The sequence below is a fragment of the Xyrauchen texanus genome, chromosome 39, assembly GCF_025860055.1.
Source record: "Xyrauchen texanus isolate HMW12.3.18 chromosome 39, RBS_HiC_50CHRs, whole genome shotgun sequence".
Taxonomy (NCBI): domain Eukaryota; kingdom Metazoa; phylum Chordata; class Actinopteri; order Cypriniformes; family Catostomidae; genus Xyrauchen; species Xyrauchen texanus.
In genome coordinates, this window is record NC_068314.1 from 6,926,787 (window position 1) to 7,047,484 (window position 120,698).

The 120,698-nt window shown below is 36.5% G+C and overlaps 5 protein-coding genes across 7 annotated transcripts; 4 read left to right on the plus strand and 1 right to left on the minus strand.

Moving 5' to 3' along the window:
• The first annotated feature begins 10,508 nt into the window (after nt 1-10,508).
• LOC127632654 (nuclear ubiquitous casein and cyclin-dependent kinase substrate 1-like) lies at nt 10,509-26,884 on the plus strand. The gene is made up of 8 exons (XM_052111363.1): nt 10,509-10,739; nt 13,426-13,475; nt 15,441-15,537; nt 16,645-16,691; nt 16,771-16,923; nt 17,314-17,466; nt 20,043-20,195; nt 24,430-26,884. The coding sequence occupies exons 1-8, from the start codon at nt 10,723-10,725 to the stop codon at nt 24,660-24,662; spliced, it is 903 nt and encodes a 300-aa protein (XP_051967323.1). The 5' UTR covers nt 10,509-10,722; the 3' UTR covers nt 24,663-26,884.
• Nucleotides 26,885-33,540: 6,656 nt separating this feature from the next.
• LOC127632647 (solute carrier family 45 member 3-like) lies at nt 33,541-45,811 on the plus strand. The gene is made up of 5 exons (XM_052111353.1): nt 33,541-33,660; nt 40,016-40,213; nt 41,294-42,109; nt 43,605-43,870; nt 44,731-45,811. The coding sequence occupies exons 2-5, from the start codon at nt 40,072-40,074 to the stop codon at nt 45,157-45,159; spliced, it is 1,653 nt and encodes a 550-aa protein (XP_051967313.1). The 5' UTR covers nt 33,541-33,660; nt 40,016-40,071; the 3' UTR covers nt 45,160-45,811.
• Nucleotides 45,812-47,630: 1,819 nt separating this feature from the next.
• LOC127632651 (Krueppel-like factor 15) lies at nt 47,631-54,991 on the plus strand. Its single transcript, XM_052111358.1, has 3 exons — nt 47,631-47,759; nt 49,002-50,024; nt 52,497-54,991. The coding sequence occupies exons 2-3, from the start codon at nt 49,066-49,068 to the stop codon at nt 52,663-52,665; spliced, it is 1,128 nt and encodes a 375-aa protein (XP_051967318.1). The 5' UTR covers nt 47,631-47,759; nt 49,002-49,065; the 3' UTR covers nt 52,666-54,991.
• Nucleotides 54,992-65,440: 10,449 nt separating this feature from the next.
• Nucleotides 65,441-85,141, plus strand: LOC127632649 (ETS domain-containing protein Elk-4-like). 3 transcript variants are annotated; one of them, XM_052111355.1, is made up of 6 exons: nt 65,441-66,050; nt 70,031-70,248; nt 79,409-80,116; nt 82,151-82,354; nt 83,430-83,546; nt 85,007-85,141. In XM_052111355.1, the coding sequence occupies exons 2-6, from the start codon at nt 70,042-70,044 to the stop codon at nt 85,106-85,108; spliced, it is 1,338 nt and encodes a 445-aa protein (XP_051967315.1). In that variant the 5' UTR covers nt 65,441-66,050; nt 70,031-70,041; the 3' UTR covers nt 85,109-85,141. The 3 variants fall into 3 exon arrangements, with proteins under 3 accessions (XP_051967315.1, XP_051967317.1, XP_051967316.1); XM_052111357.1 differs by lacking the exons at nt 83,430-83,546; nt 85,007-85,141 and having other exon boundaries at nt 82,219-82,348; XM_052111356.1 differs by lacking the exons at nt 83,430-83,546; nt 85,007-85,141 and having other exon boundaries at nt 82,216-82,339.
• A 5,472-nt stretch (nt 85,142-90,613) lies between these two features.
• On the minus strand, nt 90,614-120,458 carry LOC127632648 (major facilitator superfamily domain-containing protein 4A-like). The gene is made up of 10 exons (XM_052111354.1): nt 120,157-120,458; nt 112,088-112,286; nt 107,206-107,442; nt 105,992-106,154; nt 104,447-104,562; nt 104,165-104,338; nt 98,813-98,960; nt 92,533-92,603; nt 92,333-92,453; nt 90,614-90,754 (listed from the first exon to the last, which is right to left on the minus strand). Exons 1-10 carry the CDS (start codon nt 120,390-120,392, stop codon nt 90,633-90,635), a joined length of 1,587 nt encoding a protein of 528 aa, XP_051967314.1. The 5' UTR covers nt 120,393-120,458; the 3' UTR covers nt 90,614-90,632.
• Nucleotides 120,459-120,698: the final 240 nt, after the last annotated feature.

Genomic DNA, 120,698 nt, shown 5'->3' on the forward strand with positions numbered 1-120,698 from the left:
TAAGCCTTAGCAAGACAAGGCTGAGGCTTATCTAAATGTGCCATGATCACATTATAGTGCTTACCTATTACATTTAATACACACACTCATTAAAGGAAAAGTTCACCCAAAAATTACTCACCCTTATGCCATTCCAGATGTGTTTGACTTTCTTCTGCAAACACATACAAAGATATTAGAAGAATATCTCAGCTCTGTAGGTCCATACAATGCAAGTGAATGGTGGTCAGAACTTTGAAACTCCAAAAAGCACATAAAAAGGCATAAAAGTAATCCAAATCGACTCGATGGATTCATCAAATGCCTTATAAGTGATCTAATCGATTTTAAGTGAGAACAGACCAAACTGTAATTCCTTTTTCAAATGTTAATCTTGCCACTTCAGTCTCTAGGCACAACCATGATTTCAAGCATGATTACACTTCCTAGTGCTTGACGCATGTAAAGACAAATTAAAAGGAAAAGCCTCTTAACCCAAAGCATTTGTGATTTAGTTTGCCAAGACCATGGATGCTGTAAATAATTGTGGCAAACCTTGAACAAGAGTGCAGGAAAATACATTATAACATGTTCCCAATCAAATGTATCCTTGAATTCACAGCTTGAGCAAAAGTCAATGTGAAACCTGAACTCTTCTGAACTCTTCAGTGTCTACAGTGACCTCTACTGGAGGAGACTGCAATAACAGCATTCAAGTACTATTATGTCAAAAACCCAATATCTCTATCATTCTCATTCAGACAGTGAGAGATAGAGAGAGCTAGACAGGGCAAGCAACACAAAGCAAGTGTTGCAATATGTTTCGTTTGTGCCCAGCCGTAGGCGGCATCTAGGGCACAAAGCTGTGCTGATGAAAACTGCTTTGCAAACAGTGTAATAGATAAATAATTGGGTGGGTTGAAGTTTGGGTTAGTGTGGTCTTTGCCACCTCTACAGGGGCATTACAGTTTTTGATCACAGATCAACACATGGACGTCCTACGGCAAATACAGAGATGTCCTTTGGTGAAACAATCTTTGACATGATTGTTGGTTTGGTATTGAGATTACACTATCAGGTCGGTGACATGAAAGAATATTGAAAATGCTTGAGCATTTTGTTAAGGAATATTTCACCCAAATATGAAAATTCTCTCATCATTTACTCACCCTCATGCCATCCCAGATGTGTATGATTTTCTGTCTTTTGCTGAACACAAACAAAGAGTTTTAGAAGAATATTTCAGCTCTGTAGGTCCAGACAATGCTTACAAAATGTTTAAGCTCCAAAAATCACATAATGGCAGCACACAAGTCCAGTAGTTAAATCCATATCTTCAGAAGCTAAATGAGGGGTGTGGGTGAGAAACAGATAAAAATGTAAGTCATTCTGTTACTATAAATTCCCCTCCCTGCCCAGAAAGTGGTGATATGCACAAAGAACATGAACTGCCAAAAAAACAAAAGAAGAAATCAGTCCTCTTGTGAAAATGCATAGAAATGCTGGTCAGATTATTATCGAGATTTATAGTAAAAAACTTAAATATTGATCTGTTTCTCACCCACACCTATCATATCTCTTCTGGACAAATGGATTTAACCACTGGAGTTGTATAGTTAACTTTTATGCTGTCTTTATATCCTTTTTGGAGCTTCAAAGTTCTGTCCACCATTCACTTGCATTGAATGGACCAACAGAGCTGAGATATCCTTCGAAAAATCTTTGTTTGTGTTCAGCAGAAGAAATAAGTCAATAAGACATCTTGGATGGCATGAGAGTGAGTAAATTATGAGAGAATTAACATTTTGGTTGAACTATTCCTTTGAGAATTTAGGTGAAAGCAAAACAGGCCCAATTCTAATTATCTGATCAACAGCAATAACAACAATTGGATCAAATCGGTTAAAGGAATAGTAGAGTGTGATGCATGTTCATGTGAGAATTTACACATGCAACCTATTGTGAATGAGCTTCTCCCATAGCGCTCATGAATGCGCAGTTTGAAATTTGAAGCACAGCATGAGCACCCTGATCTAAAGAGTTTTTTGGAGGTTTTAAAAACAGCAGCACTTCTGTGGGGATCGTTCCGAGCTCGTTAAATTTCAGCTGTGTCTGTGCGCACGTCTGGTACACAACTCGCAATGCTAAGCAAGCAATGATTATTTAATCAAAAGAAGTCTGTTTCTAATTCAGAGTATAAATGTAGAGGGTTCAACCCTAAACCCTCTTTTCTCATCGACATTCCTTTTCATCGTACGGTTTGAAGCTTGATGTTTTAATTTAATATGTTTACAGAGAAGCAGACTCCCTTTCAATCTGGGTGACCCTGTTTAGCTGCAGAGGCGGCGTCCTCTACTTCACCCCAAAATCTCTCTTTCTCTCTCTCGCTGGCAGCCCGTTCTCGCTTTGATCCTCCTCTGCAGACACCAGAAGAGATGGCAGCTTCTCAACGACATATGTGCCACTGAGAGGATGGAAAAAAGAGAGACTTTTTAAAAATGTTATCACCAAGTCAGGTGTATGCTATTGCACAGGCTCAGTGGCGTACGGGACACCCCCGGAGCCACCAGGGTGGGGCCATGAACTTACAGTAGTGAGAAGTCAACACACTTTATTCACACAAATTCCATGTAAACACACCTGTGAATTTCTGGACAGATGTTGAAAGATGACAATACATGACATGTAACATAAACGTTTTGAGTTGAGAAGAGCAGATTTCCCCAACAGTAGGCTGATGTTTATATGGACAAACAGTTATGGAATAATTCACCATCTCTTGTTTACTTGCATGAACATATGGAAAGAAATGCCTTTCATTTGCCTTGCCAAGGAAACTGCTTAAAAATAAGCTGATTTACATTCCGTAGATTGGGAAACCTTGAAATACATATTCTCCGGATACCCTTTTGATGGCTTACTTAAGGCATTTGAACAAACCCCTAACTCTAAATATTAAACATTGGGTGATGTGTCCAACATTTAAACTCATGGAAGTAGATGGTGTCAGGTTGCTTAGCGGGTTTCAGGTTACATTTAAATAAGCAGGTGCTTTGAAACCCCCTCTTTGGCGCAATGATGACCAGCATCTCCATTCTGAAAGTGGCAGCAATCCCAGATGCAGCACTGTCCTATCGTTGAACCTCTGATATCGCTCTCTACTCAGTGCTTTGGGGAGTTTATTCAAATAGGTTTCAGCTCCTTGCAGTCAAATTTACACATAAACACACACATTCACCCACAGGCAGGGGATTTTGAATTTTAAGACGTACTTATTTACAATCTCAGAAAGACAATTCTTGTGCAAAAACCCTGCAGAAAAAGAGTAGACTTGCAGTGGAATGAGGGAAGGCCCCAGCACATTCGCTCTGAGCCAAAAATAAGTTCAAATCAGCTGATCATTTAATGCCCCTGAACACTTCCTACAAAATTGAAGAACAAATGGGTTTGACGTAATTTAGAACTAAATCTGGTCAAAAGGAAGATGTTTTTCAGTTAGTTTCGCTGGTTCGTAACAGCTTGCCAGGGCGAACTTTAGGAAAACCGTCTGCTAAACACCTTACTGCCATTGACCCATGTCATCGGTAAGTGTGACCTGGGGCTTCACCTACTTTACATCTGTACGATCATTGACGTAGAGACATTTTCCAAGAACATGAAAAAAATTGTTTTAATTGAATTGGTCTACAAAGGAACTAAATCTACTCAAAATTTCTTAAGTGCCCATTCACTCATGTGCCGTCTGCTGCCAAAAGCCATTCACACATCTGCCCAACCAAAGTAAGACATGCCTATCATCGTTTTTTTGTCTGTATTCTACCCATTAACACTCTTTTATACACCTGTCTTTGCAGTAGTATCAGTGTCCTCATAAATTACAATAACAGTGGATCACCGCATATTATGGCCGCATATAGTGTGTTATCGCATTAGCGCAATGAATGAAAAAGGTAAACATTAAAAATTACACATTATCCACTTTATATTACCATCATTGAGTGGATAAAACAGAATAGTTTACTGATCTCATGTGAATTCAACTCATAGAATGAAGTCACTGATAACACATTTTAATGTCATATTAGTTGATGTTTTACATGTAATCTAGAGCATCCTCATATTTAAATGTACCTTTAAATGCCTCCCCCAGCGGTGTGGCTGGTGTCTTAATGTTTGCAAACAGTATGTCATTGCTCAGCTGATTTGAACGAAGAAGAACTTTGCCATGAGTGTGCTGTTGCCATTACAATGAGAGGACAGCAGGGAAAAGCAAAAATGTATTTCTTGCATGTATTATTATTAATAATGTCTTCCTGATGCAGCATGTCAGGTTAAAATATCACACCAACTGGCTAAAAATCGTAACTCATATTGATAAATCTTATAACCCATTACGTCTAAATGATGGATTTCTCTTTTGACATAAACACAGAAGAATTGTGCATCTATTAACTTATCAAATATGCATATATAGAAGAATACATTAAAAAAAACATGTTCAGGTCATTTTTCACACCAATATCAAAATCATTTTTAAACTAAAATTTAGAGATAAAGTCAATTGAGCAAATCTTTTTTTATTACTGTAACTGTTGACATCTATGATATGTTATAAATTATATGATATAAATGCATTAATACTACAAATACTTCAAATAACAAAATAATATTTGCTCATGCCTATTTTTTCATGATAGTACTGAGAATGAGATTTCATGCATGAGATCCAGCATGATCACACGGGAAGTCGGAATGTTGCTGACAAGTGGCATCTACCACTACCATCAGACATTTTTGTATCAGTTCAAGTTTGTTTACCTTCTCCAGTGGCACAACCAGAACACCCAGGTTTCTTTCCTTTGCTTTTGTTGTGAAATATAACCTGGACATATTCTTGACGTGTTTTGACAAACTCACTTCTAGATATACTGCAGCACACATGTATCTAACACACTTTTCACACTAACAGTATTAAATGAAGAGTCCTTGTATGGACTGAATGTACTGTAAATGTTAATTGCTAATTGCAAGAAGCTTCTAAAAGGAAGACTTTTTCTCAGATTTGCTTTTCACAGATTGCTTTAATCCTTAAAATAATTGCTTTCCGTGATCATCCCCAAAAATATTCTTTAACATTTACGCAAAGTAACGTTGGGTTTTAATCTGCAGTAAACTCCAGATGGCTCGCAGTAGGACTTTCAAACCAACAAGAAGAAATGGCTGTAAAATTAAGGACCGCGGAGCTTCAACACCCCGCACAGCAACTTATTTAAATTAGAACAAAGGCATTTCAGGATGAAACATTCCACTCAGCCAGAGGACATTTTAATGCTGGAATATACTCAATGCTAATGCCTTTGAAGAGAGAGGTTTTATGGGATTTTTAAACTGTATTGAAGGGTTTAAAAACTTCCACACAGTAAGATAACATCTTTAAATTATTAAATCTTCAAAATTTTCATTTCTAGCAGTCAACTGCAAAAAGAAGGCAAGTGTATAAGGTTTATTATGTACAATGGCTAAAAAAAGGAATTCCATTAAATCTGTTCAATTGGATAAAAATGTTAATCTTAAAGGTCCCAGTGTCAAGTTCTCAATGTCAAAGAGATGTTCTACGGGAGTGTAAACTTGATGTTTCACTTTTAATAACCAGTAATTTTGCATACTTTCAGTGGAACCATGGTGTGTACTTTGATTGGATCCACTGTGGTTACTTTCTGGTTTCTTTACTGACTGTCTTTCTTAATGTTTATTCTAATATGGTTCAAAAAAATTAAAGTATTCACTTAAAAATAACATTGGTACACTATATGCCATGTTTTAGAGGACAAACAACTTAGAGCAGTGGCATACAGCATACAGTACTGAGTTCATGAGAAGTACATAAAAACCAACGTGATCACACAGGAAGTCGGCATGTTGCTTCAGAGAGTTCCAGTTCTCTACGATCTGCCACATTATACAGACTCACTGACTAGAGCCATCTCCCATCCAAGATATTGCATCAGCTCCAGTGTGTTTTCCTTCCCCTGTGGCGTGACTTGAAACGTGTTGTGTCAGCAGCATGGGAGACCCGGGTTCGTATCCCGCGCTGAAACCAAGTAATCGCAGTCACATATTCAGTGATAAACATGATTCAGAGGTTGCATTTTTCTCTCTAACATAACATTTTTACTCCACTGATGGTTAGGTTTAGATTTGTGGTTTGTGTTGGGGGGTACAGTTTATAAAATATGCATTCCTCTTCACTGTTTCACAGTCTGTACAGCTGAAAGCAACTCACTTTTGGCTCCCCTCATCTTGCATAGAAAATTGAGCTTACATTTGCCCATACACCCAGGCCACTGGGGACAGTGTTTCACAATATGGTAAGCACAGAAAACTTTAGCTAAAAAAGTTAACCTACTGGTTCCAATTTCACTGAGATCAGTCTGGTAAAAACAGTGGCCCCAAAAAGTAATTAGCCACTCAGGCTACTCTTAAAGATGTCCAAATACCAAACCAATTGGCACCTGCAAACAAATGATTTAATTTTTTAGTGAACTTTTCTGAACCATTTTTGCAATTACATAAAGGTGCACTCAGTAGTTCTTTGAATATGTCGTCATGGACATATACTGACACCTATAGGCGTGGATGCAGCATCATTCAAAAGCAATAGATTTCAGTTATCAATGCCATTGTAGAGATTCATTATACACAGTCAGCCATGTTCAGTTCTATCAATCAACGAAAGTGTCCATAACAGGTCCGTTACTGAGACTAAAGCAAAAGTATACTTTGGTTTCGACGCGAACGCCTAGCATCCACGTATAGTCGAACGCTAGCCATTTGACTAGCATTTTGATGCATTCAAAGGTGGTTGGCGCATGCACACTACGACTGCCATGAGATACTGGACTATTTCTCTTCAGGAGTTTAGACCCATAAATATGTCTTTATATTTTTTCAGACCTGAGTTATACAAATGCAGGTATCTTCTGACCTCCCCACACACGTGCGCTTTATGTGCATATCTACTGTTGTTGTTTCTGCCTTCGTCTTCTGATGCTTGCCCTTACAAAAATGTAGAGTTCTGACAAACTTGCTGCAAATTTGTGGCAAGTTTGTCAGCATTATTAAACTCTTTGCTATGGACGAAGCAGGAAACTCTTAATTGTCGCCAAAGGTTTGCTGCAGGTTTGCCACCATCGTTGAAGAGATGCAGACTTCCTGCAAGCATTTGCGTCAAATTTGCATGTGAAAATAATGAGTGGTACAAGTTATAATGAGTATTAATAATGAGTATTAATGATGAGTAAACAAGTTTGCACAAAGTTTGATAGAACTCATATAAAGTGACATTTATATCTCCTTTTAGTGCTTCATCATGACAGCAACAGCTCAGTTGTGAGTGTTGCCACCTTGTGGACCAACTAATTAGTGCACATAATTCTAGGCGCATACGCATTCTGTGCGTTCAGAGTGGGCGTGGTTAGAAAAATGTAGTTCAGTGCTGGAGCACTCTGCTGATGAAAGAAATTGCATCACGCATCCTGTACTCAGACACCTAGCATTCACGTCAACCGAAGTGTACTTTGGGCCTAAATTAAGTCGTTTTTGGCTAGTCATGTGATTCTAACATGGTAGACCCCATGAGGGGACCCTCTCCATGTGAAATAAAAAAGCTTTTGGTTACTGATAAGACTGGAGTCTTCGTGTTATGTGAGTACTCATGATTTCACACATAATTTTTAATTTTTACTTCATAGAAGTCAGTTCCCCTCAAGTTCACACGAGTGTCCTAGCACAGTAACCACATCTGAAGTTCATCACATCAACTATGAACATGTTCCACTTAAATTTGACAACCAGAAAGAGTTCAAATACACTTCAGTGTTCATTTTGAACAGTATATCTATTGTTTTATCATTTACCAACCATAAACCAACAAACCTTTTCTTTTGTTTGAACGTATTGCAAAACTTACATTTTGTGATCTAATGCAATGCCATTCAGACATTTTTAAGTGTGGCTTAAGTGTCCAAATACTTTTTGGCACTGACGTGCACAGAACAGAGGCTTCAGGGCCTCAAACTGAAAGCAACTTTCACCCTTTTGCTCAAAAAACTAAAGGTGCCCTTCAAAAATTTAAAAGGTGCCCTTTTATGCGGAGGTGCCTTTAAGAGCACTGAAATTTAAGCAGAGGTGTCTTTACAACAGCACGTCACTGCATTTTGGGACCACTGTAGACATGTTGCAAATGTGCCCAGGTTAATGGATGCTGACTACCGCACACAAAGCCCACATAGAAGTTAAACACTGTCAGTCAACCCCAAAATGATCAAAGTGGGCTCAGTTTGCACAGAAACATCAGCAGTTTTGCATGCAATGCACGTTCCATTTGAAACACGAAGACGGCTCTTTGTGGGCTGTACCATGAGAACATAAAGACATAAAAAACATAACATAACAGCTCTATTATTAAGGGATCAAAGTAGCCTTATAAGACTAGATAAAACATGCAAACTGTGCCATTGCAGTGCCATGCTGCCCTCTTGTGTCCCTTTAAAACCTTTGCAATTTTAAAGTTCTAGAAAAATATTAAAAAGCATTGGAGTGAGCACATTTACATGTTGCAGACAGGGTATGCAATACTGTGGCACTTGATGCCTACCGAGGTGACTCTCACAAAAAAAATTCAGGTCATATTTCACCATAGAATCAAAAGAAATAATATATAACAAAATGAAAATGAAGATTATTTTGATGACCATTAAGGCTGTTTGCATTATGATATTACTTTTGTGACGAACAGATTTTCCTCCCAAATTCTTATTACTGTAACTGTATCCAGGCGTTTTACTTTTGATTTTTTTGATTGGTTATTCTCATTACATTCAGCGAAATATTTTTTTACCATATTTTATAATAAAATGTGATATTTGTTTTTATGACTGAATGATTTAAATTAGCATAAACTAATAACAGTACAACAACAAATACTGCCATGATTTATAATTACATTACAGAATAAATCATAAGAATAAGATGTTTTGCATTATACATTATTCAAATTAATGCCATAAAGCCAGAAAATTATTTTAAAAAAATATTATTCAAACACATAAAAAAATGTGTATAATAAAATATTTTTTAAACCCTAAAAATTATATCCTTTTTATGCAAAGTACAATTTATAATTGATTTCTTTTGATTTTGAGGGTGAAATATAACCCAGACATGGTTTAGAAAGGTTTCAAAAGATTCACTATTTTGAACTTTGTTCATAAACTGTGAGTGATTATAATGCATGTGACCCGATGTGACAGTCTGTGAGAGGATTTTTAACATGTCCTACTTTTTTGAATCAGCATTTTGCCTTCGAATTTAAGATGTGATTTCTGAGTGCATTCCAGGGAGAGAAGTGAGTGGTTGCTGTGGCAACAGATGACATGCATCCAAATAAACACAAGCAATATGATAAGAATGACCCTTGATAGTAGCAGACTTCCATTGCAGAAAATCATACAGTGATCATTTTGGAGATTATAGAACATTAGAGCCCTGCAAACACTGATGGATGGGCAAATAAATAAATAAAAAAATCAAAAGGATGAGAACCTTACCTGGTTGCCATGGAAACGTACCTTCTCCTCACTTCAATAACTGCTGAGCCGGGTGGATTCCAGAGTCTGCAGCGAATGACTGGGGGAATAAAGAGAAAGAAATCTGTTTTCCAAGAACAAGAATAAAGGAAAAGTCCTACACAGTCACTGGATGTGATGTGTGCTTTCAAATGCTTTCAAGTGGTTTAAGTGATTAACCTTCTAAACAACATGCACTGCATTGCCTGTGATGGAATACAAGATGCTTTCAATTCATGTTATTCTGGAGACTGAATGTCAAGTAGCCTACACTGTTATATACATTATTTTCCATCACAATAGAAATTGTAATTATGATTATTCTAACTTTATTAGAATATAGACATAAAAGATTAAATATTTACATTGCATGCATATTAAAATTATAGACAATAATGTGTTAATACGAATAATAGTATGTATTAAAGTAATGTACTATTACTATCATTATATATGCAATAAAATTGAAGATTTCAGTGCAATCCAGCTAAAGTCAATACTTGTGGGGTCGTTTTTCATGCCTTTTTCTATTCTCTCATTTATTTAATCTGCATGTTCTTTTAAATAAGCCTGATTTCAAAAGAAACAACAACAAAAAGTTATTTTGCACTCAAACTGGGACATGTTACATATCGTAAGGGCCTCTTTTTGTTTCCGAGCCATGCTTTTCAACCTATCCGCAAACGAGGGGGAAGGTAATTGCTTTGGGCGGACAAATTTTGATGGACAACCGCAATATCCATTCCCAGATCACATCATCTTTCAAACTGACCAATAGTGTCACTCTCTAGTCAAATCTTGCCGCTGAGTCAGAAAAGTGGGAGGTGTTTTGAACCAATCCCCGCCTACTTACCCAAAGTTAGGTTGCGCGAGGGCTGCAGTTTCAGTTTGTTTCATTCACCATTTTGAGTAGCTGAAGGTAAAATTTAAACTAAAAACATTAGTAGAGCACGAGCACTTCCCGTGTTTTTTAAATTCCAACCACTGGGATAGGGCGTTGTTTTCGCGACGTCACCTATATCTTACCTTGTATTTTAAAAGACCACATTTTATTTGCATTTCCCCTGCTTTTTCTTTTGCTCTCTTACATTTTTAACCTCTACAGTATTCCTGCAAAATGGCAAGACCAGTGAGGTACGTGGGTTTACATTCTTCCTGCTTTTGCGCTGTGTTGCATGCACACTAGAGCTACTATTAGGCTTCACGCATGTGCTGTGCATGCATAGATTTGGGATACAATGGCTTTATTTCTTAGCTTTTTGCTGTCGTTTGTGGATGCATGTTGCTTTCGTTGTCTTTCCCATTGGCGAGGGCTACCGATGTCTTTTTTCTTTTATTTAAATGGCTGTAATGTGCACGTTTCCAATGTGCATCAGCCAGGATTCTGCAATGTGATCTTTCTCATGCATCACACACACACACACATGTTACAGAGGAGATATATATATATATATATATATATATATATATATATATATATATATATATTGATTTTTGAGAATAACCAAAAGGATTCACATGTTAGCCACTGAGAATATGGCCTCCCATTCATCCTCGCCAATGCTTTAGGAGGGGTCATAAAATCCCACACTGGAGGCGCTCATTGGCCCATACAAGTGATTTTGCATCGTTCAAGACAGGCAAATATATGCGCACGTTACACAACACACCTCCTTATGGTGCAGAAATATAATACTGCGACATTTGTTTGTTTTATCTTTCAGTAAAACGCGTATTTTCAGGTAGTGTTAAATTAACACGACGCATGTGACGTCGGAAGGGGGGCGGGGTAGGACGAAGCGACCACACCCCCGTTTTAACTTATAAATCATATTTGGCGCACGTTTTGACATAAATGAAATTAACAGACCAGAATGTGATATTTGGGTTATATTTGGTTACAGAAATTACGGAAGATTGAACATAATGCGATATAATGCGTGAATATGGTCGCGGGCCTTCGTCACGTATTGAATGTACAGATAAATGTGGCATGCGGCCCTTATGATCAATCACCATGGAAACCGTAGTGTTCGTTGAAATATATACTACATTTATTTGTTAATTTATTTAAACTGTTATAATTTGATGGCAATGAAAACATAAATAATAATAATTACTAATTAAAACTATGGCTTATGTTTATAAGGGACATAACAACTTTTTCAATGTTATTAATAAGCTACAATGAACCATTTTGCGTCAATAAAAGTTACTCTGATGTCCTAAGAGGACAAAAATGTCTGCGTCAAATAATTCCATAATAATAATATTATATATTAATATTATTTTTCACTTTCAATTAGTAATTTTTTTAACTATCATAAGTGCTGATGCATAACTACCTAATATTCATTCATTTTCAGGATTTTAACCCATTAAATACCCCTTTGTTTTTATATTATATATATATATATAATTTATGGACCCCCTTTTTTATTTTATTTTTTATCACAGCTTGGTATATGTCAATGATTAGCAACAACATTGATTTTGATGAATATTTTTTTTTTTTGTGCAGTGTCAGATAACCACTCAGGACCTTAGAAGACGAAAATTTCTGCATTTAAAAACTGCCATAAATATTATGTATTCATATTATTTTTCACTGATGTAGTTTTTTTTATTTTTTTTATTACCAATTTTCAGGATTTTAACCATTTAAATGCCAGTTTGTTTACATAATGCCACTTTTGTTGTTTTACACACATGCACAAATATCTTAATACACACTTGCAAAACACTCTGACATCCATACCAACACACCCACACAATTGTAGCTGCATCATTTATTCAATTGGCCTGCAGTGCTCCATAATACAGCAGATTTTTGTTATTTATTTTTTTAAATAGGAAAAAAGCATGTATTTGCTCCATAGGCTAAACATGAGAAAAAGGGTGCAATCTGGTGGAAAATGTTAAAAAATAAAATAATTTTGAAGCCAGGGCTTCAAATTCACGATTTTATGCTTTAATGGCATTGGGATCAAATATTGCATTTTCAATGGGGACATTTTTTGTCCTTCAGGTCCTGAGTGTTACTATTTTGTGTACACGGTGTATTATATTTGTATTATACGAACTGATGTTGAAATATCACAATTCCCCCAAAAATACACACCTTTGGCCAAATCGATGTAGTTGGCATCAACACAGCCAAAATGATAGAAGAAAAAAAATGTCCCGAAGGTCGTACAAGGGTCTTGACTGTACCATATTCTTATAGGCCACCAGTTACCAAGGAACAAATATTACCATTGTACTATAACTACCATTGCCAGTTAACAAAAATACAATGGTATTACCATGCTTTTTGAGCATATATTGATGTACTACGTTAAGTTCCCAGGATGTATCGAAGTATCATGGTATTACCATCTCAATGCTGTTTTGAAAAAGGTTAACTGTTTACCCTGGTTACACTTCTTAATCCTTCATTATTTTTATGTTCTCTAAGTTTGAGTTTTCGTTTGAAGACTAAGTATTGTAGTTTAGATCCTCAAAAAGTCCAACTTGTAATCCTTCTAATTTCATAAAGTAGCTAGTGGTTTTTCAAGCATCATTCTAGCCAGAGTGGTTAAATAGGACAAGCCTGTGGATTAATGAAACTCTCATTGAAGTGGTTATTAAGAAACTGTTTAACAACCATTAATTCAAGTAAACATAATGAAGTGAGATGTTAAATGAGCTTTCGTTTCCTGAAGAAACGCAGACCGTCTTCTGATGTTCTTTAAGCTTGTTAAACACAATTCAATGTTACACGCACAACTGCATCACAAATGTAAGGTTTGACACTGTTACATTGTTTTGTCTCTTACAGAAACAGAAAAGTGGTGAATTACTCCCAGTTTAACGAATCTGACGATGCAGGTAAAAACTCAGCCGTTAGAAATGTTTAAATGTGTCAATGGGTCTTGTAAGTTCGTTTAATTTTCAGTACATTTTCAATTCAGAAAACACATTGGCCGTTATTCATGATACACAAGCAGAACAAATTGTGTAAATTGTCCTATTAAAATCAATGGGACCATTTTCCAGGGTTCCTACGGTCATGGAAGACCTGGAAATGACTGGTCATTTAATTTTTTTTCCAGGCTTGGAAATTCACTGAAATTTAATACAATTTCATAATTCATGGAAAAGTTATTGGTGGGGGGGATCAAACCAATGTATTTTGGTTTTGACATTGTTCTTGAATAAAGCAAAACTCCCAAGCTGTAGTGATGTCCCAGTTGTGAGTGAATTGTTCTTTAAAGTCAGTTCTATTCAACATATTAGTCAAAAGAGTTCACAAATGGGTCTAAGTTATTCATTTGCAGGTTGCTCTGGATCAAAATGGTTTACAAAAACAAAACATTTATGCAAGAATGGCATTATTAATGATTTGAACGCCAATTCTGCTGCTGTTTAATAAATTAGACCCATTGGGTGAATCTCTCAAACTATCAAGAGCAAGTTTATTTTTCTCCTGCAGATTCACAAATCACAATCTCTTTACTGTAATGCAATAAGTAACCAGACCAAGTACAAATAAGGGAGGATACATAATAGTGGTATTTGTTGTACTGATTTTAACTTCTGATATTGTGTCTGGATGAAAAATCATGTTTTACAGTATGAGTGTCATTATTTTTGCATTATGATCATTTCAGGAGATAGTGTGCTTAACTGACAAAGGTCACAAGTGGAAACATCTTGGAGGAATAATTCACCCAAAAATTTTAATTCTCTTATCAATTACTCACACTCATGCCATCCCAGATGTGACTTTTCTTTCTTCTGCAGAACACAGATTTTTAGGAGAATATCTCAGCCCTGTAGGTCCTCACAATGCAAGTGAATTCTGACCAGAACTTTGAAGCTCAAAAAAAATATTGACAGCATAAAAGTAATCCATAATACATCAGTGGTTAAATCCATATATTTAGAAGTGATATGATAGGTCTCGATGAGAAATGGATACATTTTTAAGTTTTTATTTTTCTATAAATCTCCACTTTGAAACCGCCCTGTTATAACTCATTAGTTATTTCTCTTGTTTTGCTGATGTGTTGTGCTTATTGCCACCTACTGGGCAGAGAGGAGAAAGAAGGGAGGGTTTAAGGAAAGAGAAAATTAATGAATCATATGTGCACAACAGCACAGTTGGTGGCAATGTGTTGAAAGAATGAGAATTGGCAAAAAACAAAAGAAATCGGTCCTTTGGTGAGGCCCAGGAGGGCTGGTTGGAAGGGGAGATTGATAGTAAAAAAATACTTTAATATTGACTTGTTTCTCACCCACATCTATTGAATCTCTTTTGAAACATTCTGCTTAAAGGTATAGTTCTATATATTCTCCTCCCTGCCCAGTAGGTGGCGATAAGCACAAAGTATGTGAATCAGCAAAAACAAAAGAAAAGGATTGTGAAATTGGAGATTGAATAGTAAAAAAAATTAACCTGAATATTGATCTATCATAGTGCTTCTGAAGGTATAGATTTAGCCACTGGAGTCATGTGCATTACTTTAATGCTGCCTTTTATGTGCTTTTGGAGCTTCAAAGTTTTGGTCACAATTCACTTGCATTGTATGAATTTAACTGGGATGGCAAGATGAATTTTCATTTTTGTTTGAACTATTCCTTTACTGGTTCAATATAGGCTTAATTTTCATTATGCAAAATAATACGTTTTTGATTTTAGGCTTATTGATGAGATAGTTCAGAGAAAGATTCACCCTATTATTAAAATTTACAGGTCAACTTGGTGACCTTTCATTGACCGTTTGGTTTACAGATTCTTTGATTGTGCAGTTTTGCATTTCATTGTTTGGGCCATCTCATTTCTGTCTCTAGATGAGGACTATGGGAAAGACAGGGAAATTGTAAAGAAGGTTCGTGCTCCCCCTCGTGAAGTCAAGCACAAGAAGCCCAAGAACTCAAAGGAAGAGAGGTAAGAATCCCTTCAATTTCAGAACTGTGGTGTAAAACTTTATATTTATCAAATATATAGGAAGTAATACATTTTATATGATTTAATGTAGATTAAACAGTGTATGTATTAATCCCATAAAAACATATTTAGGTTGCATTTTAGCCAGTTTCTCCCCAACATATGGGGGGTGTAATGAGATTTGGGTCACAATCTATTGCAGAACACAAATATTTTTAGAAGAATATCTCTAAATTGTAAGTGAATGGTGACCAACTCTTTGAAGCTCCAAAAAGCGCACACATGCGGCATAAAATTAAACAAGACTCCAGTGGTTTAATCCATGTCTTCTGAAGCTATCCGATTTTGTTTTAGAACAGACCAAAATGTAACTCCCTTTTCACTTTATATGATGACATCAGCGGTCACCTTGTCAATCATAAATATAAGCTCGATTACACTACCTATAGTGCCATCTAGTGCTCTGCGTATGCGTCTGGCACTAGGAAGTGTAATCGAGCTTGTAGTCATGATTGTGCCTAGTCTCTAATCAATGGCAAGATTTACAGTGGAAAAAGAAGTTCTATTTTGGTCTGTTCTCACCCAAAAACCGATTAGATTACTTGAAGACATAGATTAAACTACTGCAGTTTTATGGAATACTTTTGTTGTCTTGTGTATCTTCAAAATTTGGTCACCATTCACTTCCATTATGAGGAGCTGAGATATTCTTCTAAAAATCTTAATTTGTGTTTTACAGAAGAAAGAAATTCTGACACATCTGGGATGACATAAGGGTGAATAATTAATAGTTCACCCAAAAATGAAAATGTTCTCATTATTTAAAGCAAATGTAATTTCTTGTTTCTTTTATTAAAGGGGTGAATTTTCACCCGGACATGATCTTGACAGGTTTCATGAGATTTCACCAATATATGTTTGTGGATCTCAAGGAATAGTTCATCTTTTTGAGATACATTTCCTTCTTATATAATTAACCACACCCACATAAGTGTTAGTGGTTAATTATAACTAGGAAATAAATCTCATGCACGATGGAATTTTTTTTGACAAGATCAATCTGACATTTCTGATGGCCTACAATCGAGTCTACCTCTTGTTTTGCAGTGAGGATTCAGATGACAAACTCTCCAAATCCAAAAATGATTCTGCAGGTATCTATGACTGGTCATTGAAATCTCACTCAAAGATGCATAAAAGATGATTCAGTTCTAATGTTATGTTGTCTGGTAGATGACTTGGGTAGTGATGAAGACAACAACTTTGGAAAGGAGGAAGAGGATGAAGATGGAGGAAGTGACTATGATGATAAAAAAGCCAAAAAGGCAAAGAAAGCAAAGGTGGAGAAGCCAGGCAAACGGTCACTGAAGAGGAAACGAGGTGGAGGTAAGCAACAACAGTTATATGCTAGGTGTGGGTGAGAAACAGTTCAATATTTTAAGTCCTTTTTTACTATCAATCCCCACTTTCATATTCTCTTCTATTTTTAGTTTTTGGTGATTCACATTCTTCGTCCATATCGCCACCTACTGGGCAGGGAGAGTTTTTAGAACTATCCTTTCAAGGAAAAATGTTAGTCTGTCACCATTCCTGTTCATTGTATGGAAAAAGGATGCAATGATAGTGAATGGTGACCAAGGCAATCATTCTGGCTAGCATCTCCTTTTGTTTTCCTTTTGAAGAGGAAAGTCATACGGGTTTAGAACAATTCCAGTTAAGTTCCAACTGTTCATGTGCATTTTGTTGATATTGTACATGTTTGACATTTCTCTGCAGATGACAGCGATGATGATAAAGAAGTGAGCAGGAAACCCAGACAGGTGAGGCAGGCTGCATCGAAGGCTGTGTCCAAACAGAGAGAAATCCTGCTGGGAGATGGAGGCAGTGAGGAGGAGGAAAAAGATGAGGAAGAACAGCCGTTCGTAGACCGTAAGTGTGCAGCTTTAACTGTAAACATATATACAAATAAAAACCTAGCAACTAGGACTGGGTATTGATACAGATTTCAATTCCAGCTTATATGGCTATATTTGAATTATAATGTCCATTTTGTTTAAATTGGAAATAAATTCTCTCTCAGCTAATGCTGGGGCAACTTCTAACTCAGTACATTATTAAAATCTTTACATTTTTATTTTAGCATAATTTTTTCATCATTTTGGTCATATCTTAGCATTTTAAAAATGTGTTCCATATTGCAGACTATTGTTTACATGTGTAATTTGTTCTATTTAAAAGAATTTAACAGAACTGTGAATTAATTAAATATGTTAACTAATTAATCAGACATGTTTTCTGTGGTTAATTGCGATTAATCGTGGTACATTTAAATATAATCATATATTTCCTTGCATGAAATTGGTTAATCATCGTTTATGTTCATTTAAATATAACCCTGTTAAAATGTTTGTTTTTTTGGCAGGTTGTGTTAGACATTTTTACTGGCATAAATCTTTGAATCAAGTATACTGTAATGTATGTATACATCCCATAAGATCAGTGGACATGCGATAATTAAAAGTGGGGCAAAATCTTCTGCCATTTTCCAGTGGAATTTGTATAATTAGATCAAATGAGCAGATTAATTTCATATCAATATGTATTGGTAAGAGAAACTTCAGTGTGCATTGCCAATGCATTATTAGTTGGTATACATGCAGATATAAAACATATTTTTTTATAGGTTTAATTTGCTGTAGTTAAAAATCTTAAAACTATTATCATATCTGGCTGCTGTTCAGACTCGATTATGCACATGCTGAGTCGTCTCTTTCACTTTTTACTGGTACAGATGAAAGTGAGTGTGCTTTTTAGGGTGATGCGTAGAATTATGGCAGCTTGTCTATCTCTGCCACGCCTGGTTCACTGCTTGCGGGTGAAGTCTCGATTCTCTGTACAGTAAATCCACTCCCGTGCATCGCATGTAATGAATAAGCTTGCACTGCTATACACATCAGTATCTGTGCTAGAATGTGCTGTCGAGCATGTACCTCCTGGAAATGTGTATATATGTCAATTTAGCCACAGGTACATTTGAAAAACATTAGTAACGTTTCAGAAAGTGAAAAAATGAATACTGCATTAATTTACTTTTACTCATTAAACATCAACTATTAAATGCATAAATTAACATGTTAAATTTGTTGAACACATGCTAAAACGGTACTGTTTCTTTGAGAATAGTGCAGCGAGTTTCTGATGGTGAGTGAAATCTGAAAATTTACCAGCCAGGGGCTAATGACCGACATTTAAGTTGCATAGCGCAAAATGTTTTTTCACATGCTAGTGATTTAGATGAGCGCACCCATCTGAAGCTCTTTTAATACATGAAATCCTCTAAAACAACCATTGTTCTCTAAAAGTTGCGTTTGTGTTTAATTTTCACCTACATCCGGGAGAAACGGGGCACCGGTTTGATTTGTGCTTTCTTTGTCTTTTATAACTTTGTTGCGCTTTAATGTCATTCAGTAACACACTGACATGTGTGTTGCCATGAAATCAGAGACCCTCGAAATTCGAACACAAGTACTGCTCCGCAAAAACTTTTTTAATAATAACTGGTTCAAAATCATGTCTTGAAGCTACTAAAACTGATCACCCAACAATCAAAGATTTTAATCAAACTGTCATCTCTTGAAGCAAAACGTTTTAATATTATTTTCTGCTGGGTACGTAGACACAAGAATCTCCGGTAATGAACAAGCAGACTGCCAGAGTAGCACTAGCTACTGAACCAGTAAAATGCCCTATACCTTCCACAGATCTGAAACCAACTCTGAATGTATATATCAAAACAAAAAATTGGCAGTCGGAGTGGGATCAATGTTTAAACGACAAATTACTGGAAATAAATATTGTTGTTGGAACAGGATATGGGTTCCCTTTTAGTAATCGCTGGGATCATTTACACGATGCCGGATAGGACATACAATACTCACACCAGTTTTTACTATCAGGAGAAAATTCACCCAAGTGCTCATCTTGTCAGAACCCACCATCCATTAAACATATTTGTCATACCTCTACACATCTGAGGAACCTGTATTATTCAGTTGGTACTTTTGAAAAGGTTTTTAATCAAGTGAATCCAAATTTCATTTTAAAGTTTTTGGGAAAAATGAATCTTCAACACCGTATTTAACTCTGTTTTTAAATAACTCAACCTGCCTCCCGCCATGAATATAGCCAAAGAAGCTGGCATGGCAGAAAAAAATGAAAGAAACAAACATGAACACAAATGGTCACAGGGTCGCATTTTAGTGACTGGTGTAAACACCAATGATTCTCGCCTGACCACATGTGATCGGATCACCCGAGATTCCTTTTAATACCAGGTGTAAATCGAGGGTTGACTAAAAGATTAATCTTGGTATTTAAGAATAAATCCCGAAAAAAAAGTTCAAATGAAGATTATCTGAATCACATTTTTTTATCCAGCCCAATTGCCAACACCCTGACAACCACCCACAACATCTCAATGCCTTTTACCACTTTCTCTGTTGCAGAAGAATCAGGCAGCGATGATGACTTTATGGTCGATGACGATGATGACAGTGACTACGGACGCTCCAAAAAGAAAGGCAAAAAAGTGATTCAAAAAGGAAGGAAAGTGGAGAAGAAAGAAAAGAAGTCTCCTAAACCCCGGCTAAAGGCCACAGGTAGCCACTGGCACTTTTAAGATAAAGGAGTTACAGTATCGCTAAAAAGTTATTGAACACTTATAAAAGCATGTGGTAATTTTTTTCCCCCATTAAAAAAAGTTTTTCTCCTAAAGAAATGAATTGTAATTTTGAAACATGATTAAAATCATGAGCACTCGCATGAGATGAGGATTATATTCAAATTAGTAACCTCATAAAAGCTGTTTAATTCTACATGGGGCAGGGGCACCCTCATGGGGACTGCCATTTTAGAATCACATGACCAGCTGAATACTACTCGATTAATCTCAGTAACTCGTTTAAACACTGTCAATTAAATGAATCATGGCTGATTGTAAATGGTGAATTTCTACAATGGCTGAATCTATAACTGAAACTATTGATTTTAATGATGCTGCATCCACACCACAAGGTGTCACTGTAAGTCCAAGATGACGCCAACAAAAAGTTACTGAGTGCACATTTAAGACGCACTTAAAATGTCTGCATGTCATTGCATTGGAAAACAACGTACATAACCTAGTGGCTCTGCAAACAAATGATGCTGAAAACTGACTTCACTTTTCTGAGCCATTTTTGCATTGAAGGAATATTGCGGGTTCAATACAAGTCCACATCATTTGTGGCTTAATATTGAATACCACAAAATATATATACATTTATTTTGTTGTTGTTTTTTACTTGACCCTCTTCTTTAAAAAACAAAATAATTTGGGTTACAGTGAGGCACCTACAATGGAAGTGAATGGGGGGCCAATTTTTGAACGTTAAACTACTCAGAAGTATAGTCACAAGATAAACATTGTATGTTAACATGGTTTTAGTGTGATAAAATCACTTGCTAACCTTTTCTGTGTGAAGGTAAAGCCAATTTTACAACTTTGTTGCCATGACAATCTAATGTCAACAAACCATAAACTACCTTTTAAACAACTTTACTGCTCAAATAATACATGATTTTTAACAGAAGTAGTAATGGGAGTGCTTTTATAAAATTATAAGCTTCACATTTCTGCTTTTAAACTCTCCAAACATTGGCTCCATTCACTTCCATTGTAAGTGTCTCACTGTAACATAAGTTTATTTTTTAAAGAAAAGGAGGGATGAGTCAATTTTGGTGTTATTCAACATATCGTCACAAAAGCTGTCAACTGAGTTTTACTTGTGTTGGTCCCAGACAATTCCTTTAATTTTTTAATCAACTGGTGTCTATGTGATATTTAGTGGATATATGAAGTCAGTTCCCCTCAGGTACACTAACGTTTGCCTCTATTCCATGCAATGAAAATGGATGGTTATTTTCACTGGAAAGCTCCAAAAAGGACATATAGCACCATAAAAGTAGCCTATATCAAAAATTTTAAATGTTTCTCATGCATATTATTACCGAGCCCAATATGCATGTCTGTTTTTAATTACACGCAAATAAAATTTGAGAGCCATGGCAGAGGGAAAGATTTATAGTAGCAGGGATGTAAACTATTCACCTTTTGGTTAAAGACACCTTTTTTTTTTTAAGCTGATTTGCCCAAATTGCATGGAAATTTTCTGCATTTTACTTACTAAAATTGTTTGACATGGGTACTTTTTAAGTGTAAAAACTTAAAGCTTTAAATATAACAAGCATATCAACTGAAAATATTCTGAGTTTTTTTTTTTTTTTTTACCTCATGAGTTGAATAATGACATATGTTGCTCACAAAAAAATAACATACAGGTGAAACTCGAAAAATTTGAATATCGTGCAAAAGTTCATTAATTTCAGTAATTCAACTTAAAAGGTGAAACTAATATATTATATAGACTCATTACAAGCAAAGTAAGACATTTCAAGCCTTTATTTGATATAATTTTGATGATTATGGCTTACAGATTATGAAAACCCCAAATTCAGAATCTCAGAAAATTAGAATATTACATGAAATCAATAAAAAAAAAGGATTTTAAATACAGAAATGTCGGCCCTCTGAAAAGTACAATCATGCATATGTACTCAGTACTTGGTTTGGGCCCCTTTTGCATTAATTACTGCCTCAATGCGGCGTGGCATGGATGCTATCAGCCTGTGGCACTGCTGAGGTGTTATGGAAGACCAAGATGCTTCAATAGCGGCCTTCAGCTCTTCTGCATTGTTTGGTCTCATGCCTCTCATCTTTCTCTTGGCAATGCCCCATAGATTCTCTATGGGGTTCAGGTCAGGCGAGTTTGCTGGCCAATCAAGCACAGTAATACCATGGTCATTGAACCAGGTTTTGGTACTTTTGGCAGTGTGGGCAGGTGCCAAGTCCTGCTGGAAAATGAAGTCAGCATCTCCATAAAGCTTGTCTGCTGAAGGAAGCATGAAGTGCTCTAAAATGTCCCGGTAGACGCCTGCATTGACTCTGGACTTAATAAAGCACAGTGGCCCAACACCAGCCAATGACATGGCTCCCCAAACCAACACAGACTGTGGAAACTTCACACTGGACTTCAAGCATCGTGGATTGTGTGCCTCTCCATTCTTCCTCCAGACTCTGGGACCTTGGTTTCCAAATGAGATGCAAAATTTGCTCTCATCAGAAAAGAGGACTTTGGACCACTGAGCAACAGACCAGTTATTTTTTTCTTTAGCCCAGGTAAGACGTTTGACATTTGAAGCCCATGTCCAGGACCCGTCTGTGTGTGGTGGCTCTTGATGCAGTAACTCCAGCCTCAGTCCACTCCTTGTGAAGCTCCCCCACACATTTGAATGGCCTTTTCCTGACAATCCTCTCCAGGCTACGGTCATCCCTGCTGCTTGTGCACCTTTTTCTTCCACACTTTTCCCTTCCACTTAACTGTCTATTAATGTGCTTTGATACAGCACTTTGAGAACATCCAACTTCTTTTGCAATTACCTTTTGAGGCTTTCCCTCCTTGTGGAGGGTGTCAATGATGGTTTTCTGCACAACTGTCAGGTCAGCAGTCTTCCCCATGATTGTGAATTCAACTGAACCAGACTGAGAGACCATTTAAAGGCTCAGGAACCCTTTGCAGGTGTTTAGCTGATTAGTGTGTGACACTTTGAGCCTACAATACTGAACCTTTTCACAATATTCAAATTTTCTGAGATTCTGAATTTGGGGTTTTCATAAGCTGTAAGCCATAATCATCAAAATTATATCAAATAAAGGCTTGAAATATCTTACTTTGCTTGTAATGAGTCTATATAATACATTAGTTTCACCTTTTAAGTTGAATTACTGAAATTAATTAACTTTTGCACAATATTCTAATTTTTCGAGTTTCACCTGTATATTCCAATTAAATATTCTAAAGCCATGAGTCTTATAGACTACTTTTACGGTATATGAAAAAAAAAATCCACATTTTCATTCTGTGGAAAGGAGCTTGGAAATCTCCTTTTTGTGTTACACGTCTGAAAGTCATACTTGGTTCAAATATTTTAATAGCCCAGAAATGAAAATTTTTGTTTCTTCTGCTGAACACAAGATTTTTAGAAGAATATTTCAGCTCTGTAGCTCCATACAATGAAAGTTAAAGGTGACCAAAACTTTGAAACTCCAAAAAGCACAAAGGCATCATAAAAGTAATCCATTTTACTTCAGTGGTTTAATCAATGTCTACAGAAGTGATCCAGTAAGTTTTGGGTGAGAACAGACCAAGATATTGATCCTTTTTCACTTTACTTCTTGCATTACAATCTTTAGACACGATCATGAGTTCAAGCTTGATTACGCTTTCAAGTGTTTGATGCATGCACAGAGCGCTAGATGGTAGGAAGTGTAATCTATCTTGCAATCACAATCGTCAAGAAGACTGCAATCTCACAATTTATAGTGAAAAGGAGCTATATTTTGGTGTGTTCTCATCCAAAACTGATTGGATAACTTCAGAAGACATGGATTTAACCACTGGAGATTTATGGATTAGTATTATGCTGACTTTATGTGCTTTTTTTGAGCTTCAAAGTTTTGGTCACCATTCACATGCGTTGTATGGGACCGACAGAGCTGAAAATAAAAAATCTTAATTTGTGTTCTGCAAAAGAAAGTCCCACATCTGGGATGGCATGAGGGTGAGTAAATGATGAGAATGTTTATTAAATTTTTTTGTTGAAATATTTTTGAAACTTCCCTTTTTTTTTTAATTATGATTTTACTGCAGTTTTATGTAAAAGCCTTGCACAGATCCACTATACAAGTAGCAGTATAGTCTTGTAAAAAGCCTCGCATGTTTGTTTGTTCATCAGTGAACCCCAGCCCTGTGAAAGGTAAAGGGAAGGGTCGCCCCAGTGCAGCTAAAGCGCTGGAGAAATCCTCACCCAAAGACGATGAAGAACCAGAGAGCCCTCTGGAAGATGAGGAAGAAGATGAGATGGAGAAGAAAGAGTCTCCTCCCAAAAAGACAAAGGAAGACGCCCCTGAGGATGAGGAAGAGGAAGAAGATGGCTCAGAAGAGGAGGCTCCATCTGGGGAAGATTAGCCATGTTATTAACGACTTCCCCTGCTTCTCTTTCCCTTTACACTATTTCCTATTTGTCTTTTTTTTTTTTTTCTTTTTTTTTTTTTATTCCAAGTTTTATTTTTTTTTTTTAGTGTTTGTTGTGGCCTGGCACAATGGTTTGAACGTTTTTTTTTTTCTCCTTGCCTATAAATTCCATATCGCAAAGGACATTTTCCAAAACTTGTGAGCATATATCTCTATATATATTATTGAGTAAAATGTGTCTGAGTCTGTTTATTTATGGGTATGAAATCCCAAGGGAAGCCCGATTTTTCCAACCAGTAGGTTAGGTGCTCACCCAGGGAAATATCATAAAAGTTTTCTTTGAAAAACGTTGTCAGCCTTTGTGCAAAAGCTCATTTATTTGTTTTTATGACATGTATAAAGCTTAAAGTTCACTCTGTCATGTTGTGACCAATCATTGGGCTGGAAACACAAATTTGTGTAAATTGTTCGTGAAACCATTTTTAAGTAATTCGTTGCTGTCAATTCAATGTGGCAATTTACAGAACAATGCACCTCATTCATGAAACGCAAGCAGAACAAATTTCTGTGTAAATCTTTCATAATGCCGTTCTTGCATAAATTGCATCAAATAATTTTGTGTAAATTTGTTCGTAAAACCGGCAATTTTGCGGAACCGTGGTTTTACAAACAGTTTGCGCAGCGGTTCGTTTTGCTCATGTTTAATGAACCAGGCCCATTGTTACATAATGTCTTATTCAATTTGTTCGTCAAACCATTCTTATGTAGTAATAATAATATTTTGGAACATTATTATGAACCATTTCTACAGAATTTATTTTCATGCATGATCCCCAATGAGTTTGCTGTGTCGTGACTTCTCCAGAAAGACATTTGTTACACAATTTCCACTTTTTTTTTTTTTTTTTGTATCCCAGTACTCAAGTCGTTTTGTATTTATTCAATATGCGCTACTAGCTCTTTTTTTTTTTTTTAAATATATAATTTTTTTTTTACCAGATCAAACGCAACGATGGGAAAATGCATCTACACCAAGACAAACTCATGTTTGGAGAATAAATTTTATCATATTATTGTATTTTTTATTTTAAGGTTTGGTTTTTATTTCTGTAAATGAAAGGTAACACTTTTCCAGGTTTAGAACAAGTTGAGCTTGTGGTATGCTGTACATTACCACAGAAAATGATTTGAATTTGAAACTCAGTTTGTCAAAATATGCATTAATAGTTGGCACCTATATGTCAGCGGGGCAAGCTCAACTATTGCCCCATAAACTTCTATTGTAAGTGTTTCAACACACTTTTTTTTTTGTGGTTGTTTTTACAAACTGAGCTATGAATAAAAATAGTTTTTGGTGTTCATCCACACCATGCCGCAAGATACCCTTTATAGAGCTTATATTGACTTGTATTAAACCCAGAAATGTTCTTTTAGGAATTTAGTTTTGTTTTTCAATTTCATTGTTTTTTTCTTTGTCCACTAGATCATCTCGTATAAAGGCTGCAGTACGAATGCTTTCATCTCTTTTGTCAGAGAAGGCCTGCATGAGCGTGCTGAAACCGGTCCTTTAAACAGTTGATCGTACCGTCAGGAAATGTGAATCTGATCTGAGGTCGCGCACATTGTTGCTGCCTTTCGAAAACGTTTTTATTTTATTTTTTTATACCGCAGAGTTAAACGTTACAAACCAGTGCTAGCTTTGACATACCTAATTTGTTTGGAGATTGTATTGCAGAATGTCGGGGAAGGTCTTTCATTTAGCAAATCACGTAAATATTGTCGCTATGTACGCCCTGGATCAGTTGTGTTTGTCATGACAGAGAAAGGCATATTTGCACTGTGACGTTGGAGAAGAACTGTACTATTCATACCATATGTGTGTTTGCTCGTAAAATATATTTCTGTTGCTGCTTGTTTTTAGTTTCAGACACATATATGATGTATATCCCATAATGCATTAAAGGGGCTTTTCTGTCTGCAGTGCATAAATTGCATCCTGATATGGTTCGATCTTTCTGCCAGGCATCTCTCAATATTTTCCACTTGTGCGGTCTAAATTGGTTTTTAACCTTGCAGTCCTAAAACACATATGAATGTTTTGTCTTTTGTGCTTTTAAAATTTTATTTGAAATTGGTTTCTTCATTTTTTTTCCCCCTCAGATTTTTTTGTAATGTTTGTTTTTTTAAGAAAAGAAATAAAATGTATCTTCATTTTAATGACAAACTTTGTATGCCTTTTTCTGTGAAAGTTTGTGCCTAGAACTCTCATGTTTAAGCTCTTATGGTGAGATTGCATAATTTTTCACAGCTGGTAATTCCAATAAATCGGTAATCAAATATGATACGATAACTATTTGTTTTTAATCAAAATTGATGTTCCTTTATACATATTAGTCAGTTTAGTGGTCATATAATGTAACTTCACATTTGTGAGAACTGTTTAGACTTCATAAAGTGAAGACCGTATTGAATCGCTTAAGTACAAAGTTTTAGGAGTTGTTCCGCAATAAGAACATGCTTGTCCGACTCCTACTTGTTAACTGGAAAACAGGCTTTTGTCATACTTTTTCCATCCCATGCACTGTTCTTTTCATATTCAAGAAATTGATGCTCCAGTAAAATGCTGTCCCAGATAGGCTCTGCATGCAATGATGTCGTATAATTTTAATAACAGGTTCTCTAGCAGAAGCAGGGCATTACCAGTCATCCCAATTAAAGAAACATTTACACCATTCTACCTGATTGGTTGTGATTCTCACATTTACTTTAATCACGCATTACAAAATGGTATATTAACATTTGTTATTGTAGGCCTAGCATTCATTTACCTGGTGTCACTGTTTTCACATTTCAAAACTGGCTTCGTGCAAGTCGCTGCCTTAAAACAAAGACATGATAAACATATTTTGTATATACAGTACCATGAAACTAATATTATACTAATTTCAAAAATGCACTATGCAAACCATAGTGTTTCAGCAAAAATATCCATATGACAGTTGTTGGGGAGTAACAGAATACATGTAATGGATTAAGTATTTAAAATACAAAATATAAGTAACTGTATTCCACTACAGTTACCATTTAAATCATTGGTAATTAGAATAGTTACATTCAAAATGTATTTTCATTACTGAAGAAATTACTTTGCATTTTATTGTCATTTGTTTAATTTAATATTTAGTCCTTTCAGATGGAAAACATTTATACATATAAATGATGCGATCCAAAGTGCATTTGAACAGCGGTGAAACACTTTCTTATGATGTGTTACATTCATACGAGCAGACAGAGAAGTACGTTTGGAGCAGAAGAAATAGAAATAAACCTTGTGTAAATTGTCAGCTTTATGCTAAGCTAAAATGCTATTTATTGCCATTTTACATGTACATGTGACCAGGCAAGATCATGTTTTTTATCAAGAAAATTCATGTTAGATCATAATTTATTTTTATTTATTTTTAAGACCTTTGATTTTAGGGCAAAAACTCTTATTCTTGATAATACTTTTTGTATTTTTTTCCTGTAAAAATATCTGAAAATCCTTAAAACATGATCAATTTGATTGATATGGTTTTAGAAACAACACTGCATTAGATATTTAGGTTTTTTAGAGAATATATTTTTAACATGTGTATTTTGTCTTGAGTCAAAACTAATGAAAAAATCTACCAGTGCTGAAGAAGTAATCCAAAGTATTTAGAATACTTTACTGCCCGTGCCTCCACTGAACATTGAGTCAGTCTGGGATTACACGAAGTGACAGAAGCAATTGTGACAGCCTAAACAGACTGAAGAGCTGTGGTGAATTCTCCAAGAAGCTTGGAACATCCTATCTGAAAACAACCAAGACAAACTGTGTCCAGGTGTACCTAGGAGAATTGATGCTGTTTTAAATGCAAAGGTGGTCACACTGAATATTGATTTAGATTATTTTATGTTCACTGGACTTTGTATGACATTAAATTAAAAATGAAAACTATTTATGTCATTTTTTTGGAAGACATCCTCACTATGGAGCCCTAACATTTTTCACAAGTGCCTAAAACTTTTGCACAGTACTGTAAATATATATATACATATATATATATACATATAAACATTATTAAACACAACCTAATACAAATTATATAGTTTGTCATTACATTTCTATTTTCAATAAACTCTGTTACTGTATGTTTTGTTTCAATGGCCAAGAAATGTTTTCTAATTAAACTATTATTAGATTGCTTCTAATAACAAAAAGATCTTTAAAACTCTTCCAAAGTTTTAAAATTTTTAAAACAAAGAAACAAACACCTTCCAAATATAATTAATTTTAAAGTGTTATTTTTCAAATATGCATTTTTTTTTTTTTATCCCATCCCAACTCACATGGAATAAATATGTAAATATATCAATACAGTTAATTATGTTTGGATGATAAGATTTTAACGTCTCAGCTACACTTCATTGATGCTTCATTGTTTGGTATTGTAATTTTTAAAAGAGTTCTCAAAAGGAAACGTTCCACTTCTTCATTATTTGTCATTATTTCCCTGTTCTTGTCATTTGATAACCATCCGTTCACATAAAACCAGTTGGTCAGCAGTTCACCTGACATTTCGAGCAGTGATAGCAGAGTTGTGACATTTTTTAAATTCTTGTATCAATACTTTACAAGTTTACACATTTTGCTTACTGTAATTTTCCATACAGGACTTGTTATTTCAATTTTGTTTGTTGTGTTTCCTATTATCATTCATTGTCATTCTACTTAGATTCTCAGAAAGAATTGTCATGCAAATAAAATGCAAAAAATCTTATAAACCTAAATATCAGTGTGGGGAATAGTCAACTAAATATAGCGACACTAATAACATAATTACATAATTACAACTTAATTCAGTAGTTTAACAGTAGTTCAGCTATTTTCACAATAGCTTTTCCAGTAAGGAGCTATACTTTCAAACAAGTAAACATTGAAGTGTCACAAAACTGTACTACACTGTATTGTGAACACAACAATGGAGCCAAACACACTCACCTAACAGTCTCTCTCTCATATTCTCTCTCATATAGCAATGAAACTGTGACAGTTCATGTAAATAAACATGTTAAAATAAACAATTCCCTATAATTTAGCATTGGGAATCCTGATTCAATTTAGTGAGCCAGATCTTTTGAATAGTTCATGTAAAATAATGAATAGATTTTTTTTAAGCGACATATTTAGTATATTGCTTCTGTTTATCACTATATTCTATTCAGTTATAGAAAATAAAATGTTTTCTAGTTTCTTAATGTAAATTCATTTCAAATTATGTTAAATTATCATGTCACTATTTATCTCTTTTTTGAAAAATTGCCCATGGTTCCCTTTCAAGTCTGCCATTTCGATGTTGCGTCAGTAGCTGACGCTATGGAAAGCTCCGCCCAGGAGTGACGATCTTTAGAGCACTTTAGAATCATGGCAGTTTTATTGGCAGATAGCGCTTCCCTCCCAGCCCCCTATGCGCACATCATTGTGAGCACATAAGGTGGATCATGGTGCTCAGCTGATCAGAAGTTTCTCCTTCAGGGTCACAGTATAATTTTTTAAACTACGTTTCACTGTTGACACTGCAGAGCTTCAGTGAGTGGATTATTTTCTACTTCCCTGTTGTGCTTCAACAGAAATTGAATCTTTTTTCACTAGGCGTTGGAAATACTAATGCCGTGTGATTGTGTTGTGTGTTTTACCGTAAAAGCACATAAAAGAGCCGTTTGCATCAAAGCATTTTTTTTTTCAAGATGGCACTTCGCAAATGTTCACACAAGCATGATAACGAAGCAATAAATCTGACAGGCACGAGTGCTGTTTTATAAGTGCCAATTGTTGAGACTGATTGCGTTTTCTGTGAATACATAAAACATAAGATGTTTGCTTTCAGCATGCTTTTGTTCTGAAGGAGGAGCTTCTGAGGGGCCGCATAAGTGAGGTGTGTGAGAATGGGGAAGAGCAAGGAGATTTGAGGAGAATTTGTAACCAGCCCAGCCATGCGTGCATCCTCTCCTCCATATCAAGTGGCTTCTCCCATCAATACAAGTGCTGTGATTGCCTGAGCAGATCCCACACTTACAGTGCTCGCCGAGATTGATTGCATTTATTGTGGGCACAGGATAGGACAGGATATAGAGCAAGGAGAGTTTAAGGATGATTCATGCCTCTTTACCAAGATGTGATGGGTAATGTGCCGGTGTGCAAAAAGTCTTCTACATCCACTATAAAGAGAACTGTGCAGACAATTTTTCACTTTCTGAATGGCCGTTTGTATGCAGGACTCACTCCATTCATGCTCAAAGAGTATGTCACCATTGTAGCAACTGGCCACTGCCTTCTTGGTGGTTTTGGCACACCCCTAAGGGTTCAGGTGGTTACCTAACAAGCTTTCTCTCCTCCTCCATTTGCATCTGACAAGGCACAGAAGCTGCACATGCTCTGCCCTGTGAGGGCACTTCGCACGTACGTTGACCGTGTGAGTCAAACAAGGCTGAGAGATCAGCTTTTTGTATGCTTTGGAGGTCACTCAAAAGGTCTAGCCATCTCCAAACAAAGATTTTCTCACTAGGTTTTGGATGCCATTGTGCATGCTTATGAATTGATTGCAAGGCATTCAATGTCCTATGGGTATTTAAGCCAGTCTACTAGGAACATGGCCTCCTCCTGGGTGTGGTCTAAAGACATATCCTTGGAAGACATCTGCCTGGTTATGGGCTGAGCTTCCCCTAACACCTTTGCCAGGTTTAATAACTTGGAAGTCTCATCCTTCTCTTGCCATGCTCTTACTGCGAAGGAGAATTAATTCTTCAATGTTCACTACAATACTAGCAAGTGCATTGTTTTTTGACTATTGGTGTCTCGGTTCTTTTTAGCATTACTAGCAGCTAAACTAATTTTAAAGTCCTACTACCCTTTTGGCTAGTGGCATTATCTTAACTGACAGTCGTGGGAGGTCTTCCTCACTACAGGGTAAAAGTACATAGTTTGCGGAGCTTCGCTACCTGTTTTGATTGGTGTCACTGCCACATTCCTACCTTAATGTATATGGTCACTTTTATCCTCCCCCTTCCTATTAGCAATACGAAGGGGAGGTTCTGCCAATGCCTTTAACAACCCTACTGGCTAGTAAGCATTGCTAATGTGTGCGGATCAGTAGCACACTTTGATGGTAAATGATTCCCATAGTGTCAGCAACTGACGCAGCGTCAAAGTGACTGAACTGAAAGGGAACGTTACTGTGACGATTGTAACCCTGAATGGACGGAACGAGATGCTGTGTAAGCTGGCCACACTACTGATTACTCAATGCAAAAGGTTTGAGAGATGCACTCTCTTCCTTTCAGTCAAAAATCCTGATCAGATGAGCACCGTGCTCCAACTTATATGTTCATAGTGATGTGCGCTTCGGGGACGGAGTGCGAAACGCTATCTGCCAATAAAATTTGCCTGATTCTAAAGGGCTTGGTCACTCCTGGATCATCACTCTTGGGCGGAGCTTCCCATAGCGTCAGCAAGAGATGAAGCATCTCATTCCCTCCTTTCAGGGAACCAGGGTTTCAGTAGTAACCATAACATTTAACCATAATAATATTGTAATAACCATGACTGTATTAACCATGTTGTTTTGGCTGAAACCATTGTTTTGATACAATTAACCATGGTTTTACTACAGCAATACAGTTGCATCTATATAGTGACCATGATTCTCTTATTTAAATATTGTAGTAACCATGACCATAGCAACCATGGTTAATTTTGTTTTGTAAAAGTGTAGCTTAACTGTAGTCTAACTACGTTAAGTTATGAGTTTCTTGTAACTTGAAAACCTAGAGTTTCAAAGTATAGTTTCCCATCACTGCTTAAATATTAATTTAATATCCTTAATTTTATTTATGCAAACTATTTCTTTCTTTAATTGGGAGTTATACAGTATATGACCCAGAAATGTTCACATATCCATGTTTCCACTGATCATGGTATAAATATTGGTGGCATTGTACTTGCTTGTTTTGATTATTGGAGGGCTTACCTCCCCTCCATCCCACCACCCCCCTCCCCCCACATAATCTACACCCCTGATTTAGATGATAATCTAAATATGATATTTGTCTTGAATAAATAAATGTTTCATTTATAGACAACTAAATCAATCTGTTGGTGTTGTCAGTATACATATATACATTATACTGTGCGTGTGTTTGTGTGTGTGTGTGTGTGTGTGTGTGTGTGTGTGTTTGTGTGTGTGTGTGTGTGCATACCTGTGTGTATATACACTGGCATCCTCCTATACTAATTATTTTCCAATTATCAGTTAAACAATGTCTGGGTTTCTTTCCCACTCTAACCTTTTCTTTTTGTTTTTGTGTTTAAAAAATTGGCTATTTATTTGCAATTCTTCCCATAAGGCCTGCACCCCTGAGTCTTCTCTTTACTGTTGTACTTGAAACTGGTGTTGAGCGGGTAGAATTCAATGAAGCTGTCAGCTGAGGACATTTAAGGTGTCTATTTCTCAAACTAGGGACTCTGATGTACTTATCCTCTTGTTTAGTTGTACATCTGGCCTTCCACATCTATTTCTGTCCTTGTTAGAGCCAGTTGTCCTTTGTCTTTGAAGACTGTAGTGTATGCCTTTGAATGAATATATATATATATATACTTGAATGGAATTATCTATTGTAGGGGAAAAAGTAGACACTTTTTTAGAATGTAGAATAGCAAACACTGTCTTTATGATGTGGCTTTGCAGTCGTGTGTATTCACACTGTTTTCCCTCCCACTTCCTGACACGCAATTGCAAACCGCTCCTCAAAGCTGTACTGATAGTACTGTAGTGTAGCTGTACTGTAGTGATAGAAGTATCGGTACAGCAGTTTGTAAACATTCACACTGGAATCAAGAAGACAATATCTAGCCACAAAAGAGGACTATAGAGATTTCACTTCATAACGTACTTTCATAAGGAAGTAAAACGTATGTATTACATTTTTTTTTTTTTTTTTTTTACTGTTTACAGTACTTCTAAATCGTTTGTTAGGTTTTTTATATATATAATATTGTATTACAGATGGCCTATAGTGGACCTATATCTATATCTGTGCACCTGTGGCTGTAAAACCATAAAGTTATAAAATGTTAATTGTCCTTATACAACTGATATTGATTGATATTGGAAATAGATATTGGTGCATTAAATGCAATGACCTTTGTATTTCTGTTAGTTGATACAGTTGATAAATGAGTGTGATTATTTCTATTTCTGTACTAATAAGGGAATTGCTTTAATAATTAACTGTACATGGTATTAAATATAATTCATTTAATAACTAACTTTTTTAATAGGTACATTTACATATCTTACTTGGATTTTCTATAAATAATAAACTAAACAGAAGGTTCAATGACAATTTTTTATGGTTTCACACTTCTTAAATTTATCTTAATATAGGTGTAGTCGGACACCATCAGATTTGCAGTGCCTTTAAGGTTCGCTGCCGTATCTGAAGTGCCAAGGTCATCTCACATATGAGTGCTTTTACCTGTCATAGACATATGTTATGAAAAACACAGGATATAATTAATCTATTTAATTTTATACTTTTTAATTTTAAGCAAGACATGTGCCAAATGCATAGATTTGACAGGAAAATAAAAGAGTGCCACACCTAAATTCAAATGTATTTGTGCATGATGCATCTAAAAATATGCCTGCTTCCTTCCTTATAAGCTCTCAATGTGCTGCATCAAAGGGAAGTTAGCAGTTACAGTTATCATAAAAGTACACAAGAAAACATTCTGAACTTAAGTGACCTCATAGTATTTCTATACAACCTGTAAATTGTAGGATTATAAATTAAATAAGCTTTGCAAAATATGCAAAAATATAGGTAGTTTTATAGGTAAAAATGGCTTTCATATTAAGGGAAATCACTCACAAATATGAACAATTTAACACATTTCCCTCTAAATTATAATTTCCGTAATGTGTGTATGGTCAGATTTACTTTTTGAGATCTTTGTAATTCCCATTATTCTTTATGGTAATTCTAATAAGATTCCCATCACTACAATAAATTTTTTATTTCATTTTTACAGTGATTGATTAATAAATTAATTTGCGAAATGGTACAATATATAAAATATTTTAGATTTACACATTTTATAAACAATTCTATAAAACTGAATTTAGTAAACTCAATTAAGTAACACAATTTATATATATATATATATATAAATTATATTTATTATTTTAAGTTTAATCATTTTAATTTGTTTAATATTCAATTTGATGGAATTATGTTAATAAATTAAAATGAGTAAATCTTAAAAATAGGCTAACGTATGTTTTTAGTTAGTTCACAATTGTTTTTTAATTTTGTCTATATTTACTCACCCCCATGTTGTCCCAAGCCTAAATTACTTTCTTCTATGGGACAAAAAATGTGATATTAGGTAGAATCACAGCCTAAGTCACCATTAATATTCTTATATTTTGGGGTAAAAAATTAACCTGCCATTTTCTTGACGGGTTTCGTGAGATTTACTGTTTACTGAATGGACTAAATTTAAAAGGGTGGCATTCCAATGTTTCTGTTATTCACGTCAGTGTGGACTTTCAGGAATCTCAAATTTCTCCAACCAATGGAAAATGAAAATATGCAGTCATTGTGTCACTTAAACTGGAAGTAAAAAAAGAGAACAGCTTACATTTCCTTCCAGAAAGTAATGACTGGATTGTTTTAGGTTACAAGAAATCACTGGAAAGACAGAAACTAGCGAGGCAAAGAAATTGCACATACCTTGGAATAATCATTTGTCTCATAAAGTGTTTTAAATTTATTTCATTTTGATAACTTATACTATTTAGTCCAGCATCCTTTGCACTATGCTTCATCGCACTGTGTACATGTATGCATGTATGTGTACCTGTATATCACATCCACCTCCAACATGTACATAATAATGATAATAATAACTTTACACCTGCATCCTTTGCACTCTGATCACTGCACTATTTGTCAATATGTCTATATTGGTTTTGTTCATATTGTGTATATTAGTGTTGTCTACACTGTAGCCTGTGTCTGATTTTATTTTATTATTGTGTTATTGTATTTTTGTATGAGTAAGCACATCGTGAGCAATGTACAATCCTGAGTCAAATTCCTCGTATGTGTACACATACCTGGCAATAAAGCTGATACTGATTCTGATAAATGCAAGATGGATTGTTTTCAAGGCTATAGGTTTGATTCCCAGGCAATACACATACTGATCAAATGTATAGCTTGAATGCATTTAAAGTTGCTTTGGATAAAACATCTGCCAGTTGCATAAATGCAAATGTGTTAAATTCACAATCTATGAAAAACCCTGCTTTATTAGATATGCTGTGATTGCATTTGGGCCTCACGTAGAAGAAAATATAAGATCATTGATATTTGTCTTTCTTTGAAGTCAAAGATCATCAGTAGAGTGAAAGTCATTATTACTTTATATGTACAGAACAAACAGAGTATGCATGTTTTTGCTATCTGTTCTGTGTTGAATAAAGGGGTTTCATATTCTGTACTCACACATCCTGGTTCTCAAGGGTCACAATCACACACACACTTAAAAGTCAGAATCAGCAAGTTTAGGTAAGGCCGCGATAAGCTAAAATGAGCCGCCGCGTAATGCAGAAAAGGACAGCAAACCTTTTGGCTTTGACTGCTGGTGCCCAAAGATGGATGAGGAGGGTAGAGTGATGCAGAAGATGAAGGACACACGGAGGATGATCAGGAGGCCTATGGGGTGACTTCAGGGCTGGGAATGGATCTGGGGGCCTGGGGGGCGGCTTCAGGGCTGGGAATGGATTCGGGGGCAGCCACGGAGCAAGGATAGGATCAGGAAGAGGCCACAGAGCAGGGACAGGATCAGGAGGAGGCCACAGAGCAGGGACAGGATCAGGAGGAGGCCACAAAACAGGGACAGGATCAGGAGGAGGCCACAGAACAGGGACAGGATCAGGAGGAGGCCACAGAACAGGGACAGGACCAGGAGGAGGCCACAGAGCAGAGACAGGATCAGGAGGCCTATGAGACTGAGTCATGAGAGGCAGAGCCGTGGAAGGTGGAGCCAGGGTAGGCGGAGTCATTGAAGGTTGAGCCGTGAGTGGCTCGAGGGGCAGAACTGGGGATCCTAGTGCCCTGAGCATAGCCGAAGGCATGAAGGACCAGGGCGGAGCCAGAGGCTCGGAGGACCAATGCAGTGCAGAAGGCTCGGAGGACCAAGGTGAAACTGGAGGATCGGAGGAAAGAGGTGGAGCCGGAGGGAAGGAGGTCCTTGGTAGAGCCGAAGGCAGAGCGAGGCGGAGCTGGAGGGATGAAGGACCCTGGTGATGCCGACAGGCCAATGGCCCACAGTGGAGATGAGGAGACGTAGGGCCATGGTGGTGAAGAGGGATCGGTGGATCAAGGCGGGGTCTAGGGTTCAGAAGGTGAAGGCGGAAGGTAGGCAGATCACCTTGTCTGTGGAGTCACCGGGGCTGATGGTTGAGCTAGTGACTTGAGGGGAACCGGCACTCGGTGACGGGCTTGGGCTCTGAGTCTGTGGTGGGCTCTGGTTTTTGGTCTGTTGGGGACAAGGCTGATGGCTGGCTGGGCTCTGGGACGGTCGAGACTACAGGCTCAGGCTCTGGGACAGTCGAGGCTACAGGCTCAGGCTCTGGGACGGTCGAGGCTACAGGCTCAGGCTCCGGGACGGTCGAGGCTACAGGCTCTTTGACCTTGGCAGGAGTGGGCTCTGGCTCATAGACCGTGGCAGGCGTCAAGGAGGGGGAATGGAGGTTCAGCGTGGCTCAGACAAATTCCAAGAAGGGAAGATTCTCTACTTGTGGAAGGGCTGTGTAATGGAGGAAGCTTAAGCCCATACCATAGATGGCACCGAGGTAGGTGTCGGAGAAAGTGGTGTAAGTGATGAGTTGGCAGAAATTGGCGGTGTATTCCGGTCAGCGTCATGACTCTTGTGGGTCTGGACGTGTAGGAGAGGAGGATTAGAGGGATTGCTGGAGTGGAGGAGGACTTTAGGAGGAACAGGTAGGTGTATCCATATTTTTTGTTGGTCAGTCCTTCTGTAATGCGGGATGTCTTGGAGTGGAAGAGAGGAAACACAGGAGTAGAATTGTCACGAACCCCGCTCCCTCGCTCCGCCCCCTCGAGCTTCCACGCTCGTTCCGCCCCCTCGAGCTCGCACGCTCGTTTTGCTCCCTCGAACTTCCACGCTCGTTTTGCTCCCTCGAGCTCGCACGCTCGTTTTGCTCCCTCGAGCTCGCACGCTCGTTTTGCTCCCTCGAGCTTCCACGCTCGTTCTGCTCCCTCGAGCTCGCACGCTCGTTTTGCTCCCTCGAGCTCGCACGCTCGTTTTGCTCCCTCGAGCTTCCACGCTCGTTCTGCTCCCTCGAGCTCGCACGCTCGTTTTGCTCCCTCGAGCTTGCACGCTCGTTTTGCTCCCTCGAGCTCTCATGCTCGTTAGCAGGTCTCCCTCCTCGGGCTCGCAAGTCCGCTCTCAGTCACCACATTAGTTTCACCTGTACTCGTCTGATCACCCATCATTGTTTACACCTGCACTCGCCCCTATATATATCACAACCCTTTCATCTCATGCCGGTTGGATATTGTTTAGTTTTCCCCTTTGCTTTGCCAGCACTAGTCATCCCCTAGTTCCCCTGTCTTTTGCTCCCGCTAGTCCCGTCTAGTTGTGTCCTGTTTCCCGGCTTCGACCTCCCGCTCTCGTTGACCACTGTCTCCCTGATTTGCCCCTTTACCCAATCCTGATTCCCCGGCTTTCGACTTATCGCTCCCCTGACCATTCTTCCTCTGGATTTCCCGTATTGTACCTTTGCCTGCCTCAGTAAACACCAGCTTGACTCAACATTGTGACTGTCTCATCATGTGTGTGTGTGTGTGTGGGTTACAAGAATCATTCAATCATTAATTTCATTTGCTGGAATGGAACAAATACTGGGGTAGAACAAACCATAAAGCTTAACATCACAAAGTAACAGCAAAATGTAACACTTCAAGGACTATCAAAGGAATGGGCAAAACTAGAGGGTATTTATACACAATGAACTAAATGAGGGAATGGAATACTTGTAAGGATGATGATGAGCAGGTGGGAATGATGGGGCTGTTAATTCTGGGAAATGTAGTGCAGGAGAAAACTACGAAATAAGAGTCCTTGAAGACACATGAGGGAGACAGACTGTGACAGTAATGATGCAATGAGATCCTTTTATAAATCTTAAATGCGGGCGCATACATTGACTTAATAGGATGTGTTTATGAATTCAAAATTAATGTACATTTTGTATTGCTGCATATGCTACTAAAATGCGTTGCTGTAGCTAAACAATTAAAGAATTAACCTAGTAATAGCAAGGTCGTGGGTTCGATTCCAGTGAACGCACTCACTGGATAGGCAGGGTTGGGGAGTAACAGAATACATGTAATGGGAATATGTATTTAAAATACAAAATATAAGTAACTGTATTCCACTACAGTTAAAATTGTAATAATTGGTAATTAGAATGCAGTTACATTCAAAAAGTATTTTTATTACTGAAGAGATTACTTTGCATTTCATTGTCATTTGTTTCATGTAATATTTAGTCCTTTCAGATGGAAAACATTTCTACATAAAAAAATATGCTATCGAAATTGCATTTGAACAGCGGTGAAACACTTTCTTATGATGTGTTACATTAATTTGAGCAGACAGAGAAGTAAGATTGAAGTAAGTTTGGAGCAGAAGAAATAGAAATAAACCTTGTGTAAATTGTCAGCATTACGCTAAGCTAAAATGCTATTTCTAGCCATTTTACATGCACATGTTATCAGGTACGATATAGAAAGACCTTTAATATTAGGGCAAAAATCATATTCTTGATAATAATTTTTGCATTGTCTATCTGTAAAAATATCTAAAAATCCTTAAAACAAGATCAATTTGTCTATTTTATCTTGTTTTAGAAACAATACTGCATAAGATATTCAGGTTTTTCAGAGCATGCATTTTAACATGTGTATTTTGTCTTACTGTACTGGTTGTTTTAAAAGTCAAAACAAGTGAAAAAATCTACTAGTGTTTAAGAAGTAATCCAGAGTATTTAAAATACGTTACTGAATTTGAGTAATCCAACGAAATACATTACAAATTACATTTTACAGCATCTATTCTGTAATCTGTAGTGGAATACATTTTTAAAAGTATAGTGATGGATATATGCATCAATACTGAGAGCATTCAAGGAGGTGGATTGGCTAAACAAATACTTTCACCATTACAGAGGACAGAACAAAGGAGAAGGAGAGAAGAAGAGACGAAAGAGTGAAGAATCTGGACATGCATGGCAAGATCTCGGAGTTGTTCTTGATTAATGCATTAACATGTGGCCTGGAGGTATGCCTGGCTGCTGGGACCATCTACATCCCTCCAATGCTGCTGGAGGCAGGGGTAGAGGAGCGCTTCATGACCATGGTTCTAGGTAAGCCTACACAATAAGTTGGCTGATATTATGAACTTTTATTTTTGGTGTTTGCTATGGTGCTATGGTTGTTGCTATTCATGGAGATGAATACATCAGATTGTGCACCAGCCATATCTAGCCACCAGAATATCACAGGGACACAAAAAAATCATGGAAGAATTAACGGGCCCAACTTTGTGGTAGCGAGTTTTGCATGGGCAAACACCGCCATATTTTCTTAAGAAATAGTGTTAAATGTTTTGTTAGTGTGGCCTATTGATCATAGGGTTAGATCTGGGTTGGTAATCATAAAGTTTGCAGGCTGGGGTTTCAGTTTTCACACAGTGATTTCATGTGAGAGTTGCGGAAACAAATTCAACTGGTCAAGTGGCAAAATGTGTGACTTGTTCATTTTGAGTCACTTTGACGCAGAAACACATTTTAGGTTTGATGCTCTAAAGCAATAATCTAAGCATTACACACTAACACGGACTATAATCACAACAACGGTTTAGGGTGGAAACATAATAACTGGATAGGTTAAGTTTGTCAAGACAAACTTTGATGTTGGCTTGAAAATGCCAGACAGACAGACAGACAGACAGACAGACAGACAGACAGACAGACAGACAGACAGACAGACAGACAGACAGACAGACAGACAGACAGACAGATAGATAGATAGATAGATAGATAGATAGATAGATAGATAGATAGATAGATAGATAGATAGATAGATAGATAGATTGATTGATTTTTTGTATATATATATAAGTTATATATATATATATAAGTTTTATCCCTTAAGTTGCTCTCTCTCTATCTTGGTTTAGAAATCAAATTCCTCAGTGATCAACAACTTTGGTTGTTAACTCAAAAATAACTATGCTATAATATTTTTTTATGATAATTTTGTTTTAATGTTTTATGATATCTAATAAAATTTAAAGCAAAGTCTTGGTTTTCTAACAATATAATTAAGCCAACATACTGTTATTCTACAGACTTGGTTTAGGGTTTTCCCAAAATCCCTAAACCTATTTTACACACCAGTATGTATTTCCATAAATGTTCTACCATTTTAATCTTTTTATTCAGGTGTGGGACCCATGCTGGGGTTGATCTTTGTTCCTTTAATTGGCTCAGCAAGTGATAGTTTGAGAAGTAAATATGGCCGCCGACGACCCTACATCTGGGCATTGTGCATAGGTGTCCTTCTTGGACTACTGATCATCCCTCAGACGTCCACCCTCGTCACCCTGTTTACAACCCAAGAATACCATTGGCTGGAGGTCCCACTACTAATTCTTGCCATCTGCTTGATGGAATTCTGCGGCCAGGCCTGCTTCTCCCCTTTGGAGGCCCTAGTATCAGATCTCTTCCCTGGAGAAGATGAGAGCTGCAAGGCCTTCTCTGTGTACTCCCTAATGATCAGCCTGGGTGGATGTCTGGGCTACCTGCTACCCGCAGTTGACTGGACCACTTCGGATGCTGTGGTCTACCTGGGTGGTCAAGAGGCCTTCATTTACATTGTGCTTACCTTTGTCTTTCTTGCTTGTTTGATGGGTACAACTTTTATCTCTGAAGAGCACACTGGAAGAGAAAGAGTCGGAGAAGTCGAGAACTCCAGAAAGCCTGCAAACACTAGGACTTGTTGGAATGCCTGTTCAACATTCCCCAGGGTTCTTTTCTGCCGAAAAACACTCTCTTCCATCCTGTCTGTGCTTCCTCGACTCTACACGCTCTGCAGTCGAATGCCAAAAGTCATTGCAAGGCTGTTCGTCGCTGAGCTGTGCAGTTGGATGGCTCTTATGTCCTTTATGCTGTTCTACACAGACTTCGTTGGAGAAGGATTATATAAAGGGGTGCCCAACGCAGAGCCTGGATCCCTAGGAAGGATACGCTATGACGAAGGTGCGGTTTAATAATACTGTATATACGCAAAAATTTACTGTACATATTTATGCCTGTTTTTAAGATTTAGGCATTTTAATTACAACAACTTTCCACCAAACTGAACTGAGTAATCTTTAAATAATGTACATATTATGAATTGAGAGTACATGTGGAGTATTTCATTTTAAATTAATATGGACTATTGAAACAATAATTCCTTACATTTATATAGCGCTTTTCTAGGCACTCAAAGTGCTTTACATAGCATAGGGATGATGCTACGGCAGCCATAGTGCGCCAGAACGCCCACCACACACCAGCTATTGGTGGGGAAGAGAGAGTAGAGTGATGTAGCCAATTCAGGGATGGAGATTAATACGAGGCCATGAAAGATAGGGGCCAATGGGGGGATTTTTAATGACCACAGAGAGTCAGGACCTCGGTTTAACGTCTCATCTGAAGGACGGAGAAAACAATACAATTTGGCAAACGGCAAAGCTACTACATTTTATACTTAGCAACGTTAAGCATATTTATAAATCTAATTTAAACCATTTGTTTAAATATTTGCATTGAAAAGTGATAATTCTGAAACAAATGATAAGTGTTGGGGAACGTTTTACTTCTAATAAAAGTCACTATTAATTTTTTAAAATATCTGTAGCTCAACTGGTTTAGCATGATGCAGCAAAGGCAAGGTCATGGGTTTCAATTCCCTGGGTTGCAAATTGTGTCGTATTAATCAGGAAGTCCCACACTTCTCCTGTCCCGCTCCCATGGTCAGAGGGCCAAACGTCCCATATACAAAGCATTGTGTCCCACACTGAAGCATCAAAATGCTCAAGGGGGACCACTTGGTGGTTGGAGGTGGGTCACCGTCCCATATTGAGGAGCTCAAAATGCTCAAGTGTTGCATATTCGTATGACGAAATGTTGACAAAATTATAGGATATGCAACTGCTGATAAAATGTATATATCTTGAATGTACTGTAAGTCGCTTTAGACAAAAACTTCAGCAAAATTAATAAATATGAATACATTGTTACTTTATATGGAGTTACTTTTTATTTAAGTTACTTTTGCTTTACTTTATCTCACCATCAGTTGGCAAAGGCTCTGTCTTGTAAAAACGGTATGCTGTGTTTGGCTTTCAGTGTTTTTTATTTTTATTTTTTAATAAATTATATTTGAAGTGATATTTTGTTTTGATGTAGACAAATGTTGGTTTCCTTGCAATGACTTCACCCCTGTATAGACATCATACCACTTGATATATAGCTTAATTATACTGGGAGCGAGCATTCTAGCTTTGACACACTGCGTGCAGTTTACAGTATGTGCAACATTATTGGGATGAGAGAGGTGTTAAATTGTAATTGTAACTAAAGTTGCTTATTTGAAAATATCTATGTAAAAACATTTTAATTTATTTTGGTAAAGCATACCCACAACCCTTCCGGTGATCATTTGTTGAAGCTTATAACAGGATTTTGTGCCTCTTTGTCACTCCAGGTGTACGAATGGCAAGTCTGGGACTTTTCCTGCAATGTGTGACATCTGTGTTCTTCTCGTTGGTTATGGAGCGTATGGTGTTGCGGGTTGGTACTAGAAAGCTGTATCTGAGCAGCATGGTACTCCTGGCAGTGAGTACAGCTATCATGACTGTCTCTCACAACATTACATTAGTCACCATTATGGCTGCTGCTACAGGATACACCTTCTGCACCCTGCAGATTCTGCCCTACACGCTAACATGCCTTTACCACTCAAATACACAGGTAAGGGGTTTAATTGCACCTACATTTAATGCTCACATATCTTACTTGGTGTCCAAACAAAGTGTGACATGACAAAATGACAAGTGATAAATTCAGTTTCTTCCAACTTTTGGAATGGTAGTCGTAAGGAATTTTTTTTAGGGCTGTTGAATAAATGCCTTAATTTAGGGCAATTATTTGGTTTGACAAGGCGCATTGCCTTAACAGCTGGAACGCTCACTGCCCCCTGCTGCATCAAGGTGGTGCATCAAGCTTGAATTGCTTAGGTAGTAGGGACATTATTTATTACAGAATTTATGAGCAGGACGAGGGCATAATTAATTGCGTTCATTTTTTAGCGCATAATTAAAAAAATATATGATCAATCACACTAAATGAACGTTTTAAATCGACAGCCCTAGTTTTTTAGGTTAAAGTTTAATTTTATAATAACAAAACTGTTCGATGGCACTGCTGAATATTGGTGCAGGAATCATTCTTAGAGTCTTTTTGTTCTGTACAAATCGGTGAAGGAATGTATAACTTTAATCTATTCATGGAACGGAACTTCCTTTTTTTTTTTTATTAAGAACTGGTTCTTCATTCCGAAACCTATCCATGTTAATTTTTTTTTTTGTTCTAGCCAGCCACGACCACAACAAGCAACATTCGTTCTCAGTCCCTTGGTATTTAATTCTGTTGTGTCATGATGGTAGCCCCGCACACAGTGAAATCTCATTGTTTCAAAATCTGCACCATAGCTGTAAATTAAGCATAGAAAAGGACACCATAGCTTTATATTATGAATATTGTTCTAATCAGTTTTTTTGGCTTAAGCATCTTCAACAACTCTAAAACAAAACATTTTACTTACTTTTCAGGTGTATTTTTCCAGTGACAAATGCAAAATTGATATCAGTGGGAAGGATCTGCAGTTGGTCAAATCTACCGACATACAGTCCTTGACCAAGCTGAAAAGGACCAATGGGTGCGTCAATGTATACCCTGGTGGCCCACCCAAATTGATACCCTTCCAAAATAACCTACCAACCTCAAAACCACTTAATCTGCAAGTGTCTTTTCCCATTGAGTCACAACCCCCAGCCCTCAGAGGCATGGGTACAGACATAGCCATATTGGACAGTGCCTACCTGCTGTCTCAGGTAGTGCCTTCTCTTTTCATGGGCTCCATTGTGCAGTTCTTTCACAGTGTAACTGCCTACATGGCATGTGCATCTTTGCTGAGTGTGGTGGCTGTGTATTTCTCCACTAAAATTGTCTTCGAAAAGACCGATATGGACACAAAATGACTAATGTCACCTAGAGACAAGGACTCTAGATTGTGACAAGAAACTTAAAAGGCCATAGAAGGCTTAAAAAATGTAAAAGGCAGCTGATTCTGTTTTAAGTAATGTTTGAATGTTTTAGTGTACTATATTTTAATATATTTGGAAAGATTGATGGTGATGTGTCACTTAGCAAGCACTTTATTTTAAAAAGCAATGCTTGTAAAATATTAAGTAAAATTGTGGCTTTAGAGTAAATGTTAAAGGGTGTTGCATTATCATTGTTAATAATAGTTCAAAATGTATTTGACAAAATGATGGTTATCTAACCTCTATTGTCTTATATCCATCTGGCCATTTGCAATATCGAAAAATGTTATACCCTTTCAAGGAAAGCACTTACACAAAGTACGATGAAAGTATTAAATGATTTGTGTCTGATGAACTCTACAAGTGCAGAAGAGTAAAACATGTTAATATTCAAATGACAGATTGATGCTGTATAACACATATTACTGTCAGATAAACTGGTTTACTCTAACATGCTTATGAAATTATCAAGGCAAACCTATAAGAAGAGTGATGTTTACATATATGGTTCATATAGGTTATTTATTCATCTGAAGATTTGCTAGTTATGCTTCTCTTTAGCATGACTTTGGCTTAATTTATTGGAAAAACAGGACTTGACTTTCTTAGAAGTCTCAATAATATTTCTATGCATTTAATTTAATGTGTCTTACTTAAATTATTCTGTCATTTTATTGTTTTTCAAATGCATCTTTAATATTTGTTTTGGTTCTATGAGATAAAGTTGCTTTTAACATAGCAACGTTATCTAAATGATAAAAGCTATCTACAACGCAATAATAGTGTTAGTTTGAAGTTCCTGATTATTGTTCTTTATGGAAAACTGGCTATGCTTGTAATTGCATACTTGCTGTACTACCACACAACTGTTGCTATGCAGTATTGTGTGCAGTATGCAAATGTACATAATGTACATAATGCGATACTCTCGACTTGACCTTCCTTTTACATTGCTCTATTTGGAATGGAATACTACGGTTTACTACTATGTCATTACTGTGGAGTATACTACATTACTTTTTTTAATAATAAGTGGAACAGTATGCATTATGCAACAATAAATATTTAAACAGTAATATATTATATTGTTGTGACATGACCACCACGTTGCATATGAGTAATCATCAACTTGGAAATTATTAACTATTTAGTTGTTTGATCAAATAATGAATACATTTTTTACTTTGTTCATTCAATACACTGGAAATGGACCATTAAGTTGATCTTATGGGTAATATGGTCATTTGTTCCACACATAGAGAACATTTTCAAGTATACTTAGAATATACTACAGAAATAGTGTGGGTGTTTGCAAATTTGAAGTTTCTTTTTCAGCTACTGCCATCTTGTGGTTATATAACACCTGTTTTCATTTATGCAGTTATTGTCAAATCAGCTAGAATTACACCCACATGTGCTCATTCATTGATTTAGTTGTTAATTAATTTATTGTTAATTATAAGTCATTATAATATTTCCCAATGCTGTTTTTCTACTCTAGTCTATTCAGATTTCTAAATGTATGCTTATGTTTGGACCATTTTATCATACATTATTCCATTTTTTAATGAATGACTAACTAGTCTTGAAACTGACACTACTAGTCAAAACTTATAAAAGTTTAAAAGACACCCCATCTCCTTTATTATTATAACTATTTTCTATATTTTAGAATAATAGTAAAGACATCAAAACTATGGAATATCAAAAATGGAAGTATGGGAATGACCAAAATGTTAAGCAAATGAAAACTAATATTTATATTTGATAAATATATAAATCTTATGTTTTAGCTTCCTCAAAGTAGCCATGCTTTGAATTGTTTACATTTCTCCCCACAGCTCCCCAACGCATCCATTTCGATCAATAAATAATACAAATAAAGAATAAATAAATAATAATAATACTTTTGAATTTTATTTTAAATAGAGCCAAATTATATTTGTTAACAAATCACAACATTTAATCATACGACTTGAATACGACTGGAAACAGTTTTAAAGATACAAATTCAGTCAAATGTGTCCAAACTTTGGTATTTGAAACTTTTTCTATGTGACTCACAATCAAATTGTTTAACGTTTCTTTTTTTTTTTTTATCTTAAATGTGTCTATTATATTAATAATTATTACAATTTATTATATTTACACTTTTACATATTACTCCCGCAACGCCTGCATTAAAATATACCATCGTGGCATTGGCACTGCAGAAATGCATGGTGTTGATCTGTCTTGCTCTCGTTTGGATGTTTTTCCAATCCTTATAATTCGTTACTCTTTTTACTCTAACCAATCAGGTACCTAGTTTTGGGGCGAGCCCCTGTCCGCGCCACCAATCAGAGGCGAGGAATCGGATCCGTGCCCTCGAGTGCATTGCGATGCGTGTCATGTGACAGGCATCGCTGAAAAATGCCAACATGGATCCGTGGCAAGGACGATGTTCTTCCCAAAAATAACAGCGAAAGTGACATCGGGACTCTACCTATGTCGCATATCTACACTTTGGACGTTTCAATCCATATTAACGAGAGGTAATGAGACATAAATATACAAATGTATTTGTTGGCAGGCCTGTTTTCCTGCCCCGCTGACGCACTTATCTCAAACACATGCCTTGTGCCTCGTGCATATGCGCGGTGTAGTAGAGCATTGGTATAATATATAGGCAGTTTCTTTTCGGGTCTTGGATCGTGTTGTTTTTCGATGCATACTGTACCTGTATGCACCGAAATCTGTAGTCTTTTATGTTGTGATTTTTTCTTTTCAAATAGCCCCTCCCCTTTTTAGCCCATAAACCTCAGTGGGTTAATCTTTGAAAGCATGGCAGTGTTCTTAATGGGTATTGGTATTGTGTATGCACATGTTGTCTTAAAAAAGTATTTGGATACTTACGGCACACTTGTGAAAATGCATTTTCATTGCATTAGATATAAACACAAAATGATGCTTGTGTTTTCTTAGAATTGACCTTGCATTTCTTATCCATTTTTTGCAATGACTTTTAACAAACTGATCAAAATAAATAGTTGGTTTAGTCAATTGTTACCAATATTTCACCATGAAAAAATAAATAAATATGTTTTGGTATTATTTTCATAACAATCAAGCTATCTCCCTCCATTACTGTAATTATGAATAATAATTATATATATATATATATATATATATATATATATATATATATATATATATATATATATATATATATATATAATGGCAATATGTAATATCATTTGAATAATTATTAACTTTTATTTATTTATAATGATTTTTTACAATGTTAAATAATTTATATTAATTAATTTAATTAGTTTATATTAATTTATAAAATGTAATGTATTGATTTATTTATTAATTCTGTTCTGCCTATATTGTGTTTGAATAATAAAAACCATGGATTTACAGGATGTATTCTGAATCCTACATAAATCCTCAATACAGTAGTCTAATCATTGAGAATAAATTATATTACAAAAAGAGTGCAAAGTAACACGTTGCAATATAGTAATGATCTGTTTAATTATTTATTTTTGGGGGAGTGCTTCATTGTCATGCAGCAAAGATGAATGGTGACTGGTACAAAATAAGTTTAATTAAAAAAAATAAAATTATAAAATTTTCGACTTTGTTCTTATGATTTTGGGGCAAAACCTGTATACATTTTCATGAGATGCACTTTTTAGTGTGGCTAAAATGTCCAAATACTTTTTGGTGCCACTGTTCATTACTGTTTTTCCTAACTTTTTTAATTTCTTACTGTCTTTTATTTGCAGTGTTTACAAACCGTGGTGCTCATTGGTGACACCTTCACCCTTCCTCTGATTTGCACACCAACAAATGGTCTCCATAAGTGACAAAGCGGTGGCCACTGCTAATGAATCATTTGCGGACCACACCTTGGCCACCGTACCCTTCCTTGAGGTGGGTGGTAGCGAGAGCAGCGAGCGGGGCAGCTCCATTTCGTGCTCCAGTCCTGAAACCGGAGATGATGGAGCTCAGCTCAGCTTCAGCCCAGGTGAGGAAGATGAGGAGGAAGGGCTGCTGCCAATTTATTTAGACTCTACTGAGGACTTGTTGGTCCAGCTGCCCAAGCTGCCTGATTTTATATCAGAGCTCCACAGCTCCTTCTCTCCAACCCTGGAGGACATTGAGGAGTTCCTGATGGAGAAGATGGAGCTGGTGAAAGATGTTCCTTCAAGTCCAGAAGAACAGGCAAATGACGAAGAGCCTCCACTACAACCGTCTTCCCCTAGCGAGCACAGCGATGCAGGGCAGAAATCAATTACAACAACACCTCCTGTGACTCAAAGTGTTACCACCACACCGAGTGCTGCTCCAGTGCTTGTTGGTGCTCCATTGGTGCTTCAGTTGCAGCCTCTCCAGCTAAGCCATGCCCTTCCGCCGCCAGATGCTCAAAGTGGGGTCACTAACGGTATCCAATTGGCTCACCTGGTGCTTGGTGTCCAAGGGGCACAGAACATTACCCTACTTTCACCACAGGTGCCCTCGACAACTCTCCTCCCTATCTTGGGTGAGGCCATGAACCAAGACCAAAAGTATGTGAAGATCGCCCCCCTGCCGATCACAGTCAGGGCAATTGGAATCGCTGGCACAGGCCTGATCAAAGCCATCACACCACGTCCATCGAGGTCCTCCACAGAAACCCTGAGGGTACATAAGTGCTCTCACCCAGGGTGTGAGAAGATGTACACCAAGAGCAGCCACCTGAAAGCTCATTTCCGCAGGCATACGGGTGAGAAGCCATACCTGTGCAGCTGGCCAGACTGTGGGTGGAGGTAAGGAGCGTTGATGCTACAATTTTGTCATAAAATGAAAAATCTTAAGTCAAAAGTGTGTTATTAATAACTAGGGGTATCCTAATACTTTTTTGAGAAAGAGTCCTAGTATGATACTTCCTTTATGGTATTTGCCGATACCTGTTTTTTCTTCTTTTCTTCTGAATTCCATATCAACAGTTATTTAAATATTTTCATCAAGTTGTTGAATAAATTCATTAAAACTTAAATGAAAATATAACAATTAATTTTCAACATAATATTGTATAATTTTTATGAAATTAAGTGTTTTATACGGAACCTCACAGCAAAATCTTTTGAAATTTAAAAAAAAAAAAGTTATGTTTTGTCAAATTAAGTGCTGCATAACAGAGCATCACAGATGTGATATATACTACTGATTATTATTATTAGTTGTAGATATTACATTCAATATTTCATAACTGTACTGTAGTGATCTATTTTGTACTTTTTTTTTTCATTTAAATTGAGTTTTTTTTTTTGGCAGAGCTTTTATTTTGAAGTGTTTCTGTGTTGTTATGACAATAGCTTCTGAATACGGAAAAGCCAGACACTACTCGCTACGTTACTCAAAGTGATTATTAAACCACAAAAGGCTGCTATTTAATTAAATAAATGTGTTCTGCATGTGCCTCGTGCTACAAAGTAAATTAGTGCTCTGCTCAATGTCATCCGCTACAAACAGAGCGTGCCATGCTCATGATGGTATTTTCCTTGTGTGAGTCAAGGATCTCTAAAAGGTAAGAGCACTTTGTGTCTTTATGTCTGTACAACAACGTGTCTGTGCACTGCACAAAGAAACTATATATTTATCTCATTAGAGCTCAACTTTTCAGTTAAATAAGGACATAATGCAATTTTATTTGTGTGCTGAATATTTATGGAATGACATTAGTTTGTGAGATGGTATCTTTTTTTGGTAAAATGTCTCAACTAAAAAAATGTCAATTTTGTATCAAATCGGCTTGAAGTGGTAAAAATGTTGTGGATATTACTTATACGTGGGCTGGAAGAAAGGGTGACATTGCAAAGCATATTCTGCCATTTTTCGTAAAATAAATTACGCAGTAGTAGTAGTAAAAACTGCAGAGACTACAAATGCTTATTTGATGGTGATAAATGTATAGAACTGTTCCTAAAGTTTCTGCAAATTTAATATTTAAAAATTTGGATAAGGAAAAAAGTGCTTTATACACTCTCTGAGTTCCTTCTGTTACTACTTTAAATTCTGTTAAAACAATGTTTTACCATCTTTTTGGATCATTTCTGTAAAATTAATTTAATTTCAAACACACAGGACTTATATAGTCTTATGGTGCGTTCACATCATGTCAGAAATACAGTAAGAGATTCCAACTTGTGAGAATCATTCGCATGTTGGGAATTTCAATAATGACTGGATTCTGACTTGTAAAAGTCATTCCTACTTGTGAAAATCGTTCACTCTATTTTGAAATTACCATAATTACGAGATTTGACTTGTAAAAACATTCACCTCGTGTCGAAATTTTGGTAATTAGGCAATTCCGACTTGTTAAATAATTGACATTATGTCGGAATCACAGTATTTACAAAATTCCGACTTGTAGAAATAGTTCACATGTCGGAATTACAATGATTATAAGATTCCGTCTTCCAAAAACGTTCATGTAATTTCGGAAATACTGTATTTACGAGATTCCAAATTGTAAAAACTGTTCATGGCAAGTTATAAACTCGGAATTACTTAAAGCTACAGTGTCAAAAAAAACAAAAAGAACCAAGCATGCAGAGGCGGACTGGCCATCAGGAGTACCGGTGGACGGGCCAGGAAACGGGACCGCATTTCGCCAAAGTGGGCCCCAATATGATGAAGGGGGCTGTGAAACGGTGCCTCGATATGCAGAAGGGGACAGTGAAACACAGCCACCTCACCCCCGGTCGACAACTTGATATCGCAAGCACCCACTCCCCCTACCCCCACCCAACAAAGTTTCTCAAGGACCAATTTTAGTTTCCAGTCTGCCCCTGGTAGCATCCTCAACATTTAAAGGTAGTTTACAAATTTATGTTTGATAAAACTTTTTGTATTAGCAACTGTTACATGAAGCACTTTCTTTTGTACATTATGCAAGAATATAGAGGTGAATTAATGAAGCGATTTATTTATTTTGCTCTATACAACAACAAATAATTTCCGATGTCTGAAGACGTGAATTGCACGGAGTAGAATCTCCCAGTTGGAATCTAATATTTGCTGTAATTCTGACACGATGTGAACATAATATGAACTTTGAAAAAGAGTAAAAGCTGAAAATATTGGGGGAGGGAGGATTGATCAGTAACATTTTTAAGACGGGCTTATGAAATGGTAGTGCGCAAATTAACATCAAAGTCTGTAGTTGTGCCCTAAAATAATTAAACAAGAGTTTCTTCCACCATGAGCTGATGTGTGTGTTCTACGCTTTAAAGGTTCTCTCGCTCTGATGAGCTCTCTCGCCATCGGCGCTCTCACTCGGGAGTCAAGCCTTACCAGTGCACAATGTGCGACAAAAAGTTCGCCAGGAGCGACCACCTATCTAAACACACCAAGGTGCACCGGGGTCCACGTGCCGGCAGACTGGTCCGGACAAACATCTGACCCTTGGATCCTCTGACAGTCCTGGAGTCTCTTGATCAATCAAGTTCTAGAGGGAAAGCTATGATATCGAAACAAACTCACAAGCTGTAACCCTCCACCTTCATTTTTGTCTCTCTTTCCTCCCCCACTTTTTTATAGTTTATCCAGATGTTTGTCTTTCGTGGTGCTGAAGTCAGCAAACTTGAAACTCAGGGATGTGATTGTTAAGCTCAAAGCAGATTTCAGAATTTTCGGTGCACTAAAGTCAGGCTCATGTTCAATTTCTTACATTTTCATCCATTATGTGTCTAAAGCTACAGGTTTAGCTGCAGCAGATTATGGGATTTGTTTTATTGCCTTTAAATAGAGGTTACAGAAAGTGTGGAGATATATAAAGGCAATATGGAATATAATTAGAGAAAATTAGTGTCTTGTACATTTTGTGAATATTATGTTTTAGGTCTAACCAGGTGAAAATACAAAGGAGTTCAAGTATTTTTAGTTGGCTCTAGTGTCTTAAATAAAGCCAAAATGCAAGAATTTCCCTTCCTTTTAAATTAAATCGAGAAAATATACACTTTGATTTAGGTTATGATAATATGGATTATCATATAGAAAATGTGTCATTATAGGTCGAGTCTCTTGAAACGGTCAAGAAATACTCATGTCATATTTCACCCCAATATGTTAAAATAAAAAGACATAAGAAATTACATTTTGCTTAAAGAAATTTAAGCCTATTTTAGTACCATTATATATTTTTTGCATTGTTTTTATGAAAACTTAACATGTTAGGGTGTAGGGTAAGATGAAAATATTAGGGTGGGGAAAATCATTACTGTAATGCAAAAAAATGATTCTGTTATTGTTCTTGTTACTACTATTAAATAATTATTTAAATTGTAAAGTACCTTTGTAAAATGCAATTATAAGTATATACACTGGCGGCCAAAAGCTTGGAATAATGTAAAGATTTTGCTCTTATGGAAAGAAATTGTTTTTTATTCACCAAAGTGGAATTCAACTGATGACGATGTATAATCAGAACATTAATAATGTGAAAAATTTATATTACAATTTGAAATGTATTTTTCAGATCTTAAACTGCTTCAAAGAGTTTTCATCAAAAAAATCCTCCTTGTGCAGCAATGACAGCTTTGCAAATCCTTGTCATTCTAGCTGTCAGTTTGTCCAGATACTTGAGTGACATTTCACTCCATGCTTCCTGTAGCACTTGCCATAGATGTGGCTGTCTTTTCAGGCACTTCTCACACACCTTACAGTCTAGCTGATCCCACAAAAGCTCAATGGTGTTAAGATCCTTAACACTCTTTTCCAATTATCTGTTGTCCAATGTCTGTGTTTCTTTGCCCACGCTAACCTTTTCTTTTTGTTTTTCCTGTTTCAAAAGTGGCTTTTTCTTTGCAATTCTTCCCATAAGACCTGCACCCCTGAGTCTTCTCTTTACTGTTGTACTTGAAACTGGTGTTGAGCGGGTAGAATTCAATGAAGCTGTCAGCTGAGGACATGTGAGGCATCTATTTCTCAAACTAGAGACTCTGATGTACTTATCCTCTTGTTTAGTTGTAAATCTTGGCCTTCCACGTCTCTTTCTGTCCTTGTTAGAGCCAGTTGTCCTTTGTCTTTGAAGACTATAGTGTACAACTTTGTATGAAATCAAGCATTGTACAGCCATCATTCCTCAAAACAATTATTGTTTCTTTTTTGCCATTTTTGACTTGACCTTAAGACATGCCAGTCTATTGCATACTGTGGCAACTCAAAAACAAACACAAAGACAAAGTTAAGCTTAATTTAACGAACCAAATAGCTTTCAACTGTGTTTGATATAATGGCAAGTAATTTTCTTTAAAAATGAGCAATTTAGCATGATTACTCAAGGATAAGATGTTGGAGTGATGGCTGCTGGAAATGGGGCCAAATGGGGAATTTTTTCATATAGTGATGGTGCTGTTTTTTACATCAGTAATGTCCTGACTATACTTTGTGATCAGTTGAATGCCACTTTGGTGAATTAAAGTACCAATTTCCTTCCAAAACAGCTAAATCTGTACATTATTCCAAACTTTTGGCTGCCAGTGTATCATCATAGTATTTGTTGAACTGAATTTTAATTAGCTGATCTAAAACTAAAAACAAATATATAATTGTGTCCAGACATTACAATGCAAAATTGTCTTTAAGCTAAATATAATTTATAATTTTATTCTATTAATTATTGACATTTTGGTTAAAGAAAATGTTTTTTTGCTTTAATGAAAACTTAGTTTTATGTATACAGTATGTAAGGGTTATTTCTGAAAAAAAAAAATCATAAAAATCTCATTCTCAGTACAGTAATCTGAATTTTTGTTTTTATGTAATTCTTCTTATTAAATGATCATTTCAATTGTAGAGTACAATTGTATATTTATATTGTTACATCATGGTAGTATGTGTTGCATTGACTATATTAAATTACAGTAATTTTATTTTTAGTTTTTGTATTACAGTAATGAGTAGGCTATAAGATTTATCCAGTAATGAGAATTCTGAGGGAAATTTACTTAATTTCACAATGCCAAACATTTTAATGGTCCTAAAAATAGGCTATAAAATATTTATATGAATATTTGGTGTTATATATAACCTGGACATTTCTTCATTGGATTTACTATAGCCTATAACACTATTAAATTACTCTCGTGGAATATAGCTCTTTTGAATGAATTGTTACTTAATTGAAGTTTAGGTCCAATGCAGTTGTTTGTGAGATGTCACAGTATTTATGTTTTTACTTTTTTAGTCCCCGCCCCCTTTTTTCCCTCGCAAGCCCAATCACAATCAGGAATTTACATGGCCCAATCACATCCCTGCACCAGCTGAAAGGTATTTGTGCATCTAGTTGCTTTCCACATTTTCTTCTGCCTCATCTCTCTCAGTCTGTTGAGAGTGAATGCCAAACCAGAGTCCTGCCTGTTTATGGGACTATGGATACTTATGGACATGGATGGATATTGTTGATAATAATGTAATGGATAACATAACTACATGTAAGAATAAACTGGTGTACTGTTAAACATATAAGCTAGAAACAATTTTCTCTAAGATCTATAATCATACAAAGAAAATTGTTTCCTTTATGTTGTCATAATGTGCTTTGTATTAGATCAATGCATTTTTTTACTTGGTGACGTCACAGATGATAAGCTAAAATCGCAGAGGACAGGTGACCTTGTCACAAAAAAAAAACTGGCAGCTGATCGCTTCCTGACAAAATGAAGCTATCTGGACATCATATAACCTATACGTCATTGAAAACTTCTACTTCTTTATCCATGGGACTATGCTTGAGTTTCCAATTTGAGTAGGTTTAGATTAATCTACCACATGGAGGTGTATTTTCTTTTTCCTGTCAAACTCTTGACATCATGTTGCCTTTTTACATCTGGTCTTAAAGGGATAGTTGAAGATTCTGTCATCATTTGCGCACCCTCATGTTGTTCCGAACATTGCCTCACTAATTAAAGTGCCCCAGTAATATTGTTTTACTGTTTTTGGTTAGTTTCTGTAAAATTCAGTTTAAAATTTTCCAAACAAACAGGACATAGTCCTTCCATAGAATTATCATAATTATGAGATTCCGACTTTTAAAAACCATTCACATCTTGTCAGAATTACTGTAATTATGAGATTCTGATTTCTAAAAACCGTTCACACCATGTCAGAATTCACGTAATTTTACGACTATTTTAAAGACAATTTTGTCTTTCCAATGGAACACAGATGAATTTTTGAAGTATAATTTAAAAAAATAAAATGTATCACTTATAAACCACAAAAGAAAGAGAGTCATTCAGGTTTGAAACAACATGGAGGTGAGTAAATGATGACAGAATTTTCATTTTTGCGTGAACTATAAGTTTAACTACTATATGAATTATGTTCTGCTTTCTTTGAAGCTCTGTTATCTTGTTCATGTACGCTTCCACAAATTAATGGGTACTCTACATACTTAATATTTGGAATCAATAATACTCAAAGGTTTGTAGCTGTTAGATATCTGAATGATCAAGTAGGTTCCCATCATCCTTTATCACACCAAGTGCACTCTGATTTACAGTGCTTAAACTAGTACTGTCATGTACTCATGTTTTTATATGCTATTTTTCCTTGTTCTCTTTATTGAAGGGATTTGTCTGTTTGTGTATTATTATAAAAAGGGCTCATCCTTGTTTCTCTGCTGCCACCCTCATCTTAATAAAATGTTTTTTTTTTTTATTAGTTCCTTTACATGCAACATCATGTTAATGCATTAACAGTTTTCATTTACCAGCCCATCCAACTATAGCTGCTTTCATATGCTGGTCAAATTTAGGTTCTATTTTGGAATAACTGAAAAATGCTATTTTCCTATGTAAGAAAATAAAGTAAAAAAAAAAGAAGAAATACAATCAATTCAAAAGCTGTGATATGTCACATGTTCAGTTTGGCATGCTATTTGGCATGGAAAAATCTAATTTACAGTAATGTACTTACAACTGGAATAAATGTTTAAATACACACTGTTTTGATGTGTATAGCCACTAAACTTTATCCTTGTTATCCAACAAGAGACTAATGTGGTGTATTCACTTACTAACTTTGTGTGAAGTTATATCCAATTTCTTAACTCTTGTCATGACCATGTAAATACTGCATCTTTCACAGGCATATGCACAGGGAGTCCATCTGCAAGTATAGAGATCCAGAAGTAAAAATCCTATTCATTCTTTCCATAGACTAATCCATTTATTACAGTATATTTACAAACCTTTAAAGACAGGCCTGCCATGAGCACTGAGGTTGTTCATTAATGGTATATACTTCTATTAAAGCCATCAGTCCAATTAATTTCAGCTTGAACTTTTAGAAATCGTGTTTAATAGTGGAATTTCTGGTGAAGAACTACACTACCCATGATCCAAGAGAATGGTCCACCAATCATAGAATCGCAGCTAACAAAGCACTGTAAACACTGCCGCCCACTCGCATGACGTGCTGTAAGTGATGATATTGAATCGGTCTTCCTACTCTCAAACTTCTTATACATTTGCATTTATCTGAATATTTTGCAATAAAGTAAAAAATATATATTTTTTACAACTTTAAATCAATTATTGTTTTATTTGATCACATCATTCGCAATGCTTCATGAGATTGTAGTTGTTGTTCTCATGAAAGACATTAACATAGTCCTTTGTCACAGACATTTGTAAGAAATGTATCCCACCATTAAAAGTTTGGCAGAACTGTCAAATGTTAAGACAACTTTACAGCTCCAATAACACACAATGTATATTTCGTACAGAAAATGTATATAAGGCATTAAACTCAGAATGCTTTACCCCATGTTCCTGCATTGCATGTGCACTACTATAAATGCAAATTTTATTTTTACCAACTGGAATACATTTTGTCTGTTAATGGGCTACAAAAATCCTGTCAATTGAACTTGTTTTAATTCTAAAATTGTCCTTAAATTTCCCTGCACGATTTTGGAGTTGTATGGGCAATTTTATTATATTTTTATTAATAACAAGTGATCAGAGGTCAGGTTTGAATCAATGTACGTAGAATGCTATTGTTCCCCGACAAATGATTGTTGTTAATATTAGAACACATTTTTGGCAAATGACCATATACAAACCTTCCATGAAATGTTCCAGCAAAAGCATCCTCTTCCACAGGAATGCTTGGCCTTGTGCAATTTTGTTTTTAAATTTTTATTCCGCAGTGTTGAAATCTGTTTTAAAGACGTGGTCACACAATACTGAAATTACTCTTTTATTCTGCCACTCTTAATATGAATGAGACCATTATAAATGTATGCATGCATAAACGGAGGTGATGCCCTGAGGGTGTGGCAATGGGGTTTAAATGTAATGTTTTGTGATACTATTATTTTTATGCACAAATGGAACAGCACATTTTTCTCTTCTGATATCTTATCGGGTTCTTCTGAAGTTGTGTTTTGTCATGTGGTAATGGTAATGTTGTACTGCGTGCAAATCTGAGAAAATTAACGAGCCATTTCACACAACCACATTTACCACATTTAAAATATCGTTGTTATTTGACACCTACTGTCTGTATCTATCTGTCTGTCTATCTGATGGATCTATCTGTCTGTCTGTCTGATGGATCTATCTATCTATCGGTCTGTCTGATGGCCTGCCTATCTGTCTGTCTGTCAATCTGATTGTCTGTTCGATGGGCTGTCTGTCTGTCTGTCCGATGGCATGTCTGTATGATATGGCATATCTGTCTGTCTATCTATCTCGCTGTTTGATGGCTCTGTCTGTCTGATGGCCTATCTATCTGTCTATCTGTCTGTCTGTCTGTCTGATAGTCTATCAATTCAATTCAAAGGGGCTTTATTGGCATGAATGTAAACAATACAATATTGCCAAATCTCTATCTATCTGTCTGTCTGATGGTCTATCTATCTATCTGTCTGTCTGATGGTCTATCTATCTGCCTGTCTGAATGATGACTGTCTGTCTGATGGCCTATCTATCTGCCTGTCTGATAGTCTCTGTGTCTGTCTGATGGTCTGTGTGTCTGTCTGTCTGATGGCCTATCTATGTGTCTGTCTGTCTGTCTGATGGCCTATCTATGTGTCTGTCTGTCTGATGGCCTATCTATCTGCCTCTCTGTCTGATGGCCTATCTATCTGCCTGTCTGTCTGATGGCCTATCTGTCTGTCTGGTGGCCTATCTGTCTGTCTGTCTGATGGCCTATCTGTCTGTCTGTCTGATGGCCTATCTGTCTGTCTGATGGCCTGCCTGTCTGTCTGATGGTCTATCTGTCTGTCTGTCTGATGGCCTATCTGTCTGTCTTTCTGTCTGATGGCCTATCTATCTGTCTGTCTGATGGCCTATCTATCTGTCTGTCTGTCTGATGGCCTATCTGTCTGTCTGCCTGTCTGTCTGATGGCCTATCTATCTGTCTGTCTGTCTGATGGCCTATCTGTCTGTCTGATCATCCATCCATCCATCCATCCATCCATGGCATGTAAACAATACAATATTGCCAAAGCAAAGGTTGCGTTAAAACAGAACTACACCTTAATCTATAATTAAATTTAGTTTAACAAATATAAAAATAAATAAAAAAAACAAGATCAGAATTGCTGAAGGCCACAGTGTTTAAATAGCTGAAGAGAACTGACATATACTTACAGGTAAATTAATATATACACATAAACTGAGGGTCATTGGGGTGACACACGGGGGTAAAACACAACACATATTCACCCACTGTCTCTCAGGCTGTGACACGTTGACAGTCAGGAGATACTCTTCCAATTCATACTTTGATTTTAGAGTCTGATAGAATTTAATGTAATTTGCTTTGTGTTTTAGTTTCTTGATCCCAATGTTCCAGATAGGTGATTTGAGATTGTTTGATGATCTGATTTATTCTGATGTTTGGTTGTAAAGCAGTGCTTGTCTGAGGCTGGTTATTGTTAGTAATCTTAACCGGGTTAGTGAGTCTCAGAACCAGCTGACTGAGGGGACTTTTTCAGGATTCAGTTCTTGGGTTTGTAGCGCTTTATAATGTAGCGATTCTGTGGGACTTGATTTTAAATGCATCCAAAAATTTAGAGATTTTTTTGTATGTTAATAATCAATGGGAATCATCCAAATTCTGCCCTACATGCATTATTGGGTGTTTTCCTTTGTAATTTCAAAATTATTTTGCAGAATTCTGTGTGTAGGGCTTCTGTCTGTCTGATGGCTCTGTCTGCCTGTCTATCTGTCTGATTGCCCCTATCTGTCTGTCTGATGGATCTGTCTATCTATCTGTCTGTTTGATGGCTCTGTCTGTCTCTGTTTTTTCGATAAAAGTGTCTGCCAAATGTATAAATGTCTCTCTGTCTATCTCTGTCTGTCTGTCGGATCTATCTATCTATCTATCTATCTATCTATCTATCTATCTATCTATCTATCTATCTATCTATCTATCTATCTATCTATCTATCTATCTATCTATCGTCACAGTAGTTGTACTGTATTGGTTCTTTAAACAATTGAATAGACAGTATTTAAAAAGCATCGATCTTGATTATTTGTGGCATGGAAGGAGACCGAGGCACACATGAGATCTTACATGCTTAAACTATATTTCACTTGCTCGAGTTGTAGAACTTTCATATGGAGGATACTTACGCTTGAACCACCTCAAACTATATAGAGTGTGTGTATGTATGTATATATATATATATATATATATATATATATATATATATATATATATATATATATATATATATATATATATATATATACACACACTCACCTAAAGGATTATTAGGAACACCATACTAATACTGTGTTTGACCCCCTAATGCCTTCAAAACTGCCTTAATTCTACGTGGCATTGATTCAACAAGGTGCTGAAAGCATTCTTTAGAAATGTTGGCCCATATTGATAGGATAGCATCTTGCAGTTGATAGAGATTTGTGGGATGCACATCCAGGGCACAAAGCTCCCGTTCCACCACATCCCAAAGATGCTCTATTGGGTTGAGATCTGGTGACTGTGGGGGCCATTTTAGTACAGTGAACTCATTGTCATGTTCAAGAAACCAATTTGAAATGATTCGAGCTTTGTGACATGGTGCATTATCCTGCTGGAAGTAGCCATCAGAGGATGGGTACATGGTGGCCATAAAGGGATGGACATGGTCAGAAACAATGCTCAGGTAGGCCGTGGCATTTAAACGATGCCCAATTGGCACTAAGGGGCCTAAAGTGTGCCAAGAAAACATCCCCCACACCATCACACCACCACCACCAGCCTGCACAGTGGTAACAAGGCATGATGGATCCATGTTCTCATTCTGTTTACGCCAAATTCTGACTCTACCATCTGAATGTCTCAACAGAAATCGAGACTCATCAGACCAGGCAACATTTTTCCAGTCTTGGTGAGCTCTTGCAAATTGTAGCCTCTTTTTCCTATTTGTAGTGGAGATGAGTGGTACCCGGTGGGGTCTTCTGCTGTTGTAGCCCATCCGCCTCAAGGTTGTGCGTGTTGTGGCTTCACAAATGCTTTGCTGCATACCTCGGTTGTAACGAGTGGTTATTTCAGGCAAAGTTGCTCTTCTATCAGCTTGAATCAGTCAGCCCATTCTCCTCTGACCTCTAGCATCAACAAGGCATTTTCGCCCACAGGACTGCCGCATACTGGATGTTTTTCCCTTTTCACACCATTCTTTGTAAACCCTAGAAATGGTTGTGCGTGAAAATCCCAGTAACTGAGCAGATTGTGAAATACTCAGACCGGCCCGTCTGGCACCAACAACCATGCCATGCTCAAAATTGCTTAAATCACCTATCTTTCCCATTCTGACATTCAGTTTGGAGTTCAGGAGATTGTCTTGACCAGGACCACACCCCTAAATGCATTGAAGCAACTGCCATGTGATTGGTTGATTAGATAATTGCATTAATGAGAAATTTAACATGTGTTCCTAATAATCCTTTAGGTGAGTGTATATACCTACAGTATCTATCGACCGACCGACCGTATCTCACAAAAGTGAGTACACCCCTCACATTTTTGTAAATATTTGATTATATCTTTTCATGTGACAATACTGAAGAAATGACACTTTGCTACAATGTAAAGTAGTGAGTGTACAGCTTGTATAACAGTGTAAATTTGCTGTCCCCTAAAAATAACTCAACACACAGCCATTAATGTCTAAACCACTGGCAACAAAATGAGTACACCCCTAGGTGAAAATGTCCAAATTGGGCCCATTTAGCCATTTTCCCTCCCCAGTGTCATGTGACTCGTTAGTGTTACAAGGTGTCAGGTGTGAATGGGGAGCAGGTGTATTAAATTTTTTGTCATCGCTCTCACATACTGGCCACTGGAAGTTCAACATGGCACCTCATGGCAAAGAACTCTCTGTGGATCTGAAAAAAATTATTGTTGCTCTACATAAAGATGGCCTAGGCTCTAAGAAGATTGCCAAGACCCTGACACTGAGCTGCAGCACGATGGCAAAGACCACACAGCGGTTTAACAGGACAGGTTCCACTCAGAGCAGGCCTCGCCATGGTCGACCAAAGAAGTTGAGTGCACGTGCTCAGCGTCATATCCAGAGGTTGTCTTTGGGGAATAGACGTATGAGTGCTGCCAGCATTGCTGCAGAGGTTGAGGGGGTGGGGAGTCAGCCTGTCAGTGCTCAGACCATACGCCGCACACTGCATCAAATTGGTCTGTATGGCTGTCGTCCCAGAAGGAAGCCTCTTCTAAAGATGATGCATAAGAAAGCCTGCAAACAGTTTGCTGAAAACAAGCAGACTAAGGACATGGATTACTGGAACCATGTCCTGTGGTCTGATGTGACCAAGATAAACTTATTTGGTTCAGATGTTGTCAAGCGTGTGTTGCGGAAACCAGGTGAAGAGTACAAAGACAAATGTGTCTTGCCTACAGTCAAGCATGGTGATGGGAGTGTCATGGTCTGGGGCTGCATGAGTGCTGCCGGCACTGGGGAGCTACAGTTCATTGAGGGAACCATGAATGCCAACATGTACTGTGACAAACATCAACCATTGTGCCTGTACCGAAGCAAGCTATAATCACATGCTTAAATGACTGGCGTCCTGTTGCTCTGACCCCCATCATCAGCAAATGCTTCGAGAGGTTAATCAGAGATCACATCTGCTCTGTTCTGCCCCCCTCTTTGGACCCATTGCAGTTTGCCTACCGCAACAACCGCTCCACTGATGATGCCATTGCATCTACAATACACACTGCTCTCTCCCACCTGGAAAAAAGGAACACATATGTGAGAATGCTGTTTGTAGACTACAGCTCAGCATTCAACACCATAGTGCCCTCCAAGCTTGATGAGAAACTCCGGGCTCTGGGCTTAAACAGCTCGCTGTGCAGCTGGATCCTGGATTTCCTGTCAGGCAGACGTCAGGTGGTTAGAATGGGCAGCAACACCTCCTCATCACTGACCCTCAACACTGGAGCCCCGCACGGCTGTGTTCTCAGCCCACTCCTGTATTCCCTGTACACACATGACTGCGTGGCAACACATAGCTCCAATGCCATCATTAAGTTTGCTGACGATACGACGGTGGTAGGTCTGATCACTGACAATGATGAAAGAGCCTACAGAGAGGAGGTGCACACTCTGACACGCTGGTGTCAGGAGCACAACCTCTCCCTCAACGTCAGTAAAACCAAGGAGCTTGTTGTGGACTTCAGGAAGAAAGACGGAGAACACAGCCCCATCACCATCAATGGAGCACCGGTGGAGAGAGTCAGCAGCTTCAAGTTCCTCGGTGTCCACATTACTGAGGAACTCACATGGTCCGTCCACACTGAGGCCGTTGTGAAGAAGGCTCACCAGCGCCTCTTCTTCCTGAGACGGCTGAGGAAGTTTGGAATGAACCACCACATCCTCACACGGTTCTACACCAGCACTGTAGAGAGCATCCTGACTGGCTGCATCACCGCCTGGTATGGCAATAGCACCGCGCACAACTGCAAAGCCCTGCAAAGGGTGGTGCGAACTGCCAGGAACATCATCGGAGGTGAGCTTCCCTCCCTCCAGGACATATACACCAGGCGGTGTGTGAAAAAGCTCGGAGGATCATCAGAGACTCCAGTCACCCAAGTCATGGGCTGTTCTCACTGCTACCATCAGGCAGGCGGTATCGCAGCATCAGGACCTGCACCAGCCGACTACATGATAGCTTTTTCCCCAAGCAATCAGACTGTTGAACTCTTGATCTATCAGGATCAATAATTAGCACTGCACTTTATTCAGCTATAATCTCACACTGGACTGTCAACATATTCTCCTCAATACAACTGCTATATATATATATACACATATATATTTCATATACTCCCACTTATTGTATTGTATATTCTGTTCTATATTCTGCATTGTATATAATTATTGTGTTGTGTAAGTATGTGTACATCTGATTTGTAAATTGTTTTGTGTAAGTATGTGTACATTTGATATGTAAATTGTTTTGTGTAAGTATGTTGTTTATTGTAATTGGTATATGTCTCGTCACTGTCATGACTGCTATGTTGCTCGGAACTGCACACAAGAATTTCACCTACTGTTGCACTTGTGTACATGGTAGTGTGACAATAAAGTGATTTGATTTTGATTTGATTTGATTTGAAGCAGAGCATGATCCCCTCCCTTCGGAGACTTGGTCGCAGGGCAGTATTTCAGCATGATAACGACCCCAAACACACCTCCAAGATGACCACTGCCTTGCTAAAGAAGCTGAGGTTGAAGGTGATGGACTGGCCAATGTCTCCAGACCTAAGCCCTATTGAGCATCTGTGGGGCATCCTCAAACGGAAGGTGGAGGAGCACAAGGTCTCTAACATCCACCAGCTCTGTGATGTCGTCGTGGAGGATTGGAAGAGGACTCCAGTGGAAACACGTGAAGCTTTGGTGAACTCCATGTCCAAGAGGGTTAAAGTAGTGCTGGAAAATAATGGTGGGCTGGCCACACAAAATATTGACACTTTGGGCCCAATTTGGACATTTTCAGTTTGGGGTGTACTCACTTTTGTTGCCAGCGGTTTAGACATTAATGGGGGTGTGTTGAGTTATTTTGAGGGGACAGCAAATCTATCTATCTGTCTGTCTGTCTGTCTGTCTGTCTGTCTGTCTGTCTATCTATCTATCTATCTATCTATCTATCTATCTATCGTCACAGTAGTTGTACTGTATTGGTTCTTTAAACAATTGAATAGACAGTATTTAAAAAGCATCGATCTTGATTATTTGTGGCATGGAAGGAGACCGAGGCACACATGAGATCTTACATGCTTAAACTATATTTCACTTGCTCGAGTTGTAGAACTTTCATATGGAGGATACTTACGCTTGAACCACCTCAAACGGACTGGACCTCATTTATTACACATCTATGAACTCTTACTTATTATTAAGTGTTTGTATGCTCTGTCAGAGTGAAAGTGTTCTTATCTGGTGGTATTGATGCGTGTTGCTTCCTGTTTTTTGTGGCTGCAGCTAAAAATAAGAGTACGTGAGATGGAAAGACAGTTACCTTTGCGTTTCCTTTGTCTCTTTCTCTGCCTCTTTTAGTCGTTTTCGTTTGTAAATACAGCAGAAAACAGCGTTAAATCCGCGTTTAAATCAACTCGTGTTTGCTCAATGAGTCCGAACTTTGATTAGTCTCCGTTAGCTAGCAGGCTAGTGCGCTAAGCTAGCTGGCCACCACATATTTTAACACGATGTAAACATACGGGTTTCTGCATTCTGTATTTTATTTTGTTATTTTTTTTGCTTTAATTGCCAAAACTGCCTCAGGAGAACACAAAGCCTCTCTCAGGTGAGTTTGACAGACAGCTCTATGCTAACGTTCTAACAAAACAGGTTGCAGTTTTCATTTGTTGGACAGCCAGGTTTGTTTTTACTTTATTATTATACCAGAGGAATTTGTGGACTGAAAAGAATCGTAAATTATGTACTTTGACCTGTCTGCACGATTAAAATGTGGTTGAATTGACGTGAATGTCTTGCATTAGCAGCCATAAACAACCCAAAAAATGTTGCAATTCGTTCTAATAATTCACTTTATTAGTGAATTTATAAAGACATAATTGTTTCCTTAAATATTAATGCACAACTACACATATTCTGATGCGAGTATAAGGTTTCTTTTATTGAATATTTTGTAGGCAACTCAATTTTACAGTTCTGCCAAGCTTTGATATTATAATATGTTGGTTTGGATACAGTATACACTGATGTAAGATGATATATTAGGAGTAGAACTAGATTTTGTCTTAAACATTAGTTTAAGACATAAATGCACAAAGAGAGTTAGAGATTTAACTAGTGTCATATTAATGAACATCAGCATGCAACATCCCAGTTTTGAACTACAAGAGGAATTATAAAGTAGCCATGATGATAATTTAAGGCCAAGCTCTTTCAGGGACATTGGCGACCAGAAGTTTGGAATAATGTACAGATTTTGCTCTTATTGAAAGAAATTGTTACTTTTATTCACCAAAGTGGCATTTAACAATTTATAGTCGGGACATTAATAACATGAAAAATTACTATTACAATTCAGAACTACTTAAACTATTTTGAGATCCTTAGCATTCTAGCTGTCAGTTTGTCCAGATACTGGGGTGACATTTCACCCCCACACTTCCTGTTGCACTTGCCATAGATGGCACTTGTCTTGTCGGGCACATGCAGTCTAGCTGATCCCACAAAAGCTCAATGGGGTTAAGATCCATAACACTCTTTTCCAATTATCTGTTGTCCAACGTCTGTGTTTATTTGCCCACTGTAACCTTTTCTTTTTGTTTTTCTGTTTCAAAAGTGACTTTTTCTTTGCAATTCTTCCCATAAGGCCGGTACCCCTGAGTCTTCTCTTTACTGTTGTACTTGAAACTGGTGTTTAGCAGGTAGAATTCAATGAAGCTGTCAGCTGAGGACATGTGAGGCATCTATTTCTCAAACTAGAGACTCTGATATACTTATCCTCTTGTTTAGTTGTAAATCTTGGCCTTCCACAACTCTTTCTGTCCCTGTTAGAGCCAGTTGTCCTTTGTCTTTGAAGACTATAGTGTACACCTTTGTATGGCATTTTCATTTCAAGCATTGTGTCTGCCTTCATTCCTCAACAATGATTGACTGATGAGTTTCTGGAGAAAGCGGTTTCTTTTTTGCCGTTTTTGACTTGACCTTAAGACATGCCAGTTTATTGCATACTCTGGCAACTCAAAAACAAATACAAAGACAACGTTAAGCTTCATTTAACGAACCAAATAGCTTTAAACTGTTTGATATAATGGCAATTGAATTTCTAGTACCAAATCAGCAATTTACCATGATTACTCAAGGATAAGGTGTTTGATTGATGGCTGCTGGAAATGGGGCCAGTCTAGATTTGATCAAAAATATTTTTTTTCAAATAATGATGGTGCTGTTTTTTTACATCAGTAATGTCCTGACTATACTTTGCGATCAATTGAATGCAACTTTGGTGAATTAAAATACCAATTTCCTTCCAAAACAGCTAAATCTGTACATTATTCCAAACATTTGGCCGCCAGTGTAATCTGTGGCCGCCATCTGTTTAAATTACCTATGAGGTGGTAATGTGGTAAATAAACTAAGGTGTAGCTAAATATTTAACAAAAACATAAAATTGGTATCATTATCGTTGCATTCGTTGTAACCTCAGCTAACTACATTATAGTTAACATTAACTAATAATGAACAATACTTTTACGGTACTTATTAATATTTGTTCATGTTAATTACAACATACACTAATACACTTTTTTAATTAAAAGTTGTATATGTTAACATTAATTAATTCACTATGAACTAACATGAGCTTATGAGCAAATACATTTATTATAAATTAACATTAACTAATTATTAATGTATGTGAAAATTATATTGTTAATTGCATACAGTATACTAACATTTACAAATAGCACCTTATTTTAAAGTGTTAAATTGATAATATTGGCTGCAATGATTATGAGCATGCAGCAACCTAACTTAATGTGAAATCTTGGATCAAATAGAAATACTAACGGATACTTAAAAATGTGACCACCTATTTATACCTCAATTTTTTACTTAAATTATTATTATGGTGATGATATCTATGTTCACTTTGGCTTTAACTCGTGAAGTTTTATTTTCCCAGATCTCCTCTCCTACAGTCTGAAAGTTGTTTTCATGTCTCGCCTATGTGTTTCTATATTTGTACATTTATGTTCTGTGAGATTGCATTTTTTTTTCTCTCTCTTTTTGGCAACTCCTGGATATTGGATGAGTCAAGGCAGATTTTGTTTTAATTTAAGCAGCTTACACACACACCTTTATGTACAGTCAGTTTGCACTTACCAGCAATGCCAGGATTACTCTGAAACCAGTACCATATTAAATATGGAGTGTATATTTTTCTTGCTTTTAGGACTGAAGAATAGTTGCTCAGTATTTGGTCTGTTAAGCCTGTAGTTTGACCTAAGCAACTAATTACAAATTGAAATTGAAAATCAAACACAGCTGAAAGCTATTTGGTTCATTAAATGAAGCTTAACATTATCTTTGTGTTTGTTTTTGAGTTGCCACAGTATGCAATAGACGGGCATGTCTTAGGTTCAATATTAGGTCAAAATGGCAAAAAAGAAACTGCTTTCTTTAGAAACTCGTCAGTCAATCAATGAGGATACAATCCTTGAAATTGTCAAAAAACTGAAGGTTTTAAACAAAGATGTACACTACAGTCTTCAAAGACAAAGGACAACTGGCTCTAACAAGGACAGAAAGAGATGTGGAAGGCCAGATTTACAAATAAACAAGAGGATAAGTACATCAGAGTCTGTAGTTTGAGAAATAGATGCCTCACATGTCCTCAGCTGACAGCTTCATTGAATTCTACCCACTCAACACCAGTTTCATGTACAACAGTAAAGAGAAGACTCAGGGGTGCAGGTCTTATGGGAAGAATTGCAAAGAAAAAGACACTTTTGAAAAACAAAAAGAAAAGGTTAGATTGGGCAAAGAAACACAGACATTGGACAACAGATAATTGGAAAAGAGTGTTATGGATCTTAACCCCATTTAACTTTTTTGGGATCAGCTAGACTGTTAGGTGTGTGAGAAGTGCCCGAAAAGACAGCCACATCTATGGCAAGTGCTACAGGAAGCGCGGGGTGAAATTTGACCTGAGCATCTGAACTGACAGCTAGAATGCCAAGGATCTGCTAAGCTGTAATTGCTTCATGTGGAGGATTTTTGGATGAGAACTCTTTGAAGAAGTTTAAGAAGTTAAAAATTGTAATAGTAATTTTTTACGTTATTAATGTCCTGACTATATATTGTCATCAGTTGACTTCCACTTTGGTGAATAAAAGAACCAGTTTCTTTCCATAAGAGCAAATCTATACATTATTCCAAACTTTTGGCCACCAATGTATATTTTAATGCTAAATCTAGAGTGTAAAACAGCTGATATAATATATATCAAATAAGATGTACATAGAATTACACTTCTTTTGAACAACTTAAAATTCACAAAAAGAAATGTGCACTATCCTGTTGAATATTCAATGGAATGACTAACTAGCGGGACACAGTTATCAGCTGTTGATGATAATCTCAAAATGGTAAAATTAGGTTCATTAATTGGCCAAAAATTAGCCATTTTGAGATTATTGCTGCCATACTTCAATCGCTTATCTTTCAGCCTTTGTCAGGATATTTTCCTGACGTGTGTCATACAGACTGTGAGCGTAAACTGAATTGTGTAACATTCCCCTCTTCTCTCAGTAACGGAGAACATGGACAGCTCGGTGACCTTGTGGCAGTTCCTACTGGAGCTTCTGCTGGACTCCAACAATGACCAGCTCATCTGCTGGACCAATGAGGATGGAGAGTTCAAACTTCTGCAGGCGGAAGAGGTGGCCAGATTGTGGGGCGCCCGCAAGAACAAACCCAGTATGAACTACGACAAGCTCAGCCGGGCTCTGCGTTACTACTATGACAAGGTGTGTATTATCTCTAACACTGTATTCTGAAATGACTCGGCAGAGAAGACTTGTCAGTTCAAAAAATGAACACCAAAATGAAATTCAGTCATTATTTACTCATCCTCATGTCGTTCTTTCTTTAGAAGAACACAAAAATATGTTTTGAAGAATGTTCACACTTAATACTGCTCCTTCCATTCAACAAAAGCATACATTGACCACAGAGACTCAAGCTTTAGGGAAATAAAAAAACCCAGCCCCATTAAAGTAGTTCATAGACTTCAGAAGTCAAACGGGAGCTTTGTGTGAGGAACAGACCCAAATGTAAGTCGTTATTCACTGAAATGTTACACCTTCCATGTAGCTTTAAAATCTCATTTTCACTTCTGCATATTCAAACTTGGTGCTTCATATGTGGTTACAAGATACCCGACAACCAGTGGCGTTTGACAACAATTGTGGGATGTGTGATATTTATTAAAACAAACAGATTTCAAGTCTGACACATTAAAACAGACTTGAAAACTTATTTCTGGTACTTTTCAAATGCTCTTTACGTAGATATATTAACAATTTAGCCTCGTCCTAGACCCAGACTTTCAATACTAAAGTATGAAAATCCATTATAAAATGCTACGCAAGATTTTATTTTATATATTTATTTTGTTAAAAATGAATAAAATGTAATTAGTAAGCAATTGCATAATACATTTATGTTGAAAACTCTGTCCTCTTTTCTGCCAAAGAAACACATTAAGGAAACTGTTTATTTTTATTGTTACATTGATCGTATATTTCTGCATATTATTAAGGTATATTTCATCACCTTCATTACTGTATCCTCTTTATTTACTTTTAGTTTACAGTTTTATTGTGTGCATTGCATAGACCAGTGGTTCCCAAAATTTTTACAGTGGCGTACCTTCTTCAAATAATTAACATCCTTTCGCGTACCCCCTCTCTAACACTGATAAATTCACACAAGGTCATTTGAAAATATTTCTGTTTAACACAATTATCTTTGTAAAACAACTCCCTTATATTAAACATGCTATATTTGTACATGTTTTTTACATGTTATATTAATCATATACATACTGAATAAATGGCTTACCAATTGAGATGGGAATGCTAGATATGATATAATTGTGTAACTTAAATTCCCCCCTCATCAAGTTGCAATATTCAATAGTGTTCGGTTCTGTGCCTGGAATTGCGCATCATTGCAGGTACTGCATTGCCGGCCGAATTCGAGCATTGCGGGTAAGTATCTGAGTAAGCTCAATGAGCTTTTTATGTCACATTTGACACTGTTAGCAAGGTTGATCACATTTGCTAAAAAAACATCATGCAACAATGTAAAAACAGGTCTCTACCTTGCGAGCAAATGTGATTGAAAATGACTGCATGTGAATATGGAAAATTATTTGGTGCTGCTGAACGTCTGACACCTGTCATCGAAGCTTATGAACTTATACCATCAGAATCAAAACTCCCTATGCATCTAACCTTAAATACAAATGACGTTTTAAACTGCCAGGGATAAAAATACGACTGACATGTGCGAGTCTGGTAAGACAGTGAAGTATTTTACTTGCTATCACTTTGCTATCACTTACCTAATTATATATATATATATATATATATATATATATATATATATATATATATATATATATACACATTTATTATAACCCCCCACACACACACACACACATTGATTCCTTAAATTTTCTTTAGTTGGTCTTAAATTGAGGTCTTAAAGTCTTCATAAAACCTGCAGAAACCCTCATAACTGACATAAAATATTCCTTTGCAAGCTATTTGCAATTACTGGCTTCAACCACAGATGTCACTAGAGAACCCAAAGTTCTGTAGTGTAGCTTTAACAAAGAGTGAAATGAATATAGGCAGCATCCCAATGTACTTGTACTATGCACTTAAAGAGTGCACTTTTTTGTGATGGAAAGTGTCTACTCTTTAGTGTGTAGCTAGAAAGGGAACAAGTAATTAGGACATACTTTCTCATCATAAAATCTCATCTTGAAACCAAAGACCCCTCGGACGCATTTTTACATGTGTCCTGTCACCGTACAATGACCTGTCAATCATCCGGTTACAGTTATCATGACATACATGTTCCTCATTTCATTTTGACTATTTTTTATTGGTCTATTGAACCATCTATTTAATCAAACTATTTAACTTTATTGTTTTACTAAGTCAGAAAGACAGAACACTTGAATGAAATTGTGCTGGACCACTTATTTTTTCCATTGTCAGTGTCAAATACTATTTACATCATTACAACAGTCCCCTGAAAGAGAATCTGTAGTCCTTTGCTATTTTTCAGTAATGCAATAAATGAAAAACATAAAATGAGAACAGACAATTGTTTTCATTTTGTTCATTTTCTGTTTGGGATATTCCCATTTTTAATGGTTGTGGTGCTGACACTTAAGATTATTTATAAAGAAAGAAGCTCTGAAGAACACACAGCATGGCAACCAGTACAAATACAATAGAAAAGAATGCATGATGTAAGATGAGGATTATTAATCACTCATAAACGTTTCTGATCAATGGAAATGGAGCCCTTGATCTTTCGCAATTTAATGAGGCGATCAGCGTCTTCGTACGACAGCTAGAACAAATAGTTTCTCATCTGTTGAACCAATGCAATGTTATCATTTAAAAACGTGATGAAGTGAAGATGCACCATCAGTCTCACCGCCATGTTTGTAGTTTTTCACATATGGCAATTGTAGTTCTGATGCGAACAGTCAAACTCTTCTTCCGTCGAGCAAGGTATTGTGGGTCATATTAGACGAAAAAGTGTTCATGGTTCCACACTTCGTAAATCTACTGGAAATAGTAGACCATCCGGGCAACTTTGGGACAAAAATGTTCACATACTATGATTTGGGACACCCTAATTCTAATCTCAGATAAAGAGATACATAAAATGTGCCTTGGCAAGACAAAGTAGGTGGCCGTTTTTGTTTCCTGTTGTCCTATTTTTAAATGGCCATATGTTTATTGCAATTTTTAGGTTTGGCCCTCTCACCACCTACACACACTCCTGCTCTCCTGTGGTTTCTTTGTTATTGTAAACACACTGCAATCAGGTGTCCGCTGCTCTGAACTAAAAAGAGGGTTGTGCGTCTGTTACCGCAGTGGGCAGCATTAAGTAAGTCAGCAGGAGTTTGTTCCTGAGTGGAAGTCGCATGTTTGTGGTTTGGCAAGCTCATGGCATCTTTAAGCCTCATCGTGGCACCCCTGGCAAGGGCTATCGTTTCTCCACATTCCTCGTGGTCTCTCAAGTCAGGTTAATTTACTTAATTGCATGTTGTTTTGTTTGGTCAAAAGTGAGAGTGGGAAGGAGAACGCCACTGATTGGCTGTTAAAAACGAACATGTGAGGGTGTGCAATGATGTTGTTTTTTTTTTTTTCATCCAGTTGATTTGTTTGAACAATTGTTTGTTTTTTATATTCCAACTGTATTATGTTCAACCCCAGTTCCAAAAGAGTTGGGACAGTATTGGAGACAATTGTAGACAGGTCAGGACTGTTGGAAGGCAGATCTAGCACCTGTACTCTCTGATTACGCAGCCATGCAGTTGTAATCCAGCCAGTATATGGTCTGGCATTGTCCTGCTGGAAAATGCAGGTACGTCTCTTGATGGCAGTATATGTTGCTCCAAAATTTGTACATGTCTTTCAGTGCCTGCAAGTTTCTTTAATGCGTGTTGGTCAAAGAATAGATTAAATCAGCCTGGGACACATCAGGGTTTATTTGTGCCCTCAAAAGGCCCTTTGAAAATGTTGCACCAGCACCTGCTTTGGAAGCACCCATGCAAGTAATATTACATGTTATGTCATTGAAATGCACATTTGACAGTACATCATTGATTTTGAGGTTGGGATGCAGATGAAATTATGATATTAACAACAGTAACATCTGTGGAAAAAATAAACACCCAATTTTTAAATGGCTAGTCCAAAAGAGAGGGGAAGCTCGCACATAATGTATAGAAAAAGTCTTAAAATGTTTTAGTTTATTGAGAGGCCCAAAAGTGAAAAAAGTTCTCAGTTCGATTTACATCATCATCAGTGTCACGTTAACAATAGCGCACATGATTCCATTTATAAAGAGGGAGTATTTACTGCATTTGTACTAATAGAATTGACTTATAAATATACAAATGTTTGCTTAATGTTATAGACATATATTGCCTCTTTATTTGGTATACCGGCATTCACATATATTAATAAAGTAATAAAGACAAGTTATCAAGAATCTACGTGTATATATCAGGAGATAGAGATGGACACAAATTACATAAAAATTACATATCCAAAAATTACCCATTATATTATTAAATCACAGCCATATACCAATAATATACATTATTCAAAGAAGAATTGTTGTATGCATACAGATCAGTAAAGAATTATTGTTTTGTCTTTTATACAATAAACTTCAAGAAATGTAAATTATGTTAATACAAATGATGTTCGTGTATAATTCAAAAACATGGGCATAGTACAACAATCACCCGATATTCAAAAATGTCTGCATGTATTTACAAATGTAAACTTTAAATAGTTATATATGCAAATATACCATGATTCAAATCATAAGCATTGTGCTAATAGAGATGCGTCATAGAGAACAGCTGAGAGACATCTTGTTCAAAACACATTTTGTGAAAACTTCCACTCTCTTTTGGAATATAGCATGATTTTTGTAGCTTAAGCACAAAAGCTACTTCGAAATGTAAGCCCTTTCATTATTTGGCATGGATGCCTTTACAGCATCCATGCTGTTGGTTTACTTCTAAATGGCTAAATTGAAATATTCTGACAGTGTGACTAAGTTGGGTCTTCTTTACAGATGAACTGCAGTCATATCTTGGAATTTCTGAAGGCAAACAAAACAATCAGAAAGCATTACAAGAGTACAGATTTTACACAGATGGAAAACTGATAGCTTAGTCCATAATTATGAAAATGCACCATAGATCTTCGATTAGTATCCATAGTTTTAACAATTATATTTGTTATAGTTCATGGTAATCATAGGTAAACCCATGCATGGCTCCTCACTACCATAGTTAGTTTCTATTTCTATCAGGAAGACTCGCAGCCTTGAGTGAAATTGAAGATGAAATTTATTTTATGAATATAAAACAGAAAAGTAATCTCTCTCTTTGGCGTAGGCCCCGTCTGGCGGTCTGAAGTTGTAGGACTCGGAACCGTCATATCCTGCCGGAGATAGGAGGCAGGGGTGAGGAGCTTACCCCCGTGCAGGATGGGACTCAACTGATGGTGGGGTGGTGGAGGTTGCCGCGTTAGCACACTGAAACAGCAATGTGATGGATTGTGAGCAGACTTATAAAGCAATGGCTTACATGTGATTGACTGGGAATTACCCAGCTAATGGTGCGATGATGTACATGCTGCTAGTCTTCCCGCTAGAACTACGCTGTGCTTACACATAAAGAAGTATGGTATTTTTGTAATGAAAAAAACAGCTGTCTTAAATATGTTTAGAAAGTTTTTCTGCCACAACTACCATAGGCAATACAGTACAGTAAGTGTTACTACTGTAAATCCATAGTAAATGTTTGTGTGTTGTGATTTTAGAATTGAAAAGCCTTCTATTTGATGTTTTCTCCTGTTTTCTTTGTCAGTGCCATTTAGAATGAAGGGCTGTTTGTTTTAAACTAGTTTCATCACTGAGACATACAGTAAGAGTTTTGCAACAGACAATTCTATACCGCATTCAAACGGGTTTAGCGATCACAGCTGCAAATCTTATTGGTTCACATGCGCATTTAAAATAGTTTGTGCGGTTGAGACCTGTCTGCAAATTACCGCACCTGCTCTGCCTTCATGCTGCTACGATTAAGCCGTGTGGATAATTGACCTGTGTTTCATTCCGCTTTTGATGCGAGCAAAATAAGCTCCAAAATAGTGCTGCACGATTAATCATATCGCAATCGCGATGTCAACCTGTGCGATTATATAACGGCAAATGCTGTGATTTTATTAAATAAATAAGTGCATGTGTGGACATGACAGCCCATTCTTTCTGAGAGCTGTTTGCCCATTTTCAACACCGCTAATAAAAAGATGACCAGTCAGTCTCAGTTTAGGGAGTGGCACGTGTGGTCATGTCATGTGAGTTTCCGGTGTTCAGCATGGAAATCAGGTGACGATACAGTGTGGAAAATAAGTATTTGAACACCCTGCTATTTTGCAAGTTCTCCCACTTAGAAATCATGGAGGGGTCTGAAATTGTCATCGTAGGTGCATGTCCACTGTGAGAGACATAATCTAAAAAAAAAAAATCCAGAAATCACAATGTATGATTTTTTAACTATTTATTTGTATGATACAGCTGCAAATAAGTATTTGAACACCTGAGAAAATCAATGTTAATATTTGGTACAGTAGCCTTTGTTTGCAATTACAGAGGTCAAACGTTTCCTGTAGTTTTTCACCAGGTTTGCACACACTGCAGGAGGGATTTTGGCCCACTCCTCCACACAGATCTTCTCTAGATCAGTCAGGTTTCTGGGCTGTCGCTGAGAAACACGGAGTTTGAGCTCCCTCCAAAGATTCTCTATTGGGTTTAGGTCTGGAGACTGGCTAGGCCACGCCAGAACCTTGATATGCTTCTTACAGAGCCACTCCTTGGTTATCCTGGCTGTGTGCTTCGGGTCATTGTCATGTTGGAAGACCCAGCCTCGACCCATCTTCAATGCTCTAACTGAGGGAAGGAGGTTGTTCCCCAAAATCTCGCAATACATGGCCCGGTTATCCTCTCCTTAATACAGTGCAGTCAGCCCTGTCCCATGTGCAGAAAAACACCCCCAAAGCATGATGCTACCACCCCCATGCTTCACAGTAGGGATGGTGTTCTTGGGATGGTACTCATCATTCTTCTTCCTCCAAACACGGTTAGTGGAATTATGACCAAAAAGTTCTATTTTGGTCTCATCTGACCACATGACTTTCTCCCAGGACTCCTCTGGATCATCCAAATGGTCATTGGCAAACTTAAGACGGGCCTTGACATGTGCTGGTTTAAGCAGGGGAACCTTCCGTGCCATGCATGATTTCAAACCATGACGTCTTAGTGTATTACCAACAGTAACCTTGGAAACGGTGGTCCCAGCTCTTTTCAGGTCATTGACCAGCTCCTCCCGTGTAGTTCTAGGCTGATTTCTCACCTTTCTTAGGATCATTGAGACCCCACGAGGTGAGATCTTGCATGGAGCCCCAGTCCGAGGGAGATTGACAGTCATGTTTAGCTTCTTCCATTTTCTAATGATTGCTCCAACAGTGGACCTTTTTTCACCAAGCTGCTTGGAAATTTCCCCGTAGCCCTTTCCAGCCTTGTGGAGGTGTACAATTTTGTCTCTAGTGTCTTTGGACAGCTCTTTGGTCTTGGCCATGTTAGTAGTTGGATTCTTACTGATTGTATGGGGTGGACAGGTGTCTTTATGCAGCTAACGACCTCAAACAGGTGCATCTAATTTAGGATAATAAATGGAGTGGAGGTGGACATTTTAAAGGCAGACTAACAGGTCTTTGAGGGTCAGAATTCTAGCTGATAGACAGGTGTTCAAATACTTATTTGCAGCTGTATCATACAAATAAATAGTTAAAAAAATCATACATTGTGATTTCTGGATTTCTTTTTTAGATTATGTCTCTCACAGTGGACATGCACCTACGATGACAATTTCAGACCCCTCCATGATTTCCAAGTGGGAGAACTTGCAAAATAGCAGGGTGTTCAAATACTTATTTTCCTCACTGTAGATGCCGAGCAGACCGACACTGAACTGGTGGCCAGAAAAAAATAACACAAACACAGATCACAGCTTTGCGATATATCTTCATTTTATATTTAATTAAAGTTCATATAATATGGGAGCATGCCATGTAAATAAACACAAACTCCAAAACTGTCATTCTCGGTTCGGTCAGAGCTGCTTCAACCAGTCGTGGAAGAGACACAATCTGAGTGGGAGTCGAGACCGGGAGAGATTTGAAGTTCCGCCGGCTGATGCGCACTCTAACACGGAGACTCTCGTCTCTTACCCGCGCTGTTTGCATAATTGATGAGATCATCATAAGATCAATCTTATGTGAAAATTAAAATTACAACAACAATAGAATGTGTGTGTTTGTGTGTTTGTGTTTTTGTGTGTGTGTGTGTGTGTGTGTGTGTGTGTGTGTGTGTGTATACACACAACAACAACAGTTCTAGTGGTTTGATTGAGTGAACCACACTTTTATATCCAGTTTCCTTTTCAAAAGAGTTTTTATAAAGTACATGTTACATCCTGCGTAAATGTCCCTGATTGTTTGGATAATCTTATTTTCGTAAAAATTCGTATGTTCTTATATATTGTTCTATTTTATTTAGGTGTAATATTGTGAAAATAACAAGTTTGCAGTAATGCAAAGATATTATTTAATTTTGTAAAAATATTTTTATTGAAAACACTGCATTTATAGTTGTTGTTGTTGCTAGTTTTTATGTTTGAGTTGAAAAATACACATTTCAGCATTGTCAGTAATCTATTTGTGCATTTTCCTTGATAACCAAGCAAGTTGACTCATGATACATTTTGTTTATTATATCGCAATCGCATATTGCAATATTAACTTCAATAATCGGAATATGAAATTTTTCCCAAATTGTGCAGCCCTACTTTCAACTATATTGTGCACAGTTGAGGATGAAATGCCCAAAATCGGGAACATCATTCTCAAAGTGATGGATTATTAGTGAGCCTCGACCTATCCTTGCTCTTTAAGGACTAGGCTTTTTTGGAGGCTCCTTATATACTGGAACACGATTGCCCCACCCTTATATCATTACCTACTTCACATTTCATCTCATCTGGTTATTTTTTCTCCTAAATTGACCCTGTTTCAAATTTCTTGGAATGTGTTGCAAGCATCAATTGCAGAAAAAAGTTTGTATCTTCAGAATGCAATGCTGTTGATTAGGTAAAACATGAAGCACATGAAGAAATTGCTCTTCTATTGGCATTTTGCATATTGTACCAACTTTTGGGGAATTGGGGTTGTACAACAAATTAGTATTATTTTAAATATTATTTTTTAATAGTTTTTTCAATTCCTCCCACAGAACATCATCAAAAAAGTAAATGGCCAGAAGTTTGTGTATCGTTTTGTGTCATACCCTGATATCCTAAAGGGTGACCTTATGGCTAGAACAGAGAGTGCAGACGGGAGTTCTTGTGGGCCTCTGCCCCTTACTGACGAACCTGCAAACATCACCAGGGATAAAGACAGCAAAGCAGCCCCGGATCGGATCAGTGGACTACCAGGCCAGTCCAAAGTATCCAGTCGGAATGACTACATCCACTCCGGCCTGTACACATCTTTCACTCTGAACTCTCTGCAGTCAGGAACGCAGCTCTTCAAATCCATCAAGATCGAAAACCCAGGAGAGAAGCTCATGGAGAAAAAAACATTTCAGGAGTCGCCCCAGCCACACTCCGTCATCAAATTTGGGACCATGAATCAGAGCAGACAAACCATACTGTCCACATCAGAGAGGTCTGAACTTCCCGGTCACCCTGCTCAAGCCAAGCTGCACACTCCAGCAGATCCCCAGACCAAACAGACAGGCATCCCTCAAGTAGTGTGTGCATTTGTGGAGAGTCCCTCCACAGAGAATTCCATGACCGACTTCCCACTCTCAGGAATCTCCTCTTCACTTCTCCCTCATTCTGAATCACCATCTTCTTCTCCGATGACGGATTCACATGAGCTGGTGATTGACAGTGAAATTGAGTCCATCTCCTCCCAGCCTTCAGATTCACAGCTGCAGGTGTGACAGTGCTGATGCCAGCATTGCAAAAATAATTTTCTTGCGTGGTACTTTTGTGTTGTTGTCCAGTAAAATGTTTAAACATCCTTAAAACAAGATACATTTATTTGAAGAGCAAAGTGATGTAAGATGTGTAGTCTTATTTCAGAGAGATTTTTGCTTTAAACAAGAAAAGTATTTGCCAACAGGGTGAGAAAAATTAAATCAAGTTTATTTTTCTTATGCTTTTGTCAAATCGTTTTAAAGGAATAGTTCACCCTAAAATGAAAATTCTCTCATCGTTTAAATTAAGATTTAAGATTAAGACAAATTAAGATTTTTAGAAGAATATCTCAGCTCTGTAAGTCCACACAATGTAAGTCAATGGTAACCAGAAATCATAAGGTCCAAAAATGACATAAAGGAGATATAAAAGTAACCCACACAACTACAGTGGTTAAATCCATATCTTCAGAAGCGATATGATAGGTGTGGGTGAGAAACAGATCAATATTTAAGTCAATATTCAAGCCATCTTTGAAAGTCAATTCCACACCCCATGTGAAAGTGAAAGTGTAGATTTACAGTTAAAAAAGGACTTAAATATTGATCTGTTTCTCACCCACACCTATTTTATCGCTTCAGAAGATATAAATTGAACCATTGGAGTGCTATGGATTACTTTTATACTGCTTTTTGGGCCTTTGAAGTTCTGGTCACCATTCGATTGCATTGTATGGAACTACAGCTCTGAAATCTACTTTCTAAAATCTTTTTTGTGTTTTTTAGAAGAAAGTCATACTCATCTGGGATGGCATGAGGTTGAGTAAATAATGAGAGCATTTTCATTTTGGGTGAATTATCCCTGTATAATCCAGAAATAAAATTATGTTGGATTTCTCTAAAAATAATTAAAGATAAATACAAATCTTATGTCTGTTTGCTTCTCCAAATAAATTTGTTTTCATTTTTTTTTGTATTTTTTCCATATTTAAAGCAGTAGGTAAAATTATTTCCAGCTAGCCTAGTTTATGGAGGACTTGAGACAAGCCTGGGCATTAAAATTTATCTCAAGATGCATTTTATTTTGTACTAATTCTATTGTTCTCAGTCCTGTTGTTTTTGAACACAAGAACGTCCTGTATGTGGGTCAATGACGTTGTGCTCACTTTTTTTTGGCTGGATTACGTTATTAAAAATTACTTTAAAAATGCAATTTAAACAAAGCAATTACTTGAATACACTTTTACTGTGATGAACATGTTTTAAACTAAGTATGTATTTATTAATTATTTCTTAAATTAAAAGAAATAAAAAATGTCTAAGTGGTGTAACCATCTGGAGACATTTAAGTAAAAAGTCTTAAAAACAGAACATTTAAAAAAGAAATGCTGTCATAAGCTGTTTGGAATAATCCTTTATGTCTTAATTAAGCAGTCAAAATGTTATTAATACAATAAAAACTTTTGTCTAACAATACAAAGTCAGGTGGTGTAACCAACATTTAGGTAGCCATTTTGTTGTCATTTGACATGAAAAAAAAAATAAATAAAAAATAGAGAAGGCCACTTTAGACACTCATGACTGTGTGTGAAGTTGGTATTATTTAGAGAAAGCACATTTGTATAGGTCAAATGGAGTAACACTAAGAAATCTTCTTGATATTTGAATCTCAAATATTCACGACTTTTAAAAAATATGTTTTACCATGAAAAATATGTTTTAATTTGTATTATTATTTGTATTTGTTTTTAGGAATTGAATACCTTTTACATGATGATTAATGCTCTAAAAAAAAAAAAAGAATTCTAACATTTATTAAACTAAGACGGACCAACAAAGATTACATTTCTACGAACTTGACACAGGTTTTAAGCAAGATTTTCAAAAGATTCCTTTTTTTATCACATTGAACAACCATTAGACAACATTTGTCAATGACCTATGTATTCGCCTTATATAATAATGTGTCTGCTACATGAAGAATAATATATTGTAAAAAAAACACATTTTCAAATTTGCCTCGCTTTATCTCTCTCTCTCTTGGCGTCTCAGGTCCAGCCCTTCTTTGTTTTCAAGGACAAAGTACCAGCTTCTGATATGTCACAATCTTTACCCAGCAGTCATAGTGGGAAGTCTAAGAAACCCAAAGGCTTGGAGTTGATGCCCGCTCTGGTGGTGACCAGCTCTGACCTGAGCCCTCTCAATCTATCCAGCCCCTCCCTCCCTATGGCCTCTCTGACCCCAGCATTCCTGCAGGTAAGTGATCTCCTGACCTTCCTGCTCTTAGATGTACAAGGATATGCTTAATTTTTAAGATTTTGATTCTTAAGGATCACAGACCATCTGCAGTTCCCTGACAAACCCCATGAAAGGTCATCTATTCCATTTCACATTAAGTATTGCCAATCCTAGTTTCACTGTTTTCTTTTGTCCACGTGGGTATAATTTATAAGCATGGCACATCAAACCAGGATATACATTGGCACCAAAAAGCATTTGGACAGCAGAAAATATCATTTTTGCATTCTCCATATGCTCCAATACCAAAATGGGAAAACAAAAACACCAAAAGAGGAAAAAGAGATTAGTTACTACAGACAGAAGAGAAATGATGCCTAATTTCCTGTTGCTCCCTCAGCAGCTGTATTTGAATCCCCATCACAGCAGTGGTGACCATTTTCTTTTAAAAGTAAATCCAGGGTAATATTAAACAATAAATATTGTTATACATTTACACACATTTCTTTTTTAAACTTTAGTTAGATTTACACTGCAAATAAGGTGGAAACACACCATCAGAGTCCACTAGGTTGTTTTGAGCGTTCTTACATTTTAAAGGCACTAGAGGACAGTAGTGCACCACTTCATCCAGTGGAACTCCGTTGAGGTGGTTGGGGGGATTTCAAGACACTCATTGGTTATTACTTGAATGTAATCATATGGTGAGGTTTAGCTGGATGCTACTTTGATTGATCACCTCGTTAAGGCTTCCCAATCTTTGCATATATGAGCACTCATACAGCTCACCCCAAAGAAACACCTCCTGCTGCGTGTTCTGCGAGATGAAAGATTATATATTCTTTAATTTAAATCTATTATTTATAGTTTTTCATGAATTGCAGAACCCTTGCCCTTTGATTAATTCTAATAGCTTTTTAAAATCTCGTTAAAATACTTTTAATTAAACCTTTATATGTTGAGGTTATGCCTCTTCCAAATGATTTGTGGTATGATGCTTATGAGTGTATGGAGAGTTCTTCTTAATGAATGCGTACTGGAAAAAAAAATCCCCTTTGAGTAAAAGTCTGAAAAAAGTTTGTGTTTGTTGCAGACGCCGCTGCTTCTCACCCCTAGTCCACTTCTATCCAATATCCATTTCTGGAGCACGCTCAGTCCAGTTGCACCCCTCAGCCCTGCCCGAAGACAAGGCACGCATACACTCTTTCAGGTCAGTCGCTCAAATTCAAATTATCCACCATATAATACAATATAAAATTAAATCTCATCAAAACCCATTCTGGGCGTTTTCACACTTCGATTGCACCTCCCTTATTCTCAGAGGTCTCTTTTCATATTATATTGTTTGTATTCAAACCGCAATACGTTTTGCACCATCAATCTGTTCTTGCGGAAAGCTGTGCATTAGGGCTGTCAACAGTCCTGTGTAGCAATGGATGTTTTGACATTTGTTAATGTTTAACATGAGGGCAGTGTCCAAATATTAACACATACATCATAGACAATGGCTTAAAAAAAATGGATAGGAGGCAAATAACATTTTTGTTCCTGCTCGAGTTTACAACTGTCCCATTTTAGCTGGGACATCCTGTATTTTGGCCAAAATAACAACATTGCAAATGGGATGCCTATTGTTCTATATTATTGTGGGCAGCGAAATGTCTCATGTTGAAGGCTTTGTGTCCCATATTGAAGCATGAAAGGCTCAGGCAGCGAGACTCTTGAAGAGGACCCCCTGTGTTAAGCCAATAAAATGCTCAAGCATCCCATATTAGCGTGAGACATTCAATGCGTTATTACATTGTGGTCGCTCGCAACTGGTTTGGGTTACCGGACCTTAGCGCATCTCTTTGGGTGGGTAAAGCCAACGTCTGTATTATTTAAAAAGAGCTTTGCTCTGCTTTGTCTACTCTGTAACATGTACATGACAAATGGGTGCATTCCATTCAGAAGTGATCATCCTTATGCCCTATTCCCCACATAGACTTTACCTTCCACTGTAGGAGGGCTGAAAGGTATAATAAAATGGTTATTCTGAACTCGCTTATTAAGTAAATTTTTATTGAAAACTCTCTTGTAACGATCTTAGAGTTTGGCCAACATTATTGTTTTCCCTTCCAAGTGGCCTGTGAGGATATTTGGAACACAGTATATGTCTTCTCGTGGCAATCCCTGATGAAACAACATGTCCCACATGAAAATACCCTCATGAAATCCAATCTGACTGTTAGGACTAAGACGCATTAACAAAAATCTGATTTTAATCAGATTCCAAACCACCTTAGTATATGGTTTGGATCAGGCTTTTAAAAATCTAATTTTATGTGTTTTTGTCCTATTTCGTTATTGAAATGTTGCAATATCGTGAGAAAAATTAATATCGAGATAGTATTGTATAGGCACAGCCTCTGTCCAGATGAATCATAACCCAGACCGTTTTCAAGTCGACTCTTGTGTGGGCCCTTGGTGCACAGCGAAGTTCGGAAAACAGTTTTCAAACAAACCAAATGTTTCAAATTCTGAAGTCAATCTGACTTTATTTCATGCCAAAAACTCTAGTGTGAAAATGCCCTAGGGCACATTGAGATGCTCAAAGTCTGACAATAAAATAACAAAATTCCAGTAAAAATACTTCCAATCTTTCAGTGTCTCTTCTTTTTCATGTATCAGTTTCCTTCTGTCCTGAGTTCCTCCCAGTTCACTGTACCAGTGCATACTTCAGACGGCACCAACACACCTGGCCCTCTCTCCCCCGACCCACAGAAGACATAAAGGGGAATATTGATTTGCACACTTCATCTTTGCCTCATATTCTTGATGGACAAAGTCAATCAGATCAACCTCGTTCTGTTAACCTGATTTGCCCTTGTTCAGATTAAGAAGATTTATGACCATCGATAGAGTGTCAAGAGTATGATGTCACAGATCCGTTTGGATACCGTTCATTTGTTTGTTCAACAAGCCATTGCATTGTGTCTGCAGGATAATGTAATTCTATTGTTTCTTTTTGTAAATGTGCTGGTCTTCAGGAATTGGCTTTAAGAGAATTAGAATGGTGACTAATGGCAGATGGCTGTTGACTTACCTTACACAGCTGTTAATAAGTTGCCATAATGTGAGTCATGTACTTCTTGAGGATTTAGGAGAAGAAATTCTCAAATGACGTAGATACCAGGTGTTTGTTGATGATATCCCTGTTATAAGATGGATAAAGAGGGATCGTTTTGTATATAATCCAGCAAGTTCACCTCGCCTCAACCAATGTTTGCCTTTGGTTTGGGACAGCCCTCAAACAAACCTGCCTTGCCAAGCCAAACCACCCCTTTTTGCCTTGTGATTTTGATAACGGTGACCTCTGTTTTATCTTGTACCTTTCTTCATGCTGCACTTATTGCCATGTATTAAGAGTGTTTGTCACTTTAACCACCTGAACAGCACTTAAAAAAGCAAGCTGCACTAGGTCTTATCAAGGACACTCCACTCTTATAAGGTAAAACCTTAATTCAAGAGCCACATGAACACAATCACCGCATTAGAGATGATCATGTTTTGATATGGAAGATCTTTTAGGCCAGAAGCATACTTCAAAAGAATATTCTGGGTTCAGTACAAGTTGAGCTCAATCAACAGCATTTTTGGCATGTTATTGATTACCACAACAAATATTTTCAACTCCTCCCTGGAATTTTCCTTTAAGGAATAGCTCACCCAAAAATAGTTCACCCAAAAAGGACGTTTTCAATTTAACTCCTTACATTGGAAAACAGTGTTCTAACCATGACACACATTTTTAAGAGGACCGTTTAGTAGGCCAAATTGGTCCCCAACGCCATCAAAGCTTTACCTTAATACCGCCAGATATGAAGCTGTGGTGATTGTCATGCAAATCTTTTTGTAGAAACCATTTACTTTCTCTGAAGACTGGAACCCATTAGAACCGATTTTAGTTGTGTGTGAAAACCAGAAGAGTTGCTTTACTTGAGTGGACTGCTGATTCACCATTAAGCTAATGGAGCGTGCACAGCATAAAATGGCTTGGGAATGGCTTCAACCCATTCCTGCACATATCTGCTTTTCTGAAAAGCATTGCTAAATGTCTGTACCAAATTGTGCCACCATTGGATCAATGAGCTCATTGCAGTTTTCGGTTTGTTCTATCGTGGAAAGTTTCTTTTGTGCAATGTTACGTCTCCACTTATAAACCAATATAGAAAATCAATGCCCAAATGTTGCACAATATATAACCCTACCTCTAAGAGTATCTCTTAAACAAACACCAGCCATGATCTGCAACTGACGTACATTAGATTCAAAACTGGAATGAAGCTTAAATGCTTACACTCTTTAACAAATCAGAAACTGAGCTCCCGGATCACTTCAAGTGCAATGATAATAATAGAAAGGGAAATAAAAAAAAAAAACATATTGATAAAACCAAAACAGGAAATGCATCTCATATTCAGGTCTCAGGTATTGTAAATTATTACCCACAATCTATATACGTTCACAAAGCGTTATGTGCACACAATTTTCAAAACTGGCATACTCTGTATTAGTGTCATAATGTGAGGTGAAATCCAGTAGAAATGTTTACGTGAATGGCGAACTCACACCCATGCTAACAGGGTGTCTTCTAGTCATGTTGTCGGTTGCAAATAAAATATAATTAGGCAACAGTATTGTTATTTGTTTCGCTTTTCTGAAAGGCTAGTTTATTGTCTTCTGGTGCTGAAAAGAGCTACGAAACTAAAACGTAACTTCAGCTATTTAAAGAAGTGTTTTGGGTTAAATACAGTACAAATTAAGTTCTATCAATAGCTTGTCTCGCAGTTTATAAAAACAAAACGTGTTAACAGCTACAGCCCTTACAATGCATGACTTACACTGTAAATGGATTTCTGTCAACAAATTTTTCCGTGTGCCGTTCCGTCTCGCGCACAGCCTTTAATTGTATGCTCTTTTTACCGCAAACCCATACTGATGCGTTCAACGCATGTGCACTATGGATTCTTTGCGATACTTTTTTAGTACAATCAATTGCGGATGCATAAGACACAGACTCGCCAAGTCTCGGACATCTGGGCTGCACGTGGACTGTTTGCGTTTACTGTGCTGATAATTAATTTTGCGTCATGCGCACTATGTGCGAGATGTTGTGGCATGTGGAAAACCAAACTATACTTTGGCCTTAACCTAGAATAATTCTTTAAGGTAACAGGCTAGATCATAAACATAGTTTTGAGGACAGAATTTGTGTATTGCGCACTGTGTGCGAAACATAGCGGCACGCGAAAAAGCGAAGTACAGTATTGTTATGTTTTACTATTCTGAAAGGCAAATTTATTGTCTTTTGGTGCTAAAAAGAGCTATGAACTAAAACAACTTCAGCTATTTAAAGAAATGTTCTGGGTTAAATACAACTTAAGTTCTATCAATAAATTCTGCAACAGAAAGTAGTTTAGACTCGTCTCGCAGTATGTCAAAACAAAAAGTGTGAATGGCTTCACCCTTACAATGCATTTCTTTTATTGTAAGTGGATTTCTGTCAACGAATTTGTTGTCTGAATTATTTTTGGCATCGTGTTGATAAGAGCACAAATTGTATATAAAGGTTAGGATATACTTTGTTTTTCTATGTGTCGTTCTGTATCGTGCACAACCTTTCAAAGTATACTCTTTTAACCGCAAGCTTATAAGGATGTGTTCAATGGATGCACACTACTGTGCCAATGACGAAATTTGCGTTCTGTGCACTGTGTGCGAGATGTAGCGGCATGCAGAAAACCGAACTATACTTCAGCCTGAACCTGGAGCAATTCTTCAAGGTAACAGGCTAGATGATTTACATAGTTTAATAAAAGATAAAGTCTGTTTAGGATTGGTATATTCAGATTCTCTAGAAAATGGATCCTGGAATATATTGTTTACTCATCTCTTTACTTTTTTGAGTGCTTGTTTATTACTATAAGATTAGTGTTTTCAGGCTGTACTCATGGATCATAACAAACATACAAACTTTTTTAGCCATGTTAAGGACACTCTCGTGATGCAGTCGCAGAAATACATTTTTAACTGACACATTCATTTTGAAATTAATTTGTAATTTAGTTTGACACCAGAATTAGCAGGAATGAAATGTTAAAGAGGTGTTCTAAATCTTCTCATTGTAGATACAATAACATTTGATGAGATGTCAATAGAATTTCACTGTTTTTTTTTTGGTAGTATTTTCACTTTTGATTTGCATTCCTCCAGCGTTCAGAATTGTGAAGACTGCACATGCAACTGCCTTCTCATTGACGGCAAATCAAGTTGCTTAATGCCTTGTACATTTTGAAGAATGGATTTTGTGCTGTGTGCAATGTTGGTTTTTAAACCTTTTCCATTATTTTAGTTAAATGCTCCCTTACTCGCTAAGTATCTTTGTGTTTGGGGAAAAAATCAGCTAAACTCAACGTCATTTTTCAATCTTTTTTTTACTCTGTTAAATAGTCATTTGTTTTGTTTCTTTAAAAAGTTTAAATCATTCTGTGTTATTGATAAAAATGGTTTTGGTGTATTTGTTTAGCTTACAAGCAATGATGTCTTGTTTCGTTCCTTCTCTGTTTATTACGTTTTTTCCCCTTGATCATATTTAACTATTGTAGCAGTATTGAACATCTGTTGTACTTGATGTGAGTCTTAAGCAATTAAATTTGCCTATTTTCCCCCTATTTTCCTCTTTCTGGCACTTTGTATTTTTATAATGGCTTCTAAAACTAATCTCACTTTATTAGTGATTTTCCTGACCCCGAACACACCAAACTTTTGGTTTTGAATTAAACATGAGAAAACTATGCATTCAATATTTTTCACTGCACAGAGTGAAATTTTCAAATAATTTTAAAGTTTCCAGACCAATTTAAAACTTTATGATCTCTCTCTCTCTCTCTCTCTCTCTCTATATATATATATAAAATCTAGATCAAACCGTTTTAAATATGTATATACAGTAAACATAGATGATTTATTATCTTTTTAACTTCAGATAATCAGTTAGTAACAGTAATTCTTCCACATGAAAAACATTAAAATCAAGTCAGAAAGCCCACATACTTTACTACAGTTTAATGAATATATAGAGAAATATTACATTTAACAGACATTGCCCTCTAACTTCTTTATGTTGACACAAATCAAGACTGCACTGCATTAGGAACACCATGTTTGTTTCTCATTAGAGAACGAGGACGACTGACTGTACAAATCAAATGTGTGAAAACGTGTTACTTTTATGGTACAAGATTGACACCAAACATTTTCAAAATTTTTGTGCAAAATGAATTTATGTGCATTTAGCAGCTCAAATGTTTACAAATGTTCATTGGCGTACCTGTTGTACAAATCTGTGGATGTTTAAAGGGAAGAAGATTTCTATAAAAAAAATAAAACTGTAACTATCATTTGGCTTGCGTTTCCTTAACAAATATAGCTGCAAACAGCCAACACCATTTATGCTGTAATTGTGTAAATGTTAGCATGTTTGACACCTGCATATACCAGAAAAAACAAAGCTCTGTAAAATTTCACACAGGTTCATCTAAATATGCTGACACAGCAACCACCAACAATCCGGTTCACCCACACATTGGAGTCACAGACTTTAGAAGGACCATTAGACCTGAAGCTGTACAACACAACGCAATGAACTTGTACAGGAAGACAGTAGTATGTCCATTTGACCTCAGTATGTCCACCACAAATGTGTTGAAGATGTCAACTTAAGCAAAGAAGAATTTGACAACAGATGTATGAACAAGACAAATGCCCAGGCGAATTTGATGAAGGGTACAAAGGAGAGGATAATCCCAGTAAAATTCCCAACACTTAGGTTTGCTTTATAATGAAAAAATAAATAATACAATATTAAAAAAATACTGCATTCTTAGTATTGACACTTTGATCCAATAAGAAACCATCTTCCCTGATCACCACTAAAATTAAAGTGCTGATTGTTGGAAAAAGGCTGACCAATGAGCACAATGATAAAATTGTGACGTTTGTGCAATAAAACCTTTCATAGTTCATTTATCATCAGTATATATTTTTAACACACTGATATGCTTTTCTTGGTTGCCAAAAATGCTGTCCATCTGGAGTGGTAGATTGTCATTGGTTTGCATCATTGTCCAAGAATATATTTGATTGTTGCTGTTCGTTTAGCAATGGGAATGTCGAAAGTGCCCAGAGTCGTCAACTCCATCCCTTTACTGCTGTTCTCTCTGCTTCCATGTTCTCATTGGATAGCCTCAGATTGTCATTGCTCTGGTTCGATTGATGCTTTTCGCTCTGAGATTTCCCATGAGTTCAGTATTGTACCAGAGCAGGTTTTGATCCCATTCTCCTCAAGTCTTTCCACAGGAGGATTGTTTGGTAAAACTGCACAAAGAAAATTCAAGATACATTAGCAAGTGACCATTTCATACTGCAAAACAAAACCAAGTGCTATAACATCCAATAGATATTACAGCCAATGTCAGAAATTAACTTTTTAATTATTATTAAGTGGCAAAATTTTACCCTTGATGTCACTTTAAGGGACTTATTTTTTAACCTTTATATTACCTTTATATTACCCATAACCATTTAAAACAAAGTGTCTCTTTAACTGACTTGACAGATTTTGAAGACTAAGAATTTATTACCTTTTACCCTAAAAATTAAATCAACATCAACCACAATGTTCTGCTATAATATGTATAATTTGGATTATAATAGAATTAAGCAGGACTATTAAGAAATATATTATTAATTATGAATGTATAATTTGCCCCTGCATTTTGAATTCTGGGAATTTCATTTTTGCCAAATTTAGTGGAATTGTTTTCACCGCTGAGCCTCTCTTAATTTCTGACACTCATTAGAGTATCATTCAACATTAAGTGGCCAGCACAAATTCTCTATACTTTTCTCACACTTTCTCTTTTGCACCATAATAAATAGTATATAAAAACATAAATCCATTCTTAATCAGTGTAAAAAAACAAACAATGAAACATCCTTAAAACAAGATCAATTTAAGAATCAAAATTACACAATATTTTAAGACATAGTTGTTTAATTAAGATGTACAATATATATATATATATATATATATATATATATATATATATATATATATATATATATATATATATATATATATATAATTATATAGATTTTTTTTTCTGTGAAAAGTTTAAAAAGAGGTTTATGTATTAACAATTTATTCAAGAATGGAATAAAAATTAAGTCAAAATATACTGTAAAATAAAAGAAGTCATATCTTACAAAATATGCAGAAATTCTTTTTTTATTTATTAAATAAATGAATAACAAGACAGAAACACAGATTAAGAAAATTATTCTTTGCTAGGTGTTTGTGGGTGGAATCTGCAGAATGGATTTAAAAATCGTAAAATGTGATAACTGGAGCCAAGGGTACTAAAAACTTTATGGAGCTATCAAATTTGCTGAAACGAAGTAAAAAGTAAAGTAAGTAATTCAAAGTAAAATGTGATTCATGGCTGTTCGAATTTCTCCAGAAATCTGCAGAGCTTTCTCTGAGCACACGTTCCATGAAGGTCGTCAGTTTTAGATGATAAGAGAAGTACAAGGTTTTAGTAATTTTACATTTTCACTCTGTAAGGTGGATTTTTTTTTTATAAAGCCAGTAAAATGCATACAATTATGTGCAGGTATCTGTGTGCAGAACTTTGCAAAAACCAAAAATTGTAATGCCCAACATTCATCAAGTCCTACACATTCCTCAGCCCATTCGTCGTTTATGAAACATTTAGGTTAATTTGATTACACTCTCAGTCACCATTAAGACTGTAGTATAGTCTCAGTACTGTTTAACACATTTTACCATGTTTGAATCCATTCCACAAAATCAACACTGAAAATGTGGAAAAAGTCCATAGATTCCATCTGGACCCGGTTATGTGGTTTCATGTGAATTCAAAGCCAACTAACCTTCCGTGAATTTTTTGTGATTGTGCTGGACGAAGAACAGCAAAATGAAGAAAATTAATCCCATGCAGCCAAAGATCATTCCACATAACAGGAAACTGAAACTGCCACGATTGTGCATCACCTGCGACAGGAAACGGTCTCAAATCAACACGGTTACAAAATACCCAGAGCATGCAAAGTATCGATTAGCAGAGCCTTACCGATCCTACGAGCACCTGTAGTAACATCTCCCCCATCCCAGCACTGGTCACCAGGACTGTAGTGGCACAACCTAAGAGACAACACAAAACACAACGAGTTCAGATGTGTATAATGACCCTTTAAGGGATAGTGACTTAACTCAGAGGCCATCATAACAACTCCAAAGGCAGCTATTTTTGATCTAGGCAATAGGTATGCAAGTACAGCTCTGAAATTTCCAAAACTTTCTTTCAAGATTACGTTTCATTTAGGGCTGTCAATTTAACGTGTACTTTAGTGTGATCAATTATATAAAAAATTATGCGTTCAAAAACGAACGCAATTAATCATGTCCTGGACCTGTACGTTAATTCCGTATTTAAGAAATCGTCCTACAATCAGAGCAATTCAAGCTTGATGTACCACCAAATTTGTGGCAGTAGAGGGCAGTCAGCGCAACGCCAGCTGAGCGCAACAGGCAGCACAGCCGTCTACATATAATGCACATTTGGGCTCATAGAAAGCTGAAACAGAAATGTAGAGCTCTCGAGATGCGTTTGGCAATTTTCAAACTACTTTCAACTTCACACAGAACTTATGGTATAATATAGATGCTAAAAAGTAGAAAGAAGCAAAACAACAAAAGTGAGATGTTCCAAAAGCGTCCATCTGACGCATGAGAAAATAGACCAACTATTAAAAATAGTACAGCCGATAATAGGGTTATGTTCAATTATATGGAAAAAAAATACAAATATTTGGACTTTTAAAGTCTCTTTTTATATTGTCTAAATGCTTTACTTTTTCTGCTGCCACAATATGTATACAATGAATTTGAATTATTATATTTATCATACATTATTACTCTATAATAATAATTATTATTTTTATAATTATATACTAAATGATCTTTATTTAGGGTCCTTTCTCAGTACATATTGATGTATGCGATTAATTGTGATTGATTAATCGGCACTTGGTGTAATTCATTTGATTAAAGATTTGAGTAGATTTAAGGGCCTTGCTTCAATGCCATGTTAAAATCAGCAATAAAATCTGACATTCTACATTTACTATATTTTGCCATTTACGAAATGTCTCTGTCGTGTTATAAAAGCGAGACAAATGAGAATTTCCTATGGTCGACCAATTTTGACCTGGAACAGTAAAGGTGTCCCTTTTTTACTTGTCGAATCAAGTCCAATTGTGTGTGTGTTCAGATGGCAAATGGTGAAAAAATTCACCAAGGAAACCATTCTTATTACATTGGAAAAAGTGATTTAATAGGAAGTTTAAATACAGGATCACTCGCAACAAAGATAAATATGGTTTGTGCAGACCACAATGGATTTTTTTGTGGTGAATTACTGGCTCCTATATAGCACAAACTCATTGAAACTCAAGAAGATTTAAAATGCTAAATTGTAAATATTTAAGTCAGCCAATGTCAGTTAATTATTTTGCATATTGTTGGGACTATTGGCGAGAAGCAATTTTGGTGTTGTCACTTGATTGCCAAAGTAAAATCTGTGTTCTGAAGCCAAACCAGTTGAAAAACACTATTTTAAAGTACAAAAAATGCGACTGCTGATCGAAATGTGGAACTTCCTTTCCAAGGCGCCATATTGAGTGTTGTGATTATTCCCATTAGTTTTTCAAAAAGTGGTCCATCTCCTTGTGATACCATTTCTGGGTTTGTACAAGTTCTCTGTTTCCCTGCATGATTTAACAACGGCTAGAGCTGCAAACAGTCAGTTAATTTAAAATCCATACCTGCAGGTACTGGTGGGGTGGCTGACATTCATTCATTACTAATATGTTTTATCGCTTTAACCTAATCAAGCCCCAGAGCTGTAGTGTACAGAGGACGCTTGATACCTAGCCATTTATTTTGAAATAATTCCTCCCAGTGGCTTTGACTGCTGGGTTTGAAAGGATTGTCTTTGGTACAAGACAAAAGACCTGTCAAGCCAAACCTTCCCATATGTAAAATGCCAACAATGGAAAGAATTAAGGGTGCAGACAGGAGTGGCAACAATAACAGAGGTGGGTGGCTCCTATTGCCTTGAGTGCAGCAGTAAATACTCAAGTAAAATACCAAACTGCAAAAGCATCAATGGTTATTGAAATATCAAAGAAAGCCACAAAAAAAGACAATTTAAAGGATTAGTTCAACCAAAAATAAATGTTCATCTTTATGTCAATCCAAACCCATATGACTTTCTTCCTTGGAAGACTAAAGGAGGAATTTAAGAAGGACGTACAGCAGTCGTTCTTTTCCACGCAATTGCAATGGGGTTTGGAGCTTTCAAACTTCACAAAGGATGCAAAAGCAGTCATTCAAAAATACATTCAATATGCAGTTTACAAAAAACAATTACTTGTTAAATACATATCTGCTATGATGAGCATGCTTTTCATTTCTGAGTTCAAAGTCATTTTGATACTTTCTCTGGGCCTTAAAGTAAAAAGTATCTAACTAGTGAAACTATTGTTTGGAATTTGTATGGAAATGTCAGAATGATTATTTTGGAATAAAGTTTTATTATTATTTCATAGAAAAAATAAGCAGTGAAAATTTTTGTTTATTCTATTTGTTAATAATGTGTTATATATATATATATATATATATATATATATATATATATATATATATATATATATTATAATTTTATTTAAAACTGTTTATATTTACATATATAAATATACTGTGTGTGTGTGTGTGTGTGTGTGTGTATATATATATATATATATATATATATATATATCGTAAATATCAGATATTGTAAAATCTTTATGAAAATGTGCATTAGAAAACTTTTTGATATTCATGACTTAACAATTCATGACATTTGTTACATATTGTTTACCTTCAAAAATATGTTTAAAAACATTTTTGAAATGAATAATAAAATTGTGTACATATGTATTCACATGTATTCAATGAGCAAGGAAATATTTTATACCTTTTACTATTTTGCTAATTTAATTTACCTTTTATATCTATTAAAACATTATTTTGTAGAAAATGCTATTAATGTTTTTACAAAATAGTATGAAACCAACATGGACACAATTAATACATTTCTAAAATCTTAAAACATATTTTGAACAAGATTTTAAACGGATTCCGTATTTTCATCATCTCTGAAAACCTAATTTGTCAATGACCCTTTTATTCCAAATCTTTCAAATCCATACATCAACATTTCAATGTGATATTCTTTTCGATATTCTTACATAAATTTTGGTTCAAGCAAATGTACATTCTCTTACATTTGCAAAGATACTGAAACATACAATACCGACAGGAGGGCTGCAACTATCAGAAAGATTATTCGACTATTTGGGTAATTATTGCAATGATTAATCATTAGCTCTTAACCGATTATTCTGCTTGTGTCCTGACTTAAAGGGTTGTATTAAAAGTGCTTACTAACAATAAAGAGGACAAAATCATCTTTTAAAAATACCTCTAAATGACATTCACTGAAATAAAGATTTTTAATTCAGTAAAAAAAAAAAAAATCACTGCAAAAACCTATTGTTATCAAGTTTTTTGTCTTGTTTTCCATTTAAAATGGTCTAAAGATACATTTACTTGAGAAGCAACATATAAGATATTTAGACTTGCTTTAAGAGAATGTATCTTATATATAAGTGTATTTTGAAAACAAGTATATTTTTTCACTTGGTTATAATTCTGTGAGCGCATTAAAGGCAAAATATACTTATATTCAAGATCTATTCAAATTGCAGTGTATAATGGGGCAGAGACTACCCTCTCTCACCTTCCTGTTCACTTCAATCCATCTTTAACTCTCAAAAAACAAATTCTCTCTCATTAATAAAGCTGCGTATTGCCAATTTTCTTCACGATAAGAAATGCACAGTGACACATACTGTATTATGAGACAATAAATTGAGAGCAATCATGTTATAATCTAGCAGCATTAAGCGTGCACACTTGAGGGATTAGTGTCCCCGCGACAGAGTGTGCATCAGCAGGGTGCAGTTTCTATCTCTTCCCATTAGATCGGGACATTTGCATAACTCGTAGAAGAGGCGCTGACCGCACAGAAAAATGCCAGTTTCGGAGTTTGTAGTTATTTACATGACCTTCTTCCTTATTATTTGAACTTAAATAAAGCTATAACACATTAAATATAACTGCATTTAAGATGTAATGCTGGGTGTTTCCTTTAAAGAGCTACAGCCCTGCTTATTACACAACGAGAGTGCTTCTGCATTTACTTATTTGGTATTTTTGTACAATTCCTGCATAATTTGGGACCTACGTCACCTGAAGCAGTTTGGAATGTTTAGAGTGCATCTGGAATCTGAGCTGTGTAATTATTCCTCAGTCAGGCGCAAGCTGTAGTGCTGCTCTCACGCTTCATCATTAGAGTTTCTTATGAATTACATCAAACGACTATTCGACAATGAACATTTTTATGAACAATTTTTTATTGTCGAAGTTGTAATAATTTCAGCCCTAACTGACAGCATCTAAACATCATCATTTTACGTATAACACCAATAGAAATGTACAAATGTTTACATGCACTGTTTGAATTGATTAATATTGAATTCAAAGACTTAATCAGTTAATTACATTTCATTTATAATCAATGAGATAAGTTAAATGCCATCACATTTATTTAACACAGCTGACATTATTATATGACATTTTAACGGTTTAATTCAATTCTGTGTGATTTCTGCTGCCCTACACAATGTTTTAAAGGATTATATCACTTAACCAAGACTAAACTTTAAAAAAATTGTAAAATGAATAAAAACTTTTATTTAAAATGTTATTTTTGTTAGTCATGGGACACATGAGTTTTCAGAATATGTTAAATAAACTATATAAACCAGAAAAGGCACCATTAAACAATAATAAAAATGAATCCATAAATGTGTTAGCTGTAATGCAAATCTTCAAATTGCTTTCTGTGAAGAACAGACCCAAATGCAAGCCTTTTATTCAACGATCTCTGTCTGCATCCGCCGTTGCGTTGGTTTCAATTAAAAAAATAAAAAAATTGCTACCGCAAGAAGCGTTTCGACCACCGGTTTTATGGCAATGACGTTGAACACTCAAGTGTCTCGTGACAGTTTGCCACATGCCGTATTCTGCGATCATGTATATGTTTGAATGGGATATGACAGCGTTGTTATGGAGTTCATTAGGAGAATATTTTCAGCGATTAACAATTTAAATTCTACTCTCTACCTCACACAAAGCTATTGGAGCACATCGGATGCAGTGGCTACTTTTGTACTGTATTTTGCCATTTTTCAGAATACATTATTGTGAATTATTGTAATCAGCCTGTTATGTGTTTTATATGCTTAATAAATGGTTATTGTTAGGTTTAGGAGGAAGTGTGGCATTAGCGGCTGTAATATATATATAAATTAGAATATTGTAATAAAAATGATTGCTAATTTACATAAATCTACTTGTTACATGTTTTTTATATTGTTGAAAATTGGTTATGTTTAGAGGTAGGGTTAAGGGATCTAAAATATCTATAAAACAGTGTACACATTATTATTAAGTATTTATAATTGATTTGTGTATTCAAATATATTTGTAATGGATGTTTTGGTGTCTATCCAAATGTACAAACATGTACATTTATATGTTACAAATATTAACATACAAATAGCTACGTGTATATTAGTGAGATCAGGCTGGATATTGTTATATTTTAATAATTTAAGTCACCCTGGCTCTCCTTGGCATGTTCAAGAGTACTTTAGAGAAGTAACAATATCAGTAATGATGGTGAATTCTTTGGAGTTGGCTCTATTTAATGAATCAGTTGATTTGGTTAAAAAAAAACAATATGAATGATTCGTTTACAAATCAGACTAATCTGTATCTCAAGTTTACCTGATTCACTGCTTTGGTTGCAGCATTTCTTGAGTTAACAGCACACTAAAGGAAACTTAATCAGTGAATAACAACTCAAATTTCAGTTTGTTCAACACACAAAATCATGTGACTTGGGAATATTGCACATAAGTCACATAGACCACTTTCATGATACTTTTATGGTGCTTTTGCATTCTTCTAAAAAGCTCAAGTCTTCATTTATTGCAATTGCATGGGAAAGACCGACCAGTACACCCTTCAAAAGTCCTCCTTTTGTGTTCCACAGATGAAACAAAGTTATATGAGTTTAAAGTGACATGAAGATAAATAAATGATGACCGAATTTTCACTTTTGGGGTGACCAATCCCTTTAACAATGAAAGAAACAATGGCAGTTTGTTGTTATACTGTACCATTGTATTCTAGGATGTCTTCGGTGAGCGCAAGCATGCAGGGGAAGATGCTGCTTATGAACAGACCAAGACTGCAGGTACCAATGAAGAGGAACACACTACTGTTAGAAAAAATCAGTAGCAGTAGTAGTGTGACTATCACACCCACCTACAAAAGAGAACAGAAGGGGAAAGATTTGCATTTGGACACGCTCCATCAATGAAGCATTTGTTATCTGAGGTGAACACCCTGCTTTATCTCCCGAGGAATGGAAATTAAGAGGCCTGGTGTCATAAACATTGAGCAAATAAAACTGAACTAAGAAAAAAAAAGCCTCAGCTACAATTCAGATAAACAAATCTGCCAACTGGTAAATGGATAGGGCAGAGCAGGATACAGGACGTGAATGTTTGTTCCTGTCTAAAGTTTCCCTTGGTGCATTTTAACATGTGGCACACCTTTATGGCCATAGCGACATTGCAGGTTTTGAAAGCATGGGCTATTTTTTAAGTCTAACTCAACACAAATCTCACACAAAGAGTGTATTTTAGTTTTTCTGAGAAGTTGTTGATTCAACAGAGATTAGTTTACACATTATTTAGCAATGTAAATCCAGCAAACCTTTTATATAAAAAAATCTATTTTTTTATAATTTTGTGTAAATTTAGGACAGGAGTCGGCAACCTATGGCACATGTGCCAGAATTGGCACGGGTTGGGGTAATCAGCAATGGCGAGAGTAGTAGACTATTTTATTTATATGAAAATCTGCACCTGTATTCCAATCTACATCATGATGTAATCCATCATCATGATCACGCAGTATGTTTTCATGAGCTGAATGGGAGGCTAAACAAAAAGTAAAAATGTGACAAGACTGCAGTATACCCAACAGACTCGTAGAGTACGTGCAAACCATTCGAGCATCACAAGCCGGCAACGCTTCATGTTCGTTAATCACGCAAGTAAACGTGCATGCTTTGCTTAGGTCAGCTGCATGGATGTCTACATTCCGTGTTTCATTTGTTACTTTTTCCTTTAGAACAACACATGATGTAATTAGGAAAACACCATTATTAATTCTTGAGATTTCCAATCCAGCATACAGGTAAACCATGGTCACTTAAAATGACATTTAAAGATTAAAAGAGAAAACTTAAACCCACATCGTGGGGTTAAAAAATCTTCAAGTCTATTCAAAATATAATTTAAACCTGGAAATAAAGTTTTAGGATTTTGCAGGTTCGATTCACTGAAAAGGGCTAAAAAGCTTATCGGCTTGTGATGCGCGAATGGCTTCCACGTGCAGCGCGAGTCTCGTCACACTTTAATAGTGTTTAGCCTCCCATTCAGCTGATGAAAACACACTGTGTGATGATGAGGAAGGATTACATCAAGATGTATAGTGCTTATAAAAAGTCTACACACCCCTGTTCAAATGGCAGGTTCTTATGATGTAAAAGAATGAGACAAAGATAAATCATGTCAGAACTTTTTCCACCTTTAATGTGACCTATAATGTGAACAATTCAATTGAAAAACAAACTGCAATCTTTGACGGGGAAAAATAAAATACTCACAATAACCTGGTTTCATAAGTGTGCACACCCTTAAACTAATACTTTGTTGAATCACCTTTTGATTTTATTACAGCACTCAGTCTTTTTGGGTAGGAGTCTATTAGCATGGCACATCTTGACATGGCAATATTTGCCCACTCTTCTTTGCAAAAGCACTCCAAATCTGTCAGATTGCGAGGACATATCCTGTGCACAGCCCTCTTCAGATCACCCCACAGATGTTCAATTGGATTCAGGTCTGGGCTCTGGCTGGGCCATTCCAAAATGTTAATCTTCTTCTGGTTAAGCCATGCTTTTGTGGATTTGGATGTGTACTTTGGATCGTTGTCGTGCTGAAAGGTGAACTTCCTCTTCATCTTCAGCTTTCTAATGGACGCCTGAAGGTTTTGCACCAAACATACCTTTTGGAATTATGGCCAAAAAGTTCAACCTTGGTTTCATCAGACCATAACACATTTTCCCACATGCTTTTAGGAGACTTGATGTTTGTTTTTGCAAACTTCAGCCGGACTTGGTTGTTTTTCTTTGTAAGAAAAGGCTTCCGTCTTGCCACCCTAACCCATAGCCCATTCATATGAAGAATACAGGGAGATTGTTGTCACATGTAGCACACAGCCAGTACTTGCCAGAAATTCCTGCAGTTCCTTTAATGTTGCTGTAGGCCTCTTGGAAGCCTCCCTGACCAGTTTTCTTCTCATCTTTTCATCAATTTTGGAGAGACGTCTAGTTCTTGGTAATGTCTCTGTTGTGCCATATTTTCTCCACTTGATGATGACTGACTTTACTGTGTTCCATGGTATTTCTAATGCTTTGAAAATTCTTTTGTATCCTTCTCCAGACTGATATCTTTCAACAATGAGATCCCTCTGATGTTCTGGAAGCTCTCTGCGGACCATGGCTTTTGCTATGAGATGCAACTAAGAAAATGTCAGGAAAATCCTACTAGAACAGCTGAACTTTATTTGTGATTAATCAGAGTCACTTTAAATGATGGCAGGTGTGTAATGACTTCTATTTAACATGAGTTTGAATGTGATTGGTTAATTCTGAACACAGCCACATCCCCAGTTATAAGAAGGTGTGCACACTTATGCAACCAGGCTATTGTAAGGTTTTTAATTTTAATTCCCCCCCCACAACGATTTCAGATTGTTTGTCAATTGAATTGTTCACATTATAGGTCACATTACAAGTGGAAAAAGTTCTGATATGATTTATCTTTGTCTCATTCTTTTACATCACAAAAACCTGGCATTTTAACAGGGGTGTGTAGATTTTTTATATCCATTGGAATGCAGGTGCGAAAAACATATAAATATACATATAAATAAAATAGCCTGCTCCCCTCTCGTTGCTGCTTGCGTACTAGTGATTACCTGATTACAATGACATAACATAAGAAATATTTAAGATACCACACAATTTTGTGAACCGTAATCAAATAAGTAAATCTGTGTTATGAACTGTTAACTCATTTTGTAGAAAAGCACAGGTTTTCTTTCAATGAAGCACTTTCACAAGATGCTCTGTGAAAATTCACATGCAGGAGGATTATGATTATATCATAATCATAATATTTTTCACAAATATTTCACTCAAACTGTTGCTGATAATATAATTTGTAATGAAAAATAAATCATGAAATTAGAAAAATACAAACATTTTCACCATTGACCATGAAAATAAAAAATGGCACTCCATGTCAAAAATGTTGTTGACCCTTTCTTCTTTGTGTTATATTAGCCTAGCCTTAAAACAAAAAAAGTTGAGGAAATGCAATAGTGGAATTTTTATTTGCTAGTGCAGCAAATAAGAATGCAAAAATAATATTTGCTGTGATCTCCCACTAAACCATTTAGAAGTTTACCCTACTATAGTTTACTTCCACACGTTCTAAACCCAGAAATGTGAAAAGGATCTATTGAAAGTAAAAACTTTTCAGCTGAAGGGTTGATGGTTCATTCATAAACACATGCTGATAATGGGTTACTGTTCATTAGTCTCACTTAGCCAGATTTTTGATAATCAGCAGGATGGTCCACTTTACAGCTTTTTCAGGCCATGAATCGCCCAAGGCCACATCTATACAAATAAAAGTTTTACGTTTGAAAACGCATTGATTTTGCTACATTTACGCCTCTCATCCACACTTGAATGGTGTTTTCCTCCACTGAAAACTAAACCTAATTTGGAAAACGATGACGTTAGGAAACTGAAAACAGAGTTTTCAAATAAAAACAGTTTAGTGTAATATGTTTTAATTTGAAAATGCATTTATTTTGCTATGTTAATGCCTCATGTTCATCCACACTGGAAGGCCTTTCTCCACCAATAATGAAGAGTTTTCAAAAACACTGTCCATAAACATATGCTTTGGAATACGATGGTGTTAGGAAACTGAAGACTGAGCCTTCAAACAAAAACAGATTAGTTTAATGGATTTCATTTGAAAATGCACTATGCTTAAAGGAATCATTTTTATGGTCATTTTAGGGTTTGCTTACATTGTCATGGTAACAAATTTGTAAAATTAGCTATAACTTTACACAGACAAGGTTTGTAAGTGTTCACGCTAAAATCATGTTTACATGCATTTTGTTTGTCTTGTGATCTTTGAAAAGTGAGTATTTTAACATAAAAAAATTGGCCCTCATTCACTTCCATTGTAAGTTTGTCACCGAAACCCAGATTTTTTGCTTTATTTTTTTAAAGAAAAGGAGGGATGAGTCAAAATAAATAGAAATAAAAAAGTAGGCCAGTGTGGAAAAAACTAATTTAATTAATTGCACAGCTCTGTCGGAAGGCACAGAAAACCCAAAAAAGTTGTGGAAATGTCTGTAGACTAATGGTGCGTTCACATACAACGCAAAGACATTTTTTGTCTTGTATTGCTCACGCAAGTTTGACCGCTGGATTATAATAGTAACGCAAACCCGTGAGTATTCCCCCTTCTCTTCCAGAAAAGGACAGGAGGAGGGGCTTCTATGACTTGGTTCATAATAAAGTTCAACCAATAGCTGGAATCAAGTAGACGCGCATATTTTCAGAACTTACCAGGTAGTCCAACTTCCTTGCTCACTTTCCTCCAAGCGATGTCTTTTTTCGTTCCGTCTCTGTACATGTATGACATTATGCCATACACACCGCTACACCTATTCTTTCATACATTTTTCCAGATTTCTTCTGCTACTACGTCAGTACGTCAGTGACATCCAGACGATCTCAATGCTGATAGGCTTTCGCGACAACGCGTCATGCAGATTTTTAATACGCAAATGAAGCGATTTTGCGTGTTCGAGTTAAGCCATTCTCTTAATTCACGCTGCCCGGCACCATTAGACTGTCCATACAAAAGTAACAAGTACAGATTATTTCACTAATATAACTCACAACACAAAGCAGAATATAAAATTCTACTTGTTGATATCTAGTTGCTACTTGCTACTAAGTGCTTTAAACTAAACACTTGAGCATCTTTTCAAGTTTTTGACAAACTTCCCCAAATCCAGTGATTTGTTTTTGTTCAAAGGTGCTCATTTTAGCAACTCTGTAGCTTGCACAAAAAACTTTGTTTTCAGATTTACAGGAAAAATGTTGACTTCTGAGAAATGCGTAAAGCCAGCAAATCAGATTTGAGCTTGCCAGATCGACAAAGGTCTTTCCATTTTTTTTTTGTGTTCAATATGCATCAGACAGTCAGTGAATGACTGTGGCCAGTCCGTGGACGTGCCGTCTGAGGCTAAGCCTGACTGCTCATTGGCTGGTCGATAATAGGGAGTGGGGATTTACGTACCTGACTGACGATAAGGAGTTTGACAGGTTTAAAGCGGTAAGACAGAGGTATCGCAGATAAGCGTCCCACAGTAATGGCCACCCAGAAGACGCATGTCAAGTATCCGGCTGTCTTGTGAGGTAGATTCATAGGGGGCGCCACTGCGTAGGTGTAGATAAAGCCTGTGTATGAGCCCTAAGGTAGGTGATATTAAGATTAGATGTATACATCAATTCAAGTAATTAAGCAAAATCTCTTCAATTACAGTGCTTGATACAGCTGTGAAGCACTAATCCAACTTACCACTATACCATCTGAAAAAAAGAGCACCAGACCACCAAGAATATGGATCCCAAAGAAAGACAACGGAAGCCCTTGCATGTTGCCAAGGAGACAGCAGCTGAACAATTCTATATGGCCTGAGGAGACAGCATAGAGAGTCTTGGATAAATGGGGGGAAGATTACCAAAACATCCTTTTTGGCTTTCTGGCTGCTTCTCACATCTGGTAACCAGTAGGCTACGTACAAAGTGATTACTACGTATGCTTGCAACATCAACAATGTTTGGCATATATGGGTTTCATGTCAGATCCAAAGCAGAAATTCTTCTGTCAATGTCATCATTGGTATAGAAGTGGGGTGGGGGTTTACAAGCTGAGAGGAAAGAGCTTCACATGCTCTTGCCTTATAAGAGCAGTGTGTAATTTCTGCGTCAATTGTGTCACAGTTTGTTTGAGCAGCTCGACTTAAGCACATTGACTCTCTATGTGTTTCTTGACAAATGGAGTGTTCAGGAAACCTGTTTGAAAACTGTAATTAGGGAAAGCGCTCGAACCCTATTGTGTTTGTACTCTAATCAAGCAAAACAACAAGTTTATCTCTAGAACATTGGTCCAACTAATATGCAATTTTGCGTTTATCAAAATTATTTGTATCAAAATGAATTATCTGGCCATGGCCCAAATTCACTTATCAACCAATATCTTCTAAACACAAAGTCTCAGCTTACGAACGAAACTTGGGAAACTTCAAAATGAAGATATTTTGAGGATGCATGGCAAATTTCACCAATTCTACCAAAAGGGGTGCTACAACTAAAAAAAACAGACGTTCACAAAAGTTGGATCAAGAAAGTTGGAATTTGGCATGCATCTTTTTAGATCAAGTGCAAACTTAAAACACTTAAATCACTGATTGGCCAATTCAACCAAAATATCTGCCAGCAGCCAATCAAATTTCATAAGCTAATAACTTTGTGACGAGGAGGACGAATGCAGCCGGATGCGGTAGTTTGGGAGAGAGAGAGAGAGAGAGAGAGAGAGCCACACGCAGCTGTTGTGTGTGCATTTGTGTTGATGTCTTTTTGTTTAAGTTTACATTAAATATTACTTTGAATGTTCAGCCAGTTCCTGCCTCCTTGCCCATTTTAAACCTTGTTACATAAGGAGGCAGCAGGAACCAGCAGCTGCGTGTGGCTCTTTCTCTCTCCCGAACTGCTGCATCCAGCTGCATTTATCCCTCTCCTTGGCTGATTAGCCCGATTGGGGGCCAGGCATGCGTAAAACTTGCATTGTGAGTGGCCAATAATTATGAAATTTGACATCCACTTACATGTTGCCAAAATTAGGCTTTATAGCAAATTTTGTGAAAATAGGCTACAAGGTGGTGCTATAAAAATATATATATATATTTGGTATTTACTACAGAACTGCAATTCCTAGCATAAATGTTTTTTTTTTCTTCTCTTTTCTTTCACATTTAGCAACTTTGGTAATTTTCTCCACTTTTCCAGAGTGCTTGGACCCTAATTATGTGCAGAAATTACATACTTCAGTTTAAATTCTTACTCTTTGGACCCTGTTTCTGAAGTCCAATGTCCTCAGAGTGTCCTGTGGCTCCCCAGGTATTCATGGCCAGAATGTCTCCATCTAGTAAACGGCGACTGGGAGAACTGCACATAAACAAACGCTCCCGATACATCAGGATGAATATTGCGATGGGTACAGGCAGCTACACAGAGAGAATAGAGTTACATGTGCATACAGACATGGACAAAAAAACACGCGCACACACACAACCAGTTACAATAAAAATGTCTGATTCACAAAGGATTTATTTATTTTAACTGATTATTTATAATGAACAACCCAATTAAATGGATTCATTTAATGTACGAACCAATTTGCAAAGCATCGGGTGGTAAAGACTAGAATATTTTAAAGAAAGGCTCCAGCCTTTCAAAGCATACTATTTTGGCCATGAGCCCATACAGATGCGTTCGCCATATAGGCAGACAACACAGACAGATGAAGACGTGTCTAGAAAAACTGGTTTACACCATGACAGTATGCAAGTGCTGTGCAGATGAACAAATTTGTGTCAAGTAAGGGGGAAACCAAAGTATACTTTGGATTTATGGGAGACCTTTGGACGATGTCACTGAATAATAAACCGTCCAACATTAGATGCAATCTTTATAACCTAAGAAGAAACACAATGATAAACAGCAGTATTTAACTAAAAGGTATTTTTCTACAGAAATTTAATGTAAAATGTTGAGTGATGACTTCAAAAATGTAGTTTCAAATAGAATGTAAAGGTTTTGTCCCAAATTATCAAGATAATATAAACAGTCGAATATAATTGCCGTGTGTTAATTATGTCTAATTACGCTGTTACTATTTATCCAATTCAGGCCAAGCGACACACAGCCGTAATACATTATATCCAGTTTGTATGCAAAAACTAGTGGATGTAAGACGGTTGCCAAGGAAACAATCTCGATTAGTTTGTCCAATTCAAATTCCTTCCCAGCTGGCCCTTATTCTAACATTAGAGCTGACAGAACATTTAGTATGCAGACTAACTGCACACTACTTTAATTTGTTGCCTTTAGTTTTGAAGTCCATTGGTTACTCTACTAATGGCTTTCCGCCCTCAATAATGTTTGAATATGGATTCAAAACATAGTTTAAAGGGACGGTTCACCCAGAAATGAAAAATGTGAGTAAATGATGACAGAATTTTCATTTAAGGACACATTTATACAGATCAGCCTTACGTTGATGAGAGCCATGATCCAGAAAGCATAGGAGACGTTGGTCACCACCTCGCCCTCGGTGTGGAGGTGGACATTGGACACGTTGTGCATTTGTCTGCCTGCGAGTGTGTTCCTCAGATGTGTTAATGATGTTGTATTGATGCTGCTATTTCCTATCACACAGTTGCTCTCAGACAGGAAGGGATCGGCAATGAGGGGGCTCATTAATGCCCCGAGACCAACAAAGAAGTGAAGAGCCTGAGGGGAGATCAGAGATAACCAAGACAGGAAGGAAAATCAGCAATGATGTTCTGCTAGGATACTAATTCAAAATGTAAAAAAAAAGCAATATAAAACTGATGGTACCAGTTCTAATTATATGATTGGATGTGCAGCATATGGGCATGTGTGAGCCCCAGTCTTCGGATAAAATGTTCACATGGTGGCATCAAATGAGTGTAGTTTTTTTATTTGTAAGTCATGTAATACAGTTCAAAAACAGGAATGCATGTTTTCAACCTGGTCTCATAGAATGAACATTACTATAACAAAATTTTTGCTAAATGAGTTTTGCGTGCCTAGTTCTACGTTTCACTGCAGTTTCCTGATAAAATGAACACTAGAGGCACTACGAAAACTGCAGTGCATTTTGCAGAACCACTGCTGATTTATGAGTGCCGCCCTTGGGAGTTCACATGATTCATTTAATATTCTTGACGCAACATAACGCTTGCCAGCCCCAGTCAGCTGTGTGCTTTGTACACTACGAAAGAGACCCCCCCCCCCCCACACACACACACATGCAAATTCTCGCAGTGACATCACCGCATAACAACACGTGTCAAACTCGCTTCAGTTCAAGTGGCTCGCAAGCTCATTTCTGAACCACAGGATGGCAGGGGATCGCAACGTTTCACTGAACAAATATTAATGAACCTTCCTCTGTCATCTGTATATTTTGGAGTGCATTTTGCTCACTTCAAAAGTGGAATGAAACAGCGCTACATGGATCAATTATCAACACGAGCGCAGAGCAGGTGCGGTAATTTGCAGACTGGTCTCAACCCCACAGACTATTTTAAATGCCTTGTAAACCAGTGAGATTCGCGCCGGGGATTGCAAATGCATTTGAATGCAATACAAAATTGTCTGTAGCAAAAATCTTATGTCACGGTGATGAAACTAGTTTAAAACAAACAGCCCCTCATTCTTAATGGCACTGACAAAGAAAACATGAGAAAACATAAATTAGAAGGCTTTTCAATTCTGAAATCACAACACACAAACATTTACTATGGATTTTCTGTAGTAACACTAACTGTACTGTATTGCCTATGGCAGTTGTGGCAGAAAAACTTTCAAAATGTATTTAGGCTGTATTTTCATTACAACGATGTCATAGTTCTTTATATAGAAACCATAGATACTAATCATGGTAGTGACAAGCAATGTATGGTTTTACCTATGGTTACCATGCACTATTACAAATATAATTGTTAAAACTATGGATACTATGGAAGATCTTTGGTGCATTTTCATAATTATGGACCAAGCCATCAGTTTTCCATCTGTGTAAAATCTGTACTCTTGTAATGCTCTCTGATTATTTTGTTTGCCTTTAGAAATTCCAAAAGATGACTGCAGTTTAATTAGTAGGAGCATGATGAAAGGAATCTGTAGTTTGACAAGCTGGTTTTAAGCTATTCCTCGACCAATACGTGTTAACACGGGGCTGACATTGAGGGATTGTGGACGTGCGCACAACAACACCACCGCTGAAAAAAATCCTAAGGGAAACACTGAACTGTGCGTTTTATTTAATTTCACACAAATCAGCAGTACAAGGGCTGATTATGATTTTATAAGCATGTTTTTTCACACCAATACTCAGACACTGCTATGATATCGACACACTTTTACTACAACACGTAATTTGAAAAACTTTAAATTTCACTTATTACAGAGTGATTAGCTTGCTCGGTAGCACACCTGATATTGTGTCGGACTTCAGACTCGGAGACCAGCCAAGCACGCAAGATGACACATGAGCCGATAGTGTAATACAGGTGAAACTCGAAAAATTAGAATATCGTGCAAAAGTTCATTAATTTCAGTAATTCAACTTAAAAGGTGAAACTAATATATTATATAGACTCATTACAAGCAAAGTAAGATATTTCAAGCCTTTATTTGATATAATTTTTATGATTATGGCTTACAGCTTATGAAAACCCCAAATTCAGAATCTCAGAAAATTAGAATATTACATGAAATCAATAAAAAAAGGATTTTAAATACAGAAATGTCAGCCCTCTGAAAAGTATAATCATGCATATGTACTCAGTACTTGGTTTGGGCCCCTTTGCATTAATTACTGCCTCAATGCGGCGTGGCATGGATGCTACCAGCCTGTGGCACTGCTGAGGTGTTATGGAAGACCAAGATGCTTCAATAGCGGCCTTCAGCTCTTCTGCATTGTTTGGTCTCATGTCTCTCATCTTTCTCTTGGCAATGCCCCATGGATTCTCTATGGGGTTCAGGTCAGGCGAGTTTGCTGGCCAATCAAGCACAGTAATACCATGGTCACTGAACCAGGTTTTGGTACTTTTGGCAGTGTGGGCAGGTGCCAAGTCCTGCTGGAAAATGAAGTCAGCATCTCCATAAAGCTTGTCTGCTGAAGGAAGCATGAAGTGCTCTAAAATGTCCCGGTAGACAGCTGCGTTGACTCTGGACTTAATAAAGCACAGTGGACCAACACCAGCCGATGACATGGCTCCCCAAACCAACACAGACTGTGGAAACTTCACACTGGACTTCAAGCATCGTGGATTGTGTGCCTCTCCATTCTTCCTCCAGACTCTGGGACCTTGGTTTCCAAATGAGATGCAAAATTTGCTCTCATCAGAAAAGAGGACTTTGGACCACTGAGCAACAGACCAGTTATTTTTTTCTTTAGCCCAGGTAAGACATTTGACATTTGAAGTCCATGTCTAGGACCCGTCTGTGTGTGGTGTCTCTTGATGCAGTAACTCCAGCCTCAGTCCACTCCTTGTGAAGCTCCCCCACACATTTGAATGGCCTTTTCCTGACAATCCTCTCCAGGCTACGGTCATCCCTGCTGCTTGTGCACCTTTTTCTTCCACACTTTTCCCTTCCACTTAACTTTCTATTAATGTGCTTTGATACAGCACTTTGAGAACATCCAACTTCTTTTGCAATTACCTTTTGAGGCTTTCCCTCCTTGTGGAGGGTGTCAATGATGGTTTTCTGCACAACTGTAGGGTCAGCAGTCTTCCCCATGATTGTGAATTCAACTGAACCAGACTGAGAGACCATTTAAAGGCTCAGGAACCCTTTGCAGGTGTTTAGCTGATTAGAGTGTGACACTTTGAGCCTACAATACTGAACCTTTTCACAATATTCTAATTTTCTGAGATTCTGAATTTGGGGTTTTCATAAGCTGTAAGCCATAATCATCAAAATTATATCAAATAAAGGCTTGAAATATCTTACCTTGCTTGTAATGAGTCTATATAATATATTAGTTTCACCTTTTAAGTTGAATTACTGAAATTAATGAACTTTTGCACGATATTCTAATTTTTCGAGTTTCACCTGTAGCAGCGTCATGAAATGACGAGACTACTTTTTTTTTTTATGTGGAATTTGCATTTTATAACACTATTGGATACGTTTAGGCTAAGTTTTAGACTAGGGAGGTACGTTTTATTCATTAAAACCTCCATCTAAAATTCACCTTGAAAACCTTGTATGATTATAACATCATTTCACTGAGTTATGGTGCCCCCACCTGGACATTTCACTGGGAAACTGCAGGGAAGTAATTTTCACGTAAGTTTGTTTTGCAAAAATGTGGCCACGGTCACGTACATTTCATGAGATCAGGCTGCATATTTTATTAACTTTACCCCTTAACCCAAACCCCAACACAAACCAAAGCATCAATGGAGTAAAAATGAAATTTTTGAGCAAAAGTGTAACCTCCGAAGCATGTTTAACATTATTTATGTGAACGCGGGACCAGAACCCGTATCTTGAAGGTCAGTAGCACTAGAGGGAAAGATGTTCACACTTGATGAAAAAATAAATCTGATGCGAGATGGTGCTATCACCCTCTGTAGTGCCCCCTTGATTTCAGGGTACAGGGAATTGATTTCCCATATGATCATACAGGTTTAGGCTGTATATGATTTTCAAGCAATCTAACAACTTGGCATATAATATAAAATGTGTGGTCACATGTGCATTTGACACTTTTTAGATGTTCATCCAATTAGATACTGTATATTGAACAATGGTGTCTTTTATAAAATTTCTGTTGCCGTCATTTTAATAAGGCTTTGAATTTGCTTTTAATAAACCAATCGAAGCTGTACAAAGTACTTTGTACTTTGAAATGTAAGTGATTTACCACCCTACTACCTGTTGTACCTAGCAAAACCCCTTAAACATGGTAAAAACACTGTAATGCATGTCCTTTTGTGCAATATTGATTTAATTTGATATGTTTAAGTTTCTATCTGTAGAAAGTTGGGTAATTTCTTTGAGTAAATGTATTATAATATTTCTTAGATGTCTGTGAATCATTTTTTACCTTTTTGTATATTGTAGGCAAACTGGTTTTTGTCTTCTCAACAGAAGACTTCATGTTATGCACTAACAATATCTTTAGAAATAACAGGTTTAAACTGGTTGTGAGAGCACCCTTTTAAAAAATTATAGTTTGTAGGGGCAATTAAATATACCGGTAGCTTATTCTAAACCACATGAGAAGTGATGCAACAACATAATCAGCCAGCAGTATTATTGTGTCCTATTACACAATCTAACTTGTCTACATTTTCATTAAAGTTTATTTTTCAACTTTACAAAAAGTGCCCACCTGCAGGAAAACAGTGGAGTCTTTCTGGTACATCTTCACCAACTGCAGGTTAGATATGGTGTCAATGATGCCCATGGCGAGACCAGACACTGCCAAGGCAAACGCCAGCAAGAGTAACTTCTGGCATAGTGGGATGATGGCAAAAACCAGAGAAATGATGAGGGTGGACACAGCCAGGGCTGACAAAGAGTTCACAAGCCTAAGAAAAAGGGGAACAAGTCTTTCTTCTTTAAACAATGAAATGTTTAACAAAACTGCATTAAACCAACAGTACTATTAGGATTATTATTAAAGGTCCACAAAGTCATATTGTTTATGTTTTGTTTTTATTAGGCTACTGATAGGACTGGAGTCGTCTCTCATGTAAGTGCACATCATTTTAAACATACAGTATTTGTCAAAAGCACTATTTTCTTAGGGGCAAAAATACATGACATTGGAAGTTATTTGGCACCTTTAATTTGTCCGTGGTGTAACATACAAAGAGTAGTTTCAAACAGATCCAACCCTAAAAGGCCTCATGTGAGTTTTAAAATGAAGATGTTTCTTTATGGCATTTACCTGTTCTGCTTAAGGCATGAATATTACTGAATTTATTTTCACCTTGGCCCAGTAAAATTCTGTTTACATGGCTTATCAAGTATTGGTGATATAGCCACACAATAATGCACCCGTGTCAGAAATTAACTTTTTTATTAAGAGGTATTATTTGCTCTCTGAAACGGATTTTCTGGGGATTTTTTTCTAAACATATACTGTATAACCACACAGTATGCAACAGATAAACAAGAGAATTACTGCTGCAGTGATGCCACTATACTGTATGTTAGTATTTAAACAGGGGTGTAATGTATCTGACACTTTTTACACATAGCACAAATAGCATCTGCCTTTTTTATGCCAGCTTCCTTGTTCTAAGTAACTCAGTGGCCAAATAAACCAAAACAGATTACAGAGGTAATCGTGGAGAATGTTTTTAAAATATACTAATGGCTGTAAAAAGAGAAAAAGGTCTTATATTAGACAACCTGCCCCAAAACTATAATTAATACACTGAATAGGCCTATTTTTATCTGCAATGAGAAATCAACAAATAAAATCAAGGTAGTGCTTCTCGTCACACATCTGAGTGCACAAGCTTCCAAATTTTAGCAATTAAAGGGGACCTAAGGGTCAAAAAATTACTAAAGCAAGAAAAACAGAAAAAAGAGAGAGTACAATCTATTTCTACAGCCATTTTGTTTAGAAACCTCATTGATGTACTTGTTTTTGAAAATATATAAATAAAAATATAAATAATATATTTTTGGTCTGCTCACCAAATTCAAAGAATATGACAGTAGCTAATAAGACAATGTTAGAAAGAAATTACCAGTCTAAGATTTTGATTTTATTGATTTTATTATATTGTATTACATTATATTGTATTGTATTGTACTATACTATATTATACTATAATGTTCTGTATTGTATTATATTGTATTATTATATTATATTATACTATAATATATTTTATTGTATTGTACTATACTATATTATACTATAATGTTCTGTATTGTATTATATTGTATTATTATATTATATTATACTATAATGTTCTGTATTGTATTATACTGTATTATTGTATTGTATTATATTATATTGTATTGTATTGTTTGTATTGTACTGTACAATATTATATTATAATATACTATATTATATTGTATTGTTTTGTATTATATTATAATATATATGTTATTGTATTATACTATATTGTACTGTATTGTATTGTATTATTTTATACTATATTGTATTGTATTATTTATACAATACTATTTTATATTGTATTGTATTGTACTATACTATATTATATTATATTGTATTATATGTATATATATATATATATATATATATATATATATATATATATTTTATTGTATTATACAATTTTATACTATACTGTATTGTATTGTATTATACTATATTATATTGTATTGTATTGTTTTGTATCGTACCATACATACACTCACCTAAAGGATTATTAGGAACACCTGTTCAATTTCTCATTAATGCAATTATCTAATCAACCAATCACATGGCAGTTGCTTCAATGCATTTAGGGGTGTGGTCCTGGTCAAGACAATCTCCTGAACTCCAAACTGAATGTCAGAATGGGAAAGAAAGGTGATTTAAGCAATTTTGAGCGTGGCATGGTTGTTGGTGCCAGACGGGCCGGTCTGAGTATTTCACAATCTGCTCAGTTACTGGGATTTCACACACAACCATTTCTAGGGTTTACAAAGAATGGTGTGAAAAGGGAAAAACATCCAGTATGCGGCAGTCCTGTGGGCGAAAATGCCATGTTGATGCTAGAGGTCAGAGGAGAATGGGCCGACTGATTCAAGCTGATAGAAGAGCAACTTTGCCTGAAATAACCACTCGTTACAACCGAGGTATGCAGCAAAGCATTTGTGAAGCCACAACACGCACAACCTTGAGGCGGATGGGCTACAACAGCAGAAGACCCCACTGGGTACCACTCATCTCCACTACAAATAGGAAAAAGAGGCTACAATTTGCTAGAGCTCACCAAAATTGGACAGTTGAAGACTGGAAAAATGTTGCCTGGTCTGATGAGTCTCGATTTCTGTTGAGACATTCAGATGGTAGAGTCAGAATTTGGCGTAAACAGAATGAGAACATGGATCCATCATGCCTTGTTACCACTGTGCAGGCTGGTGTTGGTGGTGTAATGGTGTGGGGGATGTTTTCTTGGCACACTTTAGGCCCCTTAGTGCCAATTGGGCATCGTTTAAATGCCACGGCCTACCTGAGCATTGTTTCTGACCATGTCCATCCCTTTATGGCCACCATGTACCCATCCTCTGATGGCTACTTCCAGCAGGATAATGCACCATGTCACAAAGCTCGAATCATTTCAAATTGGTTTCTTGAACATGACAATGAGTTCACTGTACTAAAATGGCCCCCACAGTCACCAGATCTCAACCCAATAGAGCATCTTTGGGATGTGGTGTTACGGGAGCTTCGTGCCCTGGATGTGCATCCCACAAATCTCCATCAACTGCAAGATGCTATCCTATCAATATGGGCCAACATTTCTAAAGAATGCTTTCAGCACCTTGTTGAATCAATGCCACGCAGAATTAAGGCAGTTCTGAAGGTGAAAGGGGGTCAAACACAGTATTAGTATGGTGTTCCTAATAATCCTTTAGGTGAGTGTATATTATAATATACTGTACTGTATTGTATTGTACTGTATTATTATATTATATTATATTATATTGTATTGTATTGTATTGTATTATACTATATTATACTATACTGTTCTGTATTGTATTATACTATATTATTATATTATACTATAATATATTGTATTGTATTGTACTATAGTATATTATACTATACTGTATTGTATTATACTGTTATTATTATATTATATTATACTATAATATATTGTATTGTATTGTACTATACTATATTATACTATACTGTTCTGTATTGTATTATACTGTATTATTATATTATATTGTATTGTATTGTATTGTACTATACTATATTATACTATAATGTTCTGTATTGTATTATACTGTATTATTATATTATATTATACTATAATATAATATATTTTATTGTATTGTATTCTGCCCTGCAAAAGCAAAAGACCTTAACTCACTAGAGTGTGAAACTGAGAAAAATGACTTTAAAGTTTCTGTTTTGTCCAGACAAAAGTATTATAGGTAGGACTCCCAAAATTTCACAACTAGTTGCTATACAGAAGAAATGTTTGTATGCAAAAAATCTTGAGCTCAAAATTGACCTTTGACCCTTCATTGGCAGTTAATGTACTCTGCCTTTGTATCATGTGCCAAAAATCAGGAGTCATGCAAAGGCAAAAGGCCGTAACTGACATATAATCAATATTTACTTGCTGTTCACCATACTTACATCCATTATAAGAACACCTAACCAAGGTCTAGTCATCATGGTATTTATTTAAATTATATAGAAGACCTTTGGTTGTTCCTATTTAGTGCTATAATGATCAGGATAGTGCGGCAACACTAACACAGTTAAACAGTATAACAGATAAGTTACTTTGCAGTACAGTATGTACAGTATGAATAAATACAATACATATTTTCACAATAAAGATAATTTAATTATAATTGAATACAAAGGTATATGTATTTAAATGCAAGATATAGAGTAATAATTAATTAAACATTAGACCAATACATTAGAGATTAGAGACTGCTCATTCCAAGTTTTTTACTGCGCCCAAATAAAATCTTACTGAAAGCTAATTTTTTGAGATATCAACCTAAAATTTGGAACACAACTTGTCCATAGGTATATATGACAAAGCATTCTTGAAATACAACCATTTAAGTTTGGATAGTGATTTTCATGTCTATGCGAAAAAAGGGGGAGGGTCTTAAAGGGTTAAACTTTGAAGTCCAAACTGCTCAAGATGCTCAGTCAACGAACTTGACTTGGATTACTACTTTTTAATTCTGAGATAATATAGACAGAGTATACCGAAAAAAAGTTGGAATTACTTTTACTATTTAGGTTAGCCTACTTTGTACGGACGTTAGCGATAACCAGCTGTAAAATCTGACGTGAACACCTGCAAGAAGGAAATATGGCTCAAACACGTATGGATTGTTGTGGATACAGCAGATGACGTGCATTGCTATGGATTATATCTTCTATGGATTATATCGGATTGCATGGAAAGGTAGGATGCCTCTGTATTTAATATTTGGTTTTCAGCATCTGATGTGAGGCGAATGTCAGCGTCAACGTTAGCGCTAATTTACGTGACACCGATTAAATTTAGGTAAATATAGCTCCGGGCTGTCACTGACATTGACAGATCTGAACCATCGCCCTATCACATCGCTATCACAGAGTAATAATACAAACAAGCAGTCGGCAGTCTACACTTTATTTCAAAGATGTGTCGTGTGTATGTTACACGGTTTGGTGACAATAAAAGAGCGGTAATCTTTGACAGTATGACAAAGCCAGAGTACAGTAACATCACAGCGGCACCGTAACATCTCTCTTGATGCCAGGCGAAACAAAGTCAGAACACCTTAAACTCAAATTCAGCGTGCCGGAACAAAGGCTAAGAGCCGTAACAACTGTTACGGCGTTCTGCTGTGGTTTCTCGTATGGTTTTGGATGTTACAGTTGTCATAGCCCTTTAATTTCTCGTTAAAACAATCAAATTGACTCACGATATTTATTCACATGATAAAGGAGGTCTTGAATACCCCAAAAATGACATTAACTCATTTTTGACCAAACATGATGTTACGGCGTTTTGCCTTTGTAGGGCAGTATTGTACTATACTATATTATACTATAATGTTCTGTATTGTATTATACTGTATTATTATATTAAATTATACTATAATATATTTTATTGTATTGTACTATACTATATTATACTATAATGTTCTGTATTGTATTATACTGTATTATTATATTAAATTATACTATAATATATTGTATTGTATCGTATTATACTATATTATACTATACTGTTCTGTATTGTATTATACTGTATTATTATATTATATTATACTATAATATATTTTATTGTATTGTACTATACTATATTATACTATAATGTTCTGTATTGTATTATACTGTATTATTATATTATATTATACTGTATTATATTGTAATGTTTTGTATTGTACTATATTATATTATACTATACTGTACTGTATTGTATTATATTATATTATACTATATTATATTGTTTGTATTGCACTATACTATATTATATTATAATATATATTTTATTGTATTATACTATATTGTACTGTATTGTTTTGTATTGTATTATTTATACAATACTATTTTATACTGTATTGTATTGCACTATACTATATTATGTTATATTATACAAAATTATATTATACTATTCTATATTCTATTATATTGTATTATATTATAATTTATATATATATATATTTTATTGTATTATACTATTTTATACTATACTGTATTGTATTATATTATACTATACTATAGTATAATGTATTATATTATACTATGTTGTATTGTATTATATTGTATTGTATTATTTTATATTATATAAATACTAATCATGGACAATTTCCATGCTTTACAGTATCTCAGAGTTGTAAGTGATATACAAATCAAACTGTAAACTAAATTAGATATTGATTATCAGTAGAGGTAACTACAGTATGTCAGGGACATACTGTTTAAATATAACCTTAAAATCTATTACTCAATTTAAAGTAAATTATAAAAACAAACTAAATGTTTTTTCTACACATCCTGACATTTTTGAGCAATAAGAAAATAACTCCAAATATAAAGAAAGAAAAAGTTTTATTTGTTTATCAGATCTGCCATGCAAACAGTCTGCATGTGTTTTTATGGCTCGAGTCACACACTAATTGAATAACCCCACTGAGACAGCCCGACTTTAATGAACACATGACCACAACAGGGTTTTTCCAAACAAAAACAGAAGCCATGGATGGATCAGATCTTATTTTTGTTAGAAAATCCCCAAATTAACTTTTTGTTCGCTTTGATATTATATTCAAATTTCGAAAGGAAACAATTAGTGCCAAAACAAAATGCTTTATGAGGAAGTGTACAAGATATATACTTATAGATGTAGAGTAAAAATCGAATGAATTCGAAAAAGCATGCAAACCGATTTACTTGAAAAATCGAAGTACACATACTCACTTATATAATGAAGTGAACTTCATTATATAAGTACAGTTAACTAATTACAAGTACACTTAACTCATCTGTAATTAAAGTATCATTGTTTTTATTTAAGTATTTAAACTGAGTTATAACATGTCTTATGCAGTGTAAAGGAAATTATGACTGGACTCTTATGGTACATTGGATCCTCCTCAGAACTTCTTTCATTCTTATTTATTCATTTCTCCTCTTTTCTCCACAATTTGGAATGCCCAATTCCCAATGTGCTCTAAGTCCTCGTGGTGGCGTAAAGACTCGCCATAGCATGTGTGGAGGCTGCAAGCTATTCTCCACAGCATCCTCACACAACTCGCCATGTGCCCCACCGAAAGCGAGAACCACATTATAGTTACCCCAAGTGAATCTACCCTCCCTAGCAACCGGGCCAATTTGATTGTTTAGAAGACCTGGCTGGAGTCACTCAGAACACCCTGGATTCGAACTTGCTACTCCAGGGGTGGTAGTCAGCATCTTTACATGCTGAGCTACCCAGGCCCCCTATAAATCTGCACTCTTTTAAAATACAATTGAGTAGAAAAGAATTACTTAAATTTAACCAGAGGTATCGCTAATCACCCTAATGTTGATTTCACAAAAATATCAACTATCAACCAGCTACAACAACAATAGTCAGTAAGAATTAAAACTCTCTCTCTCTCTCTCTCTCTCTATATATATATATATAGAGAGAGAGAGAGAGAGAGAGAGAGAGAGATAATTGTTTTTATTTATAATTTTTTTTTATAACAGTTATTATATTTCTACTTAGGCCAAGTTACCTTGTCTTGACCAAACATCCATAATTTATTCAAGTGCAAGGGCTTATGGGTATTCCACACAGCCACAATTTTGTACTTGACAATTTTTAGTTTGTAGTACTACTAGCCAAAGATTAAAGTATTTAGTATTTAGCTATTAGTATATATATATATGTGTGTGTGTGTGTGTGTGTGTGTGTGTGTGTGTGTGTGTGTGTGTGTGTGTGTGTAAATGATTGTTCATTTAAATAAATCACATCTCTCGTCATCAGCTCGATGACAATAGAAGCATAGCCTAATTCATTTGAATTTCACTAAAAGAAGTAGAAAACACTGAAATAAACAACATTAGAACGTAAGGGAAGTATTAACTTTGAATGACAATAGGCTACATTGTGTGGAAGCAACTAAGTAGTTCACAACAGTAAAAATAAAATCTCGATATCGAATAAAATAAAATCAATATCCAATTATATGTAAATAATATAATAATTTCTTAATTAAGGGCTTTATATTCTCTCCCAAAAAAATACTCACGTTTTACTGAAGAATCCTCCAATGGTGCTTCCAATGAATAGGAAAAACTGCTGGGAGAAGAAGACCAAAGTGATCTCCTGTAGGCTAGACTGGGTCTGACATCGCAGGTCCAGGATGGTCGGACCCAGAAAAGCGACACACAGTCCAAAACTGAAGAACACACTCCAGTATGTTAAGGTATGCTGCCAGTTACTGCGGAATAAAGCGCAGACTCGTTCATTGAACCACGGCTTCATGCTGGAGAAGTTTCGCGCCGCAGTTTTCTGAACTGTTTCTTCAGCATTAAATGCATACCAGACGTGGCAAAACTCTCTCAAAGAAAGACACGGTGTGTGAACACATTGAGTTAAAAGAGTCATGGTGTTTGTCCGATTCGCGAATTAATCGTTCTTTCGAATCGTTCTAAACAAACGGTTCTTTTGAATCATCCAGCCAAATCGATTCGCACGTTTGTTAATCATGCGATCATAATCATTTGGCTTAATGCTTTTCTAGAAAGTTATTTCGCTCTTTTACACTTCCCGACGAGGATGGCAAGCTTT

Bases quoted from the DNA above. Each gene is read 5' to 3' on its own strand.
- LOC127632654 (XM_052111363.1), top strand. The intron at 16,692-16,770 runs GTATCTATGACT...GTTGTCTGGTAG, and splicing joins ATCCAAAAATGATTCTGCAG to ATGACTTGGGTAGTGATGAA. The intron at 16,924-17,313 runs GTAAGCAACAAC...ATTTCTCTGCAG, and splicing joins GAAGAGGAAACGAGGTGGAG to ATGACAGCGATGATGATAAA.
- LOC127632647 (XM_052111353.1), top strand. From the start codon at position 40,072: ATGCATGGCAAGATCTCGGAGTTGTTCTTGATTAATGCATTAACATGT. The intron at 40,214-41,293 runs GTAAGCCTACAC...CTTTTTATTCAG, and splicing joins CTTCATGACCATGGTTCTAG to GTGTGGGACCCATGCTGGGG. The intron at 42,110-43,604 runs GTGCGGTTTAAT...TTGTCACTCCAG, and splicing joins AAGGATACGCTATGACGAAG to GTGTACGAATGGCAAGTCTG.
- LOC127632651 (XM_052111358.1), top strand. From the start codon at position 49,066: ATGGTCTCCATAAGTGACAAAGCGGTGGCCACTGCTAATGAATCATTT. The intron at 50,025-52,496 runs GTAAGGAGCGTT...TACGCTTTAAAG, and splicing joins TGGCCAGACTGTGGGTGGAG to GTTCTCTCGCTCTGATGAGC.
- LOC127632649 (XM_052111355.1), top strand. From the start codon at position 70,042: ATGGACAGCTCGGTGACCTTGTGGCAGTTCCTACTGGAGCTTCTGCTG. The intron at 70,249-79,408 runs GTGTGTATTATC...TTCCTCCCACAG, and splicing joins TGCGTTACTACTATGACAAG to AACATCATCAAAAAAGTAAA. The intron at 83,547-85,006 runs GTCAGTCGCTCA...TTCATGTATCAG, and splicing joins GCACGCATACACTCTTTCAG to TTTCCTTCTGTCCTGAGTTC.
- LOC127632648 (XM_052111354.1), bottom strand. From the start codon at position 120,392: ATGAAGCCGTGGTTCAATGAACGAGTCTGCGCTTTATTCCGCAGTAAC. The intron at 107,443-112,087 runs GTGGGCACTTTT...ATCTCCCCTCAG, and splicing joins ACTCCACTGTTTTCCTGCAG to GCTCTTCACTTCTTTGTTGG. The intron at 104,563-105,991 runs GTAAGAATTTAA...CTGTCTCCTCAG, and splicing joins TCAGAAACAGGGTCCAAAGA to GCCATATAGAATTGTTCAGC.